Here is a 144,179-nt window from a genome sequence, read left to right as displayed (position 1 = left end):
ATCTTTTTTATGAGCTAGAAATGGCATGGCCTCTTAATGCTGGTGTGAGATGAAACGATAATATTGGTCACCCTACGGCCTTCATCTAACTGGGGAAGGCTGATGTTGTCATAGTAAACCAACCAGAGGTTGACCTGGGCGGGTGTTCACAAACACACTTCCTCAGTGACGTGTCCCCTCATGTACATGACTGGACAGAGCAGGAGACAGGAATACAGCCATACAGAGCCCCGACCATTCAAAGGTAGGTTTTAAATGGAAGTATAGACATCTGTTGTTTTATTATTCTTTTACAAATGCAGAAATGCAGTAACAAATAAAATTTGATTGGTGACTTGTGTTTTATCACTCATTTGAATCATCCAGATTGTTATTGTTTCCTGTTTGTAATTTATTCTTTATTTCATTAATCATATTCAGTTTATGATAAATAGCTGAATATACACCTTAAAGTTCCATTAAGATAAGATCCAGATTTTATGACATATTTAAACATGTTTTTTTTTTTTTTTACATGTTTTTTATGTTACAAACAGAACAGATAGGAAAGGAACAAGCAGACTCAGAATGACCTGAATGAATTTAAAAGTAGAATAAAGGTATACATGGTCCACAATCAGCTGATCAGCTTAGTTTTCCAATTGCTAATCAAATAAATAGCCCTCACATCAGCCTGCTCCAATCAGGATATTCCTACTTAAGTCATACCACGTTCTAAAATATTGAATGTATCAGAAGATTGGATGTTTTTTTTTTTTATATGTTTTTATACCAGAAGCCATTTCAGTTTTTATTCTACAAAATAATTGAGACTGCAATTAACTTGTTTGTCCTTTTCTAATTTTGCGAGATGCACCTGTGTGTAGCCTGGAGAACACATAACAATCAATTTATTGAAAAGCAGTGAGGTGATGCACACAGACTCGTCACAAAAACAGCGTAAAAACAAACGGCTTCATGAACGATGCATGGGTGCGTTTTAAAACACTGTTAATAGGAAATTAACTGAACCAGGTGCAACTGTTACCTTCTGCTCGAACAACTTTACAGTTGCTTTGTCTGATAACTCGAATGAAGCGGTTGGGTTTGTGAGTGGAGGTGATCTCAGCGTGGGACGGTAGAGTGAGGCCTGAGCCTTGAGGCTGAGGCTGATTACAGACACAAGCGCTTCAGAATGAGCGTGAACCTGAAAACAACAACAACTCGGTCTTATTTCAGCTTGCCATCTATTTGCTCATCAGAATAATGTTAATTAACAGCCACTGATCTGCCAGCAGCAGCGTTCATCATTATAAACCAGTAAAAGTGACACATTGGAGGCGAAATATGGGAGGCTGCTAGCTGAATGCTTTGTACCTTGCCCTTTGCTAATGAGAGGGGATGCGCAACAGATTTGTTATCGTCACACGTCGGTGGATCTGTATATTTCACTAACCCGAGTGTCACTCACTGCATCGTAAAGATATTTTCTCGTTATACACACTCGTGGGGCACAGTGCCCACGGTATAGATTCAAGGCTTCCTTGTAGTCGATACCAGTTTCTAAAAACATGCCTGTAGTACTCACACATCCTCACTTTATTTACATGCCCTACTTTTCACATGTTGTTTCTTGGCATAGATACATAACAAATGCAAACATTTTTCTTGAAATGTTTTTGCATTCATTTCATTTTGAAGTGTATTGATCACAATTCTGAGTGAAATACTTTTATGAATGAAATATTTACTGTTAATGGTTAAAAAAAAAAAATCTTTTTAAAATGTGACTTGTGCATCCTGTAAAAGTCTAAGTAAATGTACACCTTTTCTAATGTAACTGAGTATTGTATAGAACAACCTCAGAAACTGGACTTTAGTTTGTTTCTAATATAACTGTCTATATATGAAGGTCTGTCGAAGTGAGGACCTGCAGAAATGTCCTCCTCACTCTGTTGGTTAAAACTAATTCTGGTCCTTACTATTGAGTATATACAAGTGTACACACACACACACACACACACACACACACACACACACACACAGATGATCAGGCATTATGACCACCTGCCTCACGTTGTGTAGGTCCACCTTAAGGTCACTAAAGAGCACTGACACATCAAGGCATGGACTCTATTGAATTCAATTCAATTAAAAAACACTTTTTAGTTGTATTGTACAAAGCTATTTCAAGGCACCTTTAAAGAGAAAAACAATTCCACATGAGCGAGTAGAGGATAGAAGGGGGAAAAAATACCTTTTTAACTGGAAGAAACCTGCAGAACCCGACTCAGAGGAGGAGACTTTCTGCTGTTCTGGTTGGGTTTGGGGACAGAAGGAAAGAAAATACAGGACAGACAGATTGTGGAGAGGGATTCAAACTGCCATTTGAGTATGGAGTAATGCAACAGAAAAAGCTAAAACTACACGTTTTATAAATCTACCTCACCCATAGAAAGGATACAACATAAGAAGATAAACCAAAACATTATCTGATAAGACAAAATATTGTGTATTAAAAATCCTGCATTTCACTCTTATATTTACAATTTTACATTGTGAAGTATTTCACATCTACCTGTCCAAGGTGGTTAGATTTCTTTTCTTTCTTTTGACAGATGTGTGGAAGCTAGAAGAAGCTTTTATTTGAAAAAGAATTTAGATTCTTTACATACAACTTGCACTTTCTGAATTTGGAGAATATGCAAGCTAGAAATTAGTGCAGATTGATCATTATGATCAGTTCAGTTTATTGTCCCAGTAGGGCAATTAGTGTTGCAGCAAAGTAGGCCTGGGCGATTATATGATCGTGATTAGTGATCACGATTAATTTCCAGTCGATCAGTCGTTGATGCTTCCAAAGTTCAATTTTCCCAACTTCAGGCGTTGTGCCTGCAACACGAGACGTGCGTCGCCAACGCTTGAAAAGCTCGAAAAGCAACCCTCGAAAAGTGCCTGACGCGCGTTAGGTCCGTTGAAGCTCGTCCACCATAGACTTTGAATGTAAAAGCAACGCCCGTGAAGCTTGCAACGTGTCCGGTGTGAACGCACCATTACAGTGCACTGCAGCATCTGGCACCAAGATATTAACAACCGATCAATTGTCGCAGATGTTGTTGGAATCATCATTGAACCTGGGTCTCCTATTTTTGGACACTGAACATTGCTCCTACAGGAACCAGTCATCTCAACTTTGCAACTGTACAAGGACCACTTCATTTTTCACAAAACATCAGTTTAGAAGATATGTTTTTCACTTTCTGCCTGATATTGCCCAGGAACTAGAAGTTCCCATGGTGAGGAGATATTCAGTGTTCTTCACTTCAGTTTTTTAATTTTTTTTGGATCTCAATTATCACTGATAGGAAGTCCACGACTGTATTAAATATTTCTGCACATGCATGAGTGGATTAATAATAATAGCAGCTTCCAGAGTAACAGGACTCTATATTCTCTGAGTACTTGGTAGTCTTATTATTCAGTATTATCCAGTCACCAGAACAGCCATCAAACTTGGCTGCCTGTCCACACAGCTGCCTGTGTATTTGCTATTGTTGTTAATAGCTTACTGCTGTCCACATCTGTGTGTGCTTCCATGGTAAAACCAAACAGGGGCACCCACGATTGAATGAAGCTCAACTTCCTGCAGCTAAACAATTTCTAAACCAAAGGCCTCCTCTGCTGTTTCTTTGTAAACGGCCATGTGTTGCCATGAACATTAATTAATAAAAACACAAAAATTATGTTATTTCACTTGAAATGTTGTTGTGTAGACAAGGCCTTCGTCTGAATCATGTGTCTGGACTTGATTGCGAAAATTGAAGTAACCAGAACGAGTATCCATATGTCCGAACTCAACCTGAGGACGTCCTCAATGTGAGGCAACACTTCACCACCAACTGGAGTACGTTGGTCTTTGCTGTACATTTAAGATAATTAGAACATGCTTACTTATTACATTTGGTACAATATTCAGATAAACTATATACAGGCTTCAGTACATTTGTGCATGACAGAGTTAGATGAGTGTAATATTGAACTGAGTTGTAAGCATTTGATGGGTAGACTTTTGGAAACCGTACTTTAGAAAGTATCTTTCAAAACTGCACTGAAGTGCCTCATTGAGACAAAACTCACATGGCCTTCATTTAGTCTGCATCTTGGTCATAAAGAGTCTTTGTAATAAACTAAAAGCCTCAGTGAAACACACTCAAATTAATAAGTGAACAGAGCTGATTTCTATCTTTTCATAGCTACAAGAGTTGGGTGTTTTTGTTGCTCGGTTCATTAGTGTATCTGTAAGGACAGACACTCTTTTGTGTAGCTAGGGCAACAGCGAACTGACCAGTAAGGCTAATGTAATTATGTAGGTGGCTCCCAGACAGCAAGTAACTAATGGCTGTCATTGTAATAGCCAGCAGGTATTCAAAATCAGCAGTCTAAATGCGTGCGTCTAATGGAACATGATTTTATATCTTTAAATGAGACCTGTTCACAAGGATATTGCAAAGCATCATCTGAAAATTAATACTAATTCCGAAGCCGTTAATTCCTTAGAGTATGCTGCATGTCGACAAACCGACACTTGGACAGTAATGCACATTAATATAGTCTGTTTTGTTGGATGTTAGTACATTTAATATAATGTGTGTTCTGTGTGTGCTCATTGCTGAGCCACATGAAGGGGAGCTGGTCAGTTTGCCCTCAGCCTGGTGGGTGACTCTGATGAGTAAGTCTCTGAAAAAGCCATCCTCGACTATGCAATCAGTGTCCGGGGCTTTAGAGAAGTAGATAGTGGCAGCATTATCGTTACTGTCTCATCGTATAGACAGACACTGAGGGCAATGTGAGTTCATCTTTATAGCAAAGTGGCTCATGCACATCTGGATTATCTCAAATTCTGGCCACGGAAAAGAAGAGATTAGCCACTGGGCCATTTTCTCTTCAACAATGCTATTGTGGGTAAAAAAAAAAAGCATATTGTGAATAACCTTCAACACTTTGATAAACATAGATGAAAAGTCACATACACTACACTTCATACATCCTTGATGTAATGAAATGAGTCATAACATTGAGGGAAAACACACACACACACATATTTCCTCAACTTCTTAGTTAAACATGTATAAAATTAAAAAGGAAACCTTTTTTTCTCATGCTGAATAGTCACCTTACCAAATGTTTTTAACCATTGTCAGGACCCATTGAGGGAAAGGCATGCTCGTAACTGCTTTTCACAAAGTTCATTTCATGCTGCTTTTAACGCTTCTCTATTTGAAGAATGCATTTTCTTACAAAGAATTTTGTCTCAGAAGTGTCTATCCTAAAATACACTCTTTCATGTCTTTATGGACCTTTCCTTGTGCACAGTCAAGTTGGAACAAGAAGGGCCACCTTCAAACTGTTCCCAGAAAACCGGGAACATTAAATTGTCCAGAACGTGTAGGCGTGCTGAAGCTTTCAGAGTTCCAAACTTTACATTTGGCAAGAAGCAGTCAGATGAGTACCGCTGCTGCGTCTGGTGATGAGAGGCTTGGATGCAGCTGCTCGGCCCTCTGCACACTGTTCTGGAGCTAATGTGAAGATCACAGGATGTGTGGAGGTCTGTAGCGATACTGACACTGCAGAAAGTTGCCAATCTCTGTGCACTACGGAGCTATCAAGGCCTCGATACCTCAGCAGAGCCGCCGCCATCATCAGACCAAACACACCTCAGACACCCTCTCTTTCACCTCCTGTTCCTCCTCTCAGGAAAACAGCCCCATTGTTCTTGTTTTTTATGATTCATGATTTTACTGCTGTACATAATACCTACATATTTATATTTATAATGAAGAGTGACTGTTGCATTGTAGTCTGACTACAAAGATGTTTTAACTTTTGACTTCTTTCCTGTAGCTGAGCCCTTCTGAAGCTCTCTTCAGCTTCTTGTCTCACACTTCGAAAAACACTGGTTTAAGTCCAGTGAACACCCTGTTAGTGGTTTTAAGTGCAGCTAAGCTTGAAGCCATGCAATGGTTGAAAGATTATGCCCTTTTAAAAGAAAATCTTAAGCAGACACACACACACACGCACCAAAATAGAGAAGAACAGACTGGGAATGGAATGTTATATCTTCTTGACAGGGGGAAGGAAACGCAGTGGAACAGTCACTCTTCAGTTTTTAATTTACTCCGTCACCTTTCTGGCATCGCTTTGTTACTCGCCTTCCAAAGCTCTAAGAATAAAGCAGGTAGCGAAGAGTAAATGTGTGTCGCTATTACAAAGCTATGGATCAAGTGAAGCCGTCGTTTTATTTTTTCATTTTTTTTTCTGAACACTCGCCTTCTTCAGATAATCAGGAATGCCATCAGTGAAGAGGAAACCATTCACGAGAGAGCAAGCAGGAGCCCACCGCCTCGACAGCTCCTTTCAGGAATTTAGTGTGGGTAATATCTAAGGGAATTTGGGTGGGTTGGAAGATAACCACAAAGAGCGGGTTCAACAGTGATCATTTTACGCATGAGCACCTCAAGGCCAGAACGTTCACCAACAGAAATAGATTTACTGTGCTAAAAACAGTTTCAAAGAAATCACTGTGATCTGAGACTCCGCAAGACAGAGAGGGGCAATTTACAGCAGTAATCTGAAAGGGGGGGGTTTAATGAAAACTTTAATAAACTGACTCAGACCTGAAAAGTCGATTCTTCATGTTTAACTGACTTGCTAATTACGGTCTAAGTATCATTTACATGCATTTGCTGGTTTCTTTAGAAAGTTTGAATTGCAGAGTGACGCATATATAAAGTTGTACATATCTATGCTATTTTCTTGCATATTTACATTTACTAAGTAATGATTCAATCTTTTGAAATGAATATGACATTTTTTCCATCACCGAGTTAAGAGAAGTTGTGCACGGCGATAGGGAGGAATCTGTACTGTAAACACCAAATACTTTCTCCTTATGGCTGAAGGACAGGAGCGATTTGCCTGCAGTCATAGAGTTGAAGTTCTTCTTTGGTATACCTACTTATAAAATAAAGGGAAACTAGATGAGTTGTGCAAAAACATTTTTATTTAAAGATTATTGCACTAACATTTTACTGGCCTAGCATACTCAAGGTCAAATTGGACTGTGTGTTTCCCCTGGACTAACATAAATTTGATACCTTTCCTCTAATGAGACAATCTACTCTAAAATAAAATGTTTTATTGAAATAGAAGCACTTTTCATTTGTGTTACGTGTTGCACTGGTTTGGTGTGCATAAGGGAACTTCAATTTTATATTATTTGTATCATTTTCCCTCCCATATATTCGAGTAATTGCATCAGCCAGGTGCACTGATGCCCTGCCTGAGAGTAAAAGAGGATTTGGTAAAGGAAGGTCCTAAAACACAAAACACACATGCACACACCTAGAAAAGTTCAGAACAGTAGTTTTCATCAATTTTGAAACAAGCATCTAAATCAGGAGTGTCAAACATAAGACCTGTGGCCCAAAACCGGCCTGCAAGAGGCTCCAATCTGGGCCATCAAAGCACCAGGCAAACTGTGAACATTTCAGAGAAAACACTGAATTAAAAGAAAATAATTTATTAAGAATAGCAGATATAACACAACACCGAGATCTGGGCACAGCCATGCTGGTAGAGCAAGTCCCTACAAACATGAATATATATATTTTTTGACACTTTCTGGTGTCAAATATAGTCAGATATCTTTGAAATGGACTTTCTGATTAAATTGTAGTCATTTTCAGTGGGAAATGTGTTGTCTTGTGCATTTTAATTTTCTGTACTTATTAACTACAAATCAACCTGAAGCTTCATTCTTGAAAGGAAACAAGAATAACTGGGTAAAAGTGTACAAAGAGAGAACATGGAAACTCAACATGTATAGTAGGGAACCTAAAAGATTAAATGTTCATATTGTTGATTCTTCTTTTTCAACAGAGGCTGCAAAAACTGAATGCTGTGTATTTGCTTAAATTGTGACAGAACACAAACATCTTTGTGTACCCTACATTTTGAAAAGGTCCATGTTTAGCTGCGGCTAACCAGCCACTCTTTCCAGCTTAGCATAGAGTGACGCGTGCACAATGTGTGCTTGAAATTACAGTGGTTAAAGGATAATTCCAGTCATTTTCAACCTGGAGATTGTTCATCCATGTTGGAAGCTGCTGACTGTGTTCTGTATAAATACAGTTTTTATAATATTCATTTCCAACAGCAGGGGGGAAAAAAAGGCAACCTGGAGTAAAAACTATGGCAAATCACAGAGGGAGCTGTCTGTTGTAATCCTCAAACCGCTTGCTTATGGATTTAAAAACACAGTGTAAACAAAATGCAGTGGCAAAAAGGAAATGATAAAATCATAATTATGTTAAGTTTTTGATGAGTGTCTTCCTGAAAATGCACACTGGCTTCAGGACATTTCAGTGAAATCTACCGAGAACTGTCAATTGAATGACCCAAAAACCCCAAACAAATCGGATTCTTTTATGGCTTTGTCATGTCACTGCCGGTTTGCCATGTGGGTGAATTGGTGCTTGAAGATGATAATGAGAGTTCATATAGAAAAAAAAGATGGAAAAAAAAAAAAAAACAACCTTCATCTAACATCTGCCTAATTTGCGCTTGCTCTCGCCCATCCATTCATGCGTACATTAATCAGATGAAGTATGTGACAGATTGCTTGATTGGACAGAATCCACTCACACCTGTTGACAAATAATTAGATCATTAATATTTTGGTAGCTGTATTAATCACTTCATTAATTATACATTTTAATTATTGAATTAGTGTGAGGGATACTCGGGAGCAATACACAGACAAGCCTAAATGGGATGGACAAATGTGTCAGACAGGCTGAAAATGTCCAATTTGATACTTATCATGAAATAATTAAAATGTTAAGCATTAAAATGCTTAACATCAAATTCTGTTAGTCTTTTACACAGTGTGGGTTGGCCATTAAAACTGTAAGCAGTTGCCTTTATGCTGAGGAACATGCTCATTATCTGAAATCTACACCATAAATCCACACGAGCCGTTGATAATTAGGTTGAAACTGCTTTGTTGCATATATAAAAAAATGTCAGATGTAGTTTTAAACATCATCATTAAGCTCCTCCTCATTACACTGTTATAAATTTTACCCATGAATGCCAAACAATACAAAGAAAAAAAAAATAATAAAGCCATCAAGTCTCACAAATCAGCCAAATTGATTCATAATAATGTTCAGCGGCCATGAAGCCTAAATTTCCAAATGTTCTATGCCTATAGGTCATAACAAATTAGAGGTGCTGTCATTCACACTGCAAACTTTATTTTCGGCTCATCCCTCTAGAAAAATACCAATGGTGTAATTAATTGTGCTCCCAAGCCAGTGCTTCTTCGTGTCTTTGACTCCACAGCGGAGAGGTAGAATGAGATGGATGCATTGGATGGCAGGCCCCCTTCATTTGAGTAGATTCCTTATTAGATTGTATACTTTAATTTCCTCTGTTGAAGCATAAGCAAGCAGAATCTCCAGTTTCTTATCCACAGGAACAGGATTGCACTGTATTTGTAGACATTAGTTCACAAACACTATAACACAACAGATGATTAAATGCACAGTAGATGCCCGTGTAGGGAAGCAAAATACATCAGAGACGAAGGAAAATTCATAAAGCCGACGAGTACAGATTCCGGCGACTGTGTACCTCAAGTTAATGATAATTCACCACAGCAATCTTGTGTGTTTGCATGCTGTTACACCGCTGTTTGTTATTCATGCATGATCAGTCAGGCTTCGCCAGATATGTGCAATATATGCTAGATGAGAAGATATGGGTAAATGTAATTTTTCATGAAAAATAAACAAATAAATGGGGTAACAAAAACAGCAGCACATTTCAAAGCTTACTGTCGATTCTTTTCCAAAGATATGCTGAAAGTGAAGTAAGATATGGTGAAATGATCAAATTTCCTGTCTGTTCATGCATCATATTAAGTCTCAACCTTTAGTGGAGGACATCCAGGTTTAAATCCAAGCTGCTGCTGCTGCAGGGAAAAAGCGTCAGTAAGGCAAGTAAAAATACTCGTCTGTAAATGTGAAAGAAAACATTTAGAACTATAGTTTTGATTAGGGAACTGCATTCGTTTGAAGGTTCCTCAACTTGGGCAACTATTTCTCCGTTTTGCCATCTGAGGAAAGGTAAATGTCAGAATATTTGTCTATAAATTCTTTATTCCCAGTGTCCTTAATTAACCAACATACCAGCTGAGTACAATACTGAATCCTAATTACTGTCATGGATCACTGTATCGTTGCTCTTTAATGGAAAAATGTGTCTTGGGATCAGCAAAAAGTTCTGTTCATCAAGACTTTTGTAAGCGATAATTGTTTCCTTTTGAATCTCAGTTTTTTAGTGACTCTGCGACATTGCTTACAAGACTTGACGCTCTGTCTTCACAAAAATGCTTGAAAGAAACATTAGATCCTGCACATCAATTCCCATGACAATGTGCTCATTATTAAAACTGTTCAGCGTTCTGTCTCCAAAATGTACATCAAAAAGTGACTTTTAAGAGAGTGTCTATTCGGAAAAAACAAAGAAAGGTCATCGCTGCAAGTCTCACTGCAGCTTGAAAGACAGACTCAGCTGGTTTTCCACACAGGATGACCTTTGGATTGTCCTTAGGTTTACTTAAACTCAAGGTCAAGACTTAACCTGATAAAAGTGAACTTTGGTAGAACAGTATTAAAACAATAAAAACTATGCCTTAATAGCATTGCAAAAGTGTTGTAAGAACAATTTTGTCTCTTCTTTAACAGTATTGGAATGTATTGGATGTGGATTTCCGTGGCCACGGCTGTCCTTATTGGATTTTATTCCACTTTTATGATTTTGGTTGTGTCCTTCAGTCGCTTGTCTTGTCTTGTCTGAGCTACTGGATGTTTGTGTTCTAATGGATGAATGGTTCACGACAGAGCAAGGATGTGCTTGTTGGTATTCTGAGACTGTTGTTTGTAACCAAATTTATGTTTTGAAAATGGAAATAAACATATTTAAGAAAAAGAAAAGAAAGAAACAAGCAAAGCATAAAGGGAGTCCTTGCCCCTGCGGTGTTTATGAGTTTGAAGAGAAAAGTCCAAAATAGTAAAAGGGGGAGAATCTGGACTCGATTGCAGCTTGGAGAGCGAGGACAAGTCACTGCTGGTGTACTGACCAGTGCTGCATTTCTATCGGTTACTTAGCTAAAGAAGGTCGCGATTATCCTAAATTTCTGACACTGTCAGAATTTCCTGTTTGTCTTTGGTCATAATACCATGACGTCAGCCGTCCTTGAACCTGACTCACAATGTAACGGAGGAGCACCGATTTAGAGTCAAGACCAAAGAGATCGCCATGACTTTCCCACGACTGTTATCGTAAGTCTGGGACGGCTAAAAAGCACAGTGTGCTGCCTTTACGTCTAAACAGCTTGCATGTCATGTTTTGCTTTTATCTGTTTACTCTTCAATAAAGCTCTTCTTTTTCAACATGTCTGCAAATATTGTTTCTCTCCCAATACATTAATGCCATTGATTTTAGCATAGCTCAGCACAAATAGGCTATGTAGGTTAACTGCGACACATGATTTACAGAGTACATATTAAAATATATATATAAAAGAAAAACATTTTCTTACTCCACGTGACTGGATGAGAGGGCGTGGGGTCGGTGGTTTATAAAACCAATAAAAACGGATCTCTCAACCGATCATGACAGTATTTTGTTGATTCCATGTCGCCTTTCAACCAATGGGTGTCCTGAATGAAGCCAGACAGGCAGGCGAGATGCAAATTACTTTTTCACACCCCTGCCATGCCTGAGGTGTTTATTCTTCCCGTCCCCTTTCTCCGAATTGGGTCAGTTTCTGACACATGCACACGTTAAGTTCACAACCCGGAAACTCCTGAAAACTGCCGGAAACGTATGTCGTTTCTGGCGGTTTACAGGGCCGAAAATCTGGCTTTTCATGTAGTGCCAGTCTCTGCACCGGCTGTCTGTGTGTCAAACGATCCACTTCAAAAACAGACTTCAGGTTTGGATGGTCTCCAGCCAAAATGCATTTCATGTATTAGTACAGTCTGAAGCATTTAGAATCCTCAAGTCCAGGAAAAGAGGTTTACTAAGTGTTCCTCACATCAGAGGAAACATGGTGAAGCAGACTTTAGTTCCTACACTTTTCACCTGTGCAACAAAGATCCTGCTGACACAAATTTGTTTTACATCAGGACTTAAAGCTCGTGTCCGGAGTTTTGAACGAGAGAGGTTTTTTTTTAATCCAAAGTCTGGAGGTTCCGCCCTCCCTCTGCTCTCATGAGCGACCAAGCCACGCCCCTTTAATTGTGCACGCGAGTTATCTGTCGGGTGAAAATGAGAGCCTCCGAGCCCTACAGCATTCTACATGCTGTTTACGGTGGATGTTCAGCAGACAGTGGATATATCCGAGGTAAGCGCGGCGGCTGCTGCGTAGCTAACTCACCTCTGCCAGTGGGCGAGCGGCCGTGCTCTCTGGCTGCTCCGCACTTTGATTGACAACACGACAAGGCGGAAGCTCTAACTCTATTGGCTGACGCTGACCGGCGCTTTTTCGGATAACATGGGGGTCTATGAGACGAAGGCGGGGCTCATAAATAAAATTTTATATTGCTTTATGCTAATATTATATTGTAGTATCGAACCAGACGGACACATAGAAGCTCTGTTAAAAAATGATACATGCATTGGAAACGAACGGAAACTCCGGACACGAGCTTTAATACACTATGATGTGCACAAGCTTACCATTACAAAATATAATTCATTTATTTTATTATCTTTGTTTAATAAAGTTTGTACTTTTATTCAAATTAATATACCTTCTTTTATTCATTTTGTTTGAACATTTTTCAGAATTTTGAATGATGAAGTGATGTTTTAATATGTCTCTTAATCTGTGAATAACCTTGTGGCTGAATGGTGCTGGATAAGTACATTTTCCTTGCTTTGCCTTGTAGTTGTTTGAATTTTCACCAGAGACTAACGGCACTGACTTTGTATGGGGATGTTTATGTTCAGTGTGCATGTTCCAACTGTGCCTGCAGAAACTCTTATCAATCCATCCATCAAATGCATTCATGGAAATGAGTCAAGATTTTCTGTAGGCGTCTTCTCATTTTGTATCCCATTAACCAAATATGTCTGTCACTGACAATCTATTTAATATTGATTGCAAGGTCAAAGTGACAAACAACGTCAAGCACAAATTCCATTGATGATATTTACAAAATATTCTCTGCCCTCTTAACACAGCAGGAATGGGCTCTGGGTTTCGGCAACCATATTTTAAATAAATCTGCGTAATGTAAAGGATTTTAGATGCTGTTGTTATTCTCTCAATCATCTTCAGAAAGCTGTGGTAATGTAAAAGGAGTTCCTAAACGTCGAGTTCTTTGATCAAGTGTATCAACATGTGTCACTCCACACTTCACATGCTCGCCCCTCCATTCCACGTACTGATAACATTTGGCCAGGTGTGAATGTGGAGCCTCTCAAACATCATGTTAAATGATTCTCCAGCCACTGCAGCCTCGCTCTGCCCAGATGGCGCCTCCACCTCCTGGGGTTGTCAGAGTTCACGATCTTTCGAGGCAGATCTCGAGCAGGGTCAAGCAGCGCATGTTTGGTGAGGTGGAGCAGCTGTCAGTCAGGATCCGGGTGGGTGGCTGTGTCCGTCTCCCGACGGTTGAGCTCCACTTACTTCTACGCCGGTTGCTTATCCATCAGTTTGTGGTAGCCACATAGTGCAGAGATATCCAGCTGGGATAAATTCTATTGAGACGGAGTCACACTTCCTTTCCAAAACAGGTGCAAACCTTTTCAGGTGTAGTCAGTCACAGTGCACATTGTAAAATAATTCTATGAGCGTAAACTTTTCCCAGGACTCTGCAGTGTGGGGAAAATGACCAGTATTCCATATTCATGAAGATAAACATAATAAATGCATCATGTGTCTTTTAGACTCAATCTTCATCAGAACTGTTGTGAAAATCAGTTCCGTGTGTGCAACCCTGTGGTAGATCAGACCCGACATAGGGTTAGAATGTCTTACATCATTTCATTTCCTACTATATCTTAGTTCAGAATTTATCTTTGACTACATTTTATTTATATGAAGAGCCAATGCAAGAGTTTTGATTAAAACAATAGTTTTTAAATCTCTTCGGTCCAGGGATGTCGAGCACACTTTAGCTCAGGGGCTCTTAAAAGCCCAATTTCATCTTCAGAAGTGAGTAAAATAATGAAACGTAACCTTTGCATTTAAACTTGAATCGTTGCGATGTAGAGTAATACGTGATGAAGATGTCTGTTTTCATTAAAGCCAAACAATTACTACATACTAATAATGTTAAACCAATTCTGATTAAACCTTATGCTGAAAAATACAATGAAAGAAAAATTCTTTTACAGCTGTTGCATTATGCATGTGTATTTTTCTTTTTTTAATGAGCTCACCCTGACAGCTTAGCTTTGAGGCTACTTGCTAAGTTTGTTGCCTTTAATGGCAGCATCGCCGGTATCTCAACTTGGGTCTCAGTGTTGTGTCAGCTACTCCGAAGAATTTTTTTTTTTTTTTTTTTTAATCTATACTTTCTTTGAAATGTTTACAATTTGCTTGATGACTTTGCGTGCCAGATTGACGTCTCTTTTGGGTTGTTTTTGTCCCATGGGCCTCATGTTTGACACCCCTTCCTTTGTCTTTTTTGCAATTTTCTTTCTTAGAAATTGTAGGAAAAGAACAATTCAGACATGTGTCCCCAACCCTCTCTGTTTTAAACCAAAGCATGTTGAGGTTAACTATCACATCCCTTACAGCACGATCACACCAGCACTCCCAGTGTTTCGCTGTGGCAGCCACTCTTTCTGTTTCCATCTATTTACCTTCTCTGCATCTGCATAAGTACCTATCGACTGCAGCCAAAAGTCTCCAATCTGAAGCCAGTGCAAGCCACATCCTGATTTTCACTGCTGTTACAAGGGTTTTCTTAACACAAGCAATTACTCTCCTCATACTTGTGTTCCTTGTGTTGGTTGCTTTGCTGCAATTGAAAAAAAATAAAGTTCTGATTCATTTATGCAGTCAATGGTTCAGTTAGCGTTGAGATTTGTCTGCTTCTTGAACAGTTGGAAGCACTGATGTGTGCTGTAATCTGAGGTGCTGTTAATTGGCAGTTTGTGAGCCTGGCAAGTCTGAAGAACTAAATCTCTGCAATAAAGTTACCTCTTGGTTTTCTTTTCCTCAGGCAATAAGATCGTGAGAGGTTTCATCATAGTGTTTGATGGTTTTTGTGACTGAACTCGAACAAACTTTCTTCTTTGGCTTTTTCCCAAGCTGACTACTCTCCACATCTTGGACTGGAGTCAGGCTACCATTTGTTTTAGGTGAGAGGCTTTTACCTTAATGTAAGGTACTAATGTACTTGAATATGTCTATTTTCTATTCTCAAGTTATTTGTCAACACATCTAAAGAATCTTAAATGTATGATGAAGAAAGTTTTGCAGAGGTGCATCTTTTAACTCCTAAAAACAATATGAGGGAATATATCCTGGGAGGGGAGTGTCGGCAGGAGAAACCTGGGGGTCAGGGGAATGCCTTTACCCAGCTGAAGTCTTCATATACAAATTGAAGGGTGAAACTGAGATAATTTTTTTTTTTAAAGCCTTTTTTTTTTTGCTGAATTTGTTGTAGACCAGTGATTCCCAACTTTTTAATTTCGGGAAAAGGATATTTTTACCATTGAAAACACACCCTGTGCACAAAAAGTGGAAGGGACCCCATAACAGACTATATGTGAAGTCCACTTTCTTTGTGTTCTGACACAGTAACTTCATGTTCTCTCAGAATACACTCTTTACGTTTACACAGCATACTTGGACTGGTGTCACTTCGATTTGCACGGTTTCAAAATTTCATGAAGTTTTTCATTCCGGTTTTCACCACAAAAGGCACATTCAGCTCTAATTTTACCCCTTGCTTCAAAGAAGCCACATTCTATGGAACTGTCTTGGTAATTTTTTTTTTTTCCCTTTCAGATTGATTCTTGTCTGACACACTGCCACTTACTTTTTATGAGCTTTCCTTTGTGTTAGTTGGAGACAGAATTCACGTTCAACGCTCACATACCCTGACAATTCTCAACACTTTTCAATAGTAATTTTAAAAATATTTCCATGTAAACACATATAAAAATGTTATCTCTTGTACAGCTAAATCAAGAGGGCTTTGTGACCACCGGTGAATTTTTGCCATCCCAGATGGGGTTCAGGTCTCTTGGGTTGAAAATCACTGTTGCAGTCTATAGACAAGAACTGGAAAAAAAAAAAAAGGAAGCTTCTAGCATGGAAAGGGTTATGCTTTTTATTGCCCGTGGATCTCAACGCTCACTTGGCATAATCAATGGGCAGGAGGGGCCTAATGTGGCTTCAGCTCATTCTCTGCCACTTTGAGAACTCCAAATGAATTCCACTGGAGGCAGATGTCCCATTTATCTCCACCCTTCTGGTTGCTAATGCCCACGGTGTCGCAGTCTCACTTCCATTCCGTTTGTTGGAACACTTCCTATCCGTCCAGTGGAGCATGTCTGAAATGGGGTGGGAAGAAATAAATTCTACACTGAGCATCAAGAGTTTTTAAGATATAGTAACTTGAACCAAAGACTTTTCAGAAGAGTACTTCATTATTTTTCAGCTGGTTAGCCGGTTGTCAGGCAGTGTCGCAGCTGTTGTTTTTGAGTTCACATTTTCAGAGTTCTCTGCAAAAAATCTGACACCATTACAAAGCTTAAATTTCCTTTGAAATGCTGTCACTTGCATGTGTGGGATGAGCAGAAAATGCATGAAAAAAACAGGATTCCGTTTGTCCACACTTGACTGTTTCTCCTGTCTACGCCTTTGTTTATGCTGCGTGGCTTCATCGCCTCTCAGGGTGCCGTAAGTATTCAGAGTCCGCTACATTTGGAGATGAAATCTATTGTTGACTGTGTAATTTCACAACAAGACTGTCATCACTTCCCTCACAGTAATACCTCCCAAAAGGGGTGTTGATTAATCCATTAGCAAAGCCACAATTACTATTGTCCCTGCAGTTATTTGCCTCTAAAATGGGAAATCAGCCCTCACAGACCCTGGCAGATATGATCTGTATGAGATATACCGCACAGTTCAGGAGTTATTTGGTGATGAAGTGCTTTATTTAAATATGTAATTTAATTTTGTGGCATACCAACTTCCCCTTGACCCGGCTGATATCTTTCGACTTGGGTTTATGGTTTCCTTTGTCATCCGAAATGACTGAACAACCTGGAGGGAAAGGGGCATGAACTTATTACTTTCGATATGAGGTGGGTGTGTAGGAATAATTGTCTCACTAATGTGTTCTTGAATACCGGCGACAGTCTATGATAGTGTCTGAGCACCACGCTATTTAAAGGTCTGGTGCACATGTTGCATTATTTCTATTTACTGTTTCTTTTTGAGCTAGTTTCTTACAAGGGGAGAAATTGCTGCTTTTTCTGCTCCTGTTTCTTCCTGCTTCTTGATGGTGTTGGTGCAAAATGGCAACAGTACAACAAATTCTGAGCAGCTGGCCTAAAACCTCACTGTGATGACAGTTGAAAAGATTTCTATTTTCTTGTTTGGCTCAGATTTTTTTTTTTTTATATATGGCCATTTATCGGCATCAAACTGCTTCAGACCAAAACCTTATTATGCCTTTTAAACTTCCTTTTAATTCATTATCTGTACATCATTTGAAGGGCAAAATTGGTCTAGATGACACTGTTGATGTCATGCTTCTGTGTTGTTTTTCAGTGTCATGATTGTGACACCCTTTTTGTTGTGCACATCCATAGATTTTTTTTTTTTTGTCCTCCCTTTCTTTTCTTTTGAGCTGTCTGTTTGGTCTACTGCCATTTCACAAAGGCTGTATTTCGCATTTATATTTGGTCTCATCTCCACACACAGATCAGTGAAAAGAAAAGTGATACCCGTGGGGTTGCTTATGGCTCATTTCTTGGTCTTGTCTCACATTCACCGCACACAATTCCATTAAACTGTGAGGCCTTTTGAGAAAGAGAGCATGCTCCCTCATGTGCAACACAAACAAATGCACCCTCAGTACACACACACACACACACACACACACACACACACACACACACACACACACAGGCAGACACATTTACACACACCCTAAAGGCTTTTTCTTTTTTTTTCTCTCTCTCTCTCCTGGCAAGGGAACGCTCACTTAGCGTAGCGGCAGAGTGCACAGATTGGAAACTCAGCAAGTGGTAGGAAACTTGTGGTATAGAATAGGAGGACGTTTGATGTTAACAGAAAATTCTGTACAGGCATTTTTCTGTTAAGACTGATTGGCACTGGAGAGATTGCATCAAATTAGATTCTATTTTGGGGCAGATGGTTCCTTCATTGTATTTATCCAAAGTGTGTATTTTGGGACTTTGTATGTGGGTAATACCGAACACTATAGGTGATATTGCAATGTGTTGTACAGTGATGTTTAGAATAATCCAGGAGGTGTGACTTCTAATGCCATTCAAAAAAAAAAAAAAAAACAACTCATGAATTATGCTGACACCTTCGGTTCATCACCAGGGATTAGTCTTTATATGTGCTGCTGGTAGTGTGCAGGTCGGAAGCATATTTGGAAAAATACTGCAAACCTTTTTCAGAATATTGGAGTCTTGGAGCAAAAAAAAAAAACCTGCCTCTGTCCCTGCTTGGGAATATTTTGGGTTGAGATCCAGTGTTACAGGTAAACCAGCCAACACAGATGAAACTGTGCCGACGGGTATATCATCCGACTGCTGTTGTCCTCGGTGGCCGACAAATCCCCCCGCATGTGTGCTTCATGTGCAGTGTCTGGATGAATCTCCTGCACGGGGGACACAGTCGCCCCGAATGAACCCCAACTAAAAACTGACAAAATGAATATGCGTTCCTCTGAGGTGAATATTAAAAGGAAAGAATGAATTTCTGTCTGAGAAGAAAGACAGTCTCTCTTCTATCATTTTTTTAAAATCATTTTCATTATAATGCATTCTGACTGGACAATATACTGATAAATAAGATACCACTGTCTTAGCCATGGTTGTCAAACATAAGGTCTGTGAGCCAAAATTGGCCCGCAAAAGATTCCAATCCGGCCCGCCAAACCACATTGTAAAAATGTGAAAAAAAAAGCATTGGTTTTAAATAATTAGTTTTGCCCTCCTTTGTAGCTTTTACACTGAACTCCTCTCATGTTACAGTCAACTTCCACAGCTGATTGCAATGAGGCTCGTTATCTGGCTTTCTGCTGGACTTGGTCATGAATCATCATGAGATTCAGGTGTGTTGAAGCAGGGAGACATGGAAAACATGCAGGGCTGCGGCCCTCGAGGACCGACTTTGGACAACCCTGCATTAATTCAACCAAATCCGTGTTTTATATTAGAATCAGTGGGATTGTGTCCGTTGTTCATTGTTATTGCTGTTTTCTGTACCATACATATTGGCTGCAGGGTTTTTGCAGTTTTCCCAGAGCTGAATACAGCAACACAAATATGTTTGGAATAGTGAGCAGCACAGAAAGTGTGATCCAGTGTAGGTCTGAATTTCCTCTAAATTGCTGGTGGACTCCACTGCAAAGTCTATGTATTGTAACTGTAATAGAGATGAATTAGTCTGCTGTGACTTTAGCAGCATTTATTTACAAGCGTTTAACTAGCAAAAGATGTTTTTTTTTTTCCAGGGTCCAAACACACCTTGGCAGTATGAATGACATTAAAAGGTGAGGCACTGAATAAAAAAAGACAGCTTTGAGTCAAAGCATGTTGAGTATTCTCATTGGGGAAAGTAATTTGAATAATTTAAAGCCCGATGAGGGGAGGGTTTTTTTCTCTACTACTTGTAGAACTTCTTTTACTAAAGTAAAACCTCGGATCCGGAAAATGTTTACAATATTGGACCACTCTTTCCTTTATCATTGGTAAACTTATCCTTTATTACCAGTGTCAGTGTAGTGTGAAATCAGGGATATTATTCGTTCTGTGTCTACAAATCAAACATTATATGCCAATCCTGGAATATCTCCATTTTAACTATTTTGAATTGAATGCAAGCTTGTGGATACTTTTCCCAATAGCCTCGTATTCAGCTGACCCACTGTTTACTGGCCGCATGACGGAACAGATTAAACTGGCAATTTATTGTAATTTGTTAATTGGATGTGTACCAACTGAAAGCTCTCTGTATTCCACCAGCATGAGTGGCAATCTACATTTTTCCCCCAGAGGAAAAATCTTAAAAATTCTGAGGAAATTATGCTGAATGAATAGGCCCAAGTATGAAACCCCAGTTCTTTTTTTGGTATCAGGACAAGAGAAAAAGATCTTATGCTCACTCTGTTAGATTTGCTTTGAATCCAGGAAGCCTTGAGGTGCTCTTAAAGATGAAAAAAATGATCACAGTGAAGAAAACGTTCTTCAGGCAGGGAACTTTTAAGTAGAACAACTGGAAGAGATGCATCAAAAGTCTTTATTTACCGTAGTTATGCATAAGAGTTAAAACAACAACAACAACAACAACAACAACAACAACACACACAAAGAAAAAATACTGTTGACCTCCCTGGTATTTCCTCTGACTGGAAATACAGAATATCGAAAAACTTGATCTTCATCCACAATACACTAAAATACCTCTTGGGAAAATTATTTGAAAATATCTTTTGCACTGACGTCATCATGGGTGATATAATTGGAATACTGACAAAAAATAGTATTCCACTTATATCATCCATTTCGTAGTCACCGATGTTATGGATTCTAGTACAACACAGCTAAGTGCAAGTTGGTGCAAATGTATTTTCAGAATTAACTACCCCCTGGTAATTTTCCAGTGACCTGCAGGTCTCTGCAGGAAATGTGTTTACAGCCATCTTAGTCCTTTTAGCTATACTGTAAAAAATTACTGTTGTGTATTAAAAAGAATATTGTGAATTTTCCATTGACATTTCTTGAAAATCATTGACAGCTGGGCCCATAATTTTTTTCTTTGAGTTTCAAGGCCATTGTCCTGCTTATATAGTTCTATTCACCGTCTCTGCCGTCTCATTCAGCCATTCACACATGCTGGCTGTCATGAAACAGCTTGACTTCCATTGGTTGCATCTTTGGGTTCATTGTTATAATCGAGGACAGTTCAACACCCCATGCAGCTCTATTCTGTTCTGTTCTATTCTACCGCCTAATTCAGTATATTTTGTTCTGTTTTTCGGCATATGTGTTGGTTGATATATCATGTCTCCTTCAATTCACTGGAGAAACATTTTCTGTGCTGTTGAGATTTTTTTTTTCTTATGCTTGTTTCTTCCTACCTGAAATCAATCCATGCAGCCAGGTGGATTCTGAACTGCCAACAAATATGTGGTGTTTCCTGATCTTGTTTACCTATTTTCACTGACAGTTTCCAATTGAAATCATGATTATACCAATTTTACAACAGTTTATTTAATTTCAAACTGTGTTCCTTTGTGACTCCTTAATCCGCCCCCACGCACACACCCCACACCCAAAAAAAGAAGAAGAAAAAGGCCGTCTCTCTCTTCGCTGCAGCTCTATGCACTCTGCAGCGATGAGTCAGCAGGCTCAAACGGACCGCCAGGCAGTTGCATAGTGATGTGGCTGCTGGTGCTCTTAATGCAGATTTGGGAGAGCAGCTGCGTGTTCGTTGCTGCAGTTGACTCATGAATTTTTTGTGGATGTAATTGAACATAGACAGTAAAGGTTTTTGATTGTTTTATGCTTTTAAATCCAACTCAAACTGTGTTTATTTTGGCTGCTGCAAAGTATAATGAAACCAAACAATTATGACCAAATTTACCATCGGTTGAGCTCGGAATTGAAAATGAAACATGAGTGGTGTTCTCACGCAGTCATCGCACCTCAGATCTTCATATTTGGTCAATTATGCCTTCAGTATTTGCTTCACGATGTCGATGTGCATTGTCACATAGCTGCAAAGTACTATATCTCAGATTTGATGTGAAGCCGCCAGGTCAGGTTGGGCCGCAATCAGGGTGAAAATCAAAGCTCTATAAGGGTAAAAAACAGCCCTGTCAAGTAGAAAGGCTGAGAAATCTAAAAAAAGTGAATCAATAAGGAACACCACAAATTGCTCTGAGAGCAGCATTTACTCCCGAACTGTGAAACAGCTCACTTTCCTGGAGGAGAAAGGCTATGGCGGTGGTGGAAAAAGAAATCCCTCAAAGGTAGTATCTTTGCATGTAGAGATAATACGTTTTTGCACAGAGAACTACAGCTGTTGGTGCTGATGAACATTTTGTGCAAAGAAAACCAAAGTGAAACTTTAAATTCAAAACAAAGATTGACCTTTTTGGGTTTCTGATAATAATTTCAGTGGGTAGTCTCCACATAAAAACACACGGCCAGTCGTAAAGTACTACATCAACAGTAGGATTTTCTTCTACCTCTTGTCTTTAGTGAGCTGCCTGCTGTTCGTACTGTCAATATCTTTGTACGTCTGCTGATTTTCTTGCCTCCTGGCTGTCTCTGACATCTTTTAAAAAGACATTATCTGCATGTAAAACTCCTACCAATAGTCTGCAGCACTGTATGCACTGGCAATTGCTCATTGCGGAGCTGTGGGTTTCACATTCAAACCAAAGAAATGCTGTGTGTTGGAGAGAGTCAAGGCTGCCAGCAGTTAAATCCTGCTGTGTTAAGTCTCACTGTTTGGCAGCTCTGGTGAATGCAGCATGTAGCTGTTCACTGGCCTTTCATCTCAATCTTTGTGAAATTTTGCAGTGTTACAAAAGTGGAAATGACTATATTAATATCTGTGCAAAGTATTGTTAAAGTCCCCCAGTACAATCTATTACTATCACTGCAGTCTATGATGTTACCATGATTTTTTCCCCCTAATTTTTTTCAAGAAGACTGAGTACGGGTGCTTCAGATGATATTCTTTCCTATACTGTGAATGGGGTCGCTGGCAGTTCAAATCATAACGCACAGCTAATAATATTAATAATGATATTTATCCCTATAAAAAAACCCACAGAAATACCATGGATGGAAACTAGGATGTTCTGACTGTCACATGATGAATGTTAATCACCTAAATTGCATAGAACTATATTTTGTTAGTGTAATATAAACGGTAACCAGTCAAATCGGCCCAAGCCAAGTCGGCCCCGACTCGGCCCCGACTCGACTCCACGCGGCCCCACGCGTCGTTTGTCACGCACTCATGCCACACATTGAAAACTGAAAAAAGAATTACTGGTAAATTTTGTCTGGTGCGCCGCCGCTGTGGAACCAGGACAAATCAAACACAAGCCTGTCACATACCTGTCAATCAAAACGGGGAAGGGGCGGGCTAAAATAGCGCAACAACCCACGAAAACAAGCATTGTTGTCACGTGAGTCTGCTAGAGGGTGAGCAGAAGTCATCATAAATGGTGGAGGGCCGACTTGGCTTGGGGCCGATTTGGCTGTAATCCATATAAACACATACGTATACTGCATTTTGCATATACAGAAGAGGATAGCACTGACAACTAACAACTAATAGGAAAATCAGTGTGTTTGTTTATTATCTTTGTAAACAGGGAGAATATGACATTTTCCGTTGTCAACATTAATATGAGGTTGAACAGGTTCTTTTGGTTTGACTGTTTTCTTGAAAAAGCTGTTTTTCAGTGCACTTATTAAGACGTTCAACAAAATACTAAATATCTTAATTGATACTAAACAACACAATTCTATATTTGCTTTGTAAATGATCAAGCATGGCCTGACTTATTCAAGCTTTGCAAAGATAAAGTAAATGTGATGTTGTGTGCACAGTTGCGTGGAAGCTGATCTTCCGAGAGGATAACACGTGGGATTGCATTTAACAGCCAAATGTGAGCCAAACTATTGTTTTAATGTGTTCTACAAGAAGTATTAAATCATGTAAAATACTGACAGGGCTTGATAATGATGAGGTAATGTGTAAAGTACAATGCTGTGTCTGTTTTAATGGAGCTTGAAAAGAATATGCAAACCGACTGAGCCTTCAGCAGACATGTTGACATTTCTTCAGCTGGCTCTCTCTGATTTGTCTTTGAAAACATTGTTAAAAGTTATTTTCTGTATTGTACCGCAAATGTTTTATTCGTGACCGATCATCTCTCATTGGCATTTTTTCCCCTTCAAAGTCCAGTTTATTGATATAATGTTACAATACATTTAATAACTTTGATAAATTGCATACCTTAACACATCAATGTCACCGGTTCCACATTTTTGTGCTCCTTCGGGATTTTTATTCATTAAGTCACTCTTCACTTCACGTGAATACACGTTTGTGCCTGATGTCTCACGCTGTGGGAAATCACCCACTAAATGTACACAAAGTGATGGCACAACCTATCTGTCTGGATCTTAGTTTCTTTTGCCGTATGAAACATGTAACTATCCTCAAAGTGAAATCTGGGACATAAAAAATGTAGTCCAGCACTTCACACTTGAGCTTTATTCCCTTTGTGTTGTATGATACAACAGAGAATTCAGTTGGAGCCAGCTGTGATTAGTAAACAGTCACGTTTCATTGAAGAGTCTCCAGCCCAGTTTATGTGTCTGGAAAACCTCTGAACATATAGCCAAGTCTCCGAATGAGGTGACACAAGGACCGAGGAACACAGGGTCCAAAATATTTCTGAGATATGAAACATAAGCCAATTAACAGCAGCGTGTGCAATTTCCTCAAAATCTTTAATTCAATTACAAATTCATGATAAAAATACCAAAGGCTGCAATCTTTGTGGGACTACAACAGATACTCACACAGAATCCTCTGCGAAGAGTGAATTTGTGGGAAAAACATTAAAATAAAAAAGTAAAAATGAGTTCAGCATTTGAATGTGTTATGATGTGTTATGAAGTTGAGAATTAAATGTTAATGCTACCATTTCTGATCAAAGACTTGTACCTGGCATTGAAATAGACTGACTTTGATACTTGCAGGATGTACAGAGTGTGCTCCGCAACTATTTCCTCAGATACCTTGTTTTTCTGTGCTATTGCAGATATTTTGTTGTCAAATCTGTGCTTTGCTTCACAAGAGACTTTGTATTCATATATCTCTGTTGTTCTATCCTTCAATCATAATAGCTTGTGCAATCTGCTTTTACGTTGTTTGTCACTTTCAAAGCACCGCTCTGCTGGATGTTTCGGTAATGATAGTTTTAGGAAAAATTATTCATTGTATTATGCAACAATACAATGTGTCTGACACCAAAATTACTGTTGTCTGTCGCCTCTAAGCCAGAAATTTGGTTAAATGCAACTCAGTAAAACAGAGACTGAAATGTCATATTGTTATTTTCTGAGTGTGTGTCCGGAGATGATGCTATTGATTTGAGTCGGGTAACCATGCACAGCCATTAATTTTTTCTTTTTCTTGGGATTTAACCCTTTGGGTTCCAATTAAAACCAATTTTTAGTCCAAAAAAATAAATAAAGCGTTGGTCATAAATACAGACTTGTGTTCAGATGCCTGTTTTCTACTCTTGTAACATCCTGGAGGCGAATATCAGCAAGGCAATGTCCAATTTTGAGGATTTTTTAAAATATTTACAGCATATTGTTCTATGTGTGGTTTCATTACAAAAACAACCAACAGAGGGAACTCATGGCCTGGCATGCGACTTACATGGTCTTCAGTGTTTCTGCCATTTTCATGTAAGTGGATATCATTTTCAACGCAAAACTTTCTGAAACGAAAACACAAAGATGATGCACTCGCCCAAAATATTGTTCTGTAAACTGGGCCTAGAAAACTCTTTTAATTTGAAGCACTTCAGGAAGTCCTTCATTCAAGAAACAGATTGTATTCTCCTTTTTGTGTTTAAAAACAATAGTTTATTTAAAGAGCACAAGTGGATGGCAGTAGAAAAACAAAACATGGAAGTGATAACACGAGAATGAATGGGTTCATTATGGACTTTTGTGGACCCTGTAATGTGAAGGCCTGAATTCCTTTTGATGTGCAAAGATATCTGTACTTGTTGTATGAGTGAAGGAAAGAGAAAAGCAACGGGAGAGGCAGAGAGCACTGTACAACAAAAAAAAAAGAAAAAAGTGTGTCCCCTAGGGACAGTGCTTATTCCTGGTGGAGCGACCTGTCTTAAATAAATCATTCCATTTCCATGCCCAACTTCCCTATCTCCCTTTAATCCAGTGTGGGAGAGAGTGGGGACAGATAGGGGAGTAAGCTGTTTGCCTTCCTCCTCTGCCTGTGTGTCGCTTTAAGCCTTTGGTAACTTGAGTTCCCCAAACTTTTTTCATTTTTTTGTTGACCCATTTAAACATAACTGTAAACCCACAAACTGGGTTGTACAGTAGAAGAGGAAAGTGAACCGAGTTTGTGATCACTGGTGCACGTGTTCAGGCTGCTAAAGCTGTTCAGGTTGAATACGTGTGTTTTCCAGATGAGATCAATTTCCTCCAAGGTCCAATCCGTCAATTCTAAGCACTCACATTTAAAGCGAAACCAAGAAAAGGTCAGATATGAATAAGCAATATATGCTGCCTGATATTTCATCTGGTGAAAAACTCAGTAGTTTCTCAGTTACTAAAAAAATGATTGAAATTTTTTGCCTAAAAAAAAGAAAACAGTTCAAAACTAGCACCTCATGATTAACTTTAACACCAAGAAGTCAAAAGTGCTGAATGTGAGGTGATCCTGTTCTGTTCGGGATGCTCGGCCTGTTAATCTCTTTCCCACCATCCTGGAGGTTTGGATCGCATCCTGCCCAGCGACGATTATGAGCGAATTGGTCAAACTTGGATAACTGGTTCACCAGTGGTTAAGCTAACAGCTGACTAGCACCAGTCATGAAGCCAGAATAACACTATGGGCTTGATGACCAGTGAGTCAAAGATCAATAAAGTGACTCAAGTTTTGAACAATTTGTTCATACTTGAATGTCACTAGGTGGGACATAATCTCAACTTGCAGGACAGTGGAAAAGCGATCAAAACGCTGTGTGTCTCGGACAGAGTGGGAGAGGAGGTCACCGTAACTGGAGTTGGACATCAACTAGCCAAACAGCTACTATCAAAGTCAGCTAGCAGGAACTACAGGAAGTAGATCACTGTACTGGCCTGGGAAGTGTTCTCAGTGACAGGAAGGTGGCTGCAGTTTTCCAGCAGTCACATCCAATCTGGTCAAGCTCTGCACCAGCAGAAATGTTAAGCTATACTTACATATGAGCACTATGCTTCCTACAGCCACCTTTTCCTGTGAGACATGGAAATGCTTGACCAGGACAGATAAGTGTCCCCACGAGAGTTTCCTGCAAAAAAAATCCTAAAGGTTGGCGTGAGTGGGTTTGTAACAAAGAGATTGTACAGAGATCAAGGTCTCATACATTGCAAAACATTGTCATGAAGCACTGCTTTAGTCTGGCAGGTCACATTCTGCACCCCCAGATGACTACCCAGCCAGAGCGGTGGCAATGAGGAGTCACTTATGAGGGCAAGTGGAAAAAGGGATGACTGTGAATGACCTGAGGAAGGACATCTCAGGCCAACCTCAAATCGGTCAACATCACCTGGCATGGATGCTGATGAGTTGCCGCCGACCAACAATGCTGGAGAAAATTGATGGACGAATGTTTCTGATGGAACAAGCCAGACTGAAGCTGGGACTGAATCAAGCTTAAACATAATCCATTCACTTCTTGAAGCATTTTACCTTCAACAAAGTTAAGTAAAAGCATATTTTATAAGGCCATTGTCTGGTTAAGCTGCACTCGGTTTTGATCACATCTCCAGGTAAATGATGCCCGGTTGGCCTAGTCAGCTAGCAGTAGCAAGAAACTGCTTCAAGTTGATGTTTGCTTTTCTGTTTCAGTATTTTGGGATACAGCCAATATGCTAACATGTTTTCATTTTCTGGGTGAAAGTAAGGAAACATTGAACTGATTTTGGGAGAAGCCATGTACCTGACATCCCACCACAGTTTACTGAAAACTACAGTCACTACAGTATATCACTATGACTAAATAACTAAGTGGCTTTTTACATGAATAAAACACTCATAGGTCTAGATGCTAGAATCCTCTTTCAGGTGTCACAAATGCATTGTGCTTTAAGGTCATTTGCAAACAGTGAATAAGAATAACACTGTTAGAAACATCACAAACAGGAGTATTCAAATGACAGCTTTACATGCATTGGTAAATGGGAAGTGTATTTCACTTATAAAGTGCTTTAAGAGCAGTTCCTAAAGCACTTTACATTGTTAGTTACATTCACCCAAAGCCACACAAACCCATGGAGGTGGCCATGATGCAAGGCACTCAGTCCATCCATTGGGAGCAGTTTGGGGTTCAGTGTGTTGCTCAAAGACACTTTGTATGTGGGCAGATAGGGAATCAAACCTGCTCTACCAACTGAGCCACAGCCTCCCCCATTATGTTATCTTTACACAAGAGCATTCTGATTCTAAACAGTATTATTTCTGTTTATTTCCCTGCGTTCACCATGGAGTGATTGGATTGAGCGCTGAGCCAAGAAAAGTACAAACTGTGGGAGGAAGTCATCAAACATATTCAAGCATTACGGCAATAAGAAATTTGAATTTGGTTTAAAAACCCAAACAATGTCAAAGCTGAGGGAAAAGAAGTGCAATGGTATAAATTTGCAAAAGGTTTAAAGAAAAAATAAAATACAGAAACTATGTCATGTTGGTATGCCAATAAAAGTTGTGGAGGAACAACTGAGGAAATGATTCTCACCAGAATAACAGCATCGAGTCATCTGAAGGATGAATCCGACAGACGGACGGACAGACAGACAGATGAATAGAATGAAGAGAGGAAATTTAAGGTGTCCAGAAACTCACAAAACAATAAAAATGCTTTTACAATCATGACAACAGTAGGAAAATAAAGTAAAAATAAGAGAGGGTACATATTTAACCACAATCATGTTCCCAGGATCTCTTGAACTTCTCAGTCCTATAGCACATTGAGCTGAGCTACTTCAACCTAAAACCAAAGAACCAGTGCCTCTTTAGATGTACCTTCCTTCATGTCATCCCCTTAAAGACAGGTTGATGCATTGATCATTGTTTGTAGTCCAGTGTTGTGGTTTTCAGTGTTATATACAGTCAATTTCCTTCACCCCCCCCCCTCCCCCCCCCAATTCTGCTTCTTGATGTCTGAAAATGTGGGTTAGCTTTTCCATTTAGATTTCTTCCATCATCTTTAGTCACTGATTCTTCACCAGCACACCTGTTAGACATGTAACTGCTCACTCTTTCTTTATGCAATAATAAAGAAGCAAACTAGATTCTTCCAGGATAATTCTCTCCAAAGTGTTGAGTTTATAGTTAAATGGTGTGTTTTTCACATTTTGGACCAATCTTCATCTGTAATTTGTACTTGAAGATTGTTTACCCACTTTGCTTGAATATACTGTATTTAGATGGTCAGTAATAGACTTTAGTTTGAAGCTTGTATGGTCGTCTGCAGCTGTTCTAACAGAGTCCATACTCAGGAGCAAAAATGAAAACACCAAACATTTCCAGATGTTTCAAATGACATTGTATATTCATTTATTCACATTAAACTTCTCCCAGTATTGTGCATGATCTGGTACAGCTTCCATATTCATGAAGGCTAATATGGATAGTGTGTTATTCAGCATGTCTCTCACACAAAATCCTCAGTGCATCCCGTTGGTAAATCAGCTTCCACATGCCTGTAATATCAGGTGTATTAGGGACGAACCTTCAGAAAATCAGACCCTGATTGGTTTAATCCACTGATATACCTGGTGCCGACAAGCGGGGGTAGGGTTGGGGGGGGGGGCACGTTTTATGGCTTTGCCGATTAATGGCGCGCATCCCTGATTCAAACACAGGTCCTGTGTTTTAGCTGAAGTCAGGTAAAAGTTAAAGGCTCCCCGAGCTGGGTGTATTTAGAGTATATAAAATCCTATAGGAACACAAAATGAGATTTGGAGGTCATTGGTAGTCTTGAGAACAGCGAGGCTGTTCTTAAACTACCCTTGGCACATCTCCTGGGTCTGACTGAAAAGTGCACATACTGCATAACAGATCTGTTGACCCTGTCAGCTGTGCCTCGCCGTGATTGACACTGCACTCTTAGAAAGCTGCAGACTTCTACGAGTGCTGACAAGACAAGGTTTCCTTCCTCTCTCACACAAGTTTCCCCACCTCGCGGTGCCCGGAAACCCTTCACACTCAGATGTTGTGATTGAGAGAAGGAGGTATTTGCGAACCGTGATGGACAGGCCTCTCATTCCTCGCCGAGCACTGAGCCGGAAACATGAAAGAACAGCAGCAAGTATAGCAAACCGTGAAATAAACTGTAGTTTTTGATTTGTATATAATAGAAATATGATGTTCACTTTATTTCCCACATATTAAAAACGAGCCCTGCGGCTTCCTCACAGACGCTTTTTAAAAAAGACCCAATTCAAGCAACACATCATAACATCCAATAAAATTAGCCTTTTCCTATAGTGTGGAAGACAAATATTGTATTGCACACTATACAGAGGTAAATAGTCACAATATAGATACAGCAGGTTGGGCTAAATTAGCCTAATTTACTGTGTTAGGGATGTGTGTACCTACTAGCCTAGAGAATTGTTTTCTTCTGTGTGTCTCAAGAGTCCTTTTTACTGCTTCTGCAATATGCCTCCGGGTCCCAACTGAATTTTCATGAGAAGCACTGCTCATGGATAAATATCTAATGATGAAAATGCCCAAATATTCTTTGTAAAAACAGCCAAAACTGAACCCAATACAAGAACATCTTGGTGCATCGTGCAATCTGCTCTGTCAAAAAATCCAATCTGTTGATGATTTTGATATAAATTCTCGATTTGCGCCCACATATCTTCACCATGACAAGACAAAAACAAAACTGCCCACTTTTCTTTGCTGTTCTTCTTTTTCTTGCAAGAGGTTGCCTGCCTGCCCAAGATTCACACTCACTCATTAAATCATATCTTCTGGCATGGAGTTAACTCAAGTTATCTCTTGGAGGTCAGCCATTTTCAACACCGTGTCCTCATCTGAGTGCATCTCCACAGAAGAGGTCAGAGTAACTTTTTCAGCTCACAGGGCCTCTTTTTGCTTCAGAACATTCAATTTAATGTTCATTTATATAATTTTAACACAAGCATGTTCTTAAAGCATTGATTTGTTGTGTTGTGAACACTGTCCTCATTTCCCCCCCCCCTCTCTTTTACTCTCATTTAATACTTCTTTCTCCCTTTATTCTCGCAGCTTTTGTAAGTTCAGGTGTAAACTGCTCCCATACATTTCCAGTCTATATTCCAGTTGTTAGTCAGGATGAATAAATGACTAAATTTGTCTGATATTATGACAACAAGGAGTCTCAATGCAGTGAACCTCCATACTCGGAGTTTCAAGCACATTTTAGTTAAGGAGCCACATGCAGTCAGTCCACTTTCCTCTTGAGTGGCCTTTGCAGCTAAAAAAAGAGTCATAATAAACTTTAAATGTAACCTTATAAATTGTTCTTTGTTGTGGTGCAGAGTATATGTGATGTAGCAATGTATAATTTCATGTAACTATTGGAGCCTGTTGTACTGAACACCGGCATATTGTCAAAGTGTTACCTTATTGGTGTTTGACGTTTTGTTATAATTCATTTCTGAAACAATCAAAAAACCCACAGCAGCTTTTTCAATTCAATAAGCCATTGTAATTAATTTAATTGAGTTTCATTTTTCTGTTGATTTTACTTTTTTTAAAAAAAATTGATTTTGTTTTTTTTTTTGGCTTAGTTTGTTACTAGCTACAGTTTTTAATCATTTTAGGGCTCTACGCCTCTTTTCTCATCAATAACTTATTCCAATATAGATTACATGTGTTCCAGTTGTGCATTAAATTGTTAAAGAGAAATGCTAAATTTAACAGCTAAAAATCACTGAAAGGAGTCTCACTGTGAAGTTATAACTTTAATTTTGTGCAAAAGAGACAACACAGTAATTGTTCTTGTTCATTTCTTAATATTTCAAGAGAAGATTCTGACTCTTATCCCAAATATTAAACTGCCATTTTGTGCTATTTTGCAGTTGAACTGAAGTTTATTTGTGACGATTAATAACTTCAAAAAGGAATTCATGAACCCAGAAATGCTCATGAAAAAGAGAAAGAAATTATTGGACTTAATCGCCATTCAGCACATCCTGATTGTTCCGAGCACGATGAGTTGCTCACTAACTTACATTGACAGTGTCACGTGTGAAGCTGTATGGGAGGTTCAGGGTTATCTGGGTCATTAAGCACTCTGAACTGCTCTAACCTTAAGAGGAACTGCTACATAATAAAACTTTATTGACTGATTAATGGTGAAAATCTTTTACAAAGACTCAAGTATGAAGGTGTTGTAACATTTAAGTAGAATTTCATTGACATGAGCATCGGTATTTTCATAGTAGGATGACTAAGAGAGAGGAGAGAAAAGAGTTGTTTGACATACTTTCTGATCCCTTTAAACTGGGTTTGTGCCATCACAGCTGTGGACACTTAAACATACAGTCACCTTATATCTCCCTTTCAGCACTTTTTTTTTTTTAAATATAAAGTGCTCTACAAATAAACTGTATTTATTCTAAAGTTATCATTCTTCAGCTTAATAGTTTTGATATTTAAGTTCACTTCAGTTCAATTCAAATCAGTTTATTTTTATGGAACCCAATGCATCGCAGTCAATTTCACAAAGAAAAACCTAGCAATTCCACATGAGCAAGGATGAGCGAAGATGGAAAGGAAAAACTCCCGTTTAACAGGAAGAAACCTTCGAAGAACCAGACAAAGAGGTGGAGACTTTCTGCTGTTCTGAATGGGGTTGGGGGAAATAAAGAGAGAAAAGTCAGACACAAAGTCAGATTGTAGGAAGGGATTCAAACCCTGGTTCAGTCAGGGGGTAGGGATTCTTCTTTCACGCTAAATCCACTTGCAGTCACCTATTTGTCATTCGACATGGGCGTCTGTGGCTCAGCTGATTCAGATTCAGTTGTCTTCTAGTTTTGAAGTTATTTCGATCCTCTTTAATGCAGTGTCCGTATCTCAAAGTGTCCTTCAACAAAACATTGAACTCAAAGTTACTTGTCTGTCATTGCAGGATGTTTGGTGTCCATGTGGTGAAGTAGTTTTGAAGGTTTCATGGCACTAATAGCTAACCCGTCACTGCATTTTATTCAGAGGGGTTGTGGAGCATGTGAATCATCTGTTGTGATGAACTAGTATTTCAAGTACGACTCCAGGGATTTTCATTAAAATGTAGTTTTCTTTCTATTGGCACGTTGTGACCCTGTTGGTGTCTCATCAGATTTTTCTCCCTTTTATACAAAGCCCTTCAGTGACATTTGTTTTTCTGACATTTTTCAAGGGTTAGCTTGTGGGCCAACTGAACGCATTGGAAAAAACTCACCGTTGAGTCAAGTGAGACGTCAGGCGTGGGTGACACTGATTGTAAATAAAATACATCTAATTTCATATAACTTCATTTGGTCTTAGTGGGCTCATAATGAACTCATCTATGACCTGGTAAAGGGCAGGTAGGGACTTTTACTGGAAAGAAAGACTACATGCTGCAATTTCAGCAGTGTTTTTAATTTTATTAGCTGTTCACAATGCAATTGAGTTGGCGGTGATAGCCGTTTCTGGAAGAGCATCATATTTCTTTACATCAAATACAGACGTTGCTGGTACATTCACGAAATAAACAAAATGAACAAAGCATTTTTATGCTGTGGATGCGGTGCAACATTTATGTCCTTGTGATTCTAGAAATTCTTGTTGAGCAGCACTTAAGTTGTTTATCTTCTGCTGCAAGTATACTGGTTGTTAGTAGACTTGACTCTTAGCAACAGTCACAGTGTGTTTCAGTTTACATAATAATAATTAATATAATCAATTTTTTCTTTTTTACCTGCACCTTTCAGGATGCCCAAAATCAATGAACAAAACACATATGTTAAAATCTAACTATTAAGACAAATGAATGAAACAGTTATAACATTAAATATCACAAAAACTTTTTGTCATCTGCATAGCAGAATATTGTATATTTGGGAAATATGGCCAAGGGTATGGAATGGGGCCTAGGATGGAGCCATGAGGTACACCCAAGGAAATGAGAAATAAGGTTTTGAAATCATTTGATTTTGTCATGAAACTATTCCAGGCGCTTGCACGAGCTTGACAGTCGACATTTAAATTCCTCTCACTGACTTTATCAGGACTATGAGCAAACACATCTTCACAAATTAATTTAAAAAATGAAAGTGAACGAATCAAGTTATTTTTGCATGGGAGATTCTGATGTACATTCAATATACAGCACTTAAAATCTAAGAAAGGGTGTAATCGCTATTAAAGAATTCAAAGCTGCCAGAGTTGCTGGAACATGAAAGGAACATGATATTTGACATTGAATTATTTCTAAACAGTTAAATGGTTTGTAAATTCAGTCCAAGCAGATGTTAATCAAAAGACCTTTGGATGCCTTTAATGGCAAAGCATTAATAAAAGAACACAGACAAATTGGTAAAGAAATTAGAGTGTTTGTAGTTGAAAGATTCAGATGGCAGTAATGTGAGCGTTACTGTAATTAGTCGACAGCAGCACAGCAGGTATGTCTGCCTCTTCGAACCACAGCTGTCCCTTCTGCTGGCCTGTATATGCGTCTCCCTCCCATTGCATCCAGGCTGCGTCTCAGAGGCACAGCTGAGAGTGTGGAGACACATTTGGAGCACGAGAAAAACAGAATCAGAATAGGTCCTCCTTTTTTTTTCGCAAGAGAGCACCACTACTGTATTAAAGCAGACTGTACAAACACAGTCACACAGAGCACCGTTTAAATAGCATCAGACATCTTTAAATGGGCCCAAATGTAAGTCAGCTTCAGTATTTACTCCCGGTGTATTTGCAGTTAACTCCACTGGACATGTCGTTTGCTGAACAGCATCTTTGGATGGTATTGCTGGCAGTGCTCTGTATTTTTCTTTCTGCTGGAGTCGGCAAAGTCTGATCCATAGCCTATTCCTCTGTGCCTCTAAAAACTACTAAAAATACATCAGCGAGCTACACCATAGCACCGGATGACATTTTTCTTCATTACAGTGAGCATGGGCATTGTAGTTTATTTTGAGTCGATGCTTCATTTGCCATGCTGCTGCTTTAAATACTGAACCAAGCCACTGCTAATCCCCGGCTAAAAATAGTCCTCAACAAATGCAGTATGTTCTCCTGTGCGAGCAACATTAGCTAGAAGCCACAGTGTCCACCTGTTATAGAAAATTACTTCTCTCTCTTGAAAGTACAACTGTAGGAACATTTGGGACCAGTTTTATAAAGAGTTAAGACTCTGGAAGAAGATGCTTGGAGCTATGCTCCACACCTAGTTGGTTTTAAGTTCTTTTATTGATGATAAAGCCATAAAACACTCCCAGAGTATGTCTATAAATTTGAAAGGACGCATATTCAACCAGATGTCTACAAGGAAAATGTCTGGTTGATTTCTCATCGACAGATAGCTGCAGTCCAGCATCTCATGTGTTGGTGGTTATGAGCAGTTCAGGGTAAAGTATTATACTTATGTGCATATATATAGTATATACATGTTTTCTTTCGTTTTTAGAGAAACAGAAAAAGCAAACGAAACAAACAACAGTAATGTTGAATAGAGAGAACAGATTGACTACCTGATTTGCCACATATGGCCGTGAGATAATGAGCCAACCAATCGTGAAATGCATTTTTCACCCAGTCATGGTTAACCAGTGCATATTCACAGTCAGCATTAAGTTAGGGTCCACTTAGTCCTCACAGCAAGACTTTCCTCCCTGTATGACTCCGTAGTTAAGGCCCTCTCTTCCTGTGTCTTCTCACCACTCTAAAAACATGCACTTGTGATTATTTGTGCATTGTGAGAGGTGGCCTTAGCCTCGTAAACCAGACCCGCCCACTCCTCATCCACATTTGGATTTGGAGTTAAGCTTAGTCTGGATAGGAGCCCATAGAAACCTCTTGCAGGGGGCGTCGGTTACTCCTTTGACTGCCGGCGCACTTCAGCCAATCAGCGCTTCAAAACAAATACGTCATCAAAATGCATTCGCTTCTCTAAGGGTTAGCATTAGCTCATTAGCTCTAGCTTCCTTACACGCAAAGACACGCGGAAAAGTCTTTTCTTGTTTGAAACTCACCAAGCGCAGACGCTTGCTCTTGCTTGATTGTTGTAATTCTTGGTATTTTTGGCTATAACTTTACTGATTGCAGCTTTCAGACGGTGGTTAAAGTTAAAGTCTGTCATCTCCGCTACGCGCAGCGATAGCATCACTTCCGGTTTAGCCACCAGAATTCGCCAAAAAAATTTGAAAACAAAAAGCGGCAACGCTGATTGGCTCGGCCGTTTCAGACCGAGTGAAATCCCCTTCTATGGGCTCCTACCCAGACTGAGCCCAACTCCAAAATCCAAACGCGGATGAGGAGTGGGCGGGGCTGGTTTACGAGGCAAAGGTGGCCTGTCATGGTTGGCCAACTGGTGGAGGAAGCACACCGTGAGGCAGGGTTGTTCTTCCCCTGATATTTTTTATTTACACTGCTCTCCAGAGATACCCTAGGGTTTTTGCAGGCAAGGCTCACTTAAAAGCAGCTATCCATATTAAATCAACAATATCTCCACAATTATCAGGATTTACACAGTTAAGACCTGAATATAATTCCAGTGTTGGAAACAATGTGAATTTTAAGATGCCTGAGCAAATTTTGATAAAGTAAAAGGAAAAAATATCATTTTTATCCTTGCCTAATTTTTTTTTCAGTTTACACATTGGAGAACAACATGATACAACTCATAAAGATGCTACTGCCTGCATTCAGCAACTCCTTGACTACAAATACACCAAGTTACATGGAAATAGCACATAGATTTTATAAAGTGTTTAGTTTGGATAGTACCAGGTAAACCCTCCGTTTGGCCACTTGCAGATCCAAACTGCGCCAAACAGGGTTTTACTTCTTTGAAAAGAAATCTGGCTGTGAAGTACTTTCAAGGTCCACTACAGGAATCTGCATATATAAAATGCACCCTTTGGCTCTGACATTTAGCCACTGTATTGTCAGTTTCTACTACTGTGCACAGTATTAAATATTTTTTTTTTAAAAATGACTGAACCAATGTTTCCAATTTAAATTTTATTTATTTCAACAACAGACTATATAAACTGTCAAATATACCAGGGTTTCTTAACCCTGGTCCTCGAGGCCCAGTGTCCTGCATGTTTTACCTCTCTCCCAGTTGGAACACACCTGATTGCAATGAGAGCTAATTACTGGGCTTCTTTACAAGCATGTCGCAAAATAAAAATTGCCAAATATATCACAGAAACAATAACTACCTGCCAGTCATGTGCGTCTGGCTCTGCAGTGCGGCCCCATGCGTCAGTGATCCAAGATGGCAGTGAAGCTCGAGCAGTTACGCTCAAAAATATCTCCCAGATGAAGCCTTAGTGAAGTGTAACATATTGTTCAAATCCTTACCAGATGTAGAAGGTTAAATCAAAAGCTTTATTTAAATTCCCAAGATGAACGACAAGCCCACAAGATGGCCACAGGAGGCAGCACATAACATTTTGACGCATGGCGCTCTTTCACCATTCCAGAGGGTTATGCTATCGATTTTGGTCAGAGGATAGCATGGATAGATGGGAAATGACCGCAAAATGGTAAAAAAATAAAATTTGTTGCATTTGGTGTGAATGGTTTTAGGATTTGTTAAAGAAGTGTGTGAGAAACATGCAATCTGTGGTGCTGGCTGTGAAATGTGAAGATGGGTTTTCTGACTGTTTTGCCCCTGACGGGAGGTGGTCAGCTCAGAGAATATTCTGCTTGGCGTCATCTGAAAGTGTAGCTTTTCTAGTTTCATATGAGACTCAATGTGTTGGGATGGACCAAACAGATCTTCTGTTCTGTTGCATTTTTTTTTCAGGAGGTGCAGATGACGGGTGTGTGGCGAATTCTTGCATATGTATTTCAAAGTTATAAAACAAATACTCAGAGTGCATTTGGAGTGTTCAGTTCGTGGGATTAAGGCTTCTTGTTTGAGACACAATTGAAAGAAAACATCCCCACAACACTTTAGTCACTTTTTACACATGTTGAAGTGGAGCATACAGCTTTTGGACTTGGTACAGGTGTTGCATGCAGCACTGCCATCACTTTCATTTACTGCAGATCTTATATACATGTTAACACTCTCATGTAACCAAACCACGAACAAAATTATTCAGAATTATCTTACTTTGAGGTGCTACAAATTCACTCACCTACAAATTCCCCCAGCTATTCATCACATCTTACAGTTCTACTAACAAATCCATGGAAATCAAGGAGTTTTTAATGATAAGCTTCATTTATACCACCTCTGATCTCTTCATACTTGGTACGTTCCAGTCATTATGAAAGGATTGAGGATCTCCTTCCTCCTGTTTGATAGTCAGACCAGAAACCTGCTGATGAGCTGCAGCGAACACAAAGAGAGCATCAAACATTTTGGAAGCAAAAGAACAGATGATGAACAAGGTTATGTAAGTGTCCTCTGAGCTTCGGGTCAAATGTGCTGGTATTTCAACAGGTGTGAAAATAAGGACAACGTGTTTATTTGCAACCAGTTACCCAACAACCGGACTAGCAGGCCTCTCACCATCACTCCAGTCTGACACCACGCCGTCAGCACCGGGTGATTACTTTACACACTATTAAATATCATTTTCATAAACCTTCAATGTAAGTAGACATGTTTTCCTGTACAATATCAGCCTTTACTGATTCAGAGGTGACATCCACAGACGTATGGTGATGCTGGCTGGGTCAAGGATGGTGGTGTTGTAATTACAGGGTCAAGGTAGGAGTTGATGAGACATTGTGTGAACAATGCTTCCACTGCAATACACAGGTCTATGAGATCTCTGTCAAACAGTGTCTTTTTAGTTTAAGCTCTATTAACATTAGCTTGTTTGGTTCTTGTGTTTATCATTGCATCAAATTCCACTGCATTTCAATTTGTAGTCCCTTGTGTTAAAAATTGCAGTGTTGGAGCGGCATAGTGGACAGTCAGACAAAGATATTTACAAACCGAGCACCCGGACTTGGTTGAACTTGAAAGATTTTGGACCTACTGAACAAAGTATGTTGTAGCTGACAGACGGGGAGAAGAGGAAGATGTGGAGATGGCTGGTATAAGCATACAGGAGGCAGATAGTGTCGGATGGGGGCAGATAATTTGCTTGAAAGAAAATTCTATTATAGAGAGCTTCTTTCTTTTTTGTCCTTGTTGGTGCATGACTTTGATTTTCCTGACAGCACTACATGAAGATGAAATAACAGCACAGTATTGAATTTGTACTCTTTGTGTAAAACCTTTTAGGGCACAAAGGAGCAGAATTCAAAGAATACAGGGCAAAATAGCACTCAAACACCCTCTTAAGACCTCAACCTATTGAATGCATAGTCAGTCTGCCCACTCCGATTAAAAAAAAACTGTTTTCTTCAACAAACTGAGACAGAAAACAATACAGAAGATTTTCCAGTTCTATCTTTAATGAAGATGACTTCCCCCTTGACTTTACCTGGAAGGCTGTGTTAGAGAGGAGAGCACAGTGTAAAACAATGTGTGCAGCCGAGCCCACAGTGACACCTTCCATTCAGTGTTCACCTTCGGTCTGAGGACATCCTTCACCTCTAATCACCAATGTATTGTGTGCTCATCCTCTCTTTCAAGGTGTCCATTAAACTTACAAGAAGCAACCTGCTTATGCATGTTTAATGAAGTATCTGCTTCAAAATTCAGCTCGTTTTTACTAATCTTTGTGCAACCACAGGGTGTTTTTTTTCCCCAAGTCCACTGGTAATTAATCATTCCATTGAAGTTTCCTCATCCGTCCTCGGCGTTCTCATCCTCCTGCGGTAGAGAAATGTCAACTTCCACCGTATATGAAATGCAGCACAGTTTAAAAGTGCAAATGTGTGAAAAACCTATATGCGTGTAAACTAAATCTGTATATGACAATTTCTGTATAACTTTAGCGCATTAAAATCCACTAAAACAACATTTCATTGTTTTTTGATGTTAAAGATCTTCTCTGCGTGTGCCGAGAAAGTGTATTTTCAGCCGAGGGAGAAGTCACAGCCTTCCTCTCACTTCACGATGCAATGCAGTTTGCTTTTGGGTTTGGCAGAAAGCAACGGGTGAACCGGGCAGTTATGACGGAGGAGATGATCGATTGTATTATATTGGCTGTATAGAATCACTCGAGTGTAATTTCCCTGAAGAGGGTGAACTTCAGTCTCTGTTGGAAGGGCACATAGCGTCTCTGAGGAGGCCTCCTGCTTATGCGGGTGGAGGTTAAAGAGAGAGAATATGGAGGGCATTGCAGGGGATTTTTTTTAATTTTTAATTTAAAAAAAAGTGTGATTCCACTTTTGCTTTTTGCTTCCAGAGGATTGTAGTCAGAATATTTGTACTTTTTAAATGTCTCACGTGGCTTTTTCAGCTCTCTGTGCTTTGAGTACGCATTCATCTGATGACGTTTTGATTCTACTCCATACATTTGAACACAAATGCTTTCTTCTTCCTTCTTTTAACTTGTGCTGTTGGTGATTCAGAGCTACAGTGAAAGAATCGAAGCAGCTCACTGCTACAGAGGTTAAGAGACTTGAGTGACTGACTTTCCTCAGTGTTGAATGAGTGACATGTAAGCAATATGAGCCAGACGGTCTCTCCGAAACATTACAGTGAGGCCAAACACGTATGTGCATACCCAAGCTTATAAATGTGCAAAAGAAGGGGCTTTAAACATCTAAAGCAAAGGTAGGTTTGCAGCCCTGAGCTAGACTCAAGAACTGGTTGTTTTTTTGACTGTTGTTTGTATTTTTTAACGTGTGCAATATGGAGTTTTGACTTCTGTCACTCTTTTAGGTTTCAGTCGTTGTTCCCTGAATACCATTTGTGGATATCATAAGCCAAATGTCTCAACAAATAACATGTACGGGGGGGTGGGGGCACTGAGACCAAGCAAGGAAATAATGTCAGCCATTGATAAATTTCTACCTTAAATGAGTGAGACACCCACGCTGTTGGAGCACATTGACTATTTCTCTGCTTTGATGGATTGTATTTTGGGTTTAAAAACAACCCATTAAACGATAGAGATAAAATTGTGGTGTGATTTATTGTTTCTATTTTGAGTGTCACAGAACTGTTGTGGCTCATTTTTATTTAACCTTTTTTTGCTAGACAAAAGTTTTAGTAAAAATCTTCTAGGCAATATCGCTGAGGCTACAATTCAGCTGTGCTTTTTTTTGCAATCTCTTACAGGAAAAAAAAAGCTTACTGACTGACAATTATAAGAGACGACATGAGGCCACACGTCAAGAAAAGCATCCTCTGACCTCGGTCTCCAAGCCTCTTGCGTTGCCTCTGGTGACTTTTGCTGCATCGCTCCACTTAACAGTGTCTTGTAGATAAGCAAAAGAAAAGGGAACTTATTTGCATAACATCCATACATAAGGCACAGAGAGAACTGCAAACGGAGAAGTGAACTCCTAAATGCCAAATAAAGACACAGTATGATAAGAATTAGTCTTTTCTCTGGAATAAAGAATGCTACAATGCCATTCAGCTTGAAAAAGGGGACAACTGGAGCACTGATCTTTTGCTGCCAGCATGTCTGTCACCAGCTGTTTAGTTCTGGGTTTCAGTGTTTTTTGTTGTGCTGTGTATTTCAGTTCCTCTAAAACTTTGTGACCCTGCAAATATAGTGTGTGTGTGTGTGTGTGTGTGTGTGTGGGTATATATATATATATTTTAATTAATATTATGACACTTTGGAAACAAAATGCCACACTGAGGTCCTGTTTAGACAAAGTTTCACGTCAAAACGCATGGTATTTGCATTTTTTGTCTCAGAAAAGTTTTGTGTTTTCACAGCAACATTCTAATACTGATTGTGGTTAGCATGTAGAGGCACCAGTTGGTCCTATTGGTTTGTTTTGTGGTGAAAGCCACATACATACTAGTATAGAACAATACGCTGTAACCATTAACAATGGCGACTACACACACATATAGACAGATGACCAAGTTGGATTGCTGTTCCGCGTGACTATCAACTGAAACTACCAAGTCCAGGAGAATATGGACTGGGAGTCGTGACACTATGGAAGCCGCCATTGTTGTTGTTGTCCATCTACTGTGCAGAAGAACTACGGTAATAACCAGTCGCAATTACAACAGCAATGCAAATTCAGCCAATTTCAATGAATTCTGTGTGGCCTTGCTATTTTGTCCAATCACTGAAACTATTTAAAAATTTTGCCTGTCGCCTGTTGAGTTCCACCAACCAAAGCGTTCCCCAGCGCACACGTAATGCACACATGTCACCAAATTCCCTCCCCTGTTTAGAATTTGAAGACGACGTAGTAAAAATTACTGTTAAAGACCGTCCAAGACAATTCCCTGGTGTTATTCTTAAAAGAGGGGATAAACTTTTTTGCTCCCCGTGCCATATTGTAGTGAACCACATACGGAATCATCGACTGACACTTTTCTACTGTGAAACACAGTAGGAAAATAGCTGCAACGAGCAGACCGCAGACCACACAAATCATCGTCCAGACATACTGCGAGCGCTGAAAGAATAACGTGACAAGCTGTGAGTGTGTGCATGTGAATTCATGTGTGCCAGGATGTGAAATTAACTTTTTAAGCCACTGATAGCTATGTCCAAATATGATTCATTCAGCAGAAAATTATCATTTTGTGCCTTAAAGCTACCAGCCACTTCATGTTATTTGGCTGGTGTTTATTTCCCACCGAGGTGTAAATGAGTTGGAGCATGTTGAAGAATTACTGAAAAATAAAGAATTAATAATAAAAAACACTGTCAATTGAGATGTTGATACATGTTCTTAAAAGTGGCCTGATTCTCTTTTTGGAGTCCGAACAGTACCTCTTTTTCAATAAGTCAACTCTATTTTGTTACAGACTTGTAGTCCAATTAACCTCTCGTTTTTCATGTTAAATTTATGGAGATGACCATTTTTAGTGGTTTTGTTCATTAGACAAAGTACATCATGAATTTCAACTGTCAATTATTAGTTTTCCAAAACATTATTGAATACGAGGGGGTACCCAAAAGAAACCGGAATTAGGTCATAAAATAATAATAATAATGAGTTTCGACTTCTGGCCGTCAGATGTGCTACAGGTAAGCCTCGTGCATATCTGTGAAAAAGCTGAGCTCCCAGAGTCACACTGACGCCTGTCAGGCACTATTTATAGCAACAGAGTGCAGAGGAGGTCTGCGATTTTTTCCAAAATGGCGACATTGCCTGGGAAGCCAGAGCAGCGCGCAAACATTAAATTCTGCTCTTTGCTGGGAAAAAAACAGCAGCAGAAACACTCACCTTGTTGCAGCAAGCCTACAAGGATGATGCTCTGGGGAAGAATCAGGTCCATGAGTGGTTCGGGTGGTTTAAAAAGGGCCAGATGTCGGCGCGTCAGGTCCGCTCAGCCGTGAAAACAATGCTGAGCTGCTTCTTCGCTGTCCAGGGTATCGTCCACAGCGAGTTTGTCCCTCCAGGTCAGACTGTAAATCAGGACTACTACATAGAAGTCCTCAGACGGCTCCGTGAGGATGTGAGGAGGAAGCGGCCCGCGTAGCGGCGGACTGGAGCCGTTTGATCCACCACCACAGAGCGCCAGCGGACACGGCGCTGCGCTTCACGCAGTTTCAGGAGAAGAATGAGATGAATCTCCTCTCCCATCCGCCTTATTCACCAGATGTAGCCTCGAGTGACTTTTTCTTGTTCCCCAAGTTGAAGAAAGAGATGAAGGGACAGCGGTTTGCAGATGTGGAGGAGGTGACAGAAAAATCGCAGCCAGCCTAAAATGGCACAATTACGCACAGGTGTCACGACACATTCGTGAAGTGGGAGACACGGCTGGAGCGCTGCATTAATGCGGATGGAGATTATTTTGAAGGCGACGGTGATGTTTTATTTTGAAATGTCAGAAATAGAAAGTTACAGTCAAATTCCGGGCACTTTTGGGTACGCCCTCGTAACCTTAAAAAGGGGTGGGGGGGAGGGGGGGGGGGGGGGGGGGGGGGGGCACAATTATTTATTGACACTTTTACTTGTTCTTGCAATTTCACCACAACAAACGCCTTTCAAACACCACAACTTTAATCACAATTTCCCAGAAAAGCTCTCGCAAAATCATTCGTTTTGGGCTCCAACAATCATAAACAAAAGTTCTGAAAAATTGTGGATGAACTGATTAACGACAGCTGAGGTTTGCATGTGCAGCTTTTCAGTGAAGTTGCATTTTCCTCTGTTTCTACAGAGACTGATTTTTTTTTTTTTTGTGCTAAAATGGGACAAATGAAGTAACCATAGCTCAGTGGGTAAAGTGAACAGATTTTTTTTCCCCCGAAGGTTGGTAGTTTGATCCCACATCTCGCCAAGTCCATACATTGAAGTGTCCTTGGGCAAGACACTGAACCTAACATTAAATATTGCTTCCAGTGGGGTTCGAGCACCTTGTATAGCAGTGTGTGTGTGTGACGAACATCACTGGAGTTGTGAAAGTGAGTTGCAAAAGCGAAGTGTCTTTATTATTTCTAATTGAGATGAACTTGAGCTGTAAGCAGCAACTGATTAAAATCCATTTGACACACACAGCCTTGGCTTGTGCGGCATAAACAAAGGTAGCTGACAGCTGTTTTGATGTGACTCTGAGAGCAACAGAATAGCAGAGCAGTCTCAGTACAACGCAGAACTTGAGAACTTATGACTTTGAGCTTTGACATCACTTCCCCGCACTTCAAGATAGATACAATGCAGTGGCAACGCGATCCTTATGAGTTTGCTGTAGTGCACAGTAAATCAAGGGAATAGCTATTGGTGTCTTATTAATGGAGATTAAAACATTTCACAGTCGTATTCTGAGAATGAATTCTGCAGCATTAACTTTAATATTTGACAGCTTTCGGAATGAATAAACTATGGTCTCTTTATTTTACGTCTTCGGCGTCTGTTTGACAGAATACTAATGATGAGCTGGAGTGGTCGGCACAAGGACAGCCACATGCTGCTTATCAGTTCAGGAGGAACAACCATCCCTTCATCCGTCCTCTGTACCGAACTAAAGGTTGCAGGATGATGCTCAAATCCCAGCTGTTTATTGGAAAAGGCAGGTTATATTCTGGACAGGTCAGACAGTGAAAAACACAGTCATTGCTTATTTTCTGTTTGACGCATTTTCATTTACTTGGAAACCACAGAAACACTGATAACAGTGAAGTGTTCATGTGAAACCACACACGCATGTGCACAGACAACAATACTCTGCAAACACTAACAGTGGTGAGTACACAGATATCTATTCGGAGAGATATTTGTCTGTTTTCACTTGAAAACATCATGTAAACATGTTTTAGGAATAAAGGAGTTCATCAGAATACCTGTGGGAGAAGCCACACATGCATAAGTAGAACATGTAAACTCAAACTGGGAGTATTCCTGTTGTAATTAGCCCTCATGACTACAACGCCGCGGGTCTGCAGGAGTACTGTCCACACCGGATCAATGCTATTGAAAGACAGATCTTCACAGCTTCATATTTTAGTGAACATGTCAGTTGCATATAAGTTTGACCTGACATGCATAAAAGGTGACAGCTCTCCTTAACATATTTAATAATTTATTTGACCTCCTTTCTTTTTTTCTTTTCTGTCTATTCTGGTAATTGCAGAGGAAATTAAATATTTATTCATATCCCAATCATGGTCTCAAGTTTAAAAAAGGTAAAAAAAAATCTCTCTAACAATCACCTCTCAATGAATGTCATTTATTGCCTGTTCATGATAATCTCTCATCCTCAAACTACAGGAAATGTGGTATTAGATTTTAGGAGATTAGAGGAAATCACCAGAGAGGTGCCTGTTTGGCTTCATGTAGATTTAAAGCGCAGTCATTTGACATTGTTTTTCTCTCTGGTGCTCGAGAAGCAGCTTTGATCACTATGCAGGGGAGATCAATCTGCCCCCCCCCCACAGTTGGAATCATTAAGCAGGATGGGGGCTGTGTAAGCCAGAGGGTGGGGGGTGGGGAACATCCTAGAAAATTGCAGCATGTGTATAGACAGCCTCTTACTTTGATGTTCTTAATATTTGATTGCTGTTTTGTCGAAGTTTGCGAATATCAAGCGAAGCACAAGGTATGCTGATCAATGTTGCATCCCCTCTTCAAACGTTAATTACGTTCCCGCTCCAGGCGCGCGTCGGGAGCTGCAGCACTTCCGAGTGAGACCGAGGGGACTCTCAGCCATCAGAGACTGAAGCCGGTGAAGGCTCATGAAGACCTTTATGGCCATTTGTGGCAGCGGCACAGATGTCACACCTGTTTGGAGCAGCTGCATTCAGCGGCGAGTCAAAGGAAGTGCCCCATAGCTGGTCCAAACTGCCATTCCAGCCTTTTCGGAAACAGCAACTTGATGCTTAATTAATTCTACAGAGAATTCGTCACATCCTGCTCTTCAAGCCTCCGACTTTCATGTTGCTTGTGCGTGCGAGGAAAGAAGAATTCAGCCGGGAAAGTGGGAACTGGTCACAATCAGGACACTCATGGGGAAAAAACACAATCACTTTTTGATTATTTATTTCCACCATAACGAAAGTCTATCACCAGAAATAAATACTTCAGCTTCCTAATTATTTGGTGACAACACTTACAATGAAATTAATGAATGAACAAAATAATAGTCCACAGATTATCATCTCATTACTTAGCACATCACAGTAGAAGCAGCATGTCAAGTCGTTTTAGTTACACTGACTGTGTGCTCCCTGATGTGTACGCCACGCTAAGACAGTCAATAACTGGTGAAAAATAATTATCTCAGCAAAAATGCTATCAACATACTGAGGCCCACTATTTTTTCTGGGGAAGACAGAGAAACTACACTTAATGCTTCAGGAAAAAAAAAAAAAAAAATAGGCTCAAGATAACAGCTTTGTCACACAGATTTGAATGTCAAGAACAAAACAAGCCACTGAACGATTACTGAAAGTCTTTTTTTTTTTTTTTTTTTTAACTCAATTGGGCAAAAACTTGCACCAGCTTGCCACAGGTTATATTTTTCCAGTTTATTTCACACACGTGGTCCAATTTCCTCTTAATACAGACGAGCTATGAGTAGCAATTTTTTTCAAGGTGCTTCACGGGTTTTTCTCACCTGGATTTGGGCAGTTTATCCCGCTCCTCTTTGTAGATTTAAGCTCTCTCAGATTGGCTGGAAAGTGTCTGTCATCTTCACATAAGTTGGATGTGGTTTAAGCTCGGCTGAGCCGCTCGGAGACTCTCCGAGACGCGTCTGGAAGCTGCTGCTGCTGCTGCTGCATTGTCTGGGCTGAATGCGTCAGGACATTTCACTGAAAGGTGAACTGTCACCACAGTCTGAAGCCTCATGCACTCTGTTCACCTCCCTGACTAAGACCTCCGTTCTGTTGGTTACTCAGCTTGTCCAGGCGCTACACAGCTGATGTTTTTTTTTTGTTTGTTTTATTTTGTTTTTTTGTATTTCTCTATTCATATAATGGCAGTATGCTTCTGGGAACAGCCAGAGCTCCAGGCAGTGTTTTATGACAGGGTTTTTGATGTGTGGAACACTACATTTGTGGGGCTTTTCCTGTCTCAAAGACGTCCACGTTTTCTTAATTTGTGAACAGACTTCAATCAAGGCTCAGACTAAACATGCAAAGCAGCAAAAACTGGCACACGAGCGAGTTCAAAGGCAGTTCTTTAAGAAACACAAACTGCTGTTGCTAATTTGTCCGCTCGGGTTGGAGGTCATAATGATACACAGCACCAGACTGGAGTAGATGGCAGCAATGATTGTGGCCAACAGATATGAGACTTGGCGAGCCACCTCATGCTAATGAAAGATCATTAGCATGAGGGTGAGTTCATGAAAATGTTTTTAAGGCTTGGACCGCACTGGATTGAAGAGAAACACTGTATGGGGAAACAGATTGGGATTGTTGTTCCTTGGAAAAAAAAAATGCTGTTCATAATAGAGTTTTTGCAGAAAATCCATTACCCTTATGAAGGTTGTTTGTATGTGCTTGTATTTAATTTGTACTCAGATTGAATGAGTTGGTTCTATTTATCAGTTTTTACACTGCTATCAGTTTTTTCGACCCCAAAGACATCAAATTTCACTGTACAGTCCCTCTTAAGTCAAGATGAATTTTGCTGTTTTACACATACTGTGATAATTGCATTCATGTATAAATGCTGGTAAATTGCTTGAACTGTACTGATTTAAAACTGCAAGTTTTTTCCCTGACCTCAATGACAAGGATGAGTCCATATTTAGCAGTATTGTTGACTATATAACTATTCAATGCAATGTTCATTTGCTTGTATTTTCTTTTTCAGGTTTTGTCTGCTGTTCAGTTTCAGTCCCTTCCATCCATCTCCCAATGAAAATATTTACATAGGCTACATATATAAAAAGCTCAATGTCTGTGTGGTGACATTACATAGACAACAAACAGTTCCAACTAGTGGCCCGACATTTAAACTACTTGGTTTTTGGTGTTTCTGCCGTTTCAGTGGAAAAAGACAACAAGTCTTTTCTGAAATGAAAATACAAAAATGATCCATTTTCATTTGAAATTATATTGTGTGAATGGGGCATGGGTATCAACCTAACATTTAAAAAGTAGACAATACAATGCAATTTGTTCTCAATGAGTATCAACTACTGATTTACTACTAGTTTTTAAAACCACTGATTACAGTCATCGGTGCTTTTGTCATGAGTTACTTCCACTCTTGGCTTTTGATACACAGAAAATGTAATAAATTTCAAGAGAAATTGGTCCAAACGCTATATAACGAGCTACGCTGATTAGTTTACTGTTGATTGTCAATGAGAAAAATCTGAGTGAATATTTTCTCTTCTTTTGGTATCCACATCCTCATCTTATGTTCGTCTGTCCATCCATCCATACATCCAAACTGCTTTATCCAACTTAGGATCACTTTTCTTCATCTACGGACAATCAACAAACTTCCAACACCCATCTGTACCCGGAGAAAACCTCTTAAAACCCATACATGCACAAGGACAAATCCACACTCCACCTAGAAAAGCCCTCCAAATCTGACTCGTACTCTTGCTATGATTCGAAAGTGCGAATCACCACCAATCCGAGGCATACGTAAGAAGGGCATGAATGCATTGCCGTGCAGTTAAACACCCCGAAGCTTAGCTTCGCATGCACACTTGGCAGCAAACAAAAGCACTAAGAGAAAGAAAAGAAGATGCAATTTGTATGTATACAAATGTCACAATGTCAAGGCATGTAATCCCTTCAAAAGGTGACCAGGTCATTGGTTGGAGCTTGGCTTGACTCCAGGCTCCTACACCAGAAATGTGCTTACTCCAAGGTCTGGAATTCTGATCCCCATTTCCCTCTTCTCTTCCTCTCCTGTGCACATTCTCTCCATCTCTCCCTGTGGCTTTGAGGGGATTATTTGGGTATCATTACATATGGATTTACAGTAGTAGTGTCCAGTATATCCTGAGTGGCATTTTCCTTGTTGTGCTTTTTTTTTTTTTTTTGTCAGCCTGCTTTCAAAATGTTTTCTTTTCCTCTTAAATGTTTTATAGCTTGATTGCTATGTGTTTTAGAATGTGGTGATGTTGGGAACATGTTGGTGTTTTCAGTGGCTTCAAGCACCGTTGTCATGTAAACAAACAGCTAAAACGCCTAAAAAACAAATCGGTTTTCACTTGAAAATGTTTCAAAAGACAAAATGACTCAAGCTGCACCTGCTTTTTTGTGTTCTGTGTATATAGTTTGTGATTGGTGCATGTAAAGTATCCAAGTAGAGCTGAAATTTGTTGCCCTACAAACTTGTGGGATAAATGGTAAATATAAATCACACTTATATAGTGCTTTTTACCCTGCATTAACAGAGCCAAAGTGCTTTACGCTGCATTATCACAGTCACCCATTCAGACACACACACACACACACACACACATTCAAACACCAGTGGAGGCAACTGCCATGCAAGGTGCTCAGTCCGTCCACTGGGGGCAGTTTAGGGTTCAGTGTATTGCCAAAGGACACTTGGACATGCAGACAGAGGGAGACAGGAGTCAAACTAACAACAACCCGATTGTGAGACATCTGCTCTCCCCACTGAAGCACAGCCGCTCCAGGAATAAGTTCAAAGCAGATTGTAGAATTTATACAAAGCCCTCAAACATTTGAACTATTATTCATGAAGTCAAAGCCTCATGCTTTTATGATGGACAACAATAAACTGTGGTCAATTACTAAAATTCAAATGACCTGAACGATAGAAAAAACATTCAGAAATTCAGGACTGCTGGTACGGAACAATAGTTCCTTCAGACAATGTAACAAACTTAACAAAGTGCTTGATTAATCAATTTTTCATATCAAGCAGAACTGAAAATCAACTCATTTCTCTGCAGCAGTACTGCTTTCTCATACATTCTCTTGGGGAAATAATTGCACACTCTGTTTACATCCTAGTTAAATATTAGCTGGGTCTCAGAAAAAGTCTGTAGAAGAGTGTTGGTGCAAAATGTTACTACAGGGAATGAAACTGATTTTAAAACCTAACTAATTAATCAGAGTAATTAATGAAGTTTTGTTGTAAATGAAAATGGAATTATTTTGCAGAATAAGAAATGTGCTTATTTACTGATATAAAACCCTTATTATTGGGCATAAATCCTATTTTTCTTCATCTTTGTACCCCCTCAGTTAATTAATAAGGTTGTCCAGCTGTTCATTTAGTTCTTGGTCTTTATATAATTGATGACGATGTTATTTTTTAAAGCTGCTCCCTTTTACAAGGGTCACCACAGCGAATCGCTGTGACTTTACACGACGGCACTTGAAGTGAAAACGTATCTTTGTCTTGTTTTTTTCCCCAAAAAGTTTTATCGTTTCTAAAGCGTTGTTTTGAAATCAAAGAAGTTCACACGTGAACAGCAGAAACACTGAAAAATATGTAGTTAGCATGCCAGGCCAAGAGTTAGTACTATTTTTGCACACAGAGAACAATCTTTTGTAAACATGGCCCATAGCGAACACAAACATTTGCAGGCACAGATGAGTCTGAACTATAAAACTACCAAGTCTGAAGGAGACTCCTTTCCTGCTGTAAATGGGATCTGAACCCCAGACTCACCCAAGTTATGCCATTCTTCAACCTTTTGTGCTACGATCTGTCTTTTAATCATTGCAGGTTTATTAGCTTGTTTGTTGTTTTTGAGAAGACCTATTAAAGTTGGGGATGTTTTTGATTCAAGGATTTCCGCACATTAATTTTTATTGAGTTTTTCACAAAAATTGATGAGAAAAATCATGCCTGGAAAAGATGACCCAGGGACGGCCAGATGTTTCCTGTTGGCGTGCCTCACCTTGACGCTCTCTGGTGCCCCCATGAGCGACCCCACCCCACATATTGAGAACCAGTGCTGAACTCAGAGTGCAAGCATTCATCTGCCTCCTTCTGTTTACTTCCATCTATTCAGTAAAAATACTCAGAGGTTACAGTTGTACTCTAAGCTGCTTTGAGCTCTTCTTTTCAGACACAAGGCATCAAGTTGAGCATTTCAAAGACGGTTCTGAAGTGGAAAAAGTCGTGAGCTGAAAAGGAGGGTCTCTCTCGTGGAAGCCTGCTGTGCACATTTGCATAACCTTTGTGTAAAAGAGAGCCAGTATGTGGCCTGTGTTTCGCCACTGGCAATGAAAATAGATGCAAAGTGGCATTAAATATACAGTTTTAGCATTTATTTACTGGTAAATAAATGCTGCAGTGCTTCAAATCACAAGCAAATCCCTGCATTTCTTATTTCTTGACTGCTGAGTGAACTAATGGGGGTTAGCCCCAAAGCTTTGGACCAAAAGAAAAATGGAGGAAAGGACAGAGCTGTAGGTCTTTAGGAGATTATATTTGTCCACAATCAATTTTCCAGTTTTTTTTTCCACACATAGACAATAAGCAACTAAGGTCAGGGTGACAAACATCCTCTTTTGCCCAGCCATACCTTCTCTATCTACATTCTTTGTTTGGATCCTAGGATTTTCAAGTGGAGATACACCGATCCGATCCTGATTCCCGAATTTGGATATCTGCTGATACTGATACTGTTTGGCTTAATATTGTTATCATCATCATTATTGTTGATTTTATATATGGTTGTAATAAATTCCTCTCTACAGGCATGTATGAAATGTATGAAAGTATGAATGTATGTTCCAAAATGCAAGTTGAGGTACGTATAAGGTCAAAAAAGAAAGCCAGAAAAACAGGAAATCCTGTTACCTGGAAAACATCCCATTCTGAAAAAAAATATGCAACTGTAACGGTTTCAAATTGCCTGTCAATATTTATTAAATTCAAGACAGATACACATAAAGCGTAAACTTCTCTAAGACTACTCCTCGCCAAAACAAAATACAAAGGGCTGCTTCATCTGAACAGCAGAAACTAGGTCCATTCCTTCTCATGTAGCAGCAACAAATCAAGGTTTTGAAATTAAAAGTGTAATAAGTATAAACGTCTCACACTCACAATATCAGTTGAACAGTGTGCATCTGAACAGCACAAATCAAGTACGTAGATAAAATTTCTCTTTCTCCGTGGTGATGTGGTGCTTTTTCAAATGTTTGATGAGGTTCGTTGCAAAGGTTGCCATGTAGCTTCGGCGTCTCGGTACAGCTGCTTTGCACATATTGCACATTGCTGTTTTGCTTTGCGGTGTTTTGAGCGTAAAATACTTCTCAACAGCGGACATGTCGCCGTGTAAAGTTCGCTCACCACACTCCTGCCGGTTGCTCTGATAGCTGGCTACAAAATGTGGAATGGCTTTTGCAGCCAGGGAGCAGAACAGCCAGCAAGGAATCACTTATGGGGTCATTTCAGCAGACGTTAAAGCGCAGACATGACTCACGGATTGGAAATTTACGAGACGTGAATTACGTTAGTATCAGAACCGAATACTGATACTGGATCCGATCAGTCCCATCCCTACTTTCAAATCAGACAGGTGCTTCTCACTGAATACTACGGCACTTTGTGAAGCGATCCCCAAGCGGCTGTCTCACTGAGCGTCTTCATTACGCCCTCGAAGCAAGCAGACAATAGACGCTTATGACAAGCCGTTTTAACATTTATTCAATATCCCCACAATGCTCAAGCAGCTTGCCACTGAGGTTTGGGGCAGCATTGCTTTTAATCAGCCCACAAAATGTCAAAGCGCCAGAGCTACGTTTCAAAGGAATTGAAGGAAAACTTCCACTTGTGGAACAAATATGAAGTGGGGAGCAGTGTAGAACTGGCAGGTATGTGTTTTCATCTGCAAAAGGTAGCAGGGAATTTGGATGACCATGGAAAAACAAAAGAAACCTAAATGGTCCTATATGGCAGGAGTATCGAACACATTTCAGCTCAGGGCCCACATCCAGAAATATGCTATTAAAGCAGGATTTTTAAAAAAGTTGTTCAAAACGTTGTTCTAAAAATTCACAATACTGCCCTTTACTGTATTCATAGCATGTTTTCTTTATTTTAAAGTTTTTTGGTTACCTTTAGAACCTGTCTCAGTGTATTTCCTACACAAACAGGATATACACTTTAAAATGGCAAAATAAATAAATAAATAAATAAGTATATTGACAGCATTTTGACAAAAAAAAAATCTAAATATGATCTCCCTTTTTCCTGCAAACCAGGGAAATCCTTTGTTTTAGTAATTCAAAGGCAAAACACAGAGAGCCTTTTCTTCTGTTTTCTCCCCTCATCTTAAGTTTCAAAAAAGCTGTGGACCCTTCGGACCCTTTCACACCGACATGCTTTCCAGGTGATCAGATCATGTGTTGAGCCCTAAAGAGAAGAGTAAACAGGCACCACAGTGGTTCCACTGGGATCACTTCCCGTGGTCTGGGACACGTCTGACCTCGAGGCTCTGCAGTGGCATAGCAGGAAAAAGCGCCATATGTTCACGTCACCATATGAGTGTGGCGTTTTTTTCTTTTTAAAGAACATGTCGGTTTGAGTTTCAGTTTTTCCAACTTTTTAAAGAAACAATGGAAAAGAACGTTGATGTCATGCCGGAAAGCGCTGCCTTGTCTTCGTCTCTGTCTGCGGACAGATTGACTAAATAACTGTGCTCCAGACCCTTTGACCTTTTTTTGGAAGTGGCGTAGAGGTAGCTGTATAATCCAAACTCAGATGTTTAGCTCCAAAGTGAATGATGAGCAGTGTGAGTCAGGGCTTGCCAGGTGTGGTTTGATTGTCTGCGTGAATGCCAGGTGGAAATGGACCCTTCAACCACGTCCACTGTTTCCTTCTGATTTACTAAAAACAAGGAACGACTCCACTGGCCAAACTGGAGGTCAAAGGAATTATTTTATGCTTGAAAAGACAATGATAAAATGTAAGAAGCTATTCGTTGGCACTTTATTATCTGTGGAGGACAATTATGTCGCCAGGGCTCCACCTCAGTTAGAACGCTTCCCCCGATGATCACTTTGATATTTCATTTTTCCTCCTCTACTCTATATGAATTCTGTCCAACGTCTGTCCTCCCACCACTCGTCTGTCGTCTTTCACTTACAGCAGCTGTTGCTAGGCAACAGCTCACGGCTGCATTAGAATATTAATATTTACCTGACAACAAAACTCAATACTTGGAGAATAGCTTCGATATAAGTTGTATCACTGAATAAACAAGTCTAACAGTCAGTCGTTATGTGATTACTTGACGTTGGGCAATATTTGGAGATCCACTGGTAGCTGTGTTTTAATGTCACTTCAGTTCATTCTGCATGTTTACCAGTTGTTGTGTCAGCAGAAATGCTTGTCACAGAAAGCTGATTAAAGATTGGAGAAGTAATTACTTACGATTCAGATGTTTTAATTATGAAATTGATTTGCAGAAATATGTCCTAATCACTAAATTTAGATGAAAAAACAAAATTAAGATTGCAACAGATAAATTGTGACAGCTGAGGTTTGGACCAGATACTCAAACATGGATGTCAAATTCATTTAAGTGCAGATTGCATCTGTTTAAATTTTCAGTTTGAGCTTCAAGTTAAATTAAATTCTTTGTCATTAACCCGCAGAAAAGTTGATTCAGTCCATGTTTCTCTTAAAGAGAGATCACAATAGTATATCAGGCATCTTCATAGATAAAATAAATGAGGAAACTGATTAAAATGCCAGATTAGAGCTGCAATTTTTTCGAACTCAGATATTTTAATTCTAAAAATGACTGGCACTAACACAAGGGAACTATATTTGTGAATCCCCATTCTTGAAGAAAAAAAATTGAATACAAGTGCTTTTAGTACGAGAGAGAACATTTTGTGAAAGGTGAATTCAAAGGTTTGAATCAGTTTATATATAGAGAAATGAATGTCAGAGTTTTTGGTGTGACTTAAGACTCTAAAGTCAATGTAACTATTATTAATTGGACCAGATTCATCTGCAGAAATTAATATTCAGCTGTTTCTCTCAAAACAGTACGTTAGGCATCATCACAAATAGGAGGAAAACTACTTAAATCTGCTTAAAGCACAAGATTTCAGCTCTCAAATGAAATTCAACAAATTCTGTTTTTATCAGCTAGCGTAGGGAAAAGAAAGAGGATTACAAAAGATGCACTGAGAAAACCAAGTTTTCATACAGGTGTAATTCCAGTTTCACTGTAGCGCCGGCAGAACAAGGACGAGCTTCTCGATCATTAATATTTAATATTTCTATTTCTCTACCTGAAGGTCAAATTGTGACTGTGCTCCTACGCCACAATTTAAAAAAAAAAAAAGGCTACTTTTCAATGAAATTTTTAATCTGATTTTAATTCAAAATTCTAATTTCCATTCAGTGAAAATATCTTTATTTTGATGTGCCTATAAGCCAATAATGTGTATAGTTCTGGAAATCAGGGCTGCATGTGGCCCACAGACCAGCAGTTGTCCACATCGAGCCCAGAGCATCTGATTAAGTTTGACAGTATTCATTGGAAGTAAGTGAAATAATATATATATATATATATATATATATATATATATATATATAGGGTCAAATTAATCTGCACAGAAGCTGATTCAGCCTTGTTTCTTTTATCAAGGTGAGAAGACTGAAATGGTATCGACCTTTTTATGGTTTAAACTTTGACATTTGGTAAAACTTTTGTCTTTTGTAATCCTCTGTGCTCCATCCCACGTGCACTGTGTGACACAGCTATAGACTATGGAGCTTTTAACAGAACCACATTACCACTTTTTATCCTGAACTCCCGCTGCCTGTCAGGTTTTAATAGATTTTTGCGATTTCACAGATTAATTTTTAAGTCTTGACAAAGCCAAGCCATTTCTTTAATGTCATTGCTGGCATAAGTCCTTTGACGGAATAGGTGGCTGGGCCTCCTGCAACCATGAAAAAAAAGATGAATCTATAACATCCTGCCAGTAAAGATCTACATTTAAATATATTGTATTTCCTTAAAAGGTTCATTTGCAAATCTAAAAAAAAATCATTCCTGGTGTGAGTGTGTAGTGATTGCTTTTAATTACTTGATTGCATGAATATCTCATTTTCCCATTCAGTCCCGCTAATCTGAGGGAATATTCGTGGTGACGATGGTTGAATGTAACACATGCAGCCACAGAACCCAAATTCTGATCAGTATTTCAATCAATCAAGGGCTAACGCTGAGCACAACATATCACTGTGCCGTTAACTGAGCAAATGGTCTGGCATTTATCAAGCATGTAAGATCAAGAGGGCTAATCGATAATTCATTTTGGCTTTGCTGTCATAACAGCATAAACAATCGAGGTGATCTGTTGGTTCGGCGCAGTAAGATTAGTCGTCCCGCGCCCCGCCGGAGCGGCGGAGTAAAGCAGCAGCTTGTCATTTGAACGGCTGAACAGTCAGGTGCTCGGCTGCCAGCTCATCAAAGCAAGGAAAAGGGCAGAGTCTATCTCCTCCACTGCCAACTGTCTCTGCCAACACAGGTAACCACCTGTTTAGCATAAAACACCTCGGGTGCATCTGAGGCGGCAGTCGCTCTCCTCTCCCAGCTGTTTGAGGGGCTGAAAACCGCCAGGCTGCAGTCCTGAGCGTTTACGCCAAGGCAACAACTGGGAGTTCATCAACTAATTGTTAACTTAATGGAATATTTAGGACTGTCGATAAGTTAGGTGGAAGCTGTGGAAATACTTAACATTTATGAGAAAACCTAAGACCTCGTTTCACCCGGCGAATAGCCCTGTATGTGTTAATGAGGAAAGCTGAGTGATTTTATACTTGACCTTTTCAATTTTTGTGAAAGAAGCAGAAATTCTTTCTTCACCCAATTGTATAAACTGTAGAATTGTATGATTCATACATGAATGAATGAAACATCCAATAAATTATCTTCAGTGATGACTGAGCAAGATGAAAACATTGTGTTACAGACAGATTGAGATACATATCACTTAAAGCTAGGGTTGGCGATTTGAATGAGATACATTTTTTTAAATACTGGTTAAAATGATCTTTATGACTCGATGGGAAGCAATTCATAGCGTGTTTTTAAAGTAGTTTGGAAAATATCGCTATCCACAGCAGGAGTAAAACGGGAAAAACAGCAACCAATAATCTTGAGGGGACACCTTTTTTTAAACCAATCAAATCCCTTCGCCGTTCGACCTGCCCCCTGCGCGTACATGTACGCGTGCACTGACCCTGGTTCAGTGTGCGCGTAGAAGGACGAAGCGTCGTTGCAGAATGGCGGAGAAGAATGTTTGGGGGTTTACTTACCGTTGAGTGCGCCATAACTTGGCGTTGTGCAAATAAAGAAAAACGAAGAAACGAAGCGCTGAGGACAGGTTACGCCAGGAACGCACTGGACGCGGCGCCGCGAACGTCTCCGTGTCTCCGCTCCCAACGGGAGCTCCTCCAATGGGGTGGGAGCTGGGCGGAGCTAGCTAGGCGGAGCCTTGAGGAGATGCTACATGCTAACGCTAGTTTTCCAAGATCGCCAACCCTAGCTTTAAGTACTTTGTTTTTTTTTAAGATTTTTGATGGAATTTCTCACTTTAAATGTCACGTAATCACACTAACACTAATGTGTTTCCCATTGACTTAGCATCTTCCACTGCCGTTGACATAATGCTTTGAAAATTCACTTGTCTTGTAAGTTATAAAATGATAAATACCTTTTTGTGCAATTAAAGAAATACTGAATAATGTAATTGTAATAAAAATAGTGATGATACACAGTCGATCAAAATAAGAATCATATGACATTTGTAACGCATCATGGTTTTGTCAGATTAAGATAATTTTCATTACAATTTATAAACTATTGGACTAAAATAGCATTTTTCATCTTCTTGATTGCGTTCAAAACAAATTAAATCCAAATTGAGATTGAGCACTTTGAATTATTTTATGTACGAAAAGCACTTTATAAATAAACTTTGATTTGATTTTTTTGCCTGTAACATGCTGCTATTTCTGGGACACATCCACTTCAATGATATCACATTTCATTTTTTTCCTTGTTGGGCCTCAGTGTTCCATCAAATCCCTTCACGGTGAACTCAGTAAAACAAACATGGACGTTTTCTTGTAAACAGGCAAGCAAAACTGACATGTGAGTGTTCTGAGTAGATGAGGTAAATTGTGGCTTATTTCTGACTCTTCTTAGGCTGCACAGCGTCTCGCGATGCTCAGTTTGATTCTCCAAACTACTGCAACTTCAAACCATTAGATATACACCATTATAGAACAAAGGAAATCTGGAAAACTGGAAGCAGAGGACACTTTGACTTTTTCAAGGCTGCTAAAACTAACACTTTAAGCAGCACTACTCCTACATACGCAACTGCTGCATGTGCTCTCCTGAGCTCTCACACAGCTTTTCCTATATGCCAGCCGAGATGCAGAACGCACTTACACAACGCTGTCTGTGCTACTTGAAGCGAGGCCAGAACTGTAACAGCAGCGCTTTGACATGTACTTCAGGCTCGGATATATGGGCGACTTGATGTGTTTATATTCCATCTGCTATGTGACAGAGCGCTTTGTCAGCACAACATGTGAGGTCCTGCTACGGTTGCCCACCACCGAATGTGTCAATCTTGTCATTTATACATCATTTCCAATTTGTCAGGACCAATTAGCACGGCCATTTTCCTTCTGCTCCCGACCAGATGGGATATGATGGGAAAATAATTGGAAATTCATAACAATGTGGTGTGGGTCCTTAAATATTTAGGATTAAGCTCTGTTTGAAAGGTTTAGTATTGAACCATTAAAAAAAAAAGTACAGCCTCACTTTACTTGCAGTCAGACAGAAACAATTTATTCATTTTTACTTATTGAGATAAAAACTCAAAAAGATTTAGACAGCACTGAATTTACCATATCAGAGAATTCAGTGAACTGAAGTTGGAGCTCTTACTTTGAATCATAATTTCACCGGGCAGCGTATGTGATGATGATGGTGGTCTTCGGAATAAACATGCAACTATGTGATTTTAATTTATTTGTGCTTTGAGTTTTGTGTTTTTAATTGCCAGTGTTCCTTCTCTTCTTGGGCCCAGTTTTAACAAAACACAGCAGGGCTGGAAAATATCATGCAGTATATGGCGTTTGTTTAAGTTATGAGCGTAGAAATAACTGAAAAAAAAACCTAACATTTTAATGGTAATGAAATCTTTTTGGGTAATGCTTACATAGAGGTTTAATACCATAAAAATAAACATAAAAAATGATGATCTGAGCAAAGAGAAGCACTTTGTGATGATGATACACTGTCAACCCTGTAAAATCTTATTTTCACCCATCCTGTGGAATTGATTTTCTGCCTTTTTGTTGAAAAATCATATTTTTTGATCAGATGATACGTTCATCATATTTTCCCTGCTCATGCTTTTTGTAGTACAAAAAAAAAAAAAAAAAAAAAAAAAACCCACACCGAATAGTACAGATTAAGGAAAGCAGATGTCTTCTTTCAACCCAAAGGGCAACATTGGCTGACATCAGCATGCTGCTTTTATAAGCTCCTGTTCTCTCTAGGAGAGCTAATTTCTGGAGCTGCGACTCGTATTTTAGATTTCCAGCCCACGTGAGGCGAACAGGCATGTTGAGAGTGTATCACTGTCAGGCAGCCGCCACATGCCTCTGCTGCTGCTGCCAAGTAGCTCCAATCAACTTTTAGTTCATTTGACGCAGCACCAGTTGTTTTGCAGTCAACAGAACTTAGCGCTTGATCGACTGCTGTCAAAACAACATGTACCCCCTTCTTTTTTCACCTGAGAGTTGCTCTTCCCTGTTCTACACTTCATATCACATTCTCACTTGTTTCCATCTTTAGAGAAATTCTATTTTTGCATGTTTAGATCTCTGATTTTCTTCTCCTTGATGAATTCTAGAAAATACACAGCTGTATCTAGAAAAAAAACACACCTCATGAATATACCACAGGAAATGGTACAACTCTGTCCTGTTGATGCCTTTAAGAACCCTGTGCAATAAAAGGTAGATTTTCTTTTGAGTTTATAAGTTGTGTCTTTCATCCTACTGTTTATTCCACTCTGGACACGATTATCGAAACATGTATATAGTTCACTGTTCCACATCAAATTCCCATTGATTCACTCTGCACTTGCACCTGCTGAGTTTGTTAGCCTATTTATGCTCCTATATCGTCATCTTCTCTTTCACTTTCAACCAACTTTGGCTCACGGGTGGCTGGAGCCAATCCGTCACATGGCAGAGAGGCACACTCGCATCCACACCTGCAGTCCATCCATAACCCCAGGCCGCTGTTACACAGCAATGTGAAAATGTATCATTTGTGTGTTTTTCGTTCTACAAATATTTCACGTTTACACAGCTACGTTCTGAAAGTGATGTCTGTTTACGCTGAAACAACAGGAACGCTGAAAATAGTCTTCAAGTGCAGCCAAGAAGTTGGATTTTCAACGGGTGACTCGTAACTATAAAGCGACCAGAATCTGTCCATTTTGCCATGAAAACGTGGAGAAAACCTGCAGAAACACAGGGTGAACATCTGAACTCAGCGCAGAGAGACCTCCTCTCGCTGTGAGGCAAGCGTGCAGCCCACTACACCACCGTGCGGCTCCCCCTCCCATTGCGATGCATATGCAGCCCTGCTGCCGGTGCAGAGGAGGCACCCCGCAGTGCTGGCTTCACGTCTGCTCCCACTGACAGAGTTACGTAACACAGCTTCATTGTTTCTGGCTACTATAGATGTCAATAAAATTCCAACACAAGCCCCCTTTAATTTTTCAACATTTCTACTAGATTTAATAGAAATGTTGTCATCTCACAGCCTTTAATCTTCCTTTTTTTGTAGCAGTTTGCACCTGTTTGATATTCTAATGAAATCTATAAAAAAATTATCAAAGCATGTGTTCCCTCATACAATTCTCAACACACATGCAGTAATTTAAGTCAGTTCCTTCTCCTTATTTAAAGTCCTTTTGTTCCTTCTGTCATGCAAACCTTTATCGACAAATGTCTGACAGTGCTTTGAACATCGCTGCCAAAACTGAAGGCAGAACTTGTTGGCTGCCGTCAAGACAACATGCCTCTTCTTTTTTCTACTTCAAGACTGCTTTTCTCGTGTATCGATTCTGTATAACTGTCCTGTAGACGTCTGCTGAGACGTCTACTTGGTTTTACATCGTGTCTCAGGCATATATTAAGCTGTGAGTGAAACAAATAATAATAAAAAAAATGTAGCACAAAATGTTACAACTCAAAAACCGAGCTCTGACATAAACCTTCAAAGTTGAAACACTGGTACCTTTTAATCAGTTTTTTTTTTTTTTCACTACTCACATCTCTGTGGCAGCCTGCTTGTGTTTGATATTGTAATAAATTATGCATAAACTAGCATATTAATCAAAACATGTGGTTCCTCACAAACAATGCTCAACACACACACAAACACACACACACACAATTTAGGGCACATTAATATTTTGCTCATTTCTTCTCCATGAAATCATTGTTCCATCTATTTTCCAGACTTTATTGACCAAAGTGCTGAGCCTAAAAGCTGCCATCACTATGAAAGACGATGTCACGGGCAACTGTTACGTTCCCGCCGCCTGGAAATGCGAGAGTGCTTTTACTTTTGTGTGGATGAGAGCGGGCATTTGGTGCAACCAGAAAAAAAAAAAAAAATCACACATTTGTAGTCAGTTTTATCCACATTCACATCTACTTTCCTTGTTTTGCTGGTGAGTACGGAATAAAGGGAGCGCCATATTTCCGTGATAACTGAGCATGTATCCATGACTACTGAGCTTAACATGTGTTGAGTCATGTTTCCATGACTACTGAGCCTGATAAAATAGGGTGTGTGTGTGTGTGTGTGTTTCCATGAGGACATAACTTTACGACATGTGGAATATCATGTTTCCATGACGATGAAGCACAATGGCATCAACAGCGCTGTTTCCTTGGCTGCTGACATTGACAACACGGGATCGCCATGGACACGTTTTGTACTGAGCATGATGATGTGTGTCATGTTTCCATGACGACTGAGCATGAGAACATGGGATATCATGTTTCCATGACTACTGACGACACAGTGTTTACCTGGCTACCGACCATGACGACAAGGGAGCACCATGGACACGTGGCTTTCTGACCACGGCCGTATATGGTGGTGAGTCATGCCTCCATGGCTGCCGGCCATGACAGCATGCAAAGGGTTTATGTTTCCTCAGCTATTGTGTGATGTGATGAGAATGCCAGGTTTACGTAGTTAATGAGCAGTTTGCACACAAAGTTTCTTGTTTACATGACTGTAATGATTTGCAGATTTACACATGCATGCGACAACTGAGAAGACAGTATACATGATGTCATGTTTGCATGATGACTAACCACGACAACATATTTCTGTGATGCATGAAAATGGGAGCATAATGGATACGATACACATCAACATACAAAGAGGCATGTTTCTATATCACGAGCGTTCCTCAAGTACCTCATTGGGACAGCATTACTTCCTGAGTTATTATGTGCATATCAGACTTTCACAAAGTACGCAAGAAGCGTAGTTCGTGCACAGTTCGTGGTTGGTTTCATGCCACATTTCAGTCGCCTCGGAAGTGTGGCTCGATTCGATACGGTCTTGATGCAGTCGAGTGTTTCAGCCTCAAAGTTCAACTGAAACTGAGTCTGAAAGCACTCTTAAATGTACATGAGTCACTCACCTCCGAGATCAGCCACCTGATTTCTGTGGTGCCTATTTATATTTACATCAACATTTGTCAAGCAGTGTAAATTTGCTGGATGATGTTGTAGCACGTGAATACATATAAACTATTTTACCTGAATATCTTATTTGTCTTCGTGGCACATGTGAAAACATGCCTGTAAAAAAAAAGATCCAATCCAGCAGCCTTCACATGAGCTATGAGGCTTTCCTTTACTTGTGCTATTTGTCTAAATGCTTCCTAAAGACTGTCGCTTCAAGTCTGTTCGACACATTTCACACACATAATCATTGTGTTTATGTGATGGGCTCTGAGCGCTCCAGGAATACAGGTGACCTACAACTCAATGCTCAGTGCCTTAAAGCCTCCTGTTTAGACACACACTGAGCAGCGGAGCTGATGTTCAGGCTGCTAACATACTGCTCATTTTATGCCTTCTGTGTAGCCACGGCTTTAGGCAACGGAGACACGGCGGCAGCCCAGAAGTTTCCCAGTAAGAGGATTTTTCCGCCCGGCTCCTTTCAGCCTGTGCTTGGTACTTTCTGTGTCTGTGTCCACACGTCATATATCTAACAGGTGTTATCAGAGGCTTGATTATGGACAACAGCAGTCAAGAGGGGAACCATCTGTTTCACAGCTTGCTGGTGCTCTGCTTAATCTGGCTGTCTTGTCTCTCAGAACTCAACTCTTGCACCACGTTTCTTCAAGGGGACTCAATAGGCCTGAAAATGAGGGGTAACTGCATTCATAATCACATTTTCACACAGTCAAATACACATTTTAACTGCAGTGCAAGAAGCTGTAAAAATCCGCAGTTAAATGTTCTCGACAGCAAGAAGAAATTTTTCCAATCTTTCTTTAGGGAGCCTTCGTCTCACTGCTGTTTTCCCTTTTAAAACATGGTCATGGCTTCTATTGACGCGGAGGTTTGCATGATGCAAATTTAATTTTTTCAAGTTTATTTCCTGACTCTGTGTTGACTTTTATATGTAGCTCCAAATGTGTGCAGAGCGTGTGTCAGAATAGCAGGGGAGAGTACTGACAGTGTGCACAGCAATGATTCTAAGTAGAAATACTGTTAAAAGGCCTAATTGTACTCAGTTAAAACATCCTTGAAATGCCAAGGTGCATCTCTCTCGCGCTCTCTCTCTTTCTCGCCATCTATCTATCTATCTATCTATCTATCTATCTATCTCAGCATCTGCCTTCACACCATCTCATCTACTTTTTTAAATGCTACCGATAATGGACACAATTCCAGCTGATATACTCACCTTTCATGTGCACTTATTATGTATTGTAATGAATTGTTGCGCTATCATTATTGCATAGACAGCTGAGAAAAGTAAAAAAAAAAGAACATGAGCAGTTTTAGAGGAGACTAAGAATAGTACTTCTTGTAACAGAGAGATTTAGCATTTTGCATCTGTTTCTCCACCTAAACCACTCCTATCACCTGTGCATCATAGAAGCCTCTCTATTTTATAATTTTGCCGATATTCTGTAGCTTAAATGTGTTGTTAAGTACCGCATTTCTTTGTCTGTGCTCCCAAATTTTTTTGGCCGTAAACTAATGACTTATGCAACATGGCCTGAAAGAGCACAGTGGAGCTCCTTCACAAACAATGCTGCAAATTATTTGTGAGTATGAAATTGCTTTTGTCACGATGCCCACAATGAAAACAGCCCCCTAAGCACAATCGGTACTAAACAGTAGTGAAGTTATTGCTGCAAATCACAACCATAACAGCAAAAAAAAAAAAAAAAAAGAAAGAAAAAAAAAAGAACAGGTTTTAAGCTCAAAATCTGCACACATTCTTTCCTGTGCTCCATACATTATTGCTTTCTGCTCTTCATCTGTGAAGGAACACTATGCGCATGATGGAAGTCAGACTTCACACTCGCTGGCACAGAAAACGTGTGAACGTGTCCCCACAGGTGGTCTGAGGAAAAATCTTTTTTTTAATGATGTACAGCCCTACTTCAGACAAGTGCAGACAGCAACTCTGTAACTCTTTCTGAAGGATTAACCATTTATAAATTTTACTTCAGCATCTCATTGTCTTATTTCAATAAGTAAATAAAATTAAAGGGACTATTCCAATATGAAAAAAAAAGATAGGTTAGATAGTTTTGTGAGCCACACAGCAGGACCCTTGACCCCCATCAGCTTCTTGGAGCGCCTCAATGCAGCTACAAGACACATTCTAGAAATGGGAACAAAAAAGAAAATCCACCAGTATTTAGTATAGTACGATGAGTTAATTTCTTTCAACAGCCTAAGCAGTGTATAGCTAAACCTCTTATCTCCTGTTCAGTTAGTCTACCTGATTCATACATTTATCCTAAAAATATGAAAAAAATTGGGCTGCACAACATAAATGAAGGTTGCTTGGGCTGTGATGTACTTCATTTTTGTTTGCTTCATAGTTGGTAAGAATAGGGAAATTTGCACTTTTGTAGCACCAAGTTGGCAGTAATTAGTATTAAAAACAATAACAACAGTAACAACAATATAAACAGAAGACAACGACAAAATTTTGCATCCTTGTCTGATCATGTTAGTAGAGATACCAGAGACTGTTACTATTGCAGAGAATTACTTTTTTTTTTTAACATGCACTGTGCATTCATTCTCTGCAAATTCAACATGTCTGCAAATTTATCATGGAAGAAAAATGTGATTACTTGCAATTAATTCAAGGAAATTGTGCAAGTGACTAACTCATTAAATTGACTGACAGAGAAATAACATTATTATTTGGAAGAACTGGATATTGAGTAGCCCAAATATGAACATTAGCCTTCTCAATTGTCAATTAAAGCATATTTAGTGTACTTTTTTGTAAGTAATACATTGTACTATTGGATATGAGTGCTCCAAAATGCATGAGGACTCTAGAACGGCCACTGAAGCTCATGAAGAGGCGTTTTTTTTAAAAGCTACAAACATTAAAATAAGTATGAATTCTTATTGGATTATGCCACATGGGTTATGATGAGTTTCATATCCAGCTTTAAAATGCCACAATACTGGGGTAAACCAAACTGGAGCTACTGAAAATGTCTATTTTAATCATCTTGAACTATACCAGCTGAAACCATAATGCAGTGTGTAGGTAAATAATGAGCTCTAAATAGAGATGCCATCTCCTATTAGCCGTGTTTTCACCTGCTTGCTGTGGCAACACGCTCTCGGTAACGCAACCACCTTTTGCTGTTTTGATGTTTGCTATTATTTCCTCTGAAAGCCCCTGTTTCCTATTATCTGAAGGCTGCTCTGTGCATAGTGGACACTTGTTGTGTGGCTGTGCATTTACGGGTGCTTTATGCACCTAGACTACCTCCAAGATCTTAGCCTCGCATATCGAGCCACAAACTGGTGTTTTTAATGGAAACGAGGCAAAAACCTTGAAAACTAAGAGTGCAGTTGAAGTGAGACCACCAAGGTTTTTTTTTTTTTTTCTTTCCTATAAGGTTTCAATGGAAGTATCATTGTCAATGTGGTTGAAAACTATATGGGCTCGTTGTGAAGTTGTATAAATCTATAAATTCATCAAACAGAGCCCAGCGTCTGCACAGCGGCAGCCTGGGTTTATTTTGTTACTTTGTCCCTGCTTGTCCTCCACAGAACTACAGCATGCTGGGTGATGTGTCAGCGCAGCACCAATAATAACATTAGGTCTTACAATACAATCATATTTTTCACATTTACTTCAATAACTAAATCAACTTTTGGGATCACTTTGTGTTCATTCCATCTTTTTTCAGTCATTCAATATTGTGGTTCCCAACCTGTGGTCTCGCACACTGTTGGTGGCACAACAAAGATGAGGATGAGGGCCACAAGGTTTAACCGGTACTGCCTTGATTTAAATAAGTTTTGAAAATGTAGGAAAAAAAAAAAAGACAATTAAATGCTTTTTCTTTCTTTTAGGTAAATGGTAGAAATGCAGAAAATTATGTGGTTGGCATGCTGTTGTTTGTTTTTGTAGTGAAACCACACACAGATGTGTGCAGACAACTGTAAACATTTACAATGGCGAGTACAGACACATTTGTATAGAAAGACAATATTATTGCTATTCCGGTCACTCTCAACCATAGAACTATCAAGTCCCAGGACAATATGGACTGGGAGTTACGCCATTCTGGGGGCCGCCATTGTTGTAATTGTCCATCTACTTGCGCCCGTGCAGAAGAAGAATTCACCGCAGCACATGTGCAGTAGCAGCATTTTCAAAAATGTGCATTTCCCCATTTCCATGGAAACGGAGTTGAAACACTTTCAAAGTGTTCAGCTTGGGAGCCATTTTCAAAAAGTTGCATTGTCAGTGACTCCGAGCAAAAGTTTTTCGGTAACACTTTACTTGAAGCCCCTCTTTATAACACATTATAAGTAGTTATAAACACTAATACATGATCACAATGCTTTATAACTCACTATACAGCAGTATACAGCATAGGATTAAGGTTAGGGTTAGGGTTAGGGTTAGGGTTAGGGTTAGGTCCTGGCATTGTGATCATCTATGAATGTTTATAACTATAGCTACACATGTTATAATGGCATTACAATGCTTTATGAATGTACTTATAATGTGTTATGCAGGGGGGCTTCAAGTAAAGTGTTACCAGTTTTTCATTTCCACTTGAAAATGGCCATATTGGTATTCGTTCTTTAGTATGTTTGTGGACATTGGTGTGTACGAATGTTTCCTTTGCTATTGTGTTTCTGTAACTCAGTTAACACTTAGGAGATCTTTCTGAAGCAGTATCAGGTAAAGATTTTGGACGTTTCAGTCAGTCTGAATGTTTCACCTGAATGGTTAATATCATCATTGAGCAAATGAATTAGTCCAGGTTTGTGCAACCCACAGCCCTGGATACAGATGCTTCTCTTCTCTTCTTTTCTCTTCTCTTCTCTTCTCTTTTCTTCTCTTCCTATGGAGAATCCTCTGTTGTCATAAATAACACGTAAACACTGTTATTTTTTGTTGTTTTCTTTTCAGGTTACATTGCAGACAGTCTCTCTGAGGGATTCTTATCGTTCAACCGTGTCATTTGTCCAACAACGTTTACTACAAGGAAATATTGAGTTTCTGACCCTGGCCCTCACTAAGCTAGCTGTGTCTCAGAGGGAAATATGGAGTTAATTGCATTTATAAGCAACGAGCCGAGCAAATCTCTCTTATCTGTTTCTTGAAACACATGTTAGCGCGCTGCTGTTGTTAACCTCTTTCCTTGGGAGTTTGCTGCACCGGTATGATCTGTTTTCCAGGAACTAATGTTGTTTTGTGGTGCAGAAGTAAAGCACAATTATAATCTTTAACATGCTGTTTCTCCTGTGATTAATTGATTAGAATTCAATTTTGACAATTGTTGAAGTCTGAACCCTAAATAGAAGTGGTGTTATCTTTATGTGAAAAAATAATAAATATTAAGGTAACACTTTACTTGAAGCCCCCCTGCATAACACATTATAAGTACATTCATAAAGCATTATAATGCCATTATAACATGTGTAGCTATAGTTATAAACATTCATAGATGATCACAGTGCCAGGACCTAACCCTAACCCTAACCCTAACCCTAACCCTAACCTTAATCCTATGCTGTATACTGCTGTATAGTGAGTTATAAAGCATTGTGATCATGTATTAGTGTTTATAACTACTTATAATGTGTTATAAAGAGGGGCTTCAAGTAAAGTGTTACCAATATTAAATATAACTTTAAGACCCTGCTTAAAACACATTTCAAGTAAAACTATATCATTTTTGCATTGACAACAACCATTTACACAACATCTGCAGAAACTGTGACAATCGTGCATTTTTCATGTTGGGCCTCTAGTGGGTTCTGTTGTTTGTTCTTGTAATAAAAGTACACACACATGCATGCAGAGAACAATATTCTATAGAATATTAACAATGGCGAGTCAACTCTAAAACTACTAAGTCCAAGGAGAATATGACCTGGGAGTCATGACACTTTGAGCACAAATGTTGCTTTAGTCCATCTACTCAAGCATGTGCAAAAACTACTTTCCTTGGCCGTGGTACTCGTGCGTGATAGCAGTGATTTCCCCGTCTTCACACAGACGGAGCCTGAGCATTTTCCCATTTCCACGGAAACTGCAACTTTGAAAAATTCTATCTTGGGGACCATTTTCAAAAAGTCCTGGTTTCAGTGGCGTCGAGCAAAGTTGTGGTGTAAATGGGCCAGCAAAACACAACAAAAGTGGTATTTCTCTGAAACCATGGGGCCTCAGTGTAAGTGAGCTTCGAGCTTCATTTGTTGGGAAGTTGGAAATTTAGGCACATAAAGGTTGCTCACTGAACTTACCAAGTTTGTTTTAAGGCATTTTATTTTCCAGCAGTGATTCCAAATTGTCGGGTCATGGTGCAATCATAGAGATGACACTTGTGGCTGTGCGCCGTTGTGGGATATTTGAATATTGCAGATTTCACAATGACAAGCAATGTCTTCTCTGAATAGTTATCTTATTATTCACGCTGCCATTGTTTCCAGTGGAGATTCGGATCAATTCATCCAGCTTTTCTATAAATTTTGAAATGCCAGCGAGGGTAGGCTGTTACACTCGAACATTTCTGGCTGTGACAGTGTTCTCCAAGGTTCTTTGAGATTCTTTGTTCGTCGGATTGAGTCAGCTGAGACTAGCCTATTGTGCTGTTGGTTAAGACATTCTCAGATTTGCAAGCATCCATCAAATGATTCTGTCAGACAGATGGAGTGATTCAAATTAGATAAAGGAATCCAACTTCCCATGTATAATGCAGAAAGAGCACTTCCTTTTCCTCTTGAAGAGATCCACTTCCCTTCTCTGACCTCATAAAATAAGCTACAGTACTTTTTTTTTTTTTTTTGGCATATTCTTCTCAGATCAGCATTCTGGGAGCTGCTCAGCAATCCTTTTTGTTTGAGTCTTTCTTCGCTCATGTGCATGTGCAAATGTGACAAAGACAGCAAAATGGTGACAACGTTCTGTTAATAATAGATTCCATGAAACCTATTTGGAAAAAAAGAATTGCAATTTTTATTTGTATTCATGTACAGTATGAACTACAATCTCAGGTATCAATAATTGAAGATCATCCTCAGGGAAATTAGTTTGACTCCTTACAAGCACAGTCTCTTGTTTTTTTTTCTTCTTTTTCTTGTTTTTGTTTTGCTTTTTTGTCTTTTATTAACAATTGAAGCACATGTAAAATTATGATCTGAAGTTTTTTTTTTTTTGCATTGTGTTTTTGAAAATATTTTTTTTTTCATATTTTTTTTCATAGAAATTTAACCATGTGATGATTATTCTCTCCAAAAATGAGAGAGAATGTTCCCACATACAGTAACCCTCCCCCCATACATGGACAGTTGGCAGAATAACACACAAGAATTTAATCACCTTGGCTAAAGGTTTAGCACAAAAAGAAAAAATAAAATCATCCTTGCTCTGCTGGTATTTCAAGTCCAACATTCTGCATGTCAGTCTTAATTTCATTCTGGCATTCAAATACCTCTGCGTTTTAGGCCATCCTGCTAAAGTAAATACCATTACAGAGATATTCCATTCCTTCTGAATAACTCACAACCTTCATCCCCAAATATAGATATATAAAAAAAACAAAAATATCTGAACCTTTTTTTTAACTGTAGCCAGCGTCAACATTGAATCATTAAGCCACCAAAAGCATTGGAAAGGAATTGAGCGTTGAAAAAAGGAAACAGTGAAAAGGGAAAGAATGGTTTACCTTATGACATTTCCATAGACTATTCATTCATAATACTCATTCAGTTCATTTTTACTCTATGTACATTTTCACGTGTCCTCACCAGATGTGTAATTTGCTATGTTTTGTTTTTTTGTACTGTGTGTTAGTGTAAGAAGTGAAGTTTAATCGACTAAACAATCACAAATATATGATTTTTGGTGAATGAAACAATAACTTGACAGCAAACACCAACACAGTTCTTGGCTCCAGCACTGAGTTTTGGTGAATCTAGCCCTGGGCAAGGGTGAGAATGGCATGTCCTCTTAAGGTAGGTGAGAGAATTTTAACCAAAGTGAAAGTTTGGCATCCTGGAGTTTTAACATGAGTGAGTGAGACGGTTATGTTGGATTCAGTTAAGAGGGCGCTGAGCAGTAAGACAAAACTTCCATCACCCCGCTCACCTATGTCCATGAACTCTGGGTCAACAGATACAATCGGCTGAAACGAGTTTTCCTTGCAAGGCAGCAAGCCCACTCTCCTGGTGACAGAGCGAAGAGCTCAAACATGTGGGAGAAACTCACAGAGTTGCTACTCCACCACATTGAGACAAGCTTGTTGTGGTGGCTCTGGAATCTAATTAGAATGAACCCTTCCTAGTCACAAGGCATTCTGGGTCCAAGACTGATCTCTTGATTGGCTACGGAGAATTCAGTGTTCCCACAAATGAGCTAGAAGATGCTGCAGGGTACTCATGGATGGATGGATGGATGATAGTGCTCTTAGGCTTTTGTCGCTGTCGTCAGAAAGAAAAGTTAATAAGGCAAGAAGAGCCCACCAGACATTTTTTTTTTTACACCCATATGATGACGTAATTCACTTAAAATAAACCAAACACTGCTCTGCGAAATGACGTCGCGTGTCGATCAGATTTAATCAAATCCATCTGTCAATATGCACTCCATTACGGTCGGTTTACCGGTGATCATTCACATTTCTGCAATCACCAGATGAAATTAAAATATGCTTGTTGCGCAGAGACCAAAGTGAAAGGCATATCTACCTCTTCTTACTTTCTACTCAAGGTCACTGTTTCCATGGCGACAGGCTGATGGCTAGTTTTGCCTCCTTATTCTTTATCTATTTTTCACTCCCCTCCCTTCATATCTGCGATCTCTGTGTTTGAAGACCCCTTATGACCGTGGTGAGTCTGGCTGCCCCTGTTTTCCCCCAACCACTGGTCTTCACTTTTCATTCCCGCTTTCCTCATCCTTAAGCCTGCCACTTTGAGGGACTAAATGAAAAAGCGAAGTGTGAACAACACCAAGGCAGAGACATTATTTTTGATAGTGTATAAATGATGCAACATCAAAGTGTGTGTAGTTGTGTGTGTGTGTGTGTGTGTGTGTGTCTGGATGTGTTTGTTTCCATCAAAAAAAAAGAAGGGACTGAACAGGGGTCGCTTCAATATCAAAGGCCTCCGCCCTCTGTTAGATGTTGGGCACAGGGAGAGTGGAAAAGTCTCACGCTGTTTTCTTATCAGCTTTCCTCTGTTAGTCTGCAAATGAACTGCTGATACAGATTAATGAGCTATAACCCATCGTCTCTTATTTTGATGCAGGTTCCTAGCTGCTTCACTGACTATGTCTGCCCTGTCTGCGTTCGTCTGACAGGGTCACACTACATTACAAAGCAGCCTCATTTGCCTCCTTATCTGTACCAACAGATGGACCATCAGTGCCTGAGCTGGTGTGACCCTGGGGTGGTGGCGAGGTAAGGCGACACAGACTGGACGTAGATCATTACTGGGTTAACAGAAAGGCTACACACTGCAGCCTTATGCTCCCCTTCATTTTTCCTAAGCAACACTCCTGCCTTGGTGCGGCACATGCCAACAGACAAAGCAAGACAAATGAGACACGGGGATGGCTGAGGAACATGTTCGAGCTAAGCGACAAGGAGACAATCAAAGAACTAACGGACATGAAAAGAAAAGCGGTAAATCAGAAAAAAGGGCAGACTAAGAACATGAAGCATTCAGGGATGTGAATGGAGAGTATGATTAGTAGAAAAAATGCCAAGCATGTAAAGAAAGGGTAGGATGGGGTTAGAGTGAGATTTTAATCTTAATTAAAGTGAAGGATATATGGCTGTTGTCAAGAAGCCATGGGAGAAATGCACATTCACTGATTTGGCAGCTTGCTCTTCAGGCATGCTGGCTTCACTGTGTTGACTTCCAGAGCAGGGTCATTAAAATATGTAATTTTGGGTCGAGTGACAGCACAATAAAAAGACGTTTCAAAAGAATTCAATATAAAACTTAAATAATGTGTTTTAAAATATTATATTGTTTTCAAAATCAATGCATTAAAAGTCATGAGGTTTGTCATTTTAGGAAAAAAGAGAACTTGACAGAGGTTTTGGACTCTGATACCATACACTTTCACCAGTAGTAAACCATTCCTTCCCTTGTGCAGTATTACACAGAGAAAGAGAGAGGAAGTGTGTGTGTGTGTGTGTGTGTGTGTGTGTGTGTGTGTGTGTGTGTGTGTGTGTGTGTGTGTGTGTGTGTGTGTGTGTGTGTGTGTGTGTGTGTGTGTTTGTGTGTGATAACGAGAGAGAAATAAAATGAGCTAAAAAGCTATCACAAATTGTTTTTTTTTTTTTCATTTAGCCACTAGACATATTATTAATAAATAATCTTTGTTTTGTAAAGACACTTTTTAAAGTATCATATGTCGTCCCTTTGCCAAATGCTGATTAGTTGCCACAATTGACATCAACTCTGTCAGTCAATGGCATTTGATTTCTTTTATCTTCACATTTTGGTCCATTGAACTCCAAGTGTGAAACTGTTGGTACTGGATGCTCAGTCAAAAGATCAGATTTGGGTCTCTTGTACATTGTCTTTTGAGCAGGCTTGAATCAGTAAAGGTTCCTGTGTAGCTGAGCTGTGTATGGTACTGAGCATAGGAGGGTGGTGGTAAGTGCTCTTGTAAGTGTTGTAGTGGTTGTAGTGCTCCAGAGGGGGCAGCGAAAGGTGTCTCTCCATAGCAGCGACACCTGCAAGTTCTTCTTCAACGGTGATGACCTCCATGGAGGAGGCAGGACCATCAGGATCCTGCTGGTTATGCTGCTTCCTCATCTTGTAGAAAATTACCAGCAAAACAGCAGCCATTAGTGTGATGGCCACAAAGCAGCCAATGATGATCTTGGTGGTTTTCATCACCTCGTCCAGGCCATTGAGGACTCCTCCATCCACGTCAAGAACTGGAATAGTGTAAGTCCGCTCTGTGGTCCGTGTTGAGACAGGAGTACCTTTCGTTGTTGAGGATGACACCCAACTGAATGGGGGATGTGGCGTTTGACTGTCATCCCCTGGTGTTTCAATGGTCTCCACTGTGACCGTGGTAAAATAAGTCACCCCGCTGTTTTCCACGGAAGTGACGTTAAGCACTGCCGAGGCCGAAATGTTGCCTGCTGTGTTGCTTACCATACAAGTGTAAGTCCCGGTGTCCTGCATCGTGACGCTTGTAAAGTTCAGTGTCCCATCATTGAGCACGGACAAACGAACCTTATAAGCCCCATGTGTCACCAGTGAGCCATTTGGTGTAAGCCAGCTGATGGAGGTCAGTGAGCTTGTACGACATTTCAGCTCGGCGCCCATGCCTTCTGTCACATTTAAGTCACTGGGTGGCTCCACAATTACAGGAACATCACACTGGAAGTAGCTATGGTCCAGTTCTCCAATGTAGCGACCCTTAAAGACTGTAGGAGTATGGCAACGTGCACAGCAGCTAGTATTGGCAGGTACTGTTTCCTTTAGCCACCAGCTGAGCCACAGAATATCACAGTTGCAGTTCCAAGGGTTGTGATGGAGGTGGACTCTCTCCAGGCGATGCAGCGGTGTGAAGAGGTCATGTGGTAGGAAGGTAAGGTTGTTGTGAGCCAGGTTGAGCTCTACCAGTGACTGAAGGTCATCAAAGGAATTCCTCTCAATAGTTTGGATCTGGGCATGCATCATCCACAGCTTCTGGAGGTTAACTAACCCTGTAAATGAGCTCGGCTTGACAACAGAAAGCTGGTTACCTGACATTTCAAGCTCTTCGAGCCGAATCAAAGGTAAAATGTTGGGTATCTCCTTGAGGTTGCACATTCCCAGGTTCAGATAGCGCAGGTTGCTTAAATCCTTGAAAGCGCCATCAGAAATGTAGGAGAGACGTTTCAGCTCGCCCAGATCCAGCCTTCGAAGCGATGGGACTCGGTTGAAGGCATAAGATGGTATACTTTCAATAGGGTTGTTGCGTAACCACAATTCCTTCAGCTTGGACAAGTACTCGAATGCTCCATTGGGGATTGTCGTGAGCCGATTATCAAAAAGCTCCAACGTGTTGAGACTGGCCAACCCATTGAAAGCGCCAATTTCAATGCTGCGAATGTGATTTTTGCTCAGTTGCAGGATCTCCAGATGGCGCAGATGCTTGAAACTGTCCACCTTGATGACCTGAATTAGGTTATCCTGGAGATTCAGGTAGCGTGTGTTGGTGGAAATGCCATCCGGGACGTCTCGTAGGCTGCGGCGGGTACATATGACTTTGCTGAACTGGTTACTGCATGAGCAAACCGAAGGACAGGTCTGAGCACGAACCAACCCAGCCACCACCAGGATCTGAAGGGCCAAGAGCAGCACAAAGAGGGGGTTGGACAGCGCCCCCTTGAGCCTACGACCTCTCATTGTCTGGCGCTGGAGGGAGGAGATCATTGTGTTCAGCATTCATAGTTCATCCGCTGTTGGTATTCTCTGCAACAAGAAGAACAAAGATAGAGTGACATTAGTAACCATATAAAGTAGCAATTAAATATGTGCAGTACTGTTGTAGCATATATTGGGGCTTCAAATTTGTCGAAGGGCTTAAGTGATTAGTTTGTGAACAGAAAACAAACTGGCAGGAAAAAAAAAATGTTTGTTTCTGCTTCTCAAACATTAATTAAATACATGAAATTACACACTGACTTTAGTTGGGATTCGAACTGTTTGTCAGTTGAAACAAAGAATCTTAAGATAAAAATGAGAGCTTTGCAAAATGAGAATGAATATTTTTTGGCACTTTTCTAAACATATTAGACTATATAATTCATCAAAAAATTTCAACATGAAGGACACAATAAATTTCCACAGTGCAATGTGCATATATTTAATAATGAAAGCACAAGAGTGAGATGAATTACAAGCTTAAATTAATTGTCAATATTGCCCAGTAGTGTAATATAACAAGCTTATTTATTAGCACCCTCTAACCCTGGATTGTCCCAGATTTCCCGACTTCACAGAAGCTGAAGCATCTACATGAGAGACCGGAAAATGAAAAGCAAGAACTTATCATCTTCCTCCCACTGGAGCCAGACCTGTGATTTTTTTCAGTAAGTCCCGTACTCTTTGGAATTATGAGCTTGGAATTATTTAATACACATAGCCTTAGTCATGAAAATTTCAAAAGAAACAGTGCACATCTGTTAGAGGCTTTGGGACCTATTATTGTCAGAGAAAAGTCACCAACACCAAAGCATTAAAGTCTGTGAACGTGGCCCCGCACCGACACAGAAAACTGCCTGAGCGCTCGGAGTATAAAAATCTGTTTATCCTAAAGCTGTTGATCCAGAGGATAGCAAAACATTAATACAGTCATTGTTAAACGTTGTCAGTGAGGCTGAATCACAATCTTATTTCATTTTTTGCTAAAGTACTTATTCTTTCGCCTTTTTCCTCTGAAATTTTTCATCTGATGACTTTACTCGAGTTTTGAAAACCAGCAGTGTTTTCCATCGATTCACCATTAATTCAGTTTTATTCTGAGCATTTTCCCCCCACGTTGTTTACTTTCCATTACAAGCCGGTTTATTGTCCCACTAAAACCTCTGAAAAGCAGCTTAATTCAACTGAATGAAGAGGTCTGATATTGTCCTTGCCTAACTGTAGCCGGCTTTATTATCTCTCAAATCAAGTGACTAACAAGAAACTCGTTGCTCATTATCATTTTAGATTAGATTAAATTAGATTAGATAAATCCATTCAGCCACTAGGCTTTAGGAAGATGCCCGAGTAAGCTTACTATAAAAAAAAAGAGTCTAAGAGACTCATACAGTACAGGTTGTGCCTCCCACTTCCAGACTGCAGTGCTGCTGCGTTGCAATCACCTCTCATCTTATCCTGCACTCATAGATGGTCAGCTATGAAATGAATCGATGGACACAGAATCCCAAACATACGGTACATGTAATGAAAGTATGAAATGTGACAGCTTTGTGTCAAGATGTACTGCCAAGTGACACAGACACCATTCGTCAGTGCTGTTAACGTTTTTGCCAACAGCAAAGCACTCTTGCCTATTGCAAAAAACATTAACTTTGTGCACTGGGTCCTTAGATCCGAGTATTCTCATTGTGTCTTACAACAGGAGATATCTTTTAATCATATCTTTCTGTCCACCCACAAGCAAGAAGAAGCAAGTATATTATGACAGGTGTTTTCTAAACTGTAAAAAATTTTTAACCAGAGTGAAAATGTTCTCCAGTGAGGAAGAATGGCTGACTTAATCAGCAGAAATGAGCCTGCATGCGGCTCCGTTTCTTAGCACCAACCAGGCTGCCACAACAGCCGTGCCGTAGCGAGGCTGTGGAGAGATGAGACTCTGCTGGGGAATCAGATCGAATAAGGCCACCCACCAGCAGGAGCTCATTTTGTCTAGCTGGAAATTCAGCAACCCTGCACCGCTACCTAAGAGAAGAACATGTCAGAAATAGCAAACACACTAATAGCGATTATCTGCTGTCGATGCAACATATAAATGTGCATTTCCGCTCGAATGCTCCACGGGCGCGTTGATCTACCACTCCGAGAGTGATCCCAGCCCTGGCTGCATGCCTCCTTCATGGAGCATTTGATCTGAACACATATTGTCAACCCATTACAAAAAAAGAGTGATGCATACATTGAAAAAAAAAGGAATCCCTCAAACCCCCTCCATCCTCTCCTTCTGGGTGTCACACCGCATGGATTAATTCCATCTAGCTCCACGTGTATTCAGAGCTGCTGAAAGCAGGAGCTACTTACATCTAAAATCCTGCCAGCAACATGGAAAAAAAAAACACACACCCACCCTTACTTTTTAGCTTCTGCTCCACCAGCCACTGGCATTATGTTTGACACTGCTGTGATTTGCCAAATTCATTTGTTATAATGAGTTTGTTGGAAAAGTGCTGGAGTAACATATGTCTCAATCAAGGCGGCACAGAAAGGGATACTATAATATGAGAGTGGTGGAGACCAGTTTAATTACAGTGTCGGATACTGAGGGAGTGCGAACACTGTTTACACTTTGGGTGACACACACACACACACACACACACACACACACACACACACACACACACACACACACACACACACACACACACACACACACACAGGTGCCAATTCCAGAGGGGCTTCTGAGTTTCATGACACCCCCGAATATTAAAGTTGAGGGAAGGAAAACAAATAATGAAACACCTCGTCATTGTCCTTGAAATTGCACCGGGGTCAGCTTCTGTCCTCTGTGTACCCCCCCTCCCATGCCCCCCGCGCAATTTTATTTTATTCTTTTAAACCAATCACTACAGAGCACAGCTGGCAACGTTCCAGAGGTAGCAGTAACTGGCTGGGGGCAGAGTGATGGGCAGGTTGAACGGATGTGGCATTCTCACACTGCTCCTGTTTGTCTTCAGCAGTTAGCATGAGCGTGATTGGACAAGTGGATTCTCATTTTATATAATGGCAGTAAGAAAGTGAGAACCTCTGTGATCGAACTCTCACAGGATCTGCTGGTAAAGGCCACACATGCTTGAGTCTGAGTTGGATCTGTCCGATTGCGGAGATCTTCAAGATATGATTTGTTGGGGGCCAGGGCCGGCCCGGGCTTCAGAGGCGCCCTAGGCGAGCCCGAGACGAGCGCCCCTTGGGAGCGTGTTTTTCGAGCGGTCCCGACATTTGTTGAGCGGGGGGGGGGGGGGGGGGGGGGGGGGGGGGTGCGCGTGCTGAAGAGTGATGCCGGGCAGCCGGGCAGCGCCGAGGACGAGGAGCGCAGTGCGTCGTACCGCTGCACAGCGGGGCACACGGAACACAGAGCGTCGTGGCGCCCCTTGTACGACCGCGGCGCCCCCCTCGGGACGTGGCGCCCTAGGCGGCCGTCTAGTTCGCCTATGCCTAGAGCCGGCCCTGTTGGGGGCAATGGGATAGGAGTCATGACACTCTGGAAGCAAACACGGTTACTGTCCATCTTCTCGCACCGCTCACTCAGGAGAACTATCAACTATGCCTGTGGTGCGCATATGCAGTAGCAGCGGGATTGGTGTGTTTTCAGAAAAGTTGAATTTTTACCCTTGTTTCTACAGAGTTGGCGCCATTTTCTTAAAACCTTCTTGTGAATAATGTTAAGGTGATGAAACACCCCTCCTAGAATTTTGGTTTGACCCAGCCCAGGGATTGGTTGATTAGGTCTGGGCTGGAGTTATTTAAGGAGGACCATTGTTAAAGTTGCATTTTCATTTGCACCCAGCACCATTGTCATGTAAACGGGCACCATTTCCACAATGCTAAACTTTTGTCGTGCTTTGGATGTCTATACTTCTTTCCCTAAATCATTTTGTCTTTACCGGCAGGCCCAGAAAAATATACATTTTTTAAGATACAAGAAAAGCAAAGCTGCCAGCGCTCACACATATATGATGAAAGTCACACATTACCTCTAGCCAAACATACTTGTTACGTGGTTATCTTTAGCTGGCTGTTAGAAATACGCTCCAGGGTTTTACTTTAAAAAGCCATCTTTTCATCCTTTCATCAGTTGCATCTTTACAAAAAGCCTTGCAGCCAGTGGACCTGCTAAATATACAGCTTTGTACGAGACCTTCACATGTAACTTTGAGTCTTCATCATATTTACATCACATGTCTGTTTTTCAAATGAAAAATGCCTAAAACGCTACTCAGTTCTTTCTTCTCATGTTATCTTCTCAAATATGGCGCAGCATGCAATTAAAACATTCATTTGATAACTCAAAGTCCCCCTTCCCAAAAAGCCAGGTAACACCCTCGAAAAGCCTTCTTTTGAGAGTAATTATGTTAAATCATTTTCACACATATACAATTATGAGAGACAGGGAATAAAATGCTACGTTATGACAATTTGTTTGCTGTCACATTTTGATTATGTTTTTTTCTTATATTTCTAGTAACCCCCCCCAACAAAAAATAAAAAAATCCTTTTGCATTTATGCAATTGTATAAGCCTACCTTCCTCGTGTTTGTTGCACGATTGTAACACTGATACCGACACCATTAGCACCTGATATCATTAGCACCCGACAGAAATCACAAATTATTGTCACCTCCCACATTCTAAGGTTCCCCTTCTTCTGTAAAATATGAGGGCATGCGAACATAACTGTATCCAAATAGTACATGAGAAATGTGTATCATTGCATTGTGGCATTGTGCATAAGAAAACACCAGAACAGAAGGAAAATAAATCATCTCATGTTGATTATATATATATATATATATTTTTTTTTTGATTAGCAATTAGCAGCTGATCCAGTGAGAATCAAATTTATTGAGTAGGCCAAATATGAAGTCATATGAAATCTGGCAACTCTCCAATCATGACGCACAAAGAAGCTTGTGATCACAAGGAGAACCGTCTGATGAACTGAATAACAGCCTGCTAATTCATTCAACACATTACCGATTCATTACATTTGCATATGTTTGTTACGTCTTGTTTTTAACCTCGTTTGTGTTGATGTTGTAACCTCGCAGGCCATCTGGGTTTTACAAGACCTGCGCACAGACAATGTGCCTCGGAGATGCTCATGTAGAGCAGGTTTGTCGTATCACTGTGGGAAATTAATATAATTCTCCGGTGCTAATACGTATTTATTCTGTTGTAACGTGTACAGGAAACTAAGTCACACGAAAACAACACCTGGAGTTTTCTTATTTGATTCTAGTATGTCCCAAATGTGTGAGGCACTCGGGTCTAAAACCCATTTGTTCCTACTGAAACCATAAATCTTATTAGCAAATCTCCCTCTTACAGTATTAGATTTCTTGGCACTACATAGACAATACCTTTTATTGGCAGATTTAGCTGTTGGTTTGCTGTTTTATTGGTTGTGAAATAAATACAAAATAGACCTGGGATCTTGCTGTTGCCAGACAGAAAAGTTGCACTTGACATCAGCGTCTGTCCACAGTCATAATTCTATTAAGGACTGCCGTGGTCAATGTATTGTTGAGAGCTTTTCTAATTTCCGAGAGGAAAAAACACGCTGTTTCCTTGTGTCAAACACATTTTATTTCAGGAGCCACATACAGCTCAATTTCATCTTGAGTGGGACAGATCAGTAAAATTGTGCTATAATAACCTTTAGATTTTAACTTTGAAGTTTTTTTTTTCTTATGACACAGAGCATATGTGATGAAAATATCTATATTTAAGCAAAACCAAACAGTTACTACTAAGAATTACAACAATCTCAACATGAAACCAATTTTAATGATACGTTCTGGTGCAAAATACAGTGAAACGTCCAGGAATCTCCCTCTGCAGCTGCTACATGATGCATGTTTTTACAAACTCACCCTGACAGCATGGCTTTGTGGCTAGTTTGATGGAACGAGGTAGCTCTCTTTCATGGCAGCATCACCGATATCTCAGTTCGGGTCTCAGTGTTGTGTTGTGTCTGATACACATAAAACATTAGCTGAAAAAAAAAAATCAATGTTTCTTTTATAATTTGCTTGGTGATTTGGCAGGCTGGATTAGAGCATCTTGCAGACCCGTTTTGGCCCATTGTCCTTTTGTTTGACACCCCTGTTCTAGAGACTTTCCATATGAAAATCTGCATTTGACTGGTCAAGCACTATTAGACAAGACAGAATCAAAACCTATCGAAATAACGCTGATTGATTTTTGCGCAAAAATTGTGCATTCAATATTATTCAATGCTTATCCAGTTCTTCAGATATTGTAGCAGGAGGACATTTCCTCAGCTGGAGCAGCACAACCTTTATTTGCAGACTTCACTATAGGGTGTTTTCTATCTTGTACCTCAAACCGCAAACTGAGAACTATTTGAGTATTTCAGTTCTCCATGCAGGATCCCGGTAAATCAGGTCCATGGCTGCCGATGTGCTTTGTGATATCAGACTGACCCTGAACACCACAATCTAATTGGTTTGCCTTTGAATCTGTCAAAGTTTCTTTTTAAACTCTGGTATGGTTTATGGATCTTGGCTTATAAGACCAATTCATCCCGACTGAAAACGTAAGTCTGTGTCAAATTTCTTGGCACTATATAGTCAACTATTTATTCATTTATTTATTTGTTAGTTTGGCATTTCATAGGAAATTGTAAACTGTAAATTTGATTCATTTTCTCGCCTTAACGGTGTTGCTGCAGCCCTTCCCTTTCTTCAAAACCAGATTTCTACACTCAAGGTCAAAACAAAACCTGATGCGAAATTGGGATTTATCACCTGGAAGCTTGTGAGAGTCAGTAAAGCTGCATTTGACATTGATGTTCGTCCAGATTTAAAACTATATTAAAGGTTGTTGTTGTCACTATATTTGAGTATGACTTTCCTCATACTTTTCATACTAAGTAGACTAGCCTGGTACAACACTTAATGACACAGCATCAAAGTTGTCCTGAATAATCTTTCTTGACCTTTTCATGACACTGACAGCGATTAACAAGTTTTACAATATGACGTTGACCGAAAAGCTCTTCAAGCTAATCAGCTCATCTTTGAGTCTGCAAAAGTTTTCTGTTCAGCTGCTGTGTATGTACTGACTGGCACTCAGCTATAAAACCTATTTGTTCCCACTGAAAACCTTGTTAGCAATCTTCACTCTTCCAGTCAGTATTAGATTTCTTGGCACTGCACAGGCCACATTATTTTTATTGGAAGATTTCATTGTTTGTTTGGTGTTTTATTGGAAATTATTGTGCAATAAGTACATTAGAATCTTGCTGTTGCCAGCCAGTAAAATTGCAGTTGGTATTAGTGTCTGTTGTTGTCGCTATATTGTTAAATTGTCCTCTAATTTCCTGGAAAAAAGTAGGAGAAATGCTGTTCTTTTCCAGACGTCTTGAATGAGAAGCTCAGACACATAAAGCAGAAGCAAAGCTGTCTTGATTAACCCTTCTCGACCTCTTCTTCATGGGAAAGTACGTTGCTATAAATTCTTGATTCATGACCTGTTCTTCACATATGTTCATGGTATGAGGATGAACTTTGAAAACCTCGATGTAATTGGTTCATCCTTGAGCCTGCGTTAACACTGTGTGAAATTTAAAGCCATATTATGACACGAGCTGCACAAGTCAAAGTGACTCTGACCTTTTGATTCTGGTTACTGAAATCAAATTTGTACATGGAGATGCAAAGATTAACACAAAAACAGTGTGTTGAGACAGAGTTGAAGAGATAGCTATAGAAACAGTATATATAGAGATGATGATAACTGAAATGGTACAAGTGGGTGGAAATGAATAGATCAATATAGATGTTAAGTTTACGGTATGTAGAGATGGACAGATGACAATATAGCCAGCATGCACAAATCGAGATGGGAAAATAAAGACATAGTATGTATAGATAAAGATGAATAGATGAAAATAGAAACAGCAATTACTTGTCCTCAAGTGAGCACATTTAAAGAAATACCCTCAAGTCATTTTGAGTGCAACATGTTGACAAGAACAGGACAGATGGATAGCAATAATAGAGTAAATAAAAATATCCATGACGCTGGAAGCAGTTTATTTTTTCCTGTTACTCTGTTAACAACTGACAACTATAACCCGATTCCTTCAGGCATTTTGAAAGAAATAATCTCAACTTTTAATTAGCCTGCGTGTACTTTGTTACCGTCCTCCATGACAGTGCTCTAAAACAAATATGGGTCACATATAAGAAGTGTTTTTACTGCGTCAGTGTGTGGGTTTTCTCCAGGTACACCAGCTTTCTTGAGCGTGAGTTTTACTGGTGACTTCAACCAGATCATGGGTGTAAATGTGTGTGTTTGGCCTGTGATGGACTGCCAACCTGTCCCGGGTGTATTCTGCCTTTTGTCCAGTTTGCTGTGACAGACTCCAGCCGCCCTTTGTGAACCTAATTTGAATTACACTGGTCTAGAAGATTTAAGGATGAACTGTGAGAATCGCTTCAGTCAAACACAGCTGCTGTATTACCATATGGAGGGCACTTCGGTTCAAAATATTGTTTTGTTATAATATTTATTAGTAGCATCAGGGGGCAATTTGTTAATAAAACAATTTGACAAATGCCTTATTTTGCAATATTTTGGAAGACAACGTGAAAAGGAGGAATAACTGGAGCACTGACTCTTTTAGAAGACACCTTTTCGACACTAGAAAATGATTTTCAAGAACAGATACAGATTAACTGTGAACTGAAATGAGCTGTAAAGCCTAAAAAAAAAAGACACCATGTCAAACTACTAAATCATTTTATGGCATGTTTCTCCACTGGAAACAATTATTTTCTCAAATTGAATGGGAAAAAAAGGTTGAAATGTTTCAGTTTATTTGTTTTGTCCTTAGAGATAACTGACAAACTTAAGGTTTCAGTGAAATCATGCCTGCAGCAGCCAAGTCAGCACCAGAAGCCACTGAGATGCTTGACCGGGATGATGAAATCCACATGCTGATTGTTGGTGTTTGGGATGAATGAAAGTCCAAATCACCATATTTGATTGATCGCCTTGCTCCTTTATTAACATCTGAACTTGCAGTTTCAGTTGAACTCACACTCATCTGTCCAAAACATCCAGATGTGTACCTCGTATCAGTGGCCAAAAACTGTTTCCTTCCAGGTGACCCATGAAAGAAAAGTTCCCCCACATACAGTCCACCCGCCTTGCGACACCCAAGACACTGATAAATCAGTGTACATTCTACTCTTACAATGTTTTGTGTCAACCCTCCCGTGACATTGGAGTTAATATTGTCTTTAACTCTCGAAATGTGACAGAATTAAAACTTATGATTTGCTTGGATATAATTTGTTTGAGTTTTGTGTGTTTGGGAAGAGGATTTGATCACAGATTTTATTCCTTGCGATGAGAATAACTTAGCAGAAGTGTAAGTGTCCACCAGAAGGGGCGTCACTCGACATCTCAACCCCCGCCCCCTTTAATTCACCCTGTATAAAACTCCATACAATAGCTGGTTTTGTGGGGTTGGTAATTTGATTTTGTGACTGTGACCACGATTGTGTGACTGCATGTTGTGGATGTGAACACTACAGTCTCTGTCTTTGCTGCAGTGAGTGTGCAGGCTTCCCTGCTAGATAGCGTAAGCCCCGGGAGGGATATGGGGGGGTGGTGGCAGCTTTAAAATCTGGCACTGAGGCCCATCATAACTAGCGGCCATTACTGACATGCAGAATGGAAGTACTTCACTCTCCAGCTTGGCTCCACCTGGAAGAAGAAGAAGAAAAAAAAAAAAAAAAAAAAAAAAGGCAATTCCCCTCCTCCATCTTGGCCTCACTTCTCTGAGAGCTGGTGTTTGAGAAATAAATCTCCAGTAGGAGGCTGCTGGGTGCCGCTGACTTATCAGCCGTACGCTATTCTTTATAAAGGAACGGAAGTGATAGACCTTTTGTTGACTGGAGAAGTGTCAGAGCAGCAAAAAATAAAGTGCATTTCCATGAACATTTGTCTTTGTCTTTGTTCAGTTTGTGTGACTGCCTTTCATTCCTTTGTCGGTTTCAGACTGCTTCTGCTGGGAACGAGAGTAAGTCCACGTCATGGATAGAAGGATGGATGGATGAGTGGATAGACATAGAAACATTATGCATAGATATAGAACGAGTACAAATGGGTAGAGATGATGAATATATAAATAATAAATATAGAGGTGGAAATGTAAACATAGAAACACAACACATAGATATAGACGGGAAGATGATTAGTAGACATAAATATAGAAACAGTACATAAAGGTAGAGATGAAAATAGAGATGTAAACAGTTTGTATGGACATGGATACATGGACATGTAGGTAGCTAGTGATAGATTTAAGTTATTTCACCTTTATTTTACCAAGCAGGTCAATCCAGAAGCGGTTTATAACGGGGTTATGGAAACATCTCCCAACATGAATAAATCATTACTGAATCAGTGCATAGATGGATAGAATCCTAACTTAGTGTATTTCTGCTTCAGTTTGCATATTCTTTCAGGGTATTCACAGGTTCTTCATTCCTGATCCTCTAACTTCCTCCCAAGAGAGGCAGCAGTGGCCTGGAGTTCGTAACCAGAAGTTCACAGGTTCAAATCCCACCGCCGATGACTCAGCCCGAGCTACACTTTTAATCCCCGACGGCTCAGGTTGCATCAGGAAACCTCAAACTTGTGCCAAATCACACATGCGGATCACATAATCCGGCTGTGGCGACTCCAGAAGTGAGCAGCAGCTTCACTCGGGCTCCCTCACACAATCCACAAACTCTTTCACTTTCCGAAGCTTTGAATGACACGACTTTCCTCTCTGCACTTTACATGTTCAGTGACTGTTTTCAAAGGTTCGCTTTGCCAGTGTGGCAACTCTTTCATGTGTCTCCTGTGTAAAAAGAATTACAGGCCACTGCTGCAATGTGCTGACATCCAGATCAGAAAAAGTCTCAGTGTTTTTGTTACTCCCTATGTGGAATATTACTGCAATTAGTTAGATGCCTTGAGCGTAATGGAGAAATCGCTATTTAATATTTGAATTAAACCTCATGTAAATAACTTCTCTGCCACTTGACAGCAGCCTCAATATTTTTTTTTTTCAAGGTGATGAAAGTAGCGAGAATGTCTCGACAAATCCGCTGAAGTGCTACGGTCTGGACTCACAATATTTCATATTTTTAGTAGACTCAAGGTAACATCCTCCTGAATTTCAAGGAAGATGCAGTTTGTGACACATTCTATAAGATTGTGATGAAAGACAGTTTTATGTCATTGATTCGGTAACAGTCATGAAATAGGGTGATAGAGAATAAAACAGTTATTGAGAGCATACCAGTGTGGTGATGGAGTATTTTATGAATGGATGGCCGCCAAGGGCATGAGTGAAAGGCTGGACTGGCTCTATGTTGCCACAGCGGAGCCAATTCTTTGAGGGACACGTCAGATTGATCAAACGCTTCAACACAATCTCCTTTGACTCCGGAAAACAATAAATAAATTAATCACAACCACTTCACAATATGTGGGCTCAACCCTGTCGTAAACAGTCAGGGCACAGAATAAAACGGAAAGGGCGAAAGATGTTATGAAAGAGCGGTTTGAGCAAATCCCTTTTATATTGCACTATTCTCTAAGGTGTTCAGCTTTAATTTAAGATCATGCTTTGTGCTGATATGTTTCACAAAGCCTCAATTAAACCCATGGATCAGTAACATAGTGTGTTTTCTTAGAGGAAATCTAATAATCCAACTTCCTGCTTTATGTCGTTCAAGGCCACGACACACTATATACAAATATTTCATGCTAATTAATTAAATACTTAACACTTAAAAAATATTATTGCGGCTGTTCATTCTGTATGGTGGTAAAAAGCTGCCTATGGGCAGTGGTAAAAGCCTGGTTCGCTCCGTGCCGAAGACTAGTAATTCCGGGCTCATCATGAGGGAAGAGGTGGTGCCGTCGACCCCTGACCCCAGCTTAACCTCCGCCGTCCCCTCCGCACAGCAGTGCTCCCAGATGGCGCCATCATAATATTGAAAATCATCACGTATTTAGATGACCAGGCTCATTTTTCTCCAGTATTTGATAGAGGAGATTAAATTAAAAGAAAGGCAAGAAAAAAAAAAAAAAACCTGAAAGCAATCAAACTGCCATCTGGAATCATGGTCAGACAGACAATCACGGTGTGGACAAAAACCTATAGACACATTTTCATTTTCCATCAGCCAATATGCTGTGTCATTATGTCTAGGAACAGAACAAAGGGGGTTATTCTTAATCAATCTCTTTTTTCTGATGAAAAGCGTAATATAATTATAAGCCTAACAGCCTCTTTGTCCTATAGTCTGATGATTGCTCTGTATGAATCCCAGCCCATATGTGACTGCTGCTGTTCTGTGGTAGCTGCATTTCAGAGATTACCATGAAATTGCCATCATATATATTTCTAACTTGGTGGAAGACAAAAATGATATAACTAAATAATTAAATGTTTTTGTTTTTTTTTAATTTTTTTGGTGCATGAACTAAATTAGCGGTGCTAAAATTTAGCCATTACTAATGATTGACAAGGTTGACAGAACTTTAGGAAGAGGTGGAAAAAGTTCAGACGTGCTGTGACATTTCACAAATTGTGATCTATTGCAAGAAAAAAATAGTTCCAAAAACACATTTAAAACAACTCAGTTGAGTTACTAATTGACTAATGTTTTGTTTCTCATTCAAGTTGAGATACATTAAGAATATATGAAAGTTACATTTTTCAGATAAACAATTTTGGATTACCATTTACAAAAAAAACCAAAAAAAAAACAAAAACGATCATCTGAGTCTTCTGCGTATTAGTCACTTTTATAACCACATTTAATTATGTTGCAGGTGTTTGGTTTGATTTACCTCAATACAATGTTCATAAAGCACATTTCTCAGACAGTCATTGCTTCATTTAAAAATTATAAAACAGAAATATAGAAAGAAAGCTAGGTATTTATCTGTTGATAGGATAAAATGCAAAACTGCACCTGAAGATTTGAGTATTGATTCAAATTATATTCAAACACTATCATGAGTCATGGCTTTTTAAAGAATCTCACATCGAGTGTTATGTTTTTTAAAGGGGCTGTATCATGCTTTTTTAGCTAGTCCAAACCCTAGAAATGGCATTAACATGGCAATAGTTTATTTTTGGTGCTAAGGAAAAATAATTTTGTGTGAAATAAAAGATTTTCTGGAGCTAATTCTGAAACCCGGAAGAGAAAACGCTCCGTTTCACTGAAAATCCCGCCTCTCCCCCTGTGGACTTTGACTGACAGCGTACTTCAGCAAATCAGAGCTTCAAAACAAATACGCTAGCTAGCTTTAGCTCTTTAGCTCGAGCTTCTCCACACACAAAGACACGCGAAAACGCCTTTTCCTGTGAGAAACTCACCAAGTGCAGACCCTTCAGACTCTTGCTCTTGCTTGACTGTTGCTTTCAGACGATGGTTAAAGTTTATCTCCGTAATCAGAGTTAGAAAAAAGCGGCAACGCTGATTGCCGAGGGCCTGCGGGAGGGGGGCTCAGGGGAGCCATCTTCACCGTGTGACGTCAACGTGGGAAACAGAGCGTTTTCACGGTGCGGGAGGGGCTGCCTCTCTGAGCAGCAGAAACAGGAGGAAAGCTCAAACATACTGGCACGAAGGAAAAAAATGCTTTGGGGGTGTTTTTGGTGAGTACATAACTATATAACAAGGTTAAAACATAAATAAAGTGAATTTTGCATGATACGGCCCCTTTAAATACCTGTATGTTTGTGCATATGTCTAATGACAGTGTGAGTGACTGTGCGTAGGTTGTATTTTCCATAGAATTACATGTAAGACATCCGTTCAGTCAAAATCCACCTGTTGCCATGGCAACCTGCCTCACTCTTCCTCTGATTGATCAGCCTCAATTGTCAGATTGTTAGGTTACGTTTAGAAATCAAGTGAGGTGTGACTAACGAATGTTTAGGGCTGCCTCACCAAAGCCTCACAGCGTGAACCCTTGTTCGATTCTGAGCTGAGGGTCTTCCTGGACTGAGTCTACACGTCCTCCTAGCGCCTGCTCGAGGCTTCTTTGAGTTGCGAAGCTTCCCTGCACATTTCAAATGCATAACTCCCATGCTGTTTTCTATTTATTTTCTATTCTTTCGTACATCATAGGTGTGATTGTGTGTAATTGTTTTCAGTGGCAACCTGCCCAGACCTTTTGATCGTAAGTTGATTGAAATGTGTGTGTGATGAGCGGATGATTCAACAGGTGAATTATCATATATACATATAGTCATATACTTAAAAATACTTCTTTTCATAAATGTGTGTAATGCAAAGCAGATGTCAGAGAGATGCGTATTTTCCACCTTTGATTGACATTTCCTGTAAGAAGTGACACTGAATGTGTCGCTTCCCGGGAGACACCCACAACTTCCGTTTTCACTGGATTCAGAATTAGTAAAGGCCCTGAAGTGCACAATGAGTCACCACACATTTCTTATTGTTTTACAATAAGAAAGAAAGAAAAGAATGAATTGTGGGAATACTAAAATACCTTTGTTTTTCCTGTTAAAATGTTCTGACACAGATGAAAAGCACCAAGTTCATGGACCCATGGACATAATACAAAATGAATGAATATGCCTTGTTTTTTATTTCATGAGGTGCACAGTGCCACCTTGTACTTTAACATCACCATTAACTTAATATTATGGCCAACAGTTCCATCTTTATAATATAAAAATAATAAAAGTTATTTAACAGGATCCATTGTGATTTGTTTCACAACAGTAAAAAAACGATTTATTAAAGATTGATGAATAATTTTACTTTATTGAGGCAGTACAGTGGATGAATTTCACTTTTTTGGTTGATTCTCAGCTCACATACGCCAACAGTGACAATCCATGCAAAGCAACCTCATATTGTTTCCACTAACTGCAGTGACAACAATCTGGAGTTGAAGGAAACTTCGACTTATGGGAGACACTATAGACACCCTGAAAGTAAAACTTTGCTTTCTACCTAACAGATGCTATTACATTTCTCATAATACCTTTATAAATGCTTCATTTTCCTTTGATGCAGTTCTTTCTTTGACCGTGTCAATTCCTGATTGCTGGGTCTTGAACTTTTAGTTTTTTGTTAAAATAAAACATGACACTGCTGCACACTTCACTAAAGTAAAACCACAATGTGAAGCTGTGCTTTTGTGCCTCTGGCCTGTTGCCTTCAGGTATGATGTAATTTTTAACGGATGAAGTGAAATACGATCTGTGGACTTGGGATATTTGATTTTCAAAATTACCGAAGTTACTATGTGTCACTGGTGTAGCTGCTTCCTAAACAGACTTGTCAGCAGAGCAAAGAACTAAGCTCTGGTGGAAACACATGTTCTTCCATTCAATAATAGCATAAACTAAACATTCACTTACGTAGTTTTAAAAATGGCTTTTGAGTACAAGTACCAGCACACAATTTACACAGCAGATGCTTCAAGTGAAAAATGCATCGTTCAGAAAGTTCCACCTTCCATCTTTTCAAAATGTTGCTTTTTCAGAGGCTCAGAGCACCGTTGTCATGTAAATGGACCCCATAAAGGTGTAAACACACATCAGCCTCTGATTCAATGTCATCTTGATATAAAGCTTTTAAAAGGAGAGGATCAAACAGGAGTTTTAAGTTGCACGCACAGCAGACTTAAAGCTACACAGATAATTATCTTGCGTGTCACAACAGATTTCCAGGCATGTATGTTAAGACCCACATCACAATTTGAAATCATCATTAGCAGCGCCTCTCTGTGAGCGTACTTGACTGCAGCAGTCGTTCTAGTAATTATACTTGCATTACCTCTTGTGTTGCAGAGTTAAACGGCATTACATTATAAAACACTCCCTGTACATTACACGCTATGCTTTAATTTCATATAAATGGAGAAAGGTTGCTATCTTGTTCCAGTGCTGGAAAAAATAGAGAAAAAAATGCGAGGGTAAAGAGACACCTTTCAAGTAATAACGCAATTTGTCTTCACGTATTGCTTTATGTTGCCTCCATTATGGTAATTGCATGGGCTAAATAATCTACAGGGACCTCCATGTTTAAATGCACTCTGCCAACGCTCTGTCTGGTTTCTGCAGAGGGATTAAGACAGGATGCCCTGGGTGGCAGACTGAATGCGAGGGCGCTCTTAGTATTCGTGTCATTTGCCGAGCCCACCAATCTGCTCCGGCGACTGCGCTGCTCAAACAAGGCCTGCAGGATTGGCCAACCATAGGTGGAAGGCCATCGCAGTGCAGTCGGGGCTGGTTTCAGTAAATAAAAACATGGCACGGTGCAGTCTGCTCGTATGACTCAGGCAGTGGTGACAATCTTGGTAATTGGCTGCACACATATGGACCAACACTCCCACTGCGAAACAGTTTAGTTTGGATGATTAGAGAGCTGGGGATGTATCTTTTCCACATGCGGCGTGTAACGGAAGGTGAGCACCCACAGCTAGCAGCGGGGCAGTAAAATTTGCTCCACAAAGCCCATAAGCTCCATTCTTACAGTTGATAGGCTGATCGCTGCTTTAATGGAGGATTTCTGAGCTTGATAGTTATCAAGAGAACATGCAGCTGAGGACCAAGGATGGGCTGCTGGCAATTAAATCGCTGCTGAAAGGAGCTCTGCATCATTGTGATGCCCTTGTTACGTTTTTTGTGCCTCATCGGTGACTCCTCTCAAACGCTTCAGCGTTATATGGACGTGGTTTTATTCTGAGAGGATGTGAATGTGGATTTTAAAGTCTGAAAGTGCCGGAATCCTTGCAGTTTCCACCTTAGATTAGCAAATTACACGGTTTTGAGATACCTTAGGGGGAGAAAGGGATGCATCCTTATGGTCTGAGCTTCCCACCTTGCAATTGCTTATTTTTTTTCTCACTTTATTCTGCTTTCCTCACAGTGACAAGAGCTACTTAACAAGCAGCCAAAACAAGGAAATGTCTTTTAAGGACTCTGAAGCCCTGCTGACATTGTCGATGTTGACATTCTGTTCTCTGTTTGCGCATGTATGTGGTTTCATCACTAAAACAATCAACAGCATAACTGGAGACTTGTCATCCGTTTGTGGAATTTCCGTGTAAACGACCATCGATTTTAGATTATTACATTGGAAATGCAACATTGATACAAAATAGAAAAATGATGCAATTTCTCTTGAAATGTGTAAACAGGGCCTTTGTCAAGCATCTCTAATACATTGGCAGTAAATTTCAGATTCAAATCAAACTGTATAATTGTGTTTAATCCCAGATTTCCCACATTTTCACATTAAAAAGATATCAGTATAAATGTAATGGCATGTTTTTTGGACTACTTTCAAAAGGGAAGGTCTGTTTTTCTATTAGTGTTTTCTTACTGCAACAGTAACTTCTAAGTCTGTGTCTGATCTACCAAAGATATATGACCACAAAAAACAGGTGCAAACTTAACGTTGTGCACACGCACATGGAAGCTGATTCACCAACTGGACGCATCTGCCTTCTTGAACATGGAATATCAGGTGTGTGTTTCAGGCCTCACAATACACGAGGAGGAGTTTATGCGTAATAGGATAAAATAAGACACACAAAATTATTTTCTATGTCTGAAAATGTTTTTTTACGTTGTGCCTGTGTTTAACACGTTTCAAAAGGAAGTGCAGTCCACCCCAACAGTGCTGTCGCGATCACAAAATGTCATTTTGTCAGCTAGCTTCCCACAAATCTGAGTTATGGACTTTATCCTAAGATATTTTCTGTCTTGGAGAGTTTGCGACCTTTTCCAAATCTCATCTCTTGTTCTTCTTTTTCTCGACCGCTTTAAATTCCTGACTGACAATCTATTGTATTGCATTTTTTATTTTTTCGTTTAGCAAAATTCCGATTCATTTGCTGCTGCCTGTTAACGTCCTTTACCAACACAGTCAAACATGTGGTTTGCATTTCATTTTGTGCTTGTGGGGTCTCAACGCTCCATCCTATCACTCCATTGTGAACATTTTCAAGCAAATTAATGTGGAAACAAAACAAGTTTCGAGCAGACCGTTCTGCTTTAAACAGGGTCTGATGCATGCAAAGCATTCATTTGAATACTCCAGGTTGATTGTGTCAATTAGAGTTTTATTCTTAGTCAATCACCTGCAAAATGAATGCAAAATGAAAAAATCATCTACTTGTGTGAGCATGCAATTTACCATGTAAATCATAAATCACATAAATCAGGCCTTTTATGTCCAAATTAATTCAAGTTGATTTGGTAAGGTTCAAATTCCACGATTCAGACTTTTACTGTGCAACCAATCAACCACCACATTAACAAAAAAAAGTTAATTTATCTTTTTCTCACTGCATAAAAAAAAATATTAAGCATATTGTCTTTTTTTTTTTGTCCTCTCATTCCCTCCCCCCAACCTCTTCTGCTCTGATCATGAAGCATATCACTTGCTGTAGTGGTATTTCATAGTCATGCCTTCGAAAAGGCCAGAATGCTGGCATGCCTTGTTGGTGCCGACGAAGACAACAGTGTTGCATTAAAAAATGACACAATAGCAATGTGGCTTCAATGGCCAGCCTTGGCGGGTTGCCACTCCCTCCAAAATGCAGAGTGCTTGAAGGGATTAGTTCACTGAAGTGTCCTCTGTTCAGTCACAGCTATTTGCCAATGAATTCCGGTCATTCTAGTTTGCAAATTGAGTGACGAGCAGAAGGTGCAGGCGGCTCTCTCCGGGGTTTTTGTGTTCACGTCGGGGCGACAGGATACTGACGACAGATGACACCATACCAAGTGCAGCCTTTTGTGCTTTTGTTTAAGATTGCTGCCCACCCATGTGTTATTTCTCTCACTGGAAATCCTTTTTTTTTCACCCCTACTTTGTCCCTGTGTCTGCCAGTATGTGAGAAAGCATTGACACATCTCTAATAAGAGCAGCACTGAGGCTAGTACAGAGTTACATAATCCAGTACTGAAGGCATATTCAGCTTAGCACTGTGATTAGACAGTAGACTCCAGTCAAATTCAGTACATATAACTAAATTATCATATTCGTAACAGGTAAAAAGCAGGAACTCATTGGTTGTATATCATAGAGGGCATTAGCTATGGCTCAGTCCAGCATTGATGAAGTGCTAAAATTCAGTAAGCTCCTATTCTACATTTAATAACCGGATTCTAGTAAATGTCAGAGATTGTTTTAATGACCCAATAGAATGAAACCTGCATTTCCTCACATTTTATCTTCGGTCTGTTGGTTAATCATTCTTTGCCATCCCAATCTGTTTCCGTGATTGTCAAGTGAAAAAGTGGCATCCAAGCCTTTGAAGACAATAGTAGTGATTCATTTAACTGTGAACTTGAATACAAAGGAGCTGCTCATGCAAGATCAAATTAGATGTATATTCGTTGATTAGTAGATCAGATACTCAAGTTTCTGTTTTTATAATTGCTATGACACACAATTTTGTGTGGTTCGATGTGCACTGCAGAGTCAACATTAAAGTGTGCACTGATCACTGCAGGCACAGATCTCGGCTGCCTCCTCAGAAGCTCCACCTCTAATTTGATAACTCATCTTCTACTCCAATTTGTTTACTAATTCTGCATCCAAAGGAAACACTTATGGAGCTACACAGGACGTCTGGTGGAGGTGTGTACTGCACATTCAGCCTCACTGGCAAGTCAAATTGTTGATAAAAATGACAGATTTTGAGCATTTTTACAGCGAATGTTAACGTACAGAAATCAAAATTCACATGGTCTTCGTGTGAATCATGTCATCACAGGGCATTTTAAATATCTGCAATGGTCAATAATGCCAGTCACATAACAGAGGAACAGAAGCGCCCAGTCACACACCAGCATATTCTTTTCCGTGCATCCAAACAGGTAAACAAACTGAAAAGATGCCAGTGAATTTTAAGCCTGCCATCTGTGAGCTACCTCAGTGAAAATCCTTTCTCTGGACCCTGCACGATGTCTGTCAGTATGTGAGAAGTCACTGATACATCTCTAATAGGTGCTGTACTGAGACCATTAGGTAGGTACATAATCCTTTCGCTGAGGCTCAGTTATTACGGCGCTGGTAATATACAGTCGACTCCGAATCTTGGAAAATGAGTGGGGTTTTATGAAACGTGGCACGTTTGTTAAACTAAGCAACACGTCATTACATAATCTTTAGATTAGTGTTGCATTGAGGTGAACAGTGTTTCCCACAGGAAACAGGCAGATTTATTGGCACGCTCCCCCTGGGAGATAATTCACTGTATTTTAAAGTTCAACGGAGCAATTCAGTGAATTCTGAGAGTAAAATCTTGATGGTGATGAGCAGTGCTGACCTTTCAACAAAGTTGTGCTTTAATATCAGGAGTTTCGGTCTTCAAATTTTCTCTAAATGAAACATCCGACAGACAAACACACATTTCAACTCACAAAGAAGCCAAACAGAAATGATCAACTGCGTGTCATTTATCTCTAAATACTGAACTGGAAAAAGTCCTTGAAGTTTGTTACCAAGGTGTAATTTGACCTGAAAACAGAGACAATCACAGTTAGACAAATTAAATAGAGAATTTAGGGAATACATTTTGGTAAATTCTTTGAATTCAGATCAGATTTTACTGATTACAGTTTAGTGTTGAATGACTTTTCTGAATGTAGGCTGATGATCAAAGCATAGAAGGCTAAAATATGTTAGGATCTGTGAGACAATCCCAGGATTGATGATGACTAAATTACATTTTTATCTTCCAGTGTTGCAATATTGAAGTAAATTTAAATTTGAAAAATGACTTTCATGTTGTCAAGCCACCTGCATCAGGAAAACTAATGAGTGCTTACTGTAGCCAAAATGATGCTCGACTGGATGATATTGAAAGCTTGTAAGTAAACAGTCTGCATTAACTTTAGTTGTTTTTTCCAAGCCCACAACAAAATGGGGAGGTAAAAGATAACCACAGTTAAAGAAACCATGTTTTACTCCTGATTACAACCTTATTTTTAGGGACTTTTCAGAGAGGGTTTTACTTATTTATGTATTTATTTATTTGTTTAATTTTTCTGAAACACAAATGATACATTTTCACTTGAAATATTGTCATTTAGCCGTTGCCTTAAACTCTTGAGATTCAATAGGATGGTGCATTATATTCACATCAATGTGGCGTTAGTTATCAGCGCCAGTCAAGGATTTCTGTTTCACCGCTGATAGGGGTGACTGTAAAACAGTAAAAACAGCAGGTGACGCTGCAGAGTTCACGTTATGTACCAGTAACCGTGCAGCAGATGGGTCTGCCCCCCCCCCCCCCCACCCCCCGCGCGCCCCGCCCCGACCCACAGGTGAGTGCAGGTACATGCTTAGTGCATGTATAAACTGAGGGGGCGAGAGAGAAGTGTGGATGGTGAAGTGCTGGCGCAAAAAAAATAAAGTTATTGCTGTGCGCCATAATGTATGTAATTTCTGTGAATTCCTGATGTACCGTTAATTAATTAGTATTTTCCATTATTTACACTATGGTAAAAGCTTTGTACATATTTGTTTTGTATCCACCCACATATGTACATATCATATAAATGCATCCACACAGGTAAATAAGGCTTGCAAGCATGCCCGGATGTGACCCTGGCTCTCTCTGGGAATCCTTTTTTCTGGACCTCACGCTATATCAGTGAGTATATGGAAAGTCCCTGACTCATCTAAATGATGCCGTGCTGAGACCATTAGGTGGCTTTTTATTACTGGACTGAGGCACGGATGGCTTGTTACTGAGAAAACACACTTTTTCTGTTATTTATAAAACTAAATAACACTTTGCTTATGATATGATTGCTTAAAATGCATGTTTTCTGATCACGGTAGGCTGCCTGTTCTAAAAATTAGTGGGCATGAAATTGGTGTTTTAAAAAACACTTTTTTCTCTAAACTCCAGTATCTTAGTAGCTTTCAAACGTTTTTTATTTAGTCCATTAGATGAGTCAAAAAAAAAAATACAAACCGGAGTATCAACCCACACCTACATAGATCAAGTAAATGGGTAAACAAGACTGAGAAGATGTGACGCGGCTCTCACTAGAAATGCTTTCTGAGGACTATGCATAATGCACAACAGTACGTGAGAAGTCCCTGACACATTTGCAACGAGTGCTGTGCTGATGCCATCAGCTATCTAGATGATAACATACCGAGGCGATGTTAGTGCGGTCATGGCCAGTGGTTGCGGTCATGGCCATGTAAACTAAATTTGAGACAATGAGTACATCTTTCCTGAAGTGTGTAACATTTGTTAAAGAAACTAATAATTTATGACATTATATCATGATGGTGATTATGTTGCGTTTCATTTCAACTCAGTGAATGGCTCAGCAAAGCGCATTATGAAGCTACTTTTTCAGATCATTTAGATGAGGGATGTCAAAGACATTTTAGTTCAGGGGCCACATTCAGCCCAATTTCATCCTGAATGGGTGGGAACGGTGCCATAATAACCTTTAAATTTAAACTTTAAAAGATTCTCTTTGCTGCGGTGCAAAGTTTGCATCATGAAAATGTCTATTTTTTTTGTGAAACCAGACAATTGCTACTGGAAATGAGTCCACTTTCATCAGAGAGCCAATTTTAATGAAACCTTCTGGCACAAAATACAGTGAAATACCATTAAATAAAAAAGAGTCTCGGTGTTGTGTTGTATCTTAAGAAATCTTTAAACCAAATCAATGTTTTCTTTGAAGTTTTTATAGCTCACTTGCTGGTTTGGCAGGCCAAATTGGAGCCTTTTACAGGCTGGTTTTGGGCCATGGGCCTTATGTTTGATACCTCTGATGTAGATATTTGTTCCATCCAATACCCGCAAAATCAATAAAATGATACTGAAGTAGTGGTACACACACACGCCACAACCACACTCACACCTACACATGGAACATTCAGTATGTGAGAAGTCAGCGGCACACCTCTAATAGGTCAAGAACTGGCACCATTACAGAATGTCGGTATTGGTAGATAACAGGTGATTTTAACTAAGCATAATCTCTGAAACAGATAAATCTACATTTTCTTAAACTGAATATTATCTCACTGTTAGTTGTGGCACAAGTTTATAGTGTTTTTTTGTTTTTGTTTTTTTTTCCTGACCCAAGATATGATGTCTTTTTTAACTGTGTGGCATTACGGCAGTGTTGAAATCTCTAAAAGGTTACCTTTTCTCTAGAAATACTGCATTCAAGTGCTTTTTTGTACTTGCTTTAGCCAGTAAGGTGAAATAAAATACAAACAGGGAGTATTGATTCACACACCCACACATATCATACATAAATTCCTGTCAACAGGTATAGCACGACTGAATATATGCCCATGAATATTACGCTTGCTTCTCTGCCAACTATAGATTATTACACCCACTCTTGTTCCAATCCAGAATTTAATAAGTCACAAGGAAGCTGTAAATTTGAAGCCTTGTTTGGCATGTGACACTTGAGAGTCATTGTAGCTGGTGGAATTATCTTCCTTGGGGTTGCCTGCTTGCTGGATTACACTTAGCAAACCCTACATGGCTTTATCTAATTTGAGTAGACTTTGGACAGAAGTCACACGCACTCACATTCGCACCAATGAGCAATTTAGAGTGACGTAAAAATATGTATGAATGCAGGCAACTGGGTGAATAGTTAAATGTACTTATACCGCATGAGCTTCACAGTTTCATTAATTTTAGTCAAAAACCAAACAAATTAGTGAGCCACACCGAGGCTAAATGAATGTTGAAGCTTATTATCCCATCCAGTCTGAGACGAAGATGCAACTCATCAGGACAATGAATGTCCAAATTCCCCCTCAACTTGTTACAGGTAGAAGCTTCAGGAAGTTACTCTTGAGCTGAGATAGCTGAGGAACAATGTTAAATGCTAACCTCGCGAGTACTGCACAGAGCAAAGTGCCTCCTACGTTTGTGACATTTAAAATCCAATACATTCCTTGAACATTGTATTAAAGGCTTCACAAGGCTCTGACAGTTGTGCCATATTTGATTTGATTGATTCCTGAGCATTTTCCTTTTTTAGACTAGTCCACGAGCTGTTATTATATATTTTTTTTCCTACTGTTTGGCCTAAAAAACACTTTTTTGCCTGTACCAAACAGAAAAGAAAACTCGTGCATGCATACGTAAAATGATGCAAGGTCCACACAGAAAGACCCAGAAGTGGACTCGAACTGGGTACATCCTCGCTGTGAGGCGAACCGCTACGCCGCTGTATGCCACCGGTCCAAATATGACAGTGATTCAACATAGCAGGCTTCTTGTTTTGAGGGGAAAGCTAAAGACACAGAATAAGTAAAATACTCTTCCTGGCTTGCCGAAGCATTAATATATAATGCTGAACAGAACTGCTTTCAAATTTTTAAAGAGGATGTTACTGTTCTGATTCAACATGATCCAGTTGGGCTCAGATCTGGATGCACTCCGAGGTCAGACTCCAGCACGAGTAATCATGTTTAGAGTTGTATGAAATGCCCAAGATGAAAGCTACAAGGAAACATACTGTAGCTCCTCTATAGTTAATGGGCTTTTATAGTCCTAAAAGCACACAGCGTCTACTCATGTGTATGTTTCTGTGAACGGCGTACATGTGAGACGCTGGTTACCTCGTTTATGAGCAGGAATAAATATTGCATTGAAAGATGTAAATGTGCAGAGAGAAATTAATAATCGAGTGTGAGGAGAGTCCATTTTAAGCAGCTTCTGAAATATACACTCAGGAAGAATGTGAGCTGGCAGCCTGTCCGTGAACACATGTACCTTAGAATCAGATTTAATCCTCCTGGAGCTACACATATGTGCCACCATGGCATAAAAAAAAAAAGACAAACACAGCTAATGCCTGCATATCTTGGTCAAGGATTAAACGCGAGCTCAAGCCTTCTCTTCCAAAATTGCATAACTGGCATTAATAGAGTGATAACAATGTGATACTTCTATTGATCCCTGCAGTGAAACTCTCTTTTCACTTTCCTCCCTCCGGGGAGGTCAGAGTGTCGGGTCATCTTCACACAGGGTGCCTCCAGAGCTGGCAGCCAATCTGTGGGGAATCACTGACTTGCTCAAGGGCAGGAGAGGAACAGCGTGCACATTACAAGCACTTAACTGTGCAGTTACAGTGGGAGGGCCTGCTTAAATCTCCTCTACTTAGAATATCTTCAAAAGAAGTTCCCAGCATAAGACGGGCTTCTGGTAGTAGAGGTTAGATCTTTATTTGAAGTGAATATTAGCAGAGCACTGTGCCGGTTGTCCTACTTCCAAGGCAATCTATTCACCGAGCCCTCTATATAGAACAAAAAGAACAATGGGTACTTCTCGGCTACTTAAAGTATATACCTGCCATGTGCCATGTTGCCTTGCACTTGAGATAATTACAACCGCAAAACGGCGAAAAAGTAGACGCTGAACATTGTCATATTACTGCCTACCTTATAGGACATTGAATTCCTTTCAATAAAGCACCCACTATATCCCAGTGCAAAAAGCCACAGCTTGGAAATTAAATTCTCTTCGACCAGATTACTATAATTATCTACCTCACGATGAAGGGTGAGCGCAGGATTAAGGTCTGTTTAAAAATAACCTCCGTCAAATATATTTGGACTCCATAAATGAAAAAGCTGAAGAGCAGACTTCTTTCTTCCTCTCTCAGTGGAGTGATTTTGTTTTGTGTTTCTCTCCTCTCGCTCCTCTTTCTTTCCTCGCTGTTAATCTGCTTTGATATATCAGCAGTGAGAGCATGGTGCTTGGTGGGAGACCATCTTAAAGTCTGCTAAGAATCAAAGCGAGGAAAACACAATTATTCGAGTGGCGGTAGAAAATCAAGCGAAAGCCGGACATTCACTGTACACAAAGGACTGATTTACTAAGATCCTGCATGAAATGTGCTAAATTTCACGCTTTTAGATTGCCCCGTCAGACACAGGTTGGTGATCAAATAAGAATAGCATCATAAGAAACATCATATCAAAACATGAATGTTCAAATCAGTGTTTTTGGATGCTTTAAAATAGGATTGTCCAACATAAGGCTCGTGGTCCAAAACCAGCCCGCATGAGGCTCCAATCTGACCTATCAAACAAACAGCAAACACTTTCGAAGATAATATTGATTTTTTTTTTTCTCACACTGATCGAGTCAGCAGTGAGACCCGCCCGAGCAGAGATAGCAATGAACGCGAGCTACCTCATTGCAAAAATGCAAATCTTAATTAGAAAACATGATACATCAGATGTTTCGTCACAGGTTTGAAGTGTTTCTCAGAATAAAGTCCACCAATAAAAGTCCTGGCGATCCAGCTGCGGACTTGCCTCTCCCCGTAATAACAGCAGCAGCATGTCTGGTCAAGGCTGAGCGGATTTCCCCCTCCTTCTCAGACGTGTTGAAAACAGATGCAATGCAACCACTGTCAGCCACAATAAATCACATCGCCTGTTATACATTATTATGAATTAGTCCATTAGGATAAACTCCTCCCACAACCTGGGAGATATGCTGTGTTCCATATTTATGAAGGCAAATGCACTAAATCAACAGCGTGTGCTATTTTGCACCTTAGTCAAAGACAATCTTCATTGCTCCCCTTCAGCTTCCACAAGTGTATGTGAGAATTATCACATTTGCACCCTTTTTTATATGCACAAACCTTTACTCGATGACAGCCACTGTCTCAGCAGGGAATGCTAAATCATCCCAGTAAGCCACGTTTTTGCCCCACCAGTACAAGGTCGTTATTGTTGTAATTTATCGTATTACTGCAGCATAGCACTTAAAATTCTAATTATTGTTGACCTCTTGTTCTTTAACTAATCGTATCTTCCGAGCCATTTGCTGCACAGGGTAACCGTGGCAGAGCTATGTGAGGACTCTGTTGGTTTTCTAACTGCTGATAAGCTGATTGATTGTGTGCAGCCGGTGTTGACAGCATACAGTAGGTAGTCCATCATGTTTTGCTTTCATTATTTGTTCATGGTGAGAAGTCTCAGCTGGCATGCTAATAAGCTGTTAAGGACTGGTGTTGTGCCAAAATGTGCATCTTCCCCCAAAATGTGTTTCCCTGTTGATTTGTCCTTGTTTGTCCTTCCTATTTGTTGCTTTTTGATGGCACTCTGCAAGCATAATATAATTTATTGTAAGTGAAATTATGCCATGATAAATCAAAACTAGTTCGCTCTTGGTTTATAATACAATGAAAACCAAAACAGTATAATAGTATGGGTCATTTTTTGTTCGAAGAAAAGTTTTGAAAACATGACAGACTGAATGTTATTCTTACATGTAAACCATTGTGGTATGCATATAGTAGAAAATCAATACTTGTCTGAGTTTATAGATTTGCTGTGTAACTCATCCGTCCACTCATCTTCTTTACTTGATTTGTTTCTAACTTAATTTTACTTGGAAAAATGTGCCGATTTTTTAACTTGAAACATGGTCTTCTAAATGCGCCTAAGATTACCAGTCAGGTTAGCATACATGTTTTTGGAAGTAGATAGAAAAAAAAAAGACAAAAAAAAAATACATGAGCAGAGAGGACATGGAAACTCCATACAAAAAAATATTCAGTTCTTGAGCATTCTTCTTTACTTGCACAATACAAAAATCATGTATTTACTAAGCATTAAAGGTATAATACAGGATTTTGATTTCCGGGTGGATCACCTAAATAATTGGTGGGTCTGTTTGTCAATCATTCTGACGAGCTGCTTTCGTGAGGAGGTTCTACGTGCTTGCGCCCAATCAGCTTCTCCCTTTTGCGCATGCGCATTCAGAGTGTTTATGTAGCCGGTGAGCTTCTGAGCTGGTACTTACCGATGGCGAGTCTGACATAATGAAACTGTAACTGTTTCGGAAAACATGCTTTACGTATGAGCGAGGCCGATCGCAGAAACTGTAAACAGAGCCGTGCACGCCTGGACAAGAGGAGGTCGCGCTCGCACGCTTCCGCGTTTCCTGGGAGAAGCAGGAGAGCCGGGCGGATGATCTGGCGCATGCGCATTGTTCAAAAAATGAGTAACAGACGTTTGGCTTCGTCTTTTCGAGAAAATCCTGTATTAGACCTTTAAAGCACTGCGTGAAATAGGGTGTTAAATTATTCTTAACTTGAACTCAGCTGTTATTGTACGATCTGTTTGAAATGTTCCAAACATTTATGATAAAATGTGTCTCTTCACACTTGAAACTGTTGACTTTGGACTTCCCAAGTTCAAGCTGCTATGGTTTTTCTTAACATGCTTGTTACTATTTATATGTAGCCTCGGTTAGCCGGAGGCGGATCTGCTCAAGCATTGTGATGCTGATTATTGTTTGTCTGGGGTCGGGGGGAGCTTGTTTCGCTCCCCTTTCATGAAAGATTGCCTGAATCAGGCAAACAGCTTCCTCACAATCAAGTGGCATTTGTTAATAAACATGCAATTAGCATTAGCTGTCGCCATTAGAATTTATCTAATGGAGACGGCGAATGTGAATCAGCAGTTGTGCTACACTTTTAATGTACAGAATCTGGGTGCTATATGAATGGCATGGTAATTTTCTGAATGCATTATGCCGTTATCACCCAGAGCCAGAGCGAGGTTCAAGAGATGAAGAAACTTGAGCATGTTTTAGATCATGCCGTCATATCCAGCCGCATCGTGATGCTTTGAAATGCACATGGGAAATGCGACACCCTTCTCTACAAATGAGGAATGTACGAACGCTGCACCTAGACGTGAGGATACGCACATGTTCCCTCAGTTCCTAATTGGTTGAAGTGAATGGAAATGACGAGTGCATGACAGCTACGAGTTTAATTGAATACTGCGAGGTAAGACGGGCGCATCTGAAGTGATGTCTGAAGAGAGATGAAGGAAGTGATTTGTTGGTTGGTGTGTGTTATTAAAAAAAAACAAAACAAGAAAAACTGCTCTCCATGTGTGTCGTTATCTTTAGGGAACAAGATACCTAGATGTTCATTCTTACTAAAAAAAAAAAAAAACATTTAGAATAGAATTTTTTTGGACTCATGATGCATATGAAGTCCAATATTTACTTTTTTCCCATTTTCTTCAACACATAATGAAACTACCTTGTGCTTTACCTGCAAAATTCTGTATGCATAGAGTACTCAGTCTGTCTGCTGTTTGACTGTTTGATGCCGGGCAGGTTGTACATGGTTGATTTTGACGCTGCGGGCTGTGATTCAAAACTTATTTCAAGGTTAGAAAGCAGTAAAAATGAGCTGAGAGATGCTGCATTTCAGTGGGAAAAAAATGCATGGTTAAAGGAGCATTATGTAAGATTTTGGGTAATACCACTTCTATGCACTGGGTGGAGGTAATGAGTCAAAACAAGAGTGACTCATGACACCATCTTTTGGTTCAGAGTGGTATTACACTTGTCAACTTCAGAATATTGAGAATTTGTTCAATAGTTTTCAGAATTTAGCAGGTAAAGCACCAGGTAGTTTCCTCATGTGTTGGAGAAAATGGAAAAAAGGAAATATTGGACTTCATGTGCATCACGAGTCCAAAAAAATTCTATTCTAAATGCTTGTCTAAATATTTTTTTGTTTTGTTTTGTTTTTTTAAGAATGAACATCTAGGTATCTTAAAGATAGATGTCCTTTCATGTGATTTTCCCACTATGGTGCAAACTATTCGAGGATCTCACCACAGTCAGGCTGCATGATGATGAAACATTATTAATGGCTGCTAAAGGCAGCTCTGAGAACTTACCTAGAGGGCAAATAGCTGAATGGAATATTGATTCTTGTATGAAATTGTGGACATTAGATGCATGCTCCAAGTTCAGCTAAACACGATAACTATTCAAAATTGTTACAAGCTTTGAAGCATTTTTTGACAACCTTTTAGGCGTTAATGCTTCTTCAAAAACAAAATCAGCAGACAAACATACTTATATAAATACGTACTTACCTATAATAAAAAAATACCATTCTGAAGTGCAAACCACATTTTGTGAGAAAGTCAATATGTTTTGGCTAAAATATTAAACCAAAAACAACCTTAATATGCCAAATGTATTCATTTATGCTCAGTGGTAGATGGGCATTACTAATTTAATGTCTGTCTCCGTACTCTCAATGCACTTAACAGTCACACTCATCCATTTACACACGCAAACATTCAGCATGCAACAGCTGAAAAGTATTAAATTGAGTTTCAGCATTTTGATCAAGGTCACTTTGATACACTGAGATGAAGGAAGAAGAGATGAGGGATCGAAATGCACTCGAATAATCCACATCAAAGCTCTAATATTTTTTTTTAGGGCTGTCAGAGTTAATCACATTATTCGTGATTAATCAAATCATTAGGATTAGGGCTTTTTCTCAGCTTGAAAACTGTATTTTCAACATAGATATCGCTTGTCTACCTGGCACTTTATTTTGAAACAAAGCCAAAAACGAAATTCTTTCTCTGTGTTTGATTCCCAATTGAGACGCTCCCAAATCAGCAGGTACTGAAACTTAAACAATTTCTTTAAATTCAACATTGTTTGCACTGATAAATAAATAAAAATCTTTTGACAACCTTAAAAAGTGTGTATCTATATCTATATACATGTATGTGTGTATATATATATATATATATATATATATATATATATATATATATATATATATATATATATATATACACACACATACATATATGTATGTGTGTGTGTGTTTGTGTGTGTGTGTGTGTGTGTGTGTGTGTGTGTGTGTGCGTAGGCAGTTAAAGTTAGTGTGCCAAACAACTGTCAAATAGTTATCATTGGGATATTTTCATCACATTTTCTCTTTTTCTGTTCTGTTCTCTTAAATCAGGGGTGGGGAACCCTGGTCCTGGAGGGCCGCAAACCTGCATGTTTTCCATGTCTCCCTGCTTCAACACACCTGAATCTAATCAAGATTCATGGCCAAGTCCAGCAGAAAGCCAGATAACGAGCCTCATTGCAATCAGCTGTGTTGAAGCAGGGAGACATGGAAAACATGCAGGTTTGCGGCCCTCCAGGACCAGGGTTCCTCACCCCTGTCTTAAATAGTGCCACAATCCTGATGACTCATCCTGCACTTCCTTATTCTCTTTTCAATAGGAATACATACGTGGTCTTCTTCCCTCAGGCTGATGGGACTTTGCAATGAGCTTTCAGCAGAGTGGCAGCTGAAAATGTGATTCCATTAAAGTAAAGACCGGAAAGACATAAATGTGTTGAAATCAAAAATCACTCACACTGTTCGCAATATTTAGCAGATTCAAACTAATTTAAAGGACATAAAAAAGCATCATCTGCAGTAATTGTATTTGCAAAGTCATGAATCCATTCTTTCTCTCTATCACTTGTTGTGCTGAGTGCCTCGGGGGTTTGCAGGCCTATCCCATCATGCACTGGGTGAGATCCACCAAGGATGGCTTGCCAGTTCATCACAGTGCTAATGCATGTAGACAGTGAAACACATTCACACCTGCAGGCACTTCACAGTCTTCAGGTCACCTAACCTCGCTGTCTTTAGCCTGTTGGAGGAAACTGGAGTGCGTGGACAAAACACCAGGCGGATATCTTCAACAGATCGGGCAGAACCATTTTTTCATGTGCGTGATTTCACCTATAGGCTATTTGGTTAAAACACATTTGCCTGTATGATTCCCTGCCTCATGTATTTCCCAATATTTGAGAACATACGTATATGTGCGTTTTATTTTCTTTTTTTGTTCACGCCTCCATGGAATTTGAAGTTATTCACACTGAGCACACACTGAGTACATTGTCTTTCCGTGTTTCTCTTTGCATGTCTGCAGCTCAACCGCACCTTAATCCTCGAGATTTCTCACTCTCTTTCCTCGAAGTACCTTTCTCCTTCTCCCCTCACTCCCCTGAGAACAGCGATCTGTCTCCGTCTATCCTGGAGCCTTTCTCTGTCTCCTGCTCCTTCTTCGCTCATCACTAAATAATTCCTTACAGAAGGAAATCTAATCAAATCTCAGCCAGAGTGAGAAAAGCAGAGATGGGAAGAAACTGTGTGTGAATCTGACTTGGGAGAAAGAGGCCAAAAAAAAAAAAAAAAAAAAAAAGAAGAAGCAGAAGCAGAATCAGAAAGCAACATTGGCAGTGTGTGAGGGGTTTGTAGAGTGAGAGAATCGCAAGTGCATTAGCAGTCAGAGCACTTAGTGTGAGGAATCCATTCATTATTCATTAGCTAATTCACCATGTATAGTAATTAAAATCAGGGCCCGCTCCAAAATGAAAAGAGCTATGATAGACTGGTTTTCTATGTACAATATTTAAAAGGTCTGTCTTTTGGTAGCCGTGCTTCAGGGCTTCATAAATCATATTTACGTATTTAAGGCAGCACCTTGCTGTCAGGACTCTTCCAGTGCGGTAAACATCAGGGTTGGTTGACGTCTTTCAAAAATGAGAATGAATCCAAAATAGACATATGCAAATGTGCAACATGGCCTATAAATAACAAACAATCTGTTGCCTGTTTACCATACAATAGCTTCATAAAGGGGGAATCGCTCATCTGCTTCACAAGGAAACTGCTGCCACTGAAGATTCAGTAACTGAAGCACGAGGCACATTTTGGATGAGATTTTTTTTTTTTTTTTTTTTTTTTTTACTGAAATAGAAATCCTTTATGCAACTTCATGACGTATACATATATGTTGTGCCTAAATAAAAAATGCAAACACACAATTTGCCTCTGAAATCAAAGCGAGACCAAAAATAATGTCATGTCGATTAATAGCAAACTAAAATAGGCCATGCTGATCGTTCCCCCTTTAGTCTGTGGCGGGAGGACAGATGTGCTTGTCTGAGCTATATTTAAACAACAAAGTTGCTTGTTTTGGCCTTGTTCTGACAGTAACGGTAAAGGCCGAAGTCAGAATAATCCTAAAAATTGTGTGGGTGTGTGTGTGACGTTCCCCTTTATTCTAACCGTTAGACTAATTGTCAGTATGACAGGTGATTAAGATCAATGGCGAGCTGAAGTTTCTTTTTTGTTTACAGGCGGCAGTTAGAATACTTATGTCCACAAAGCTGGGATGCATGTAAGACTACTCATTTTCTTATTGAAAGCACACATTTAAAATACATCCCACAAAAGAAGAAGAAAAAAGGTGGATTTAGAGTTGCATTTTTGGGACATGTGATGGATTTGGACTTGAGTGTTTTGAGTTTCTTATTCTCTAAAACATGAGATATCTCCCTGCCTCCTCACCTGCTAAATTCTGCATCCACAGACGACTCAGGCATCTCTGCTGTTTGACTGTTTGATGCTGGGCAGGTGGTACGTGGTTGATTTTGATGCTGCAAGCTGTGGTTCAAAACTATTTTAAGGCTAGAAAACTGAAAAACTGAGCAGAGAGATGCATCATTTCACAGAAGAAAAAAAAATCTAGAATGGTTCAATGTGCAGTAATGTTTTTGGGCACTTGGTGACTGTAGTCGGATTCATTGCTTTTAAAAGCTGTTTACATGACAATGTGAGGTGAAAATGGAAAACTTTCGCTGTGTTTTCAGTGTTTCCTTATGTGACAACAACACTGAGCTTGCTGAAATCGCAACTTTTCAAAACCAGGGAAAATGCTGATACTGTAGTTTTGCACGTGTGTGAGTAGATGCACAGAAAGGACAACACTTGCCTCCAGAGTGTCAAGACTCTCAGTCCATATTCTCCTGGGAATTGGCAGTTTCATGGTTGAGAGTCAACTGGAATAGCTATGCAATCTGTCCATACAAACTCACCATTGTTGTTCCCTGCACACATATGTGTGGTTTTATTACAAAAAAAAAAAAAGAAACAAACAAAAACAACAAGAATAATGCCAACTGGAGGCCTTTCATGCTAACTACATCATTTTCAGTGTTTCTGCTGCTTTTGTGCAGAAGGAAACATTTTCAAACATGTGTACTCTTATTTCCTCCCACTGCGCCAAAACATGAATCAGAGGTCAACTGGTGACTGTGGATGTGTCTTGTGATGGGCCACTGTGACCGTTGGTTCAAGCACTTACTGAGAATGGGTGGATGGACAATAAAAAGGAAAAAAAAAAAAATATATATATATATATATATATATATAAGCAATTTTTGGCAGGGTTCACAAATGACATATTGGACGGCGGTCGAGCCCACCTTGTCCAGGTAATTCCTCCTAAGGTGACCAGTATTTAGTTTCAAAAAAGAAAAGCAGTCAGGACTGAAATTGGGGCACAGCACCCCCCCCCAAATAGTTGTTGGGATCAGGCTAAGATCATTTATCACCACCAAAACTGCTGCCAAAAATAAAATGGAAAAAAGGCTCTCATCACATTTAGACACACAAAGTGTTTCAGAAACCGTTCAGCCTCAGTATCAACAGCTTTCTCACGGCAGCAGGGTATAGATCTGAATCATGGGTCTCGCCGTTTCACTATTACGCCGATGACAAGTGTCTTTTCTTTTTTTCTCCCCTCTGAATGGTTTCCAGACGTCTCTGCTGCCATTACTGTCACCACCACTCGACCTGGAGACCAGCGAGGATGCAGCAGGGCTTCATCAGCAGGCTCTTAGGGCCATGCCATGTGCACATGTGCTTTTTCAAAATGGCCAATTCCGCCGTGTACTAAATTGTTGTAAAACAAAGAACGTTTTTATCTTCTATCTGATGACATGATAATAGAGAAGGTCGACACAAAATCGCACGGGAGGCCAAGATCTCTGCTGACAGTTACAAATGTAATTGTCCGAGGCTTTCGGTTACATGATGCAACGTTTCCAGCGAGCCATTTCGGGAGCTAAGAAAAGCTGCTCATTATATGTAGTTTAATGGCAAACCCCATGTCACCGTGAAAGTGACTGAAATGCTTCTAATGCGCACGACAAAAATGCTGTGGAACATAGAAAATTACAACATAATTGCCAGTCTGCTTGTATCGCATTATGTGCATTTATCACAAATACAATTTGAAGTTTCATGTCCCACTGAAAATGGAAAATGCGATGTGTTCCAATAATCCGATTTCATACATATCACTGCTACTCCTCATAAAATTTCTACTACAATTTTTACTGCAGCTACTTCTATAATACTTAACACAACTGCTACAACTATTACTACTAGTTTTATTTCAATGATTTTGGTAGAATTCAATGCATTTCTTTGCCCTTTTGAAGCACTTTGAATTGCAATGCCTTACTGCTATAACTGCTACTACTACGATTACTAATATTTCTTCTACTACTTCTACGGCCTCTATCACGACTAATATGGATAAAATTATTTTTAAAACCACAATTATGTCTCCTAATGCCAAAAACATCTACTACTACTTTCATTAGTAATAGTATTACATCTGTGGCAGCTACTACAATAACTACCATCATTACTACTACTGTAACTAATTATACTAATAATATTGTTTTTACCACTAATCATACTATTTTTCTTTTGAATACGATTGCGTCTAATACAACTAACACTAAATTTCCGATGACTAACATCACTACTTCTTCTACTAGTAGTAGTACTACTAAAATAATACATGCGCTACAGCAAAAACCAAATAACTGCTAAAGCATTTTTTCTCAAAGTGTTCTTGATTGATCAGTAATCATATTGCTGTCATATGACTGGATCTCTGCTCTCTTTATACTGGTGTGTGAATGTGTGTGTGTGAATGGGTGAATGTGTTAATGCAGTGTAAAGCGCTTTGGGCTCTGTCAATGCAGTGTAAAAGCGCTATATAAGTGTAGACCATTTACCATTTACCATTTATACTAAAAGCTCTGCGCAAACAAACCAGTGCAGAGATCAGCCATGGTGTCTAACTGTACATCCTGATGGCTTTCTGTCAGAATCAGAGTCAAATTCTACATCAGTTTGAGCTTCACCAACTCGTCTGTGGAATAGAACTATGCATCTATTGATTTAAGAACAAAATGTTCTCTTGTTCTGACAACTGCAACGATAAAGTAATAATCGATGCTGCTCACTTCACCTGTCTGTGGTTTTGATGTTATGGCTGATCCCTGTATGTATTTATGTATTCCAGACTGATTGTTGTTTACGCTACATTCCACTTTGTAACTGGAGACAGCCCAAAACTGAACATTATTTCATTATTTAATAGCCGTTTCATCTTTACAGGTGCTTTTATCCTTCATATGTGAAAGACTTCTTTATGTGACGTACCCGGGCTTGTGTCACAATTTTAAGTGGATGAAAGTGACATGCGTACGAGTTGAATGCAAGATCGAAGTGAAGATGCTGGCGGAAGTCACTGTTGCTCCTCTCTCTCTCTGTGTCCTGGTGTAAAAGTGGCTGTTCATCTCCTGCATACAGATGGCATTACACAAGCAATCCTCTAAACGGCTGAGACAAGCTAACATGCCGGCTCTAGAAAGGCCTGCATTTATCGACGCTGCGTTTGCAATGCTAAACACCTGTGTTATTACCGCCGCTCTGGGTTTTAGTGGAAGATAGGGTTTGGCAAACATCTCGTTTAACCTCCAAAGTCACTTCTTCGGCATATGTGCTGCATTGGGTTTTTTTTTTTCCTTTTTTTTTCTCCTATTAGCTGTGATGTCTGGGAGAAAAGAGGACAGGCAGTAACTTGTGTAGAAAATTGGAGAAACTCTTTGAAGCCGCTTGAAGGTAGGCTACCAAGAATCAATGTCGAATATAAAATACAGCTGGAATGCACAACCATCTTAATAAAATTGAGTTTTGGTGTGGCGTCTGTCCCCTGGTCACGTCCCCTGTGCGTTGCAGGCAGATTGGCTTATACTGACGACAATTACCCTTGAACACAGTTGGGGGAAAAAGCAGTGGAGAGAACCAACAAGATTTTCAATAATTAAATTATCCTTCCTGTTGCACCTCTTGAAGTCCAGTGCCACATTCTCAGCTTGTGATTGATCTCGCCTTTGTTGTGCCGAATTCTTTCCACTGTATCTCATCTCACAATTCCGTTTCAGATAAATGAGCGCTGCTTTAAACTTTGATGAAATTGTCATGCTCAAGTGAACCTTTATCTATTGTTTTGAAACCTTGCAAGGGAAACTACACAGACAACTGATGTTTGTTCGATTATGCATCGCTGCCACAACAAAGTGAGATGTGAAGACAAGCACTGATAGGTCTCACACGTGTTGTGTGATGTTGCACAGAGACACGGAAATCACACCAGGGATGTGGAAAGAAATCGATTCCACTAAGCTGCGTTTTAATTTTACATGAACTGCATGGGAAGCTCACAGCACGTCTTTGTAATCTGGATCACTGGGATACTATGAAGCTGGATTTTTTCTCATCAAGGTATTTTCCGTCCTTTGACACTGGCTCACTTCTTACCTTGGTAAATCAGCTAGCCTGGTTATGTTCTGGATAACAGATCGAGTGCAAAAGCTCTGATTCCTGACCAGCCAGATATCTTGGAAAGTTTTCTGACCCTTCTTAGAAGATCCTGGTTGGTGTTGCCATCATGAGAGGAGTGTTTAGGAGATAAGGAGTCTTTCGCGACAGATGCAATCCTTTGACATGATAAAATAAAACCTTGTCACTGAGCGCTTTTTGGACTTGACCTTGACTCGTTCCCAAGTCTGTGTAGCACCACTCGGATTGCACCTGAAATAATGAAGTTACTAATAATGGTCACACATGGCATAACTGCAAAAACATGAATTTATGATCCACATCTCTGTGAGGAGTTAATATTCCAGCACAAAACGCTGAGCCTCAAAAGAACTCCAGCGAAAATACGAACGGAATGTTCATGCATTTACAGAGTTGGCGATTTTCTTCCAGTACTCCTTCCTGGTTTATGCTGGGGGAACAAATTTGCTTTTGGCCTGGATGATGTTGTGGAATTCTTCATATTTGTGCAGAATGATAGTCTGCTGCTCCCCAGCGAAATACATTGCTCTTTGGGATTTCTCCATGTTTGGTCAGATGCTGCCTCTCCACCCCTTTTATGTGCACGCCTATTGATCACATTAGAAAAAAAAATAATTACCAACTCCGTAATTTCCTTTGTAGTAACTCTTATCAAGGATCGTGCTTGTCTTTGTCAGTCAACCAAGAAAACAGAGTGATATCCAGCGCATGTGAATCTAGCTTCATAGTATAGGCGCCTGTTGTCGTGTGAATATAGACATAGAAAACCAAGATCACATCCTGCAGCATCAGTTCTTCACCGAAAAAATTAAGCATCAATTTTTTTTTTATTTTTTTAAAGCAAATGCAAAGCAAGCAGCACAAGGCGGGCCATCAGAGGAGAGAAAAGACTTCAGCACATTGACTGATTGCTTTATTAGCACAAACAGAACAATGCTAACAGCTTTCTATCAATATCTGTCAGAAATGACAAAGACAGTGAGCAAATGAATGTGTAATCAACCCAGATTTGATGGAAAATTCCAGCTTTTACATAATGGGGTGATTCAAGGTTTCTAAAACAGAGCGGGGGTGGGTTGAGGGCTGTGGGTGGGGGTGGGGTGTTCCAGTGGGCACACTGAGTTTGTGCCTGAGTGCTGATGTGCTAATGGTGCTGATTAAACTTTTTCCTGCTGTACAATATTAGTTTAGTCACACTAATAGAGTACAGTAGCAATAAATGATTTGGCCGGTTAATGTGATTTAACAAAGCGTCCCTGTAAACTTGAACCGGAGGTGGGAGGAGTACACAAGAAGTATCCTCGAGGAGGACGACTGTTACCTTGCTCCAAGTTTATTCAATTACAAGTACATTCAATGCTGTTAAAATTGCTTGGGTGCAATAACCATGCACTATTCACAACATTATTAGTTACTTTTGCTTCCAATATAATCACATTGTCAGTAGACTCAATTTACCTTTATAAGAAGAATTATGAAGTGTATAAAATTCTATTGCAGTAATTCGTTTGTGCAAGCAAAGGCCCCATCTACGCAAATTCCTTTCAAGTAAAATGCAGCATTTTTATATTGTATTTACACAACATTTAAAAAAAACAAAGATGTCCTTTTACATAAAAATGGCACAAATGCTGAAAATTATGTCAATAGAATGTAGGGCCACTAGTGGGAGCTGTTGTTTGTTTTTGTAATGAAAACACACACAGAGAACAAAACGCTATAAACATAAACAATGGCGAGTACACAGAATAAAAGCTGAAATGGCTGTCTTTAGTCTCAACATATGAAAATTGAAAGCAGCAAAGCACTTTAAAATTACTGTAATCTGCATTTAAAAATGGGTAAAACTGTCAAACACTCGATAAGGTAAGTGCTCCAAAACTATTGCTTGACAACAGGAAACTGCAGTTCATCACTTCCACCCCTTGACTTTAACGTTGCGTGTCTCCAAGTGGGCTGTGGGTTTATAACTCAATAAAACGCTGCAACTGTCTGGGGACACACCAGCTGAAAAGCATCAAGTGTGTCAACTTTGGGTGATAAAATAGGACATAAATATGGGCTGCGTCTGATTTCATGTGAAATAAGATGTAATAACAGTTGAATTTCTTTGGCATTTTAGGTATAAATCGTACACTTACATGTATGGATTTAATCAAATCCATTAAAAATCATGCCTACTTTTTAAAAGTAAAAATTGCTGCCATTGCTGTTTTTTAACTATATTAGCAATGTCAGCTGGTGCAAAATACATGAAAACGTGCAACAACCGGAATTCAACATGTACGTTTTATGAATTTACCCACAGCAGTGCAGTTTTAATGCTTCACTTTGCAAACCACTAAGGGAAATTTCACGACTACTCTGCTGATCTCTTGGTTGGGTTAAGTCTGCTACAGCAGTTTTAAAAAAAAAATCTGAATCCCTTTATATTTTGCAAGGTCATCCGGTGGGCCATCTGTTTGACACCTCCTAAGCCAAAAACGGGAATGTATTGTCACTGTGAGGGCCACAAAAATTTAATCACCTCAATCAGGGGGTGAAATTGGTAAATCCAGTTGTCTCCCAACCTCAAGGTTGGCAGTTTGATCTCATCTCAATATATTGAAGTGTCCTCGAGCAAGACACTGAGCCCCAAATTGTTCCCAATGGAGGTCGAGCATGAGCACAATGGGCCAATGTGAGAGTGTAAAGCACTTTGACAATGGAGTTGGAAATTTGCTATAAAAGTGAATAAGTGACGTGTCTGTTCTTCCCCCCGGTCTTTACGTTAAGTTTCTTTATAATCAATGTGCATGTATTTCCAGTAGTGTGCATGTGGTGGTGTTTAAGTCAGGGCCAGCAGTTACAGAATAAGCCCACCCCCTGCCGCCACCGCCACCAGAAAAAAACATTGTGCAGATTCCAAAATCAATGCAAGTCATTTCCAAAAATAGAAACATTTTTATCAAGTATAGCAGGGGTTCTCCACCACTGGGCGGCGGACTGGTACCGTGTCACAAAGACAGAATTAAAAGTTTTGATTTGACAGTGCACATTTAAATTTCTGTGAGACAGAACTGAGTTTAATTTTGAAAAATGCTTCATTTCTGACAGCACTTATTTTCTGTACTTGACTGCATTTTTTTTTTTTAAACTCTTTACAAGCACTGTTAAGCCCTTGTTATGGCGTTTTTATCCACCGCCCTGCCGGTCCACAGAAAAATTATGTTGTTTAAAGGGGCTGTATTATGCTTTTTTAACTAGTCCAAACCCTAGAAATGGCATTAACATGGTAATAGTTTATTTTTGGCGCTAAGGAAAAGTCATTTTGTGTGAAATAAAAGATTTTCTGGGGCTAATTCTGAAACCCGGAAGAGAAAACGCTCCGTTTCACTGAAAATCCCGCCTCTCCCCCTGTGGACTTTGACTGACAGCGTACTTCAACCAATCGGAGCTTCAAAACAAATACGCTGGCTAGCTTTAGCTCTTTAGCTATAGCTTCTCTACACGGAAAGACACGCGAAAACGTCCTTTCCTGTTAGAAACTCACCAAGCGCAGACCCTCCAGACCCTTCAGACTCTTGCTCTTGCTTGATTGTTGCTTTCAGACGATGGTCAAAGTTTATCTCCGTAATCAGAGTTAGAAAAAAGCGGCGACGCTGATTGCCGAGGGCCTGCGGGAGGGGGGCTCAGGGGAGCCATCTTCACCGTGTGACGTCAACTTGGGAAACAGAGCGTTTTCACTGTTGCGGGAGGGGCTGCCTCTCTGAGCAGCAGAAACAGGAGGAAAGCTCAAACACACAGGCAAGAAGGAAAAAAATGCTTTGGGGTGTTTTTGGTGAGTACATAACTATATAACAAGGTTAAAACATACAAAAAGTGAATTTTGCATGATGCGGCCCCTTTAAAACCATTCCTCATATAGTCTGTACCATGACAAACAAAAATAATAAAGTTTAAATTTAAAGGTTACCATGGCACTATTTTACCAGTCCGGCCCACTCAAGATGAAATTGGGTTGTTTGTGGCCTCTGATGTTTCACATCCCTGACTTAGATGCATTTAGTAATTATAGCAGTACATGTAATAATGCAGCAGTTAAAATAATTACCACTGCTACAGAGTTAAAATGTGGCTGAAGCTTCAAAAGGATGGAAGAGAAGGACACAAAATGATCAAAACCAGCCACATAACACAACCCGATGGCCAGTTCGACAAACCCAACTAAAGAAGGAAGCTATCTCAAAATATCTATCTTCTGTCAAGTGAAATGCCAAAACTCTCCGTGCTTGACTGAGGGGCAGACTGCCAGTGACAGTGACTCATCACAGTCACCCAGTGTACAGAAGCGGCATCACCTAAATCTTTCCTGAGGGCGAAGGCTGCTCTCTTAAGACGACTTGTGATTAGTTAGGAGGTTTTGATGAGCTGAATGACAATATGAAGGCCGGTCTTCAGTCTTCAGATATTGTCTCTCTGTCGTCACAGTATGGCCTTTTCTTTTCTGTTTTTTTTTTTTTTTTCTCTCCACTTTGGACTAATCCAGCAGCAGATTATTGATGGATAATTTCAGCGCTCAAGAAGTGCGGCAATGATTTTCGAGTTTCGAAACGAGAAAGCAAAGAGCGAAGGCAGCCCGGTGAGTGCTGTGCTCATTCGACCGGGCTGAGAAGTGTGTTCATTTAGGCAGATGTGGGAAAGGTTTGTGTTGAAGTCTAAGTGATGAGGAAAACTGCCAGTGAACAGCCTACTTGTCAGTGAACAGCCTACTTGTCTCGAGCTAATGCCTATCGATCAAGGTAACATTGTGGGCCATGCTGGCATGGATCCTTCCTGGGGAAAACATGCCATTAGAGTATGACAACTAAAGCAGACATCTATCAAGTGCCCGACTGAAAGACCTGCACCTAGTTAATCCTGCTGTTAATGTTATCCGCAGGCCCAATATAACCTTTATAATGAGGCTCTTTTAAACCTTACATTATCATTCTGTTGACAGGATTACGTATGATTACTGAAATATTAGCTCGTTCTATGATATCGAGAATATTCAAAAACTAGAAAGAGCAGAGGAATGGAGCTTACAACACTGAGACCTGAGCTGAGATATCGGTTATGATAAATCATTGCTGTTAAACTAGCCTCAAGGTCCTGCAATCAGGGTGAGTTTATAAAAACATGCAAATGCAACAGCTAAAGGGGAAGATTTTTGGACATTTCACCTCATCTTACATTAGAACATATCCTTTAAATTAGCTTTATGATGAGGTAGGCCTGGGCGATTATATGATCGTGATTGGCGATCGCGATTAATTTCCAGTCGATCACGGTGATCAGCTGTGAGCACATTTACTCGATCAGACATGGCAGAAATGTGCGTGACACAGTCGACTTTTTCCTGCTCAACTTCCGCCTGCAAGTTGTCTGAGAAGTAAACAGAGATGGAGCTGAACGTGGAGCAGCGAAGCAGATGAAGTCAGCCATGTATTGGCGTTATCCTCTGAAGATGAGGCTGCTGCTGACAGGACAGGCTGCTCCACCCGCTCCGCTGCTAGCACACCGCTGCTAGCACACCGATCCGCAAAGAATCTGGTCTTTTGAGTCCAGGAACTACTGGTGATACAGTTTAACTAACGATCGTTCAGTTCTTCTCTTTTACTGAAAATGACGCTGCATCGCATCATTGAACATATCACCACATCTTGCCGCTAACGCTCTATTTCTAACAACATGCTGAGAGAGCCTGCAGCCGCTGCAGCGCCGGTCTTCTTTTGTGGTGTCTGTGTAAAATAACGTTGAACATGCAAACAGCACACCTAGTGGCATGAAGTGCAATTGCAGTCATGGCGTCGTCTGTGGCTGTGGTCTGAATGAGGATCTCCCTGGGGTTATTCCAAATGTTTCAGAAACCAGAATATTTATCTCAACACGAATATTGACTGCACGTAAACGTAGCCAGTGCTGTCTTTTCAGGCCACTGCACCATACGAGCAACATTGTAAGAGGAGAAAAATGATTAATTTTGTCTATTTTTTTATATTATTGTAGTTTTGCACCGTTACATTTTAAATCTAATCTGTCCAATCTAGATTATTTAAATTTTGTACATTTGATGCAAGCATTAATGATGGCAGCAGCATATTTAGCATCATAACTTGAAAATAATGTTTACATTCTAAAGCACCTTCATTATCCCCAGGTGGTTTCTTTAGTTTTTTAATCTTTTATAGCAACAAAAATCCTTAGGGCTGTAAACTGTCACACTTTAACTAACGATCGTTCAGTTCTTCTCTTTTACTGAAAAAACGGTGCATCGCAGGATTTTATTGTCTTGGTGCTAGATTTTTTTTCCCATTTACTGCACTGTTAAGTGAGATTGTTCTTATATTTTTCTATGTTTATATTATTTAATTTGCATTGCTATTTGCTTGGTTTGTTAATAAAATGTTAAACTATTCTATAGATCTAGTTTTCAGTGCAGATGCTTTAAAACTGGTTTAAAAACAATATAGCATATCGTGATTTTAATCGAGATTGAATGATATGAAAAAAAAAATCGTGATCATTTTTTTTGCCATATCGCCCAGCCCTATGATGAGGTTATAGTCATTTTCTGTAGCAGTTGTTTGGTTTTGTGAAAATATAAAGATCTCTGAGTACAGCGATCCTCAGGACTTCTACAATACGACCATCCAATTACAGAAAAGACTCACCAGATGCCGGTACCATAAATTCATTATCTTATTACAAATAAAGAAGCCGAAGCACGCTCATTTTTGTATTTTCTTTACTACAAGCATGAAGTGTAAACAAATCCAGATCGTCTGAGTCATAGGAGAAACAACATGGTGGTGAGGTGCAATCATTTCAAATGGAAGGCAGAAAATGATCGGCCAAAGGTATGGACTGATCTGATCGTCTTCAAAGCTTCAGAGTTAAACTCTCTCCACTTCATTATCAATTTTTTAGTCCCCTTCCATTTCGCTGTCTTATTCAATTTGAAGTCAATTTCATACAAAGAGGCCTGTTCAAATAGATTTGAGGCACACAAAGTCATTCACTCATGATTGTGACCTTCAGGTTGGGGGATCAACTCTGGAACAACGCTCCGGCGCTGCAAAAGACTGATCACCTAATAGGTGAAACGTGCCACAAATCCACACCATTAAAGTAATAAACCAGCAGCATTGTAATCACAGAAAACACCACAGATTCCCACTTAGGTAATGTAAATTACTTGCAATTTAATTTAATTGTTCAGTCAAATGTAATTTCTAGCAACGCTGAAATGATCATTGCTTTCTAAGCTATTGTTTTTTTTCATTTTTCTCATCAGCTCATGGAGTCGCTCTTGTTCACAAGGTACACAAAGGTATGATTCTATTTACACTGTGCAGCTTGTCTTATCAGTAGATTTTGATGATTTCATTGTTATTTGCTGCCTCCAACCCAGTCTGAAAAAAAAAAAAAAAAATCCTTGCAACAAGGTTTTCTTTCATCTTATGCTATTTACACACATGCCTGCACACACACACACACACACACACACAGCCAGTAACACATGTACAGGTGTCTCGTGGGGCCTCCTTGTGGTGCTGCACTTTCCTCTGGATATGTTCAAACAGAATATATGAGCTGGAGGGCTTGGACGAGGGCCAGGCTCGTCTCCTCGATTTTGGGTCATAAACGCGGCCTCTGCCCAAGGACTGCAGGGCCTTTTAAAACAGGGCTCAGCTTGATTGGACACACTTCTGTTGCTCCCTCCCGACTGCTAGCAAGCCAGCTGATCAGAGGAGCAGAACAAAGCCGGTCTCTTACAAGGCAGTCTGCTCTCAACCTCTCGTACAGTAAACAGGATATATTTTTCTTTGCTTCGCCCCTTGCTAGGAGATGGTGGAACCTGCTGCTCAGACAGCAGCCTAAAAAAGAATTAGGCTGAAAACAAATATATGTGGGATATGTTCAGGACCTCCAGCTCATTTCACTGCCGGAGTGATGGGGAGGAAGGGAATCCTTAATCTGTGCACTCGACAGTAAAAGGTGGACCTTGGAGTGAAAGTTTATGACGTCTCGTGCATGCCGACTGCGGCCCCGCTCACACTGGTGTTTTGAACGTCTAATTTGTCCATGAATATTACAACGTGCACCATTTGGCTCATGAATATGAAATAGATGGAACCACAGGCTCTCCCCATAATCAGCAGTCAGCACACACAGTCCGTCGTCAGCGCTCCAGCTCTGCGGCAGCGTTTTCTCCCGTGCAGTTTAGCCAATCGGAGCCGATCAATGCCGGAGCAGAACGCTAGTGTTGGTACAAACTGTCCGCGAATAACATGCGACGACGCCGTCTTTCATCGCCAAGAGTGTTTCAGTGGACCACTCGCCCTCTCCTTCTGTCTCTCTTTTCCGGTCTGTCTCATCTGCATGCACAGACAAGTGGTATTTACAGTGTGACAGTCTTAATTCCTTCAAACACCAACTTTCTCTACCATAGAGATGGGGGAAAAAAAAAAAAAGAACATGATTGTAATGTTTTATTTACTGCTGTTGGATCAACAGCGAGCCGACTGTAGAAACAACACTGAAACATGATGCAGGGCTGCACAGCTAATGCACCAACAATCTCTGCCCATCCGTTTACCCCGCCTTAAGCCGCATGGCTGTGCTCCAGCATGGCCATATGCCCCTTAGCCTAGCTGCTCCACGCTATATTAAATGAGTCATGCCACATAGTCTACATATCATCGCGACCCCAGAATGATGAGACTTGACTGGGGAACACTGGTAGACAATCCAAGGAATAGAAATAAGCCTTTTTGTGTGGTTCTTGAAGACAGTCTCGGAGAAAGCAGATGTAATTTGCACAGCTTTAGTAATTTATTTAGCTATTATTAGTTCATTTTTAGTTGATTTTGAGGGAAAAATCTCTGTATTTTCTTCACAAAAAATTTGGTTAATGGTTTTCATCTATATAGTGCTCTTTCTGCTTGAGCAGGCCCAGAGGCGCCGTAGACTGCTAATTGGGGCGGCTGTGGTTTGACTGATAGAGCGGAAGGTTGCAGGTTCGATACCCCATCTCTCCCCGTCCACGTGTTAAAGCGTCCTTGAGCTGAACTCAACCAGAACCCTAAACTGCTCCCAATGGACGGGCTGAGTGCCTTGCTTGACAGCTATCGCCATCGGTGTGTGTGTGAATGGGTGAATGCGATTAACAGTGTAAAGCACTTTGGGGACTGCTTGAGTGGTGAAGTGCTTTATAAGTGAAATCCATTTATCAATCACATTCATCCATTCACACACACACACACGTGGAGGCAGCAGCCATGCAAGGCGCTCAGTCCATCCATTGGGAGTAATTTGCTCAAGGACACTTTGACGTGTGGACGCTGGGAGATGGTGAATCGAACCAGCAATCATGCGATTGAGAGATGGCCACTCTACCAACTGAAATAAATAGGAAATGTAAAAAGTTCCCACTGCATCTCATTTATTTACGAACAAAAAAAAAAAACAAAAACAAAAACACTGATACAAATTGAAAATGCATGAAATTCACATCAGACAGTTTTCCCTATTTGTTTTTTCCAGTATGAAATTACTTTTTGGTATTAATCATTATCAAACTAGTTTCTCACTTCCTGCGGTCCAAAATCTATGAACGCTAATAAACTGTAATAGGAGGAAGCGGGAGCAGAAAGTTTGAATAATCTAATAATTGCTGTTTTTACTTTGTACAAAATTGCACTTGTGGGAAATTGATGGTTCCCCTTGAGCTTTACAAAATAAAAACAAAGAATCAATTCATCAAGAAAATAAACAAGTAGATAATTAGCAATTAAACGCAGGTTGTGATGCGAACTACGCAGCATTTTCAAAACATCAATCTGCATCAGGAATTTTCAAAACAATTATCGCTGATGACTCAACCACAAATGAGTGAAAGTTCAAAAACGCTTTTTTCTTTTTCCTGCTGGAAGTTTTCAGAAGACTCAAGGACTTTGTCTGACCTTATTTCCTCTCTAGTGTGAGTGCGAAGAGGAAAGGTCATGGTGAGTTTTTGATCTGCTGGGTCACGAGATGCACTGTATAGCAACATCATCCGAACATAAAGCAGGACGATGCGACTCCACAACATATGTAGATGAATATAGCTGTTGCTCCCTCTTGCTTTATTAACTGGCTTAGATTTTTTTTGTTGTTGTAATTTTCATAACAAAAGACTGAATCAGATATAGACTTCTCTGTTTCCATATTTTTTTATGAGGCAACTTTGTGATGCTGTCCCCTGTGAGAGCTGTGGAAATGAAGTTTGTTAAATTGTTGCATTACTTCTGCTCAGTTTATGTTACTGTTTCCTGCTTTTCTAATTAAGATCCATGCTGCAGCGGCAACACAAGCTTGCTTCAGTATTTTCCATTAGAATATAGTTGCTTGTTTTTTTTTTTTTTTGTTTGTTTTGAAGCATATCTGCATATTTATAATGAAAATGATAAAAAACAGAATAAAATGTAGTTTCATTTAAACCTGAAGAATACTACATAGCTGAAACTGAAAGGTTACTGCATTAAACACCTGATTTAATGAAGAATTAATGGTATTTAAAAAAAAGGATTAATTTTATATCCACATGTAGAAGTGAATGTATGGAGGACTGCATGTGATAGATATGTGAACAAACACACTCCAGGACATTTGCTGTCATGAACATGGAAGTTTGGACTTGTGTCCCTGAATACAGAAAAGAGTTTATGTCATTAGATCCATGTACGGGGTGGTCGTGCGGTTTCCTCCGCTGGCTTCTCATGACTTTTATTTTTTTAACTCTGTGATGTACACAGTCGTGCAGTCCAGGGTATAACAGCGTATATGCTGATTATGTTTCAGTCTGCATTGCATACACCACTTCCAACTCCCCATGATTCACCACTCAGCAGCATCTATGAGCCAGATTGGGTTTTTTTTTTTCCCCTAGGATGATGAAGCCATGAAAATTGTGTTTCTGGGCTGCTTTAAATGAAGGTAAAAACTGAATGTACCCACTTTTCCAAAGGCCACTACACCTCTTCTTAGGTATTATGTTTTCTGAATCTCTTGTCTTTCTTCTTTTTTCCACAACTTTGAGACAGATTGTCTTTTGTACTGCATTTTCCTTCCATTCATTTGCTCATTTGTGAAAATTCTGATTTGTTTGGTGTTATGCTCCAACATGTTTGATCATTTCCTCCTCCAGTACTTGTGAGGGCTCAGCGCTCCATCCAATCACTCCATGACGAACGCAAGCAAACGAACATGGAAGCACGTCATTGTCGTGTAAACAGCTCCTAATACACACTAAACCCTCAGTCGAATGCTCTTGTAGGCACTTGATGCCACTCGAATCACGCAAGCTGAAAACAAAACGTATTTCCATCAGGATGCAATTCAACACACTTTACATATGAACTTAGCTATCAGTGTGTTCAATGCATTTTTCTTTATGACACATTTCCCCCTTTTCATTTGTGTGATTTGTGGCACTCAGTGGTATCCAGACAGTGGGCGTTGCATCATCCAAGCTTTGTTTAAGGTTCAGTAACAGTAATAAAATCTGATCCCTTCTGGACCCCTTTGTCTTGTACTTGTGGTGTATGAGCTGTCGAAACGCTGCCTCCATGACTGAACTGAAATGCACAGAAATGACAGGGGGGGGGGGGGGGGGGAACATGCATCATGCAATGCATCCAGGGAGGAATTTGACAATGATGAAATCATAAGGAACTGGTGGTGCGGCCACCAGAGGACCGTCATCTGAACATGATGGCGCACGTCTGGTGGGGAGGCTGAAGCAGCTCACAGAGCCTGAATCTACAGAGGATCTGCTGCATGTTGTCTCAAACAGCCCAGTGACGTGCAGATGGAGACAAAGAGGGGATGTTTCATTAGTAAAATGTGCTCACACAAAATATTTAGTTATTAATTCATTAATTGTTGTTGTTGACTACAGTTTGTTTTATGGGATTCGTTCTTTAGTTTTATTCCTATTTTTTGTGAGTGTGTTTTTGCTCTGGACCGTATCTCACGCTGATTTATGGGCGCTCGTCACAGCTCTGACTTGCTGCTGATGCTGGGAACATGTTGTTTACACTGGAGCGAAAAGAAAAGCTGCATTCCTCACGCGCTTCTTCTTTTACTACAAGGTCCGAATGAAAGCGCAGTTCTGCCGGAAATGTGAAATACGGAATCTTCTTTCTTGAACTGAAACGCTTCGCTTAACGCATACACTGATCCACCATAACTTTATGATCACTGACAGGTGATGTGAATAACACTGAAAACCTCTTTTTAGGCACCATGAAAACATTTCTTTTTCCCTTGAACTCGATGATTTAGAGGAAGAAAAAACTGGGGAGTGTAAGACTTGTATGGAGTGTGACAGGTGTGATAACTAGACAACTGGGTCAGAGCACCAGCAAAACTGCAGCCCGTGGTCGGTATAGAACAAGAGTGACTCAAGGAAGGAAAAGCAGGGAAATGAAGGTAGGGTCAACTTTTTCCAGCCTGAGGGTCGCTTCAAGGGTGCAAAATATACATCTACTGATTAGAATTCCACAGTATTAAGCCCCGTTTACAAAACATTTCCAAATGAGAACAGAAAACTTTCATTGAATTTTGGGAATCCATTCACATGACAACGGTGCTTGGAGCCACTGAAAATGCTATTTTCTGGATAGGATTTCAAAGGTAGAGAGACCACTGTCACTCTGCCATATAGATCCCACTCCACCATGCCTGACCTCTTGTTTCCACTTTGAGCCTATCCTCAAATTCAGTGAACAGCTCCTCACCACAACCTTAGTTTTCACTGCTCTCTTTGGAACGTGGCCTTTGGGCTACTCACAAGGTGGGCTCCACATTGACTAACCCTGACCTCGAGGGTCTGCTGGGCTCCAGATACAACAGCACACCTTGAGAGACCTGTCAGAGCCCATTGTTTGAAGGGTCAGCCTTTTTTAATCAAGAGAGGCATTCCAGGAATTTTCAGGAACATTTCAACATTTCAGGAAGGACTTGATGGTTACTCGGGGCATCTAAATTATTCACTAATTTTAGTAGTATTGTATACCCCCCACCACATCCCCACTCACCCCAACAGAACTGTAATGAGCATATCCATCCATAGCTAACTCAAGCCCCAGCTCCACCTCTGACAGAGCGCCAGTCTGTCACAAGCACTGAGCTCCAGTAATGCCTAAAAAAAAAGTTAAAAAAAACTGCCAATGAGTGTCAATTCATCAATACATATCATGCTATCAGAAATGGTAGCAGAACAAAGGGCTGTGCTGTCCGGTCTACACGATGGAGGAAAAACCCATTGTTCCTTTATCCAAAGTGTCCTTTGGCTCCTTAGTCAAAGATTAATACATTCTATGGCCAATGGAATGGAATGTGTGCCATTATGGAAGAAAGAAGCCTCAAAAATTGCGTCATGACAGATTTTCTTTCTTTTCCTTTGTATTTGAAGGACAACAGACTCTTACGTTGAACAGTAAGGTTCACAGATAATGCCTCAGTTCACTACAACAAGGGAACACGATGTTCTAACAGCTTTATCCGAACCCAGAAAACACATTTTTCTTGGAAGGAGAAAAATCAGCAGAGGCGACTCAGACCTACACACTAAAGAGGCGATCTTGTCATCCCTGCAAGATTTCATTCTTGAGTTCGTAATGTTTGACTTGGCGCCAGTTACTGGAGTTTCTTTCCTGCCAATTAAGCCAATTCCACCATTTGCCAAAGCATTAATGAACTAGATATTAATCTCATTCTTAGACTGAATGGGTACGTCCTCTCATTGTACCACGATGTTACTGTCTGTTCCTGGCGAGCTGCAACATGAAAGTCCACGCATGCTCAACTCTAAGTGATGGTAAAATATTCTCATCAGAGTCATCTGCGCTAAATGAACTGGCAGGAGATAAAATGTATATTAATATGTGGGGAATTCGATAAACAGGGGAAAGTTGGAGAGTGGAGATGGGAGGAGGAGGGGGCACTGAACATGAGAGAGATAGAGACTCATCATGACAGTCATCACTACAGCTATTATCCCTAATTCTCTAAGGGAATATCTCAGTAAGGCGGAGTAAATTTGAGGCTGATAAGCAGACAATGAGATTTGCCCGCGCTTTGAGGCAAAGCTTTTCCAAGGGCTTGCTTTCACCTACTACTAGGTTTGAACTTGATGCTTCGAATGGCAGAAACCCTCCCTTTGTTCTCTTCGGTGTGGGTTGGTCGCTGCTGTGCAGTTGTGTTATGAAGCGACATATGCCGGTGCCGTGCTAACTGTTGGTGGGATTAGATTCTCTCCTTTGCTGCCCTTAGTGAGTCTCAGTCTAATTAACACTGTGAGCCAAGCCACAAAAAACTGAAAGGGATAACCCGAACTTCTCACATAGAGATGTCCTCCAGGAAATGTTTAGTGGTGTAAAACTGTGGGCTGTGAGTGAATCTTGAGCTTTTTAAGAGTTTTGTTTCACATAGAAAGAAACAACATAACAAGCTTGGGGCCTGCTGGTGTTTTGGTTAGCACTTCTGCCTCACAAGACGAATATTCAGAGTTCAAGTCCAAGCATCAGCGCTGTCCTGAGCGGACTTTGTTACCTCTCTCAGTGTGTGCATGGACTCTTCAGGTACTCTGTTTCCACCTAGACTGCGTTAGGTGTGATTGTGTGTCCATCAATGTGAGCCCTGTGATGAACCCCTAATATGTTTGACAAAAAACATTCAGCACTGTATAATTGTAATGTTTTATGACCTCTATGCAGTTCACTGCGTACAACAGCTGATGAGAAACCAAGAAATTCGATGATCCATTCGAAGGGGTCTGATTCGAAGGCCAATCATACATTCAAAGCATCGCACAATGTGGTTATTAAATGAGGACCATTCCATTACAGCTGTATGGGGGTGCTGAATGACTGATTTTACACAATTTCCAAATAAACATGACATAAAGCCTATTTGATATACATGTTAGCCTATCAAATATACTGTGGAAAAATTTACTTAACTTGTATTTTTATTCAATATTTTATCTATTTAGTGTTTGTGAATGAACCACCATGGTGAATGGCACAATCCGATTTTGCGCAGAGCTCCATCACAGAGCAGCATCTTGGTGGTGATTTAGCTTAACTTTAAAAGGCTCACAATGTCGGAAAAAAAACTTCAGAACAAGTCAAAGATGATCCAAAAAAAAGTCAAATGCAATTTGTGTCAGCAGCTCCTTTCATATCACTCCACAACAACTAACATGGCTTTCCACCTTAAACGGGTAAGTAGCCAGATAATTGGGCTAATAAAAGATGTTCCTGTCACTCACTTCTCAATTTTAATGCTGACTTTTATTTTGTTTAATTGGAATATTTTAGGTTATATTATTTTTTTATTTATCTAAAAAGCTTGTTCTATTTATTTAGTGTTTGTTTTTGCGTGGATGTTGCGCTGCGCAACGGACCCGACACAGCACAATTAAGCCTTTGTTTGTTTGTTAGAAGTGGGTTTGGTTCTGGTCATTTGAACTATACTTCATTTGTTTGATGTTTAGAGTCACCGACACTTTGTTCCAGTGTGTGTTTCAGTTGTGTGTAGGAAAAAAATAAAAGTGTTGTTTTACCTGCCTGTACTGTTTTTTTTTTTATTATTATTACTGCAACATTCTGCTGTATTCAAATGATTTAAAAAAAAAAAAAAAAAAAAAAAAAAGATGATAGATTCGACTATCAGTCGACGATCAGCAGGATCGGACGAATCAGATTCGACTATGTAAATTCTTAGTCGGGGACACCTCTATAAAAAATCATGGATATTGTCAAGCTAAGTGAACTATCTTAGCGTCAGGGTTAAAATTTGGTTTTGATATTGCCTCACATTATGGAATCATGCTCCAGTCTGTCATCAAATTTATGGTCTCATTCAATCAAGATTTAAAAAACATTAAACATTTTTGAATTTAATATCAAGATCAAAACCATAACAATTTAACCAGTCACAGTTAGTAATTTGCAGCTCAAAACACCTCAAGAGATATAAAACCTGTTGTCAGTTTGCATGTTCTTGATATGTCTGCACGGGTGTTTTCTGGTAAACGCCTACGTTAGATAAACACGCATGTTAGATGAATTGTTAACTTTGTGTCTGCGTGCCCACGTGCATGTTTATCTCCCTGTGATGCACTACAATGTCTGCTGGGATTGTCTCTAGCACATTAAGCCCTAGATTTTGGAAAGCGGGTATAGAAAATGGAGAAATGCACACGTTCACAATGCAGAACTGTTAAACAGACACGTACCTGCAACCAGAACATGGAAGACAGTGTTTCACAACCTGGAACCCAGAACCTTTTGGGGACGGGTGTCTCCAGTCTGAGGCTTTAATTACCCTGAAGACTGCCTATTGCTTTCATATTGAAGGTTCATGTTTTTGTCTGTTGGTGAGAGCAGGTGTTGGCAAGGATTTTTTGGCAAATCAGATAATAAAGAGGGGGGCCAAAACCTTTCTCCGAAGCAATCTGGAGGGGGTCCAGGGAGAAAAGGTGGGAAATGACTGATGTCAAACATACCCACTCAGCCAAACATATTTTGACCTGCAAATCTGTAATACAGCATAATGTACCAAAATAGACAGATGAGGGAGAGATTGAAAAGATTTTTTTTTGACTGTGAACTTATCTGTGTCTCTTATCATCTTGGGATCAGATCTGAAATGAAATCATCAAAACATCCCTACACACTCCCCAGTATAACTCCCACGATGCACAGCTTTTTGTGCTTTTCTGTAAGCTGTTGTGATGATGTCTCAACTTTATTAATATTATCACACTCTGAGGCAAACTTTTGAAATGGTACATTAAAAAAAAATAGAAAAAAACAGCAGTGAAGTGGTTGAATAAAAGCCACAATTGCCTTCAGGACATTGTTTACTGTGATTCAGAACTCTTGTGAGCAGTGGGCGTAACTCAGCTGTGCCTCACATTACCGCACTGCCATACCTATAATCACAGAAAATAATGTTGCTCAACTGTATATGTGTAGGTTGCCCCAGATCGGTGAAGAAATCTGTAAAAGTCATTATGACATTTTGCAGAAAGTGGTGTGTTGCCGAAGCGGCAGACACATCGAGCCCTGCAGCCCGAACACGCTCTTTCTCTGGGAGGTTCTCACTGGAGTTGATGGCTGGCTCCTGCTGCAGGCCACTGCAGACACATGGTACGCAGCACAGATGGTGAAACAAGGCACCAGCAGCCACAGTCAAAACAATTATGACATTTGTGCCACAAGTTCTGATTTTTTTGCAGCCATCAACACTGTCAGTCCATGTAAGTCACACTTAGCTGTAATGAACAGCAGTGGGTCTGCAGGCACACACTCATGAGGATGCAGCGTCGTCATACATCACCACATTAATATTTGTTGATTTAGAAATGCGGACTCGTGAATGACACAGAGCAGGATTCGCTGAATAATCCCCTTTCTGGTGCACAAAGGCAGAACTTAAGCTGCTACAGTGAATACTAAGTCTCTCTCCAGCCTGGCATGCATTGGACTCTTTCACACCCGAGCAGTCCAACTCGTTCAGATCAGCCTGTCTCTTGACTCGACACAAACACATGTTTTGTGGAGGTACTACTGGAAAGATACAGAGCGCTATCTATCAAAATGGTGCCGGGCTGGAAGTCGGCGTAATCTCCAGTGCTGCAACCCACTCACTTATTTGCGTCACATAGACACCCTACTGTAAATATACATACGGAAATGCACAAAATCCTTCTGTATTGGTTAAGATAAAACGTGCACGCTTGCAGGGTCTCTGCTGTTTTTCACTTTATCCAGACAGAACCGCGGCAATAAATTATCCCCACTCCCATCACCAATCCTCATATCACACGGAGAGGTATGCAGAGGGCCAGGGTGACAATATAAATTGATGAAACAACAAAACGGTGCCCGTGTATCGTGAAACACATTCCTCAAAACAAGCAGCTACGCCATCAATCGCCGCAAGCGTAAGTGCAATGGGGAAGATAGTAATTTCAGAATGAATCAGCATTTTTTTTAAATGACAGGTTGAAACCGAACGCGTTCAAAACTGGATGTTAATCCACCTCTGTAGCTTCGGCAAAGAAGGACCTGTTGTTCTGAAAGTACCACCTCCACTGTGCACAGACGTTTAGCTTTGTCAGGTCAGTTAATGAGAGGAAGAAGACGCAAGCACTGTGTGAAATGTTGTAAACTTGGGGCTGCCATAATTAATTATTTCCAACAGGAACCAATATCTTGATTGTCATGTGTTTGATTAATCAATGATTTTTAAACTGCTAGACAATAAGAATCGATGCTCTTTAATTTTCTAAAGCCCGGTCCCTAAATTACATTACAAAAAGAGGCAGACACACAATATATAATCAATTTGATGGAGATAGACTAAGAAATGGAGGAAAATCCCTGCAGCATTATGAAAATATTTCATCCATCTCTCCATCTAAAGGTGCATGATTTTGGGTAAAAATATGATTGTTGAATGTTGCAATAACAATATGGTTTGCTATAAATGCAAGCACTAAAGCAGATGAGGTCAATGTCTGTGTTCTTTGACATTTGTCCTTACAAAAAACAGTGCTCTTTCTCTTGCCTCTAATTTACATCAGCAGTGAATCGGTCTGTTTTGCTGTTGTTCTTCTTTATTCTTTTCCCCTATTTTCGTATCACATCCAAATCTGCAATCTCATCAGCACTGTTTCAGAAGAATTTGATATTTTCAGACTTTTTTCTTCCATCAGTTGTGCCTCTGACTTCTGGCCTGTGGTCACCAGGTCTGAAATAATTGGGGCTGTAATTAATTAAACTTTTCTCGCTTGCTAATCGCACAACTTTTGTAAATGAATCATCACTGTTCACACTTTTCATTCATATTTTAAACTTTGAGAAAAAGAGTCTGAAAGTATGAATGTAAAGTGCATGGAAACAGAATCTATTGAAGTCTATTGCAGTATTGAACATATCATTTACATAATGATTATTTTCCTATATATTGTGCAGACCTTGTAAGGATTTATGGTAGGGGTGTCAAACATAAGGCTTGTGGGCCAAAATTGGCCTGCCAAACCATCAAGTTAAAAATTCAAAGAAAACATTGATTTTTTTTTTTACATTTTTTAAGGGTGGTGGAAACAAAAAAACACTGGGACCCAAGCTGAGATATTGATGATGCTGCCATGAAAGCTACCTACCTTGTGGCAATCAAACTCATCTTAAAGCAATGCTGTCAAGGTGACTTTGGAGAGACACCCACAATGCAAAAGCTGTAATGGAACTCATTTGAAGAGAATAACTAATAGAAGTTATAATTTCTCTGTATTTTACACCTGAAGGTTTCATTAAAATTGGCTCTATGTTGAGATTGTAGTCATTTTCAGTCGTAATTGCTTGATTTTCGTGAAAATATAGACACTTTAATCAATATACTCTGTGCCACAACAAAGAAATACATTGCACATATTCATTTTGTGTTTTTTCATTTGTAAAGTTCAAATTTAAACTACTTTACCGACCCAGCCCGCTCAAGACAAAAATGGGCTGTATGTGGCCCCTAAGCTATTTAGACCCATTTTACACACGTGATTTGTAGCATATCTCAGCTGACAGTAGGTCCAATCCATTCACAGGGAGAACATGAAATGTATGAATTGCTAGACCATACCCAGAATCGTAAAGCTAACTATAGTGGGGGGTTTTTTAATACTTATATTAAGTATTTTGCCACTCCAGCAGCCTCACTGCACTTTGCATAGTCTGTTCAACTCACCTAATCGCACACAATGCCATCTACACACTAACACACCAATAAGAGCAGCTGCCATCCAAGGTCGCTCACCATCGAGAGCAACTTGAGGCTCAGTGTCTTGCCCAGAGACGCTTTACACACGGACAGGGTAACGTGGGAATCGACCAACTGTCAGACTGCAAGACAACCCGTTCTACCAACTGAGTCACTGCCGCCTCAAAACACGTCTTAATGAGGGCTCAGGGCCAGTTTACAATCTTCATTTCATATACATACTTCATTCTGGGTTTTTTTACCCATTACTCATTGCTTGACTCATTTCTCAGCTGAAGAGCTGAGGTACTGGAAACAAATTTTCTTGTCTTAGAAGCGTCACATTGTGATCAGATTCTTGATTGCAGTGCTGATGAACTGGTCTGAACTGTTGTGGCTGACCTATTGCCTGAGGATTTGGGGAAATCAGTTGGTTTGGATGGCTGGTCATTTGACATCTGAAAGTAGGAAAAAAAAAAAAGTGCCATTTATTCCACATATCAGTGTGACTGGCCCTTAAAATTACTCAGTGATTAACATCCCACCATGCTTAGTGTTGTGTGTAAAAAGCCTGAGCACACCCAGATCCTCATTATTTTGGCTCCTGTGGCTCAAAGGAGAAAAAAAACCTGTCAATTTCAACAGTGTGAGCTGAAGTGCATCCTTGCCAGGCCTGCTGCAATGTAAATGCCCACAATGCTTGGTTGTTACATGGGAAATGCAGCCAAGGTAACAATGACATAGAAATATGTTGAGACAACATAGACACTTGAGACCAAGCGTTTCATACAATCTTTATGTTTATGTGAGAAAAACAGATGAGGCCTTCCACGAGTATTTGTCTGAGGACTAAATAGGCAGCTTGTGACGGGAAATTTAGGGAGGAATATTGTGCCGCGGCTGCACCATGTAAAGCCCTTATTATACGCAAATTACCTCTTTCAGGCAGCAGGTTATGCAAAGAACAAAAGCAATGTTTTGGCGAGGAGAAAAACCTGTGATAGATCTGTGAGTCACCATTCAGCCTGACCCGAACCAGCGGTTGAATACATGTGTGCCATGCATGAAAAGAAAACCCATTCAGCCAAGTGTTGTGTTATTTCCCACAGTGAAGGCTTCTGTCAGGGCTGTTCTGGTGAGTGCTCCTGGCACAGTTTACATCCTTTCTGCCTTTAGCAGACAGGTAAATGCCAAACCCTACGACGCTTGTCAGGGTGATCACATCTCTCAGGCTTTGGTGTTTCTGACTAGATGATTGCGAACGATCACAAGGTGATAGACTCAAATTCACAGTCCATGACAAGTCTCTGGATTGCTTTTGAAGCATGAAAGTCATGTTTACCAGAGTTAATGGCCAAAAATCCCCAACCGAGCAGAACAGTACACCTATTCCAGAAACAACCTGACCACATGAGCCTGAGGTAAGAATTCTTCACATCAGTCCAACTGAGCTCTGACATTTTTTTTTTCCCTTCATAATCCAGAGCTGAGTGTAGCTACTCAGGTGGCCTATTGCCCTATTGAAACACTTACTAGTGTTTGGGCCTAATTGCAGTACTTGTTTTCTAGTGCTAAAATAATAGGTCATATGCAGATTTTAGGCCTGGTAATTTATCCATCCATCTCTGATGACACTTGTTCCAACTTTGAACTGAAGTCCATCCCACCAGACACTGAGTGAAAAGCAGTGTACGTTCTGGACAGGCTCCAACATACACATACATTCACATTGATAGTCAGTTTATAGACACCAGTTCATCGAATACACTTGTCTTTAAACTGTACAGAAAAGCCATAGAAAGCATGCAAACTTCACACAACCACCCCACGCCAGGATTCCAATCACTATAAGAACAAAAGACAAACACAGGTTTTGAGGAAGCACGTTGTACTGCTAAGTATTTCATATAGTTAAAGGAACACACATATGATCTGATTCATTCCTTTTTTAAAGCTACAACTTACTTTGACACTTAATGGATTAAACAATCTCAGTGATTCTAAATGACCAATGCTTTTCGGTGCTAACTTTAAATCAATCCATCTTCTACACTATTTCTGTACAACTTGGAGTTTCAGCGTTGGAGTCGGTCCAGGCTGACACCCAGGACGGGTCGCCAGTCCATCACATCGAGATAAACCGCACACACTCACAGCTATTGTCAATTTAGAGACATAAATTCATCTAATAGGCATGCTTTGTCTGTATCTGAAGGCAGAGGTTTTTGGAGAAAACAGATAATATGCAAACTTCACACGGAAAGGCCCTCAAGCTCTGAACTGAATAGTTGATTTGAGGTGAGAGTGCTGATGGCCACTACACATGCCGCAGGATAGTAAACAATGGACACTGTCCTACAAACTATGTCCTGTATGGACGTTTCCCACGTTGCCTTTACATTTTCTGAGTCTTCAAGTACTATAAGACTGTATCTCTACTTAAGGATAAAATGGTTAAGGGGGCAGCAACTAATCTTCCTATAATTGAGATAAAAGCATTGGCCAAAAGCTCTATGGAGCATTTATAAATGGTTCGACGCCCAATCTGGTCATCACAGATCCAAGCCAATCCACCAGACTGCATGTCAGTAACTGGAGAACTGCTTATATGTGCATGCAAATAAAGTGGTAACCAACCCTGAATGACAGACCCATTCACACCCACAGTTTGTCCTTCGTTTTACTGGCAGCCCATAAAATCACCAGATGTGAACGTGAAACTATACACTTGAGGAAGGAACTGGTTCGGGTTTAATGTGGAAGCCTCTTTTTCTGTCTGTAGCAGCACTATAGCAAATGTTTTAAGATGTGATGTCTGCTCCAAAATGCAGCTCCCCTCTCTGCCCAATCCCAACCAACACACATGTATTTTCAGCATCAGGGCATTTTCAGCACCTCCCACTGATGGACAGCTCCTATTCACATTCTCTTTTGAAAGGCTGCATTGCCAGAGCAACAACTCCAGGACTTGACAGTTTAATTTTTAAAATGCACCCTGTACTTGTGGTTAACCTGCACAGGCAGTGGAAAGGGAGGGAGAACAGCCTCATCTGTGCTCGAGGTGTATAACCTGCGGGTGGCTTGGCTGAGATTTGGTTTCAGACACATTGCCTCAACATGCACAGATGAAGATGAGCATAATCTCTCTCTCGCGCGCGCGCGCACACACTCTCTTTTCTTTCTTTCTTCTTCAAGCTTTGCCACGTTTCAACTCAAAAGACCCTTCCTCTGAACCAGCCAGCCCACCTGGCCAATCCGGCGCCCTTTTTGCTGCAAACGTGTATGCTGAGAATACCTGAACTGAATTTGAATTACCATATGACGTAGGCCTTTTTCGAGCTGTAATGTCCTACTGGCAACAGGGACTACAACACACTCAGGGTCCAAACCAGGCGCTCAAACACACAATTTGTTGCACCAGTTACCCCCCTCATCCTCCTCGCACCTCCTCGACCCCCTTTTCTGCCCCTATCTTTATCTCCCTCTATATATATCCCACACACATCCCCCCCCCCCCAAAAAAAAAAAAAAAAAAAAACGCGCGCACACCCGAAGGAGGATGCGACAGCTATCATACAGAAGAAAAAGAGAGAACGTATTAGGAATTAAAAAAAATAAATAAATAAAAGTGGGAAATCTTTCTTTACAACACAAGTCTGCGAGGCAATTTCAAATCAATGGCGATGGAGGGATGGCATACATGGCTTTTACCGCCAGCACATGACGCGCAAACTGGACTGGATTCAATAGAGGAAAGAGAAAGAAAAAAAGAGAGAGAAATACTCACGCATTTTCTCGGGTAAATGAAATCGAGGTTGAGAGGAGCGCAGGATAAATCAGCAGGGCCCCGGTCCCCGTTTCAAAGATTTGCGGTGCGACTGAGGCACAAATCTCCATGTGAAAAAGGGGGGATTGGAGGGCTGCTGCAGTCCGCGTCTCTCTCGATCACAAGTCAAGATGCTCGAAAAATGCCAAACATTCAGAAAGAGTTGCGCGGATCTGCGGCGCGGCCGCCACCATTCCCTCGGATGAAAAAACCCGAGCAGCAGTACAGCAGTCCCCCCCCCCCCCACCCCCCCTGGACTTGGAGGTATTCCTCTGGACTGAGGAGGAGGAAATCCTGCAGAGTTTTTGATGGGAGATCAAGTCCGTAGAGGCCAAAAAGAATGGAAGAAGAAAAAAGCCAAAAAACAAGAAAAGACTCCCACTGGTGGTTTCCTACCTTAAAATCAAAACGAAAAACATTATTTTTAAAGTGGATCTTGTCTAAGACAATTACCAATCACCAATTTAAAGCGCTGTTGATAAGGTCAGTAAAGAAAGGGGTGCAGAAAGAAAAAAGGAAAAACCCTGAGAACGCCTATTGGATAAAATTAAGGATATCCGTCCCACTGCAACCATCACACGCGTCGCATCAGGACAAATGGGTTGCCATAAGCTGCAAAGCAAAAATCGCATACAGTATTCCCTACCAGGTGAGAGAAGGGGGAGCGAATCTACGGGTGCCGTTTCCAACCCCAAAGCAATTCAATGTATTGATTACATAAGCGCAGCTATTAGTAATAATTCCGCTTGTCGGGGCGCGTGTGTCCGATCCGCAGCAGCAGCAGCAGCAGCAGCAGCAGCAGCCTCCGTGTGTTGCGAATAAAGCGGCTTTTTTTCTTTCCAGCCACCGGCTCCTAATGGTCCCCCCGCTCGCTGCAGTCCATGACTTGAATAGCGAGCACGTTGAAAATCACGGTCTCCAGGCACAAGATCCGCGCTCCACTGCGCGCGCGCGCGCGCGCGTGTGTTTCTGTGTGTTTGCGCGCGCGAGTCACGTGTGCGTGTGTGTCTATAAGTGTGTAGGCGTGAGCGTGCTCCCGTGGATCGCCCAGGGACCACTTTAACTTTGACCACTTTCTTTTTTTTTCTTCCTTTTTGCCCGTTCGTCCATCCGCCCATTTAAATCGCCCAGCCCGGCCGTTAATTATCAGGGATCAATAGCATTAACGTATAAAGCCCGGATCTGATGGGTCTGAGAGAGAGTGTGTGTGTGTGTGTGTGTGTGTGTGTGTGTGTGTGTGTGTGTGTGTGTGTGTGTGTGTGTGTGTGTGTGTGTGTGTACGTGGGCTGCGCGTCCACGTGTGATTCAGTTGTTGATGAGGTATGGTTGCCACCTACAGGCGTTATTCTCCACCCAGTCATCCAAAGCGCACCATTTCCACAGTCTGCGTCCTCAAATAAATCCACATTCAACATGTAGAGAGGACTTATCAGTTCTCCTCCACAGTCATATATAAAAAGATAAAAAAAAAAAAAAAAAGAAAAAGTGAGAATCTTGTCTCCTTTTTCCAATCAGAGAATGAAATCTTTATTTTGCTCAGATCTTGTCTGCTATATGAACGAATTAGCGTGTTTTGTGGCATTACTATCAGGGCCCATGATAGCCTTCATTGGGCCATGTTAATAAAATAAAGAAAGCCATCCACAGCAGGGCTCGGCGCGGCAGACAGGTTTGTGTAGTTGGTGAGGAGGTTCAGCGTCTTAAAGACCCGCAGACAGAGACAAGCGCCTGTGTTTTCATTTGATCTGAGATGAACAGCCTGTCTCATTAGACGGAATAATGAACCGCAAGTTGGCTACGTGACAGAGCGGCTCCTGGTCACTGAGGCCACACTGCTTTATGAGTTTCAACACGGGCACAGAGAACAAGGATTACAATAAATCAGCCATAATGACATTGTATCATGCTGTGCTGATCGCATAAGAAAGTCGAACGAGAGCTGAGCCATGCCGATGTTCTTATCAAGTAAATAATCATTCTGTAACCACAGAGAGGTGCTGGAGAAAACACCTCCTTAAGTTGCTGGAGGAGGAGAAGCTTCCTAAAAGAGCACAAGGTGTCTCTGAATTGTTTGAAGGGGATGAGAGTGAGGTGAATGCCGTATGATGTCTCCCCTCACAGTCATTCACATCATTAAGTTAAAGCCTGTGGGAGATTTTTAGAGTGACAGTGCTCCCCGCTGCAGTCATCAAAACGAGGGCTGCAATTTCTTTTTTTTAATTTCTTTTAAATGCCTTATCAATAATACAAAATGTCATACAAGTCAGATTTGTTGAAAACTAAGCTGTTGTATTCAAGAACTCAACGTAATAATTTGCAGTATTCTACAGAAGTCGCAGCTCTCGTGTAGAGATGTAAGGAGACCTCAGCATCAATCATGTCAGCACGCATTTTAGTTCAGGAGCCATATCCAGCCAAATTTCATCCTGAGTGGTAAGACAGTGGCAAAGTAACCTTTAAATTAAAAATGGAAAGTTTAACTTAGTTGTCACACAGAGTTTATATAATGAATTTGTCTATATGTTCATAAGAACAAACACTTTCTACTAAAAATTACTACAATCTTGACATAAAGCCAATTTTATTGATACTTTCTGGTGCCCGAAAGTCTTCTTCAATACCTGTTGCATTATGGATGTTTTTTTTTTTACAAATTCCACCCTGGCAGCAGGGCTCTGAGGCCAGTTTGAGAGCAACACAGTAGCCAGCTTTCACAGCAACATCAGCAATATCTCAGCTCCAGTCTCAGTGCTGTGTTGTGCGAGCTGCTCTTCAAAAAAACTGTTTAAAAAATTACAGTTTGCTTTGTGGTTTCATGTGCCGGATTGGACCCCATTTGCAGGCCAATTTTGGCCCACGGGTCTTACGTATGTTTGACAACCCTGGTGTTGTGAGTCTCTGGGTGTTTGAAACAAACAAACAAACAAACAAAAAACATGCATTAGAATAGATATAAATTTTTTAAATATTTTCAACAAATGCACAGATTTTCTTTGTGACCCACAGTGATGAAGGTCCCTGTAGATCATCAACCTTCTGACTGAAGGAATCAGCCAAAACAATTGCAATCTATGGAGGCCGAATGTTATACAGAAAGGTTTCTCTATCCAGCTTATGATTGCATGGGGCTGAAGCCAGTCACAGCTGACAATGAGCAGAGGCAGTGGCTCTCTGGACAGGTTTCCAGTCCATCACACAGAGAGAGACAGACAGTAACACACTTACAGACAGTTCAGAGTCATTTATTAACCAAACAAATGTATGTGTTTTGGACTGTGGGAGGCTGGACACAATCAACACTCAGACGAGCCAAGAATCGCACCAGGATCTTCTCAGTGTGAAGTGAGGCTGCTAGCCACAAAAACAGCATGGAGCCATGCAACCGTTCATCTATTGATCCAACACTTCATCCAGTTAATGGCTACACGGTTACTGAGCCTGCAGACACACAACTGCAGTCACCAATTAACTGACCATAAGGGTTTTTAGTTTTGTCAAAGGAATCGAGAGAAGAACCACATAGGTGAGAGTAGCAACTGCTACACCAGCGTACATCCATCTGTCCCAGGCCTGTCAAGTATAAGGCCCACGGGCCCAAACTGGCCCGCAGGATGCTCCAATCTGGCCGAACCAAGAGTAGAGGACACATCACAACCCTGAGAGAATTTTATGATAATGTCAGTGCGAAATGTGGAGGATATTCCTACTCCTACAGCAAGAACATCCAAACTCTGCACAGAATTGAACCAGGGTCTCAAATGCTGGAGGAGAAAGTGCCCCCCACTGCGCCACCACGTGACCTACTGGACTGAAAAGACCCCAAACTGCATCTTAATTCTGCGGGCGTCACCGACAGCGAGGCTAAAAACGAGCAATATGATTAACTGGCCTTCAAAATATTTGCACTTTAGCTGTGTTTGACTGACTCGTCTATTAACCAGCTAATTGATTCAGCCCTAAAGGAAATACCATCAGTGTGAACGTCTACCCAGAGATGTGTGAAGTCTGGTGAGGACAAAGCCAGATCTGACAGGACATCTTCCCGCCATATTAACGCGGCTGAATTCACTTGTTCTTTCTGTGTGATAAACCTTTTACTATATTTATGATAACTGTGTTAAGTAAAGCAGCTAGAAACAATTAACACATGCGTAATTACAACCTTTGAGTTTTACTGTGTGATATAAAATAGCTGAGAATGAGAAAGGTCACCTGAGAGGATCACAGTATGAAAAGAGAACCTTAATTAAAGAATCGTTGTGAATCGTTTTAAACATTTGACTGGGCAAATGACCATATTCGTGAACTTCACAAAAGCATGTTCTTGATTTCTTCAATGCATTTAATAGGAGAATAGAATAAAAGAACATACAAACTGAACTTAAGAGAGGCATTACAGGAATACAAGTTAGTTTTCAAGCATAAGCTCAGTGCTTTCAACAACCCAAACTACTTCAGCAGAAGATTCCTTACATCGTACTATCGTGCTACTTAACCCTCTGCAGGGCACTTAATGAAATTCCTTTTATTGGTGGTTTAATGGAAATATAATGAAATTATTTCCACTATTGTGGCTTTTTAAAGCTACTAAAAATTCTATTTTAGACCAGTATTCTACCATTTTGTGGAGTGTTACTGGATATTAGAAAGAACTTTCCCATCCTATGATTTAGACATATTTATAGAAGCTGTCCCACACATGTAACCATATGTTTAGTAGTTCTAAATATTTTCATACAATAAGTAAAAATTGTGCAGTCAAAGTAGAGTTGAAAAGTTTAAAATTAAAGCTGTTATGATTTTCATTATTGCTCAAAGAAGCTACCCGATCTGCTCCTCGAATTAATCACTCATGAAGTGATGGTTGATAACTCGCTATTGCTTGTCTGGAAGAAATGTGATTAAATGAAAATGGTACTGAATAAGGTCACCTGCCTGGTGGTGGTGGTGGTGGTGGTGGGGGGGGGGGGGGGGGGGGGGGGGGGGGGGGGGTGGTATTTCTGGGGTATTTCAAAGAAATCCATATTTCCAAATCAGTCCGTCCATACTTGTAACCTTACATCCACTCGTCTGGTTGACGTCATAGTCGATCCAAGCCAACACAGAAATGCTTTCAAAACTTTCAAATTCTTGATCTACTTATCTTAATGTGCATGTGGGAGGCAGTACACACAGGGAGAACATGCATATTTCACTCACAAAAGCTTCCAACTGCCCTCCAAAAAGCCTCCAACAAATGTCCTCCTCTTGCGGTGAGGTTAGCCTGACCACTTCACTGCTCACGACCCCATGTGCAGCAACACCCTCAATACTCTGAGAAACAGAACAAAACACATCGTAAAGTGCGAATTTAGCAAGGAATTTTAAAAAAATAATAATCTCACACTGCTTCATGGTCTCATTTTCAATAATTTAAATCGTATCCAAATTTAGTTGCTCTGGCTGGAAACAGTTGAGTCTTGTAAAGCATTTTAGGTTTTTTTTTTCCCCCACATCTGTGAAAGTCAAAGCTTCCCTCCTCATGCATAACTAAGCAGGTGGCTTGTCAAAACACAAGCCAATTTCACATAGATTAAATGTAATCTTGGTCTAAGAAGCTAAATCAGTGAAAATCTCATCTGAGATCATTTTTATTGCCTCGGATGAAGCCGTATCCAGGTGCACATAACCAGACGTCGCAGGTTTCACTTTCCCTCCAGAGAGGCATAATTGGACCTTACTTCAATCTAACACTTCATATGTCACACTAATATCGATCTGGCATAGTTACCTGTCTATAAGAGATGTCTTCTGTCTACAAGCACTAAAGATAGTTTGGATAAATCAGCATTTATCTGTCTGCTCAGAATCTCCTCAGCAGATAAATGTATTCAAAAGAGAGAGGAACAAAGAGACGGATGCTCACCCTGTTTCCATGAATGAAAACCTCAGCAGATCTGCACAATTAAATCAGACAACATGCTGCTTCAACATTCCTGTCATTACAGCCCCAGCTTCCTCTTTTTATTCAATTTAATTAGCATGAGGATATTTTACAGTACATATACTGTATGTGCACACTGTATGCCTTAACAGCCTGATTTGAATTCATTTAACAGCAACACTGAAAGCCAAGATATTCAGACAACAGATGCTTTCCGGGGGTGCAAATTATATGACAACTTGACAGGTTGTTACTTTAAATTTCTATGCAAAAAGCAAAGTTGGGAATTGTTTAGACCAATTGTGTAAAAAGGAAAAAAAAAGAATCCATCAAGTATTCCTACACAGAATATTCCATTTCAAGGATGCATCCACTTTCTGGCTTTTACAGATAAATTTATTAGCTCTTCATATCAATATTGGTCTCAAGCGCTGTGACGGACGTATTGGACGGTGGTGATGTGTGCTCGGGTTTTCAGATGGAGCCTTTCTGAGTGGAGTTTGCATGGTCTGCCTGTGTCCCTCAGCCCCAGAGCCAGTTCCACCCACAGGTGTAGTGGTCATTTCATATTTTGCTCCTTTTCCCACTTTTGTGGTCTCAAGGGGGGTGTGTGTCACTTTCACCCTTTCACACACACTAATGATGGCTCTGAACCTCTGAACCACTCTCCTAAGTCTCGGCTGGGTTTGAGGACCTTTGTGAGTTCAGTTTGCATATTCTTCCATCATATGCATTGGTTTTCTCCAGATCCTCTGGTTTCATGCAGCTGTGGAAAAAAACATCAATTTGTGACTCAAGATTGTCTGAGTTTGACTGTGTGTCTTTCTTCTTCTTCAAAAAGTTCTTTGCTTCGCCCAAACAGTGACACGCTGCGACATACTCTCACCGCCGTCTCACAAATAGACTTTCGTCCCTGAAGTACAGATGGAGTTTCCTGAAAGGTTACCTTGATTAAGTGTAGCGGCATGTGTCAAAAGACATGCACTGTCTCTGTGCTTTTACAGATGCAATAGATTGTTAAGAAAAAGTTCTGAAATGGAATCCCTGTCTTCTTGAAACGTATTTAATTATAATTTTTGTACAGCTACACTCATCCATTTGCTTGGAATCACATTTT

The 144,179-nt window shown here is 40.2% G+C and overlaps 1 protein-coding gene and 1 long non-coding RNA gene across 2 annotated transcripts; one reads left to right on the top strand and one right to left on the bottom strand.

The window, feature by feature from the left end:
• Positions 1-73,843: 73,843 nt before the first annotated feature.
• On the bottom strand, positions 73,844-137,220 carry lrrc4cb (leucine rich repeat containing 4C, genome duplicate b). The gene is made up of 2 exons (XM_030104607.1): positions 137,101-137,220; positions 73,844-76,042 (listed from the first exon to the last, which is right to left on the bottom strand). Exon 2 carries the CDS (start codon positions 76,013-76,015, stop codon positions 74,123-74,125), a length of 1,893 nt encoding a protein of 630 aa, XP_029960467.1. The 5' UTR covers positions 76,016-76,042; positions 137,101-137,220; the 3' UTR covers positions 73,844-74,122.
• Positions 112,897-120,747, top strand: LOC115398058 (uncharacterized). Its single transcript, XR_003932553.1, has 3 exons — positions 112,897-112,909; positions 114,559-114,566; positions 120,671-120,747. It is a non-coding gene; the product is annotated as an uncharacterized LOC115398058 (long non-coding RNA).
• Positions 137,221-144,179: the final 6,959 nt, after the last annotated feature.

This window comes from Salarias fasciatus, chromosome 1, assembly GCF_902148845.1.
Source record: "Salarias fasciatus chromosome 1, fSalaFa1.1, whole genome shotgun sequence".
In the NCBI taxonomy this organism is placed as follows: Eukaryota; Metazoa; Chordata; class Actinopteri; order Blenniiformes; family Blenniidae; genus Salarias; species Salarias fasciatus.
The sequence above is the reverse complement of the archived record's forward strand: the minus strand, read 5'-3'. Positions and strand labels throughout refer to the sequence as shown.

Bases quoted from the DNA above. Each gene is read 5' to 3' on its own strand.
- lrrc4cb (XM_030104607.1), bottom strand. From the start codon at position 76,015: ATGCTGAACACAATGATCTCCTCCCTCCAGCGCCAGACAATGAGAGGT.